The 144,179-nt window shown below is 44.8% G+C and overlaps 4 protein-coding genes across 8 annotated transcripts; 2 read left to right on the forward strand and 2 right to left on the reverse strand.

Moving 5' to 3' along the window:
• Window positions 1–43,929: 43,929 nt before the first annotated feature.
• LOC123152785 (L-gulonolactone oxidase 2) lies at window positions 43,930–51,127 on the reverse strand. The gene is made up of 3 exons (XM_044572233.1): window positions 50,453–51,127; window positions 45,773–45,775; window positions 43,930–45,118 (listed from the first exon to the last, which is right to left on the reverse strand). Exons 1-3 carry the CDS (start codon window positions 51,125–51,127, stop codon window positions 44,042–44,044), a joined length of 1,755 nt encoding a protein of 584 aa, XP_044428168.1. The 3' UTR covers window positions 43,930–44,041.
• A 38,594-nt stretch (window positions 51,128–89,721) lies between these two features.
• Window positions 89,722–97,922, forward strand: LOC123148668 (26S proteasome non-ATPase regulatory subunit 2 homolog A). Of its 2 annotated transcripts, none has more exons than XM_044568158.1 (25): window positions 89,722–89,951; window positions 90,080–90,180; window positions 90,954–91,074; window positions 91,155–91,214; window positions 91,969–92,036; window positions 92,434–92,467; window positions 93,050–93,121; window positions 93,305–93,343; window positions 93,431–93,549; window positions 93,633–93,747; window positions 93,824–93,916; window positions 94,106–94,264; window positions 94,366–94,473; window positions 94,544–94,624; window positions 94,726–94,866; window positions 94,951–95,055; window positions 95,129–95,347; window positions 95,652–95,768; window positions 95,869–96,084; window positions 96,496–96,555; window positions 96,637–96,744; window positions 96,856–96,941; window positions 97,048–97,156; window positions 97,246–97,424; window positions 97,507–97,922. In XM_044568158.1, exons 1-25 carry the CDS (start codon window positions 89,925–89,927, stop codon window positions 97,577–97,579), a joined length of 2,610 nt encoding a protein of 869 aa, XP_044424093.1. In that variant the 5' UTR covers window positions 89,722–89,924; the 3' UTR covers window positions 97,580–97,922. The 2 variants fall into 2 exon arrangements, with proteins under 2 accessions (XP_044424093.1, XP_044424094.1); XM_044568159.1 differs by having other exon boundaries at window positions 93,824–93,853.
• A 3,203-nt stretch (window positions 97,923–101,125) lies between these two features.
• On the forward strand, window positions 101,126–109,707 carry LOC123148667 (26S proteasome non-ATPase regulatory subunit 2 homolog A). Of its 3 annotated transcripts, none has more exons than XM_044568155.1 (25): window positions 101,126–101,347; window positions 101,476–101,576; window positions 102,344–102,464; window positions 102,545–102,604; window positions 103,377–103,444; window positions 103,838–103,871; window positions 104,444–104,515; window positions 104,682–104,720; window positions 104,808–104,926; window positions 105,016–105,139; window positions 105,216–105,302; window positions 105,493–105,651; window positions 105,749–105,856; window positions 105,927–106,016; window positions 106,120–106,260; window positions 106,346–106,450; window positions 106,524–106,745; window positions 107,048–107,197; window positions 107,301–107,510; window positions 108,242–108,301; window positions 108,382–108,489; window positions 108,594–108,679; window positions 108,761–108,869; window positions 108,954–109,132; window positions 109,220–109,707. In XM_044568155.1, exons 1-25 carry the CDS (start codon window positions 101,330–101,332, stop codon window positions 109,290–109,292), a joined length of 2,643 nt encoding a protein of 880 aa, XP_044424090.1. In that variant the 5' UTR covers window positions 101,126–101,329; the 3' UTR covers window positions 109,293–109,707. The 3 variants fall into 3 exon arrangements, with proteins under 3 accessions (XP_044424090.1, XP_044424091.1, XP_044424092.1); XM_044568156.1 differs by having other exon boundaries at window positions 105,556–105,651; XM_044568157.1 differs by lacking the exon at window positions 103,377–103,444 and having other exon boundaries at window positions 101,126–101,576.
• On the reverse strand, window positions 109,679–116,008 carry LOC123148669 (nuclear transport factor 2-like). Of its 2 annotated transcripts, XM_044568160.1 has the most exons (5): window positions 115,872–116,008; window positions 110,922–110,977; window positions 110,702–110,842; window positions 110,091–110,319; window positions 109,679–110,007 (listed from the first exon to the last, which is right to left on the reverse strand). In XM_044568160.1, the coding sequence occupies exons 2-5, from the start codon at window positions 110,973–110,975 to the stop codon at window positions 109,952–109,954; spliced, it is 480 nt and encodes a 159-aa protein (XP_044424095.1). In that variant the 5' UTR covers window positions 110,976–110,977; window positions 115,872–116,008; the 3' UTR covers window positions 109,679–109,951. The 2 variants fall into 2 exon arrangements, with proteins under 2 accessions (XP_044424095.1, XP_044424096.1); XM_044568161.1 differs by lacking the exon at window positions 115,872–116,008 and having other exon boundaries at window positions 110,922–111,431.
• Between the last annotated feature and the right edge of the window lie 28,171 nt (window positions 116,009–144,179).

Here is a 144,179-nt window from a genome sequence, read left to right on the forward strand (position 1 = left end):
TTAATGAAAACATAATAGGTTTAGATCTGAAATCATGGCACTCGGGCCCTAGTGACAAGCATTAAGCATAGCAAAGTCATAGCAACATCAATCTCAGAACATAATGGATACTAGGGATCAAACCCTAACAAAACTAACTCGATTACATGATAAATCTCATCCAACCCATCACCGTCCAGCAAGCCTACGATGGAATTACTCACACACGGCGGTGAGGATCATGAAATTGGTGATGGAGGATGGTTGATGATGACGATGGCGACGAATTCCCCTCTCCAGAGCCCCGAACGGACTCCAGATCAGCCCTCCCGAGAGGTTTTAGGGCTTGGCGGCGGCTCTGTATCGTAAAACGCGATGAATTCTTCTCTCTGATTTTTTCTCCCCGAAAGCAAATATATAGAGTAGGAGTTGAGGTCGGAGGAGCTCCAGGGGGACCACGAGGTAGGGGGCGCGCCCCCACCCTCGTGGACAGGTGGTGGGCCCCCTGGTCTTCATCTTTTGCAAGGATTTTTTATTATTTCCGAAAAGATGTTCTGTGAAGTTTCAGGTCATTCCGAGAACTTTTGTTTCTGCACATAAATAACACCATAGCAATTCTACTAAAAACAACGTCAGTCCGGGTTAGTTCCATTCAAATCATGTAACTTAGAGTCCAAAACAAGGGCAAAAGTGTTTGGAAAAGTAGATACGACGGAGACGTATCAACTCCCCCAAGCTTAAACCTTTGCTTGTCCTGAAGCAACTCAGTTTATAAACTGAAAGTGATAAAGAAAAACTTTTACAAACTCTGTTTGCTCTTGTTGTTGTAAATATGTAAAGCCAGCATTCAAGTTTTCAACAAAGATTATGACTAACCACATTCACAATAACGCTTAGTTCTCAAGTTTACTCATATCAATGGCATAATCAACTAACAAGCAATAATAATAAATCTCGGATGACAACACTTTCTCAAAACAATCATAATATGATATAACAAGATGGTATCTCGCTAGCCCTTTCTAAGACCACAAAACATAAATGCAGAGCACCTTTAAAGATCAAGGACTGACTATACATTGTAATTCATGGTAAAAGAGATCCAGTCAAGTCATACTCAATGTAAACTAACAATAATGAATGCAAATGACAGCGGTGCTCTCCAACTGGTGCTTTTTAATAAGAGGATGATGACTCAGCATAAAAGTAAATAGATAGGCCCTTCGCAGAGGGAAGCAGGGATTTGTGGAGGTGCCAGAGCTCGGTTTTGAAATAGAGATGAATAATATTTTGAGCGGTATACTTTCATTGTCAACATAACAACCAAGAGATGGCAATATCTTCCATGCTACACACATTATAGGCGGTTCCCAGACAGAATGGTAAAGTTTAACCCCCCCCCCCCTCCACCAACAAGCATCAATCCATGGCTTGCTCGAAACAACGAGTGCCTCCAACTAACAAGAGTCCCAGGGGGAGTTTTGTTTGCAATTAGTTTGATTTAGTTTGCATAAAGCATGGGACTGGGCATCCCGGTGACCAGCCACTTTCTCGTGAGTGAGGAGCGGAGTCCACTACTCTTGAGAATAACCCGCCTAACATGGAAGATACGGACAGCCCTAGTTGATACATGAGCTGTTCGAGCATACAAAACAGGATATTTATTTGAAGGTTTAGAGTTTGGCACATACAAATTTACTTGGAACGGCAAGTAGATACTGTATATAGGTAGGTATGGTGGACTCATATGGAATAACTTTGGGGTTTATGGAGTTGGATGCACAAGCAGTATTCCCGCTTAGTACAGGTGAAGGCTAGCAAAAGACTGGGAAGCAACCAGCTAAAGAGCGACAACAATCATGAACATGCATTAAAATTAATCAACACCGAATGCAAGCATGAGTAGGATATAATCCACCATGAACATAAATATCGTGAAGGCTATGTTGATTTTGTTTCAACTACATGCGTGAACATGCGCCAAGTCAAGTCACTTAAATCATTCAGAGGAGGATACCACCCTATCATACCACATCACAACCATTTTAATAGCATGTTGGCACGCAAGGTAAACCATTATAAGCTCCTAGCTAATCAAGCATGGCACAAGAAACTATGATCTCTAGTTGTCATTGCAAACATGTTTATTCATAATAGGCTGAATCAGGAACGATGAACTAATCATATTTACAAAAACAAAAGAGGTCGAGTTCATACCAACTTTTCTCATCTCAGTCAGTCCATCATATATCGTCATAATTGCCTTTCACTTGCACGACCGAATGATGTGAATAATAATAATAGTGCGCGTGCATTGGACTAAGCTGGAATCTGCAAACATTCAATAAACAGGAGAAGACAAGGCAATATGGGCTCTTTTGTCAGATCAACAATAATGCATATAAGAGCCACTTCAACAATTTAATCATGGTCTTCTCCTATCGACCCCCAAAGAAAAGAAAAGAAATAAAACTATTTACACGGGAAAGCTCCCAACAAGCAAAAGAAGAACAAGAAATATTTTTGGGTTTTCTTTTTAATTACTACTACAAGCATGGAAAGTAAACTAATTAAAAGCTACAACTAATTTTTTGGTTTTTCTTAAGGTTTATTAAACACACAAGAAGAAAGCATAAAAAGAAAAATAAACTAGCATGGATGGTACAATGAAAAAGTATGAGCACCGACATCTATCAATGAATGTGTGAACATAAATGTAATGTCAGTGAGAAATACGTACTCCCCCAAGCTTAGGCTTTTGGCCTAAGTTGATCTATGGCCACGGTTGGCCTGGCGGATATCCATAATAACAGTTGGGGTCGTACTGCGATGCTGCGGCTATCGCCTCCTGAGCTACAGTGTGGCGACGAGCGGCCTCCGCTCTCCTCTTGTACTCATCTGCCTCCTCTCGGGTAATAACATATCTTCCTTTTGCCTGATAATCAAAGAAGGCAGGAGTAGGGAGAGTAATACGGACATCACGTCGTCTGTCAAAGATTAGTCGATACTGGAGAGGTGATTCACTCCTCTAAACAAACTGGTGGTGAACCATAGCATTAAAATCTAGGTAAGCAGGAGGCAATTCAGTATCATCCCCATGTATGGTTACACCGAGAAAATCAGCTAAGCGGGTTGCATAAATTCCATCGAAGAAATCTTCATTAAATCTATTATTATGCAACCTACGTGCAAGAATGGCTCCCAAATTATAGGATTTTTCTCCTAACACAACACTCCTAAGAATACTGAGGTCAGGGACACACATATGACATGCTTCATCTTTACCATTTTTGCACCTACCTATGAAGAGAGCAAAATAGTGTATAGCACGAAAGTGAATGCTCCCAATGGTAGCTTGTGTTATATCTCTAGATTCCCCCACAGTTATGCTAGCAAGAAAATTTCTAAATTCAGATTTGCGGGGTTCACTAGCACTACCCCATTGTGGAAGTTTGCAAGTAGTGGTAAAATCCTCTAAGTCCATAGTATAAGATTTTTCATAAAGATCAAACAGAACAGTTGGAGAATTACGTGAAGATGAAAATTCAAACCTCCTCACAAAGGAACTAGTGAGATAGTGATACTGGCTGCACTTCTCTTCCTCGAAGCTCACAAGATCCGTGTTACGCAAATATGTGTTAAATTCTTCCTTAATTCGCGCTCAATCCATAACGTTTTTAGAAGGCCATTCACAAGGATGCACTGGAGCGTCTCTTGGTGGCTCTTCATCAACATCACACATTGCAAGCCTGGGTCCTTGCTTTCTTGAAGAACCACCTTGGTACATTTTCCTAAGCATATTTCTCCCTCTGAAAAATTCTGAAAATTTTTAGTAACTTCAAAATAAAAGTGAGCCAAACTCAATAATATTGATAGCAACTACTCCTACAAGTGCCTAGAGCCTATATCATGCATCAAAACTACTTGGAACCATATAAATTTGACATGCAAGCTCAAGAACATGGTCACCTAGGCAGCACAAATTTACAATGAATAAAGCACTAGAACAAAAACTAATTGGACCAATGGAGGAGTCACATACCAAGGAACAATCTCCCCAAGCAGTTTTGTGAGAGGTGCTTTGAGCAAGGAGATCGAAAACGGTAGCAAAATGAGCTTGGACTCGGGTTTGAGCTGGATATTCGTGTTTGTGGGAGGAAGAAGGAGTGTGTGGGTGAAAGGATAAGTGGAGGAGGGCCACCGTGGGCCCACAAGGCAGAGGGGCGCGCCTAGGGGGTAGGGCGTGCCCCTGACCCTCGTGGCCAGGTGCCAGCTCCTCCTGCTGTGACTCAGTGCCAAATATTCCCAAATATTCCAGAAAAATCATATTTAAATTTCAGGGCATTTGGAGAACTTTTATTTTCGTGGTATTTTTATATTGCACGGATAATTCAGATAACAGATAGAAAATACTATTTTTATTTTATTTAATATAAATAACAGAAAGTAAAAGTGGGGTACAAAAGGTTGTGCCTTCTAGTTTCATCCATCTCATGCTCATCAAAAGGAATCCACTAACAAGGTTGATCAAGTCTTGTTAACGAACTCATTCCGAATAACATGGAACCGAAGAAAATTCGAATAACACTATGTTACCTCAACGGGGATATGCACATCCCCAATAGTAAGAATATCATATTTCTTCTTGACAGTAGGAATAGGAAATTCAAAACCTCCAAATATAATCGATGTATTTTTTCCAATAGAGTTGATACTATGAACTTGAGGTTGTTTCCTCGAAAAGTGTGCCATATGCTCATTACCATTAACATGAAAAGTGACGTTGCCTTTAGTGCAATCAATAACAGCCCCTGCAGTATTCAAAAAGGGTCTTCCAAGAATAATAGGCATACTATCGTCCTCGGGAATATCAAGAATAACAAATTTCGTTAAAATAGTAAAGTTTGCAACTACAACAGGCACATCCTAACAAATACCGACATGTATAGCAGTTGATTTATCAGCCATTTGCAAAGATATTTCAGTAGGTGTCAACTTATTCAAATCAAGTCTATGATATAAAGAGAGAGGCATAATACTAACAACGGCTCCAAGATCACATAAAGCAGTTTTAACATAGTTTCTTTTAATGGAGCATGGTATAGTGGGTACTCCCGAGTCTCCAAGTTTCTTTGGTATTCCACCCTTAAAAGTATAATTAGCAAGCATGGTGGAAATTTCAGCTTCCGGTATCTTTCTTTTATTTGTAACAATATCTTTCATATACTTAGCATAGGGATTCATTTTGAGCATATCAGTTAATCACATACGCAAAAAGATAGGTCTAATCATTTCAGCAAAGCGCTCAAAATCCTCATCATCCTTCTTCTTGGATGGTTTGGGAGGAAAAGGCATGGGTTTCTGAACCCAAGGCTGTCTTTCCTTACCGTGTTTCCTAGCAACAAAGTCTTTCTTATCATAACATTGATTCTTTGATTGTGGGTTATCAAGATCAACAGCAGGTTCAATTTCTATATCATTATCATTACTAGGTTGAGCATCATCATGAACATTATCATTAACATTATCACTAGTTTCAGGTTCATTACCAGATTGTGTTTCAGCATCAAAGATAGAAATATCATTTGGATTCTCGCGTGTTTCAATAATAGGTTCACTAGAAGCATGCAAAGTCCTATCATTTTTGTTTTTCTTCCTTTTAGAAGGACTAGGTGCATCTATATTATTTCTCTGAGAATCTTTCTCAATTCTCTTAGGGTGGCCTTCAGGATACAAAGGTTCCTGAGTCATTCTACCAGTTCTAGTAGCCACTCTAACAATATAATCATTATTCTTACTATTCAATTCATTAAGCAAATCATTTTGAGCTTTAAGTACTTGTTCTACTTGAGTGGTAACCATAGAAGCATGTGAAAGGATCGATATAGTTGACTAGAGAGGGGGGTGACTAGGAAACTAACAATTCTTAGCTTTTCTTTAACAATTTAAACTTTGCATCAAAGTAGGTTGTCTAGATATGCAACTAAGTGAGCAACCTATATGATGCAACAAAGATAAGTACACAAGCAAGCAAGAGATATATCACAAATAAGCTTGCACAAGTAAAGGCATGAGATAACCAAGAGTGGAGCCGGTGGAGACGAGGATGTGTTACTGAACTTCCTTCCCTTTGAGGGGATGTACGTCTCCGTTGGAGCGGTGTGGAGGCACAATGCTCCCCAAGAAGCCACTAGGGCCACCGTATTCTCCTCACGCCCTCACACAATGCGAGATGCCGTGATTCCACTATTGGTGACCTTGGAGGCGGCGGCCGAACCTTTACAAACAAGGTTGGGGCAAACTCCACAACTCAATTGGAGGCTCCCAACGACACCATGAAGCTTCACCACAATGGACTATGGCTCTGCGGTGACCTCAACCATCTAGGGTGCTCAAACACCCAAGAGTAACAAGATCCGCAAGGGATTAGTGGGGGAATCAAATTTCTCTTGGTGGAAGTGTAGACCCGGGCCTTCTCAACCACACCCGAGCAAATCAACAAGTTTGATTGGCTAGGGAGTGAGATCGGGCGAAAATGGAGCTTGGAGCAACAATGGAGCTTAGGGTTGGAAGAGATGGCCAACTAGAGGAAGAAGACACCCCTTTTATAGCTGAGGACAAAAATCCAACCGTTATCCACCTACCAGCCCGCGACCAGCGGTACTACCGCCCCAGACTAGCGGTACTACCGCAAGGCCATGCGGTACTTCGGCTCCTGACAAGCGGTACTACCGCAAGGCCATGCGGTACTACTGTGAGGAACCACGGTACTACCGCATCAGCAGCAGAAGCTAGGGCAGACCTGTAGCACAAGGGCTGAGGACGGTACTGCCGCAGGCGCGGTACTACCGCTCCCCCTTGCGGTACTACCGCAAGGCAGGAAACCCCTAGCCTGGGAAGAGCGCGGATAAAAATACATCCGTGCCTACTTCCGCTGGAAAACGGACGAAGCAAAAATCCAGCACAGTACTAAGCGGTACTACCGCCTGGCAGCTGAGCTATGCCGCGCCCGGTACTACCGTGTAAGGGATGCGGTACTACCGCGGTGGCGCGGATGTAAAAAATTACATCCGCCCCTACTATCGCGATGGAGCGGTACTTGGCATGAGGGCCACGGTACTACGACTCTAGAGGAGAGGTACTACCGTGGGCACCTGCGGTACTACCGCACCGTAGTATGGTACTACCGCGGGTGCCCGCGGTACTACCGCTCTCCAGGGAGCAGTACTACCGCAAGCCCATCAATAGCAGCGAGGACAAGGCAAAGGGGATAAACGGAGGATGCTCCAAAGTGTAGGGGAAAGGAGGGGACAAGGAAGAAAACGTGTACGTGATGATTCCACCCAAACCTTTCCGATGCGGACCCCCTCTTAATAGTACGGCTTCCCTACGACTCAAATCCACCAAAAAGAAACGTAGAAAAATGTCGTATTCAATAGTCTTCGAGGGACACCAAACCATCTTGTGCCTAGCGATGAAACGTCTGGGAAACTCAAGACACACGATTAGTCCGCAAAAGCATTGTCATCGATCACCAAAACACCTTAGGGATAAATATGCCCTTACAATATCCCCCTTTTTGGTGGATTGATGACAATACGGGATTTGCAAAGGGAAATAATATTAAGCAAACACAAACCCCTCCTCTCTAGAATATAGACAGGCTCCCCCTAGATGTGTGCCAACTAGATGGGTGCTTTGGACTGCACGACACACATACTAGGATCAAAGCTCCCCCTATATTATAGAGACAAGGCATATCTTGCAATAGTAAGGCTAACACTAGACAAGATAGCAAATACGAGCATAGCATAAGTAGCACAATCATAAGCTCACTAAGATAGAATAGAGTGCATATGTCTTACACCATATGAAGGATAAGTCTCAAAGGCGCAAACCAAACCAAAGCAACCGAGGTCCAAACGACAAAGCAAACACCAAACACGACACAACTCGCAAGCACGCAAATCCCTACACTCTCTCCCCCTTTGGCATCGAGACGCCAAAAAGGCAGAGAGGACACCTACACACAAGGGGTGGCTCAGGCAGAGAAATCATCCCAATGCTCCTCGTGCTCCGCGTCAGACTCGGCGGCGGGGACGGGCTCCTCGATGTCCTCCTCAGAACTAGTCCACTTGAAGCCTTGCTTCGCCATCCATTCAGCCTCTGGCGTGATGGCATCCTCAGAACCGCCAGAGACGTCCTCTCCAAAGAGCCTCATAACCTTCTTGTCACGGCGGCGACTCTCCTTGGATGCCACATGAGTCCTGTACTGCCCCTTTGCTTGCATGCAAAAAAGAGTCTTCATCTTGTCCTTCAGCTTCTTGGCCCACGAGGGCTCAGAGGAAGGTTGGGAAGACCTAGCAGCACGGTCCTCAGCAACATCCTCTGCTCGAGCCTCCTCCTCATCAACACCCCTCCTAGCAGCAGACGCCTCAGCACGAGTAGTAGTGTTGGCCCAGTTGGGCTTGACGCGGAGACTGATGGACTCATGCCGAATCCAGTCTGGAGCAAGGAACTCATCACCAGGGTACAGCTTCTCCCAAGTCGTGGGGATCAACAGAAACAAGTATGGTCCATAGATAGGTACCTTGCGGGTGTACACCGCAAACCGAAGCTCACACCACATGATGTGTGAGACATCAAGTGGCTGAGTCTGAGACGTACGAGCCTCCTCGCACAGGAGCATCATGTCCACCAGATAGGAATGAACTTTGTCCTTGTCACCAATGCGAGGGAACAGAGTGTTGCAGAAGATGCGATGCATGATATCCAGAAAAGAGTTCAGCACCCAAGTCGACTTGCCACTGGGAAGTACCTTCTCAACATAGAATGGCTGAAGCTTGTTCTTGCTAGCAGACTCGGAATTGGTGTTGGGGCGAACACCAACGGGTGTGTGGAGCCTGTCATCAGGAACGTGGAGCAGATCCATGAACTCCTTCCAGGTAGCAGTCAACTGACGGCCATTGGTCATCCAGGTCATCCTCCGCTCATCCCCGGGGTGAAAGTGAACTGAGGCAAAGAACTGACAGATAAGCTCAGGGTCATAGTCAAGGTGGAAAGAGATCACATGTTCAATACCGAACTGCTCCACCAAATCCAGAGCTTCTCCAAAGTAGTCACGAAACTTGTCCTTCCTCAAGTGATTCATGTCTATCCACTTGACATCCACGTAGGTGTTTTGCTTGTTCTTGATTACATCCAGATAAATGAGAGCCTGCTGCTTGGTCCAAAACAACTCATTGCCTCTGAGGATAGCACGAGCATTCACATAAGGGTTGATCTTCCGGCGTTCGATGTACTCAGTGAGGGGAATCTCGTCCATGCCCTTAGCAGGTTCCTTTTGCTTGCTGGCAGTGGTCTTGACATTGCGCTTGGGGGCACTGGAGCCCTCTGGTGCTTCATCTTGAGGATTGCACAGTCGCTTGGACCCAGTGTCACGACTGGGATTGGAACGGCGAGAGCCACCACCTAAGACACAAGAGAAAGCACACACAAAGAGCGAGAAGAATCAATGCAAAGACCACGGCAAAGCAAGGGAAACAGGTAGAAAGCATACGGGATAAATGCCACGAGGAAGATGGGACAACAACGGTAGTGCCGCCTGGTCGTGCGGTACTAAAATTTTAGTACCGCTCCTAGTCGCGGTAGTACCGTGTGAGGATACGGTAGTACCGTGGCTTGGAGTGGTAGTAAGACCTTAGTGCCACAGAACGTGCGGTAGTACCGCACCGAACGGGCGGTAGTACCGGACAAGCGGTAGTACCGCACCAGAAGCACGGTAGTACCGCACCGCGTCAGATCCGAACCTACTTTTGAATCTGAGAAGACGCGCGAAACCACGGCGGAACTACGGTTGATCAAATCTACCACGGGACAATATATCAAGTATAATTTCTATGCAACACTACTCTCCTACAACCTTCTCTTGCAAAGATTTGGCCTAAAATCTCAAGAACACATGCATCTCCCCAAAAACCTAGAGACAAGAGAACCAACTAGAAAGAGAGGGATTTGGGGAAAAACCTTGGTCCATGGCAAGAGGAAGTGGTGGGGAACGATCCCACCGGTCGGAATCCAAGGAGAGCAGCCGGAGACGGAGATCCGGCGAGGGACTCCGGCCCCGTTCTTGAGCGAGAGAGAGAGAGAGAGACGGAAGTGGGGAAAACTTACGAATGGGTATGGGGGAGTTAGAACCCCCCCTGTTCCTGTCCTTATCCCCCACGCACCTCTGACAGCACGGTAGTAACGCGTATCATCGCGGTAGTACCGCTTGGGTGGAAGAACCGCACCGAAGTGGTAGTACCGCTCTCCCAGGCGGTAGTAAAAAATTATTGCCGCACTAGGTGCGGTAGTACCGTGCACTCCATGAGCGATAGTACCGTGGCTCACCGCGGTACTACCGTGGGCTCAAGAAGAAGCATTTTCCAAACACAAGAAAAGAGAGGTCTTCGCGAGGAAACTTCACACGAACAAAACACCACAAAACAAACTCAAACACGAAGAGAAGAAGGGAAAACACGACAACAAGAGACGACCACGAGACACTGCCTCTTCAAGGAGAGGGCGGTGGCCGGAGCCACCTATGTTTGAGTCAATTCGTATGGCACCGCGAAGAATTATCCTTGGGACCATGACCAAAACTCGTCTTTGAAGCACAAGTACCATCAAAAATGGCTAATCTGAAAGATTTGATCAATTTATGCATAATGGGGGGAGGGAAAGTTCATTGAGAGAACAACACTCCCCCTATGTCCATGCCTACATCTAAACAAGACAACAAGTTGAGTATGGTGGGGTGTGCAAGGGTTCAAGCAACATTGCTCGAATCAATGATATTTAGCCCATGCCTTAACTCGCGAAATCTTGCTTCATCCAACGGCTTCGTGAAAAATATCTGCAAGGTTATCCCCTCGCCTAATGTGATCCCAGATGAAGTGATACCGAATCTCAATATGCTTCGTCTTGAAGTGTTGCACCGGGTTGAGAGAAATCTTGATGGCACTTTCATTGTCACACCAAAGAGGCACTTTGTCACAAATGACACCGTAATCCTTTAAAGTTTGCCTCATCCATAAGAGTTGTGCACAGCAACTACCGGCCGCTACATACTCTGCTTCGGTGGACGAGAGAGACACACAACTTTGCTTTTTGGAAGACCAACTTACCAAAGAGCAACCAAGGAATTGGCACCCTCCGGAAGTGGACTTCCTATCCACTTTGTCTCCCACCCAATCGGAGTCCGAATACCCTACAAGCTTGAAGTTTGCTCCTCTTGGGTACCATAAGCCAAAGTTTGGGGTATGAGCCAAATATCGAAAGATTCGCTTGACCGCCACATAGTGACTTTCCTTAGGTGCGTCTTGAAACCATGCACAAATTCCCACACTCAACATGATATCCGGTCTAGATGCACAAAGGTAAAGCAAGGATCCAATCATGGAGCGATATACCTTTTGATCCACCGCTTTACCATTGGGATCTATGTCAAGTTGGCACTTGGTGGGCATTGGAGTGGAAGCCGGCTTGACATCACTTAGCTTGAATCTCTTGAGCATGTCTTGAGTGTATTTGGCTTGGTTGATGAAGGTTCCTTCTCTTCTTTGCTTCACTTCGAACCCTAGAAAGAACTTCAACTCTCCCATGGAAGACATCTTGAACTTTGAGGTCATGAGAGCGGCGAATTCCTCATTGAAAGCTTTGTTAGGGGAACCAAAGATAATGTCATCAACATATAGTTGGCATACAAACAACTCCCCTTTGACCTTCTTAGTAAAAAGAGTGGGGTCGATTAGCCCAACTTCAAACCCACGATCTTGTAACAACTCGGTAAGGTGGTCATACCACGCACGTGGGGCTTGTTTAAGCCCATAGAGTGCCTTATCGAGTTGATACACATGATCGGGAAAGTAGGGATCCTCGAACCCGGGGGGTTGCTTGACATAGACCAACTCATTAATAGGACCATTAAGAAAAGCACTCTTCACATCCATTTGTTGCAACTTAAAGTTGTGATGAGAAGCATAAGCAATCAACAAACGAATGGATTCAAGGCGAGCAACGGGAGCAAAGGTTTCACCGTAGTCGATACCCTCGACTTGGGAGTAGCCTTGTGCCACCAATCTTGCCTTGTTGCGAATGATGGTCCCATGAGCATCTTGCTTGTTCTTAAATATCCACTTGGTTCCAATGACATTGTGGTTCCCCGTTGGCCTTGGCACCAATCTCCACACCTTGTTGTACTCGAAGTTGTTGAGTTCTTCATGCATGGCATTAAGCCAATCCGGATCTTCGAGTGCTTCATATACCTTTTGGGGTTCAACACAAGAGACAAACGCGTGATGTTCACAATAGTTTGCCAATTGTCTACGAGTGCTTACCCCCTTTTGAATGCTTCCAAGTACATTCTTCATGAGATGACCCTTGGTGGAGAGCTTGGAAGCAATCTTGGCGGCACGACGCTCCAATTCCTCCTCGGTGGTGAGTTGAGGAGCGGTCACTTGATCATCTTGAGCGACGTCTTGAGCTTGTTCTTGATCTTGAACTTGCTCGGAGGAGAGAACTTGACCTTGGGCATCACTTGGTGTGTCAACACCGTCTTGAGCATGATCTTGCCCTTGGTCTTGTTCATGAGGATGAGGGCCTTCACTTTGTTCTTCGGAAGCGTGTGGGCCTTGGGTTGGTGATGGCTCCACTTGAGTGGAGCATTGTCCTTCTCCTTCGGCCACAAGGGGTTCCTCAATGGGTAGGATAAAACCAACACCCATTCTTCTTATGGCTTGAGGAGGAATTTCATCACCTACATCACAAGTGCCACTTTGCTCCACTTGGGAGCCGTTATTCTCATCAAACTCCACGTTACACGTCTCCTCAATAAGTCCCGTGGATTTATTGAGGACACGGTAAGCATGAGAGTTTGTAGCATAACCAACAAATATGCCCTCATAAGCTCTAGCCTCAAATTTAGACAACCGAACACCTTTCTTGAGAATGAAACACTTACACCCGAACACCCGAAAGTACTTAAGGTTGGGCTTGTTACCGGTGAGTATCTCATATGGAGTCTTGTTCAAGCCCTTGCGGAGGTAGAGCCGATTGGATGCATGACACGCGGTGTTGATGGCTTCGGCCCAAAAGTTGTATGGAGACTTGAACTCCGCCATCATGGTCCTTGCCGCATCCATCAACGTCCGGTTCTTCCTCTCCGCAACACCGTTTTGTTGAGGGGTGTAAGGTGCGGAATATTGATGCTTGATCCCCTCATCACTAAGAAACTCATCCAAGGTGTAGTTCTTGAACTCGGTGCCGTTGTCACTTCTTATTGTCAAGATCTTTGCATTGTGTTGACGTTGTGCTTCATTTGCAAAGTCAATGACGGTTTGTTGGGTCTCGCTCTTCCTCTTGAAGAAATACACCCAAGTATATCTTGAGTAGTCATCCACAATCACCAAGCAATACTTCCTACCCCCAAGACTATCAAAGGATGGAGGCCCAAAGAGATCCAAGTGAAGGAGCTCCAAAGGCCTCTTTGAGTAAATGATAGTCGTGGGAGGGTGAGCCTTCTCATGAAGCTTTCCTTCGATACAAGCACTGCAAGCACGATCTTTAGCAAAACTAACATTCGTTAGTCCACGGACATGGTCCCCCTTGAGAAGACTTTGCAAAGATCTCATATTGACATGGGCTAAACGGCGATGCCAAAGCCATCCCACATCAACTTTAGCCATTAGGCATGTCGCGGTCTTAGTGGGTCGCTCCGAAAAGTTAATCACATATAGACCGTTCTCGACATGCCCAACAAAGGCTACTTTAAGAGTCTTGCTCCACAAGAGGGCCACGGTATCAATATCAAAGAAAGTGGCAAAGCCCATGATTGCAAGTTGACGAACGGAAAGTAAATTGTATGCAAGGGACTCAACAAGCATGACCTTCTCGATCGTGAGATCATGAGAGATGACAACCTTGCCAAGTCCCAATACCTTAGAAGATGAGGCATCACCCCACTCGACATTGGTGGGCATAGATGGAATCTTGTGCACGTCCACCACCAAGTCCTTGCTTCCGGTCATATGATTTGTAGCTCCACTATCGAGCAACCATGATCCCCCACCGGAAGCAAACACCTACAAGAGATCAATGCTTGGTTTTAGGTACCCATTTTGTAATGGGTCCTTTGATGTTAGTAACAAGGGTCTTGGGAACCCAAATAGACCATTCAATGTACTCATGAGGAGAACCAACAAATTTGGCATAGACATGCCCATCACTAGCACGACATAACACATAAGAAGGATTAAAGTCGCCGGCTTTGTTGGGAGGGGTGGCATTGCCCTTTTTGACACCGCCACCCTTCGCATTGTTCTTCTTCTCCTTGGAAGCACTCTCTCCCTCCTTCACAAACGTTTGCTTGAGAGGAGGAGGTCGTTTGGTCTTGTTATCCTTCTTCTTGTTCTTGGGGTTGGGTGCGAACCCAATCCCCTCCTTGGCCACAACTCCCTTTTGATTTCTCAAAAGGTCGTTTAGGTTCTTCTCACCTTGTATGCATGACACAAGGCCTTTCTCAAGTTGCTCCTTCAACTTAACATTCTCCTCAATAAGATGCACATGCTCACAACAAGGGTTAGTAGCATTTGCATTATCCATTAACACCATACGAGGAAAAGTGGCTTTCTCCTTGGTTAGCTTCACTTGGAGTTGATCATGAGACTCCTTGAGGGTAGCATGAACACCCTTCAAGACTTTGTGAGCCTTGTCGAGAATGTCAAACTCCTCTTTGAGTCTAGCAAGATCAACCCCAAGCTTTGCCTTCTCGGAGTTTAGCACACGAGAAACAACAAGCGCATGATCAAGATCTTTCTTTAATTTAGCATGATCATCGTTGTGAGACTCCTCAAGAGCCAAACGAAGACCACGCTCTTCCTCAAGAGCATTGGAAAGATCCGAAATCTCATCGGCATAGTCACGACTATGCCCCTCCATCTTAGAGATGGTATCTTCGTGAGCCTCGATCATGTCATTGGCTTCACCAAGTTGTTCCAAGAGAGCAACAAAGTGCTTCTTAGATTTACCCTTGAGTTTACCCATAAAGGTCTCAAACTCATTCTCCTCCACATTAGTTCCCTCATGTTCATCAATGCTATCCGTCGAAGAAGGATGATTAATGATGGTAGTTTTGATGTTGGGGGGTTACCTTGTTGGTGGCTTTAGCCATGAGGCACTTAGCGGTGATGCTCTCATTGGGTGAGTCGAAGAGAGACACCCGTGGAGTCGTCGCAATGGCAACAGAGGCCATGGCAACCGACTCACCATCTTCATCATCGTCATCATCCTCATTGTACTCTTCTTGTACCACCAATGCCTTAGGAGGGGTCTTCTTGGTGAAATTGCTCTTGTTGGGGAACGACTTGGCCTTGTCCTTTCGGATGAGCTTGCCACCATTGTCTTCCCTCTTCTCACAAGGGCACTCCACAACAAAGTGGCTTACATTGCCACAATTGAAACAAGTTCTCACTCGTTTCTTGCCCTTTGTGCCACTTGAATTGTTCTTGTTGAAGTTGGGCCTTGAGTTCTTCTTGCTCCAAAATTGCCTTGAAGCAAGGGCCATGTGTTCATGATAGGCATACTTCGTATGTTCGAGGTTGCTCTCCTCTTCTTCCTCTTCGTCCTCTTCCTCCATACTAACCTTGGCCTTTAGAGCAAGGTTGGGTTTCTTTACTCTTTGAGAGCGAAGTATCGCATTGTCGGCGGTCTTGTCCAAGATGCTCATAGCAACGAACTCATCCAACACATCACTTGAGGACAAGGTGTGGAAGTCCGGCCTTTGACGAATGACGGAGGACATGGCTTTGTGGTAGGGCATCATTGCCTTGAGGAATTTGCGCTTGATCCAATTGTCATCCGTGTCCTTGCTTCCATGATCTCGGAGCGATACCGCGAGTTTGGTTACCCTCCGATAGAGCTCACGAGGTTCTTCATCTTCTTTCATTGCAAACTCATCGGCTTCATCTTGCACCACTTCATAGTTGGAGCGTTGAATGCTTGCGCTTCCCCGGTAGAGGGAAACCACTTGGCGCCAAGCATCTTTGGCCAAGGAGTAAGGCCGGAGATGAGGAAGGTCTTCGGGTGGGATAGCTTCTTGAATGATGAAGAGAGCATTCTCATTGAATTGATTATCCACGGCTTCTCTAGGAGTGAAGTTGCTTCGGTCATGCGGATAGAAACCTTCTTCAATGATTCTCCAAAGGTTAGTGTTCACATGATTTAAATGACGCTTAAAACGATAGACCCAAGAGTCAAATTCAACATTCTTCTCAATCTTAGGGGCCGGCCCGGCATGATTCAAATGAGTGGAAGGGAGAGGTCCACCATAGACAAGTGGAGGTTCCACATGGGCAAAGATGCCGGTGCCACTCTTACCACTAGTAGGAAGGGCTTTCTCGCTAGTAGCTTCCCCCTTGTCGGAGGTAGCATCCGTCACCTTGTTGGCGGGATCACCCACTTTCAACGGTGCGGTGGAAAGTTTAAGCTCTTCTAAGAAATCTTTAAACATGCTTTTGACCTCGGTCGTCATGGAGGTTTTCAATGTGTCCAACGCCACATTGAACTCCTCACGAGAGACCACGGTTCCCCCATCTCCCGTAGAAGATATCAGATTTGCACCGGAGTGCTCCTCCTCACCTTCTACGACTTCAACCATACTCTTCGAACGGTAAAGTCCTTAATAAAGAGACGAGGCTCTGATACCAATTGAAAGGATCAATATAGTTGACTAGAGGGGGGTGAATAGGCAACAAACAATTTTTAGCTTTTCTTTAACAATTTCAACTTTGCATCAAAGTAGGTTGTCTAGATATGCAACCAAGTGAGCAACCTATATGACGCAACAAAGATAAGTACACAAGCAAGCAATAGATATATCACAAATAAGCTTGCACAAGTAAAGGCATGAGATAACCAAGAGTGGAGCCGGTGGAGACAAGGATGTGTTACCGAAGTTCCTTCCCTTTGAGGGGAAGTACGTCTCCGTTGGAGCGGTGTGGAGGCACAATTCTCCCCAAGAAGCCACTAGGGTCACCGTATTCTCCTCACGCCCTCACACAATGCGAGATGCTGTGATTCCAGTATTGGTGCCCTTGGAGGCGGTGACCGAACCTTTACAAACAAGGTTGGGGCAAACTCCACAACTCAATTGGAGGCTCCCAACGACACCACAAAGCTTCACCACAATGGACTATGGCTCCGCGGTGACCTCAACCGTCTAGGGTGCTCAAACACCCAAGAGTAACAAGATCCGCAAGGGATTAGTGGGGGGAATCAAATTTCTCTTGGTGGAAGTGCAGATCGGGGCCTTCTCAACCACTACCGAGCAAATCAACAAGTTTGATTGGCTAGGGAGTGAGATCGGGCGAAAATGGAGCTTGGAGAAACAATGGAGCTTAGGGTTGGAAGAGATGGTCAACTAGAGGAAGAAGACACCCCTTTTATAGCTGAGGACAAAAATCCAACCGTTATCCACCTACCAGCCCGCGACCAGCCGTACTACCGCCCTAGACCAACGGTACTACCGCAAGGCCATGCGGTACTTCCGCTCCTGACAAGCGGTACTACCGCAAGGCCATGCGGTACTACCGTGAGGAACCGTGGTACTACCGCAGTAGCAGCAGCAGTAGCTAGGGCAGACCTGTAGCACAAGGGCTGAGGACGGTACTGCCGCAGGCGCGGTACTACTGCTCCCCCTTGCGGTACTAGCGCAAGGCAGGAAACCCCTAGCCTGGGAAGAGCGTGGATAAAAATACATCCGTGCCTACTTCCGCTGGAAAACGGACGAAGCAAAAATCCGGCATAGTACTACCGCAGAGGAGCGGTACTACCGCCTTGCAGCTGAGCCAGGCCGCGCACGGTACTACCGCGCAAGGGATGCGGTACTACCGCGGTGGCGCGGATGTAAAAAATTACATGCGCCCCTACTATCGCGATGGAGCGGTACTTGGCCTGGGGGCCACGGTACTACAGCTCTAGAGGAGCGGTACCACCATGGGCACCTGCGGTACTACTGCACCGTAGTACGGTACTACCGCGGGTGCCTGCGGTACTACCGCTCTCCAGGGAGCAGAACGACCGCAAGCCCATCAACAGCAGCCAGGACAAGGCAAAGAGGATAAATGGAGGATGCTCCAAAGTGCAGAGGAAAGGAGGGGACAAGGAAGAAAACGTGTACGTGATGATTCCACCCGAACCTTTCCGATGCAGACCCCCTCTTAATAGTATGGCTTTCCTATGACTCAAATCCACCAAAAAGAAACATAGAAAAAGGACGTCTTCAATAGTCTTCGAGGGACACCAAACCATCTTGTGCCTAGCAATGAAACGCCTGGGAAACTCAAGACACACGATTAGTCCGCAAAAGCATTGTCATCAATCACCAAAACACCTTAGGGATAAATATGCCCTTATAGCATGTTTACTAATAAGTTTAAGTTCACCTTTGACATTAGCCATATAATCACCCAAGTGTTCAAGCATATTTGAATTGTATTTCAATTGTCTACCAAAATAAGCATTAAAATCTTCTTGCTTAGCCATAAATTTATCAAACTCATCTAAGCATGGGCTAGCAAATTTAGTAAATGGGATTTCAGCTTTATCATATCGATAGAGAGAATTTACCTTTACTACCTATGTCGGGTTATCAAGAGCATGAGTTTCTTAAATAGTTAATGGATTAAGATCATATGTTTCTTCAATGGGCGGTAAATTAAGACCATGTATTTCTTTAATAGGAGGTAAATTCTTAACATCTTCATCTTTAATACCCTTTTCTTTCATAGATTTCTTTGCCTCTTGCATATCTTCGGGACTGAGAAATAGAACACTCCTCTTCTTCGGAGTTGGTTTAGGAAGAGGCTCAGGAAGTTTCCAATTATTTTCATTTGTCAACATATTATTCAATAGAATTTCAGCTTCATTCGGTGTTCTTTCCCTGAAAACAGAACCAACACAACTATCCAGGTAATCTCTGGAAGCATCGGTTAGTCCATTATAAAAGATATCAAGTATTTCATTTTTCTTAAGAGGATGGTCAGGCAAAGCATTAAGTAACTTGAGAAGCCTCCCCCAAGCTTGTGGGCCGGGAGACTCTCTTCTTCAATTTGCACAAAATTATATATACCCCTTAAAGCAGCTTGTTTCTTATGAGCAGGGAAATATTTAGCAGAGAAGCAATAAATCATGTCCTAAGGACTCACAATCAGGATCAAGAGAATTAAACCATATCTTAGCATCACCCTTTAATGAGAACGGAAATATTTTAAGGATATAAAAGTAGCGAGTTCTCTCGTCATTAGTGAACAGGGTGGCTATATCATTTAATTTAGTCAGATGTGCCACAACAGTTTCAGATTCCATAGCCATGAAAATGATCAGATTCAACCAAAGTAATTATATCTGGATCAACAAAGAATTCATAATCCTTATCAGTAACACAGATAGGTGAAGTAGCAAAAGCAGGGTCAGGTTTCATCCTAGCATTTAGAGATTGCTTATTCCATTTAGCTAATAACCTCTTAAGTTCGTATCTATCTTTGCAAGCTAAAATAGCTAGAGCAGCTTCTTTTTCAAAAACATAACCCTTAGGAATAACAGGTGAGTCTTCATCATCACTTTCATCAATATTATCAGATTCAATATTTTCATTCTCTCTAACCCTAGCAAGTTGTTCATCAAGAAATTCACCAAGTGGCACAGTAGTATCAAGCATAGAAGTAGTTTCATCATAAGTATCATGCATAGCAGAAGTGGCATCATCAATAACATACGACATATCAGAAAAAATAACAAAAGCAGGTTTAGGTGTCGCAAGCTTACTCAAAACAGAAGGTGAATCAAGTGCAGAGCTAGATGGCAGTTCCTTACCTCCCCCTCGTAGTTGAGGGATAAATCTTGGTTTTTGGATCTCTCAAGTTCTTCATAATGATAAGCAGATATAAATCCCAAGTGACTCAAAGAATAGAGCTATGCTCCCCGGCAACGGCGCCAGAAAATAGTCTTGATAACCCACAAGTATAGGGGATCGCAAGAGTTTTTGAGGGTAGAGTATTCAACCCAAATTTATTGATTCGACACAAGGGGAGCCAAGAATATTCTCAAGTATTAGCAGTTGAGTTGTCAATTCAACCACACCTAGAAACTTAATATCTGCAGCAAAGTATTTAGTAGCAAAGTAATATGATAGTAGTGGTAACGGTATCAAAAGGTAATGATAGCAATAGTAATGTTTTTGGTATTTTGTAGTGATGATAGAAATAGCAACGGAAAAGTAAATAAGCGAAGAACAATATATGGAAATCTCGTAGGCAATGGATCAGTGATGGAGAATTATGCCGGATGCGGTTCATCATGTAACAGTCATAACCCGGGGTGACACAGAACTAGCTCCAATTCATCAATGTAATGTAGGAATGTATTTCGAATATAGTCATATGTGCTTATGGAAAAGAACTTGCATGACATCTTTTATCCTACCCTCCCGTGGCAGCGGGGTCCTAATGGAAACTAAGGGATATTAAGGCCTCCTTTTAATAGAGTACCGGAACAAAGCATTAGCACATAGTGAATACATGAACTCCTCAAACTACGGTCATCACCGGTAAGTATCCCAATTATTGTAACTTCGGGGTTAACGAATCATAACACATAATAGGTGACTATAGACTTGCAAGATAGGATCAAGAACTCTCATATATTAATGAAAACATAATAGGTTCAGATCTGAAATCATGGCACTCGGGCCCTAGTGACAAGCATTAAGCATAGCAAAGTCATAGCAACATCAATCTCAGAACATAATGGATACTAGGGATCAAACCCTAACAAAACTAACTCGATTACATGATAAATCTCATCCAACCCATCACCGTCCAGCAAGCCTACGATGGAATTACTCACGCACGGCGGTGAGCATCATGAAATTGGTGATGGAGGATGGTTGATGATGACGATGGCGATGGATTCCCCTCTCCGGAGCCTCGAACGGACTCCAGATCAGCCCTCCCGAGAGGTTTTAGGGCTCGTAAAACATGATGAGTTCTTCTCTCTGATTTTTTTCTCCCCGAAAGCAAATATATAGAGTTGGAGTTGAGGTCGGAGGAGCTCCAGGGGGCCCACGAGGTAGGGGGCGCGGCCCCCACCCTCGTGGACAGGTGGTGGGCCCCCTGGTCTTCATCTTTTGCAAGGATTTTTTATTATTTCTGAAAAGATGTTCCGTGAAGTTTCAGGTCATTCCGAGAACTTTTGTTTCTGCACATAAATAACACCATAGGAATTCTGCTGAAAACAACGTCAGTCCGGGATAGTTCCATTCAAATCATGCAAGTTAGAGTCCAAAACAAGGGCAAAAGTGTTTGGAAAAGTAGATATGACGGAGACGAATCACGGGGCCAAGAGCAAACAACAATGCTGACCACTTTGGGCCATCAACTGAGGAAGAGATGGAGGCCAATTTAAAAAGGATAGATGCCATGGAGGAGGATGAAGAAGTTACTTCTCGTTTCCGAGCGGGGTTCACTATGGGGGAACTACAGAGTTCGGCTATTCCAAACTCAGTCATCCCTTCCAATGTTAGATTTATTTCTTATGAAAATATGAAAAAGAGTGTTACTTGTTCTCCCGCAGCTATGCAACATCCTTGGGTGAAGGGAGCTTTAGCCGTCACGGGCAAGCTCCGTAAGGAAATTATGGACCTTAAGCAGCAAGTCAATAAGCTCGAAGAAGAGAATCGTATCCTGAGGGGCATCATCGCCAAAAATATCACATCACCACCCCCCGAAGAAGGAGACATAAACACGGGGGTATGGCACTCCCCTTGGCAACTACCAAGCTTGGGGGAGTGCCCCGGTATTGTATCACCATCACTTTTATCTTTTCCATTTTTCTTAGTTCGATCCTTTTGGTAATATCTTGATCTAGTAGAATAAAGTTTTAGTAGGATCTTTTTGTGAGTTTTGCTTTATGATCCTTCTATGTAATCGAGTCTGTGAGCTATATATAATAAAGTTTAGTGTTGAGTCAAGGGCTTGATTATTTTGCTATGATCTTGAGGGAATAGAATAAAAGAGAAGAAATAAAAAGAAATAAAGAGATCATATGGATCTTATGGAGAGTAATGACTTCACATATAAAGAGTATGATGAATAAAAGTTGTTGAAAGTTGACAAACATAGTTTTGGTCATTGTTGCAATTAATAGGAAGTAGTAAAGAAAGAGAGATTTTCACATATAAATATACTATCTTGGACATCTTTTATAATTGTGAGCACTCATTAAAGTATGATATGCTAAAGATTTGACGTTGGACAAGGAAGACAACGTAATGGGTTACGTTTTCTTATATCTGAGATAAATTATATTGTCATGGATCATCCAACATGTTGAGCTTGCCTTTCCCTCTCTTGCTAGTCAATTTCTTTGCACCAAGTAGAAATACTACTTGTGCTTCCAAATATCCCTAAACCCAGTTTTGCCATGAGAGTCCACCATATCTACCTATGGGTTGAGTAAGATCCCTCAAGTAAGTTGTCATCGTTGCAAACAATAAGAATTGCTCTCTAAATATGCATGACTTATTAGTGTGGAGAAAATAAGCTTTATACGATCTTGTGATGTGGAAGAAACAAAAGCGACAGACTGCATAACAAAGGTCCATATCACAAGTGGCAATACAAAGTGACGTTCTTTTGCATTAAGATTTCGTGCATCCAACCATAAAAGCACATGAAAACCTCTGCTTCCCTCTGCGAAGGGCCTATCTTTTATTTTTGTCTTATACTTCATGCAAAGAGTCATGGTGATCTTCACCTTTCCTTTTTACATTTTATCCTTTGGCAAGCACAATGTGTTGGAAAGATCATGATATATATGGCTAATTAGATGTGGGTTTTCATGAACTATTATTGTTGACATTACCCTTGAGGTAAAACGTTGGGAGGCAAAACTATAAGCCCCTCTCTTTCTCTGTGTCTGATTAAAACTTCATAACCATAAATATCGCGTGAGTGTTAGCAATTGTGAAAGACTAAAAGATGGTTGAGTATGTGGACTTTCTGAGAAGCTCTTATATTGACTCTTTCCTATGTTATGATAAATTGCAATTGCTTCAATGACTGAGATTATATTTTGTTAGTATTCAATGAAGTTTCTGATTCATACTTGAGTATGTGAATGAATTGTTACTTTAGCATGGGAGATCATATCACAACACACACACACACACACACACACACACACATATATATATATATATATATATATATATATATATATATATGTTGCTGTTCTAAGAATGATCATGATGCCCTCATGTTCGTATTTTATTTTATCGACACCTCTATCTCTAAACATGTGGACATATTTATCGATATCGGCTTTCGCTTGAGGACAAGCGAGGTCTAAGCTTGGGGGAGTTGATACGTCCATTTTGCATCATGCTTTTATATTGATAATTATTGCAGTATGGGCTGTTATTACACATTATCTCATGATACGTATGCCTATTATCTCTTATTTTACAAGGTTTACATGAAGAGGGGGAATGCCGGCAGCTAGAATTCTGGGCTGGAAAAGGAGCAAATATTAGAGACCTATTCTGCACATCTCCAAAAGTCCTGAAACTCCACGGGAATTATTTTCAGAATATATAAAAAATATTGGGCGAAAGAAGTACCAGAGGGGGGCCACCCACCGTCCACGAGGGTGGAGGCGAGCCCTACCCCCCTGGGCGCGCCCCCTGCCTCGTGGGCCCCCTGTCGGTGTCAAAACCGGCGGATCTCGGGTAGTGGGTCCCAAACTGTGCATCTAGGCTAGATGGTAACAGGAGGCAGGGAACACGATGTTTTACCCAGGTTCGGGCCCTCTTGATGGAGGTAAAACCCTACGTCCTGCTTGATTAATATTGATGATATGGGTAGTACAAGAGTAGATCTACCACGAGATCAAGGAGGCTAAACCCTAGAATCTAGCCTATGGTATGATTGTTGTATGATGAAGTTGTATATTCTATCGACTAGCCTGGCCCTGGTTTATATAATGCACCAGAGGCCTAGGTTAACTAGAGTCCTAGCCGAATACGCCGGTGGGGAGAAGTCCTTGTCTTGATCGCCAAGTCTTTGTGGAATCTTCCTTGTATGCGGCAGCTGTCCGAACTGGCCCATGAGTATACGGCCATGGGGGGCCTCGGCCCAATCTAATAGATCAGGAGACGACTTGGTGAGTACCCCCTAGTCCAGGACACCGTCACCCCCTGGTAGCCCTCCAATGCCATCTTTGGCTATATGGAGTCTTTCGTCGGGGAAAAATCATAAGCAAGCTCACGGGACAAAACTCTGCCGCCACGAGGTGGAACCTTGGCGGAACCAATCTAGGGCTCCGACGGAGCTGTTCTGCCAGGGAAACTTCCCTCCGGGAGGGGGAAATCATCACCAACGATCCTCTCATTGGGAGGGGGCAATCTCCATCAACATCTTCACCAACACCATCTCATCTCAAACCCTAGTTCATCTCTTGTATCCAATCTTTGTATCCAAACCTCAGATTGGTACATGTGGGTTGCTAGTAGTGTTGATTACTCCTTATAGTTGATGCTAGTTGGTTTACTTGGTGGAAGATCATACGTTCAGATTCATTATGCATACTAATACCCCCTGATTATGAACATGAATATTATTTGTGAGTAGTTACGTTTGTTCCTGAGGACATGGGAGAAGTCTTGCTATAAGTAGTCATGTGAATTTTGTATTCGTTCGATATTTTGACGAGATGTATGTTTTCATCCCTCTAGTGGTGTCATGTGAACGTCGACTACATGACACTTCACCATTGTTTGGGCCTAGAGGGAGGCATGGGAAGTAATAAGTAGATGATGGGTTGCTAGAGTGACAGAAGCTTAAACCCTAGTTTATGCGTTGCTTCGTAAGGGGCTGATTTGGGTCCATATTTTCATGCTATGGTTAGGTTTACCTTAATACTACTGTTGTAGTTGCAGATGCTTGCAATAGGGGTTAATCATAAGTGAGATGCTTGTCCAAGTAAGGACAGTACCCAAGCACCGGTCCATCCACATATCAAATTATCAAAGTACCGAACGTGAATCATATGAACGTGATGAAAACTAGCTTGACGATAATTCCCATGTGTCCTCGGGAGCGCTTTACTTTATATAAGAGTTTGTCTAGGCTTGTCCTTTGCTACAAAAAGGATTGGGCCATCTTGCTGCACCTTATTTACTTTCATTACTTGTTATTCGTTACAAATTACCTTATCACAAAACTATCTGTTACCGATAATTTCAGTGCTGGCAGAGAATAACTTACCGAAAACTGCTTATCATTTCCTTCTGCTCCTTGTTGGGTTCGACACTCTTACTTATCGAAAAGGCTACGATAGATCCCCTACACTTGTGGGTCATCAACTTTCCTAAAGGATTTTTTGTGAGATTGCCTAAAGGATTAGGTGCTTGGAACAATTGTCACCACATAAAGAAAGGAGGCAAGAGGTTGGACTCAATGTTTTTCCCTTTGGGGTCGCATTGAAAAATAGACCATAGGAAAAAATGTGTGCTAATTCTACAAAAAAAACTGTATAGGAAAAATTCATAAGAAATGGAATCCTTGAAAAAATTATGGGATTTATATGGAATAAAGATAGGCCCTAGCATTTTCATAGATGAAGTTTGCATGTGTATTTGATGTTGTGTTTTGAAGTCATCTCACATCTATATAGAAACGTTTTTAGTTCCTTGATTCCAAAAAAAGCCGATGAGTTTCATTGCTTTTGGAGGTAATTGGATTACATTGTTAGTTGAAACCAATGTGTTGTGTTTGGTTCAGTTGGCCCGTAATGCCCACGTATTTGCATTAGAGGCCTATTCAAAGTCGATATTGTGTAGGTATTGTCGAGTGAACGCTAACCTCTGCCGAGTGTAACACACTAGGCAAACATGGAATTTGTCGATTGTTATATGTCGTCAAATGTATTTTCCAATGCACTCGACAAAGTTTGTTGAGTGCCCGAGATAATACACTAGTCAAACAAGACATTTTCGGTAGTGTACCATACATTGCTAGCCATGCCCTTCCTGCCCTTGTTGCAGAGGTATACTTTTTATTTGAGGTGTCATGCACACATCTATCATTCTTGTCCATCAGGCTACATGTTTTAATCATCAGGATTAACTCCTGACCATACCTCTATACAAGCACATTTTCTTTGTACAAGTTTTGACATTCAGATTGCAATTGGGACACTGAATTTTCTTCCTATTGAACTTCTGCTTGGGCTTCTCCATATTGGGCTATGGGTTCATCCTACCTTGCTCATGCGAGGAGCTCTGGCTCTCCTCCTTCCTAGATCCACTACCAGACACATCATATGAGTTCTTCCCCTAGAGCTCAAGGCCAATCACTAAGTATGTGTTAGCATCAAGTGCTCATCTTCCATGGTATCCCTAAAGTTTAAATTTAACCTTTCATCATGCATCTTGTATCGCTTGATGAGATCCTAAATTGTGAGCGAGAGTCTTCACATTGATGCATTGCTCAATGTCAGATGTGATCAACGTATAACATGGAGAGGCGGCATGAAGGAAACGACATACAACCAAAGTATCATCAATTTTCTCACTGAGTTAATGATCATGGTAACCTCGATGTGAAGTTGTCCACAGACTTGCCACTTTCCACCCTCGAGATCTTTTACTTCCTGTGAAATGCTTGTTGGTTCGTCTCAAGACCGTGATCACGATCACGGATGACCTTTATGATATACCACATTTCTTTTCACAGTTTCCTTTGTAGTGAAATGATGCATCTTTATTCTATCACCAATGGGGTTGACGGTATCCCAAATTTCGTGGCACTTGAAGGTTGTATTCTTCTTCAAAACCAATATGTTTTAGTCCTTACGCTCCAATATGGAGTATTACCACATGGGGGTGCGAATTCGGTAGGAACTGTAAGTGCATCTAGTGCCCCTTAGTGATTTTGGTGTATTGAAGACTTATAGGTTAAGGGAATGATGCGTTTGTGAGTGTACACAGGTCTATAAGCCTATGAGGAGTTTGATATTTATAGAGAAAGTCGACCCCTAAAAATGAAGTTCTTCGACTGAAGACTTTGAAATTCTGAAGACTTTGAAATTCTGAAGACTCTCTAAAGACTTTGAAAGTGAAGAAATTGGTGTAATCCTGAAGACTTGGTATTCATTCGAGGAACATGAAGCATGAAGACTTTTGTTTTCGTTGTTTCATTTTCTCTTTCTTGAGTCATAGGAAACACCGTACTCTTAAAGGGGGTCGAGGAAATACAAAGGAAAATTTTCCATGTGATGCTCAACTCAAATCCTACACCTACCAATCCCTTCGAGTGAAGCCATTGGAAATCTCATATAGTTCAGTCAATTTCTTCAATGACAGAGACGAAGTTCTTCTGGTCTCTGAGGAATTTGTTCTGACTGAGGAGTTAGGAATTCGCCAGTGCAGATTGCCTACATAGTGAGGAACATGATAGCCCTGAGGAATTTGATACTCAAAATTCCGACCATTGTTGTGCTATGCGCCAGCTATCCCAAAATATCTACCCACCTAACGGTCATGTCATTGAAGGGCATTTATGTCTTATCATGTCGGGCTACTCCCTAGGCTATAAATAGCCGCCCCCTACAACCACTAGCTAGTTGGCTGCTCTGAGAGAAACTGACACTTGTCATTTGAGAGCATCCCATCCTTCGAGGACTTTGAGTGAAAATCATCAAGTGAGGAAAACCCAAACCCAAACACCTACAAACCCCAAGTGATTGAGCATCACTGAAGAGATTGATCCTGCGTGGATCCGACGCTTGTTACCTTTGAAGACTGTGCATCTTCCAGGCGGTTAGGCGTTATGGTCTAGAGCATCCAAGAGGAAACTGTGGATCGCCGAGTGACCAAGTCTGTGAAGGTTTGGAAGTCACCTGAAGACTTACCACGAGTGATTGGGTGAGGTCTGTGTGACCTTATCTCAAGGGGAATACAGTGAGGACTGAGTGTTCTGGATTGCGTGTTCAGAACTGGGTGTCCGGGACTGTGTGCCCTCAGGTTTAAATACCTAGCCGCCCTAACCAGACGTACAATTGTCGCAGTAGTTGGAACTGGTCTACCAAATCATTGTATTCACCAAGCTACCTGGTTCCATTTCCTCAACCCTTTCATTTCCTCATTTCTGTGTTGTGAGCTTGTTCATATCTATTTAAAGACTTTGACTAAAGACTTTCTCAATTTCCTCAGTTCAATTTCTTCAGTCTGCTTGTCTTCATCCTGTGTTATCCTGTGTTATCTTGTGTTTACGCTTTCTATACTCTGTGCCTGTTTTTCATTTCATCATGAATACCATGCTCATGTTCTGTTATGTTTACTTCTGAGTACTTATTCCGCTGCAACTAGTTCTTCACTCAGGAATTTCCTCACCCTAAAATTCCTCAGTGAAGAATTCATAAAAATCGCCTATTCACCCCCCTCTAGTCGATATAACGCACTTTCAATTGGTAACAGAGCAAGGTACTCCCTTGTTCTGTGTGATTTTGGTTTAACCGCCTGGAGTTTTAGTTATGTCGACCGCAGGTATGATCAAAGTTTCTGCTGGGTGTCCTACCTTCGATGGGACGGACTACCCCTACTGGAAGAATAAGATGCGCATGCATCTTGAGGCAATTGATAACGATATCTGGTACGTTGTGGAGAATGGTGTTCCCTCTGTCACTCCCACCATCAACGTTGCTGATGTGAAGAGATTCAAGCAACTCGACTCTCAAGCGAAGAGTATCATATGTGGCCATCTGAGCAAAGGGCAGTATGGCAGATTGAGTGCTTTGGAGACGGCTAAGCTTATCTGGGACAGGCTGTCCAAGGTCAATGAGGGAGTCTCAACACAGCGTGACTCTCGAGTTGACGTTCCTCGAAATCTCTTCAACTGCTTCAAAAGACTCGACAATTAAAATGTTCAGCAGGCCTTCGATCGCCTCACTAACATCTCAAATGAGCTTCAAGCACTTGGTGCCGCTGATATCACCGACCATGAGGTGGTGACGAAATTGCTGAGATCGCTTGATTCCTCATTTGATACCTTGGCATTGATGATATAAGAACATGGAGACTACAAGTCACTTGATCCCACTGATATCCTCGGGACACTAAACACTCATGAGTTCCAGCTTGCTGAGAAGAGATATCTCTATGGACCAAGCTATGGTAAATCACGGGCTCTAAAGGCCAAGGCAGTGTCTGAATCTGATGGTGAAGATTCTAACAGCAGCCTTGGTGACCCTTGAAGAAATGAGCTAGGAGCTAGCTATGCTCGTAAGGAAATTCCAAAAGTTCTCAAGACGTGTTCGCTTTGGTAAATCCTCAAGAAGTGGTGACTTGAGAACAGATTCCTCATCCCATGATTACAAGAAGAGACTCTGCCACAAATGCAAGAAGCCTGGACACTACATTCAAGATTGTCCTCAGTGGGAAAAGGGATCAAAGAAGAAGAAGTACAAGGATTACAGTTCTAATGATTCAAAGAAGAAGAAGAAATCTTCAAATTCCTCGTCATCAAAACCTTCAAGGTCCTCATCTCACAAAAAGAGCAGCTCCAAGAAGGCTCGGGCATTCATTGGTAAGGAAATGGACTCTGAGGCTGAATCTGAGGAAAATAAGGAAGAGGAGGAATCTAAGGAGTCAGACTCTGGTGTGGCGAGCCTAGACCTTGCTACCGCGTTTGTCAGCAAGTCCATCTTCAACTCTGAAGAAAAGGACCTCCCCAACACTACTGATGACGGCGATGAGGACTACGCTCCCACCTATTGCTTCATGGCAAAAGGCTCAAAGGATGATCAACCCAAAGCCACTAAGTGGGTCCTCGATAGTGGATGTACAAATCACATGACTGGTGACAGGAGCTTATTGATGGACACTGCTTTATCTCCATCACATCTGAAGCATATCACCTACGCTGACAAAGGCAAAAGCAAGGTATTGGGTCTAGGTAAGGTTGCAATCTCAAAGGATCGACACATGGACAAAGTCATGCTTGTCGAGTCCTTAGGGTTCAACCTCATGTCTGTCTCAATGCTTTGTGATCTTGATATGGTTGTTGTATTTGGCAAGTATCATTGTGTTGTGATCATGGAAGCTGACAATTGCAAAGTCTTCGAAGGCTTTAGGAGAGGAGATTTGTATATTGTTGACTTCTCTACAGGACCACAACCTGCTACATGTCTACTTGCAAAAGCTTCAGAAGGCTGGCTATGGCATCGATGACTTGGTCATGCTGGCATGAGGAATCTGCACACGCTCGCGAAGAAGAAGCATGTCATTGGCATCGAGGGTGTCAAATTCCTCAAGGACCATTTGTGTGGAGCCTGTGAAGCTGGAAAGATGACCAAGGCCAAGCATCCAGCAAAGACTATCATGACAACTACTCGACCATTTGAATTGCTTCACATGGATCTCTTTGGCCCTACTCACTATGCCACATTTACTAATGCTGCATCCTTATATGGCTTTGTCATTGTTGATGATTATTCTCGATATACATGGGTCCATATCATCACTTACAAAACTGAAGTGCAGGAAGTCTTCAAACGATTTTCATCGAGGTCTTCAACCAACTTTGGTGTGAAGATCAAGCACATCAGAAGTGATAATGGAACTGAGTTCAAGAACACTGGTCTTGATGACTATCTTGATGAACTTGGTATTACTCATGAGTTATCTGCTCCTTATACTCCTCAGCAAAATGGCATCATGGAGCGCAAGAACAGGACTCTTGTTGAGATGGCTCGCACTATGCTTGATGAGTACAAGACGCCTCCTCGCTTTTGGCCTGAGGCAATTGATACTGCGTGCCACATCATCAACAGGGTATATCTTCACAAATTCTTCAGGAAGACTGCATATGAACTCCTCACCGACAAGAAACCCAATGTGAGTTATTTCAAAGTCTTCGGTGCAAAATGTTGGATTAGAGATCCTCATCACAATTCTAAATTTGCACCTAAAGCACATGAAGGTTTTATGCTCGATTATGGTAAGGACTCACACACCTATAGAGTATTCAACACCTGTCATCACAAGGTTGTTGAAACTGTAGATGTGCGGTTCGATGAAACTAATGGCTCGCAAAGAGAGCACCTACCTCCTGTGACAGATGAAATACATCCTGAGGAATCTATTAAGTTCAAGGCTATTGAGGATGTCACTCCTACTGAAGAATCTGCTGAAGAAGTCCTTCCAGAACATAAAGAACGTCATGCTGATGCACCTAAGGAAAATGGTGCTGAAGAAAATGTTGATCAAATTCCTCAACGACAACCCACTCATCCTCGCGTTGCAAATGAAGTGCAAATTGAGAAAATCATCAGCGACATCAACATTCCAGGTCCTCTCACACGCTCAAGAGCTTCACATTTATCTAACTTTTGTGGGCATTTTGCTTTCGTCTCTATCACAGAGCCCACTAAGGTAGATGAAGCATTTCTGGAGCCTGAGTGGATTCAAGCTATGCAAGAGGAATTACATCAATTCGAGCTCAACAACATCTGGGAACTGGTTAAACGTCCAGATCCTCGCAAGCACAATATCATCGGCACAAAGTGGATCTACCACAACAAGCAAGATGAAAATGGCCTTGTGGTGAGGAATAAGGCACGGCTTGTAGCTCAAGGCTACACACAGGTTGAAGGAATTGATTTCGATGAAACTTTTGAACCTGTTGCTAGACTTGAAGCTATTCGCATATTACTTGCTTATACTAACCATCATGATATCATCTTATATCAAATGGATGTGAAAAGTGCATTCCTCAATGGTAAGCTTGAGGAAGAAGTATATGTTGCTCAACCCCCAGGTTTTGAAGATCCAAAACATCCTGACAAAGTATTCAGACTTAATAAGGCCCTCTATGGCCTCAAGCAGGCCCCACGGGTGTGGTGTGATACTTTGATGGAATTCCTCATGGAGAAAGGCTTCAAACCCAGTTCACTTGACCCAACTCTTTTCACTAAATCTTATTATGGTGAATTGTTTGTGTGCCAAATTTATGTTGATGATATCATTTTCGGCTGTACTGACCAACGTTACAGTGATGAATTTGCCTATACGATGAGTGAAGAATATAAGATGTCTATGATGGGAGAATTGAAATTCTTCTTAGGTCTTCAGATTCAGCAACAGCGCAATGGCATATTCATATCTCAGGAGAAATACCTCAAGGATGTACTGAGGAAATTCGGCATGCAAGATTGCAAAGGAGTCAAAATCCCAATGCCCACAAATGGCCATATATGCACTGATGAGAATGGTATTGACTTCGATCAAAAGGTATACCGCTCCATGATTGGTTCTTTATTGTACTTATGTGCATCTAGGCTAGATATTATGCTTAGTGTTTGCATGTGTGCCCGATTTCAAGCTACACCGAAGGAATCACACCATAAGGCTGTGAAGCATATTCTTCGATATCTAGCTCACACACCAACACTTGGATTATGGTACCCCAAGGGCTCGGCTTTTGATCTCATAGGATATTCAGACTCTGACTATGCTGGTGATTGTGTGGACCACAAGTCAACATCTGGTACATGTCATTTCCTCGGACGATCTTTGGTCTGTTTGTCCTCGAAGAAACAGAACTGCGTATCACTGTCTACTGCTGAAGCTGAGTACATTGCTGCTGGTTCTTGCTGTGCTCAACTGCTATGGATGAAGCAAACACTCAAGGACTACGGCGTCAACATGAATAATGTGCCACTCTATTGTGACAATGAGAGTGCCATCAAGATTGCTCATAACCCAGTTCAGCACTCGAAGACAAAGCACATTCAGATTCGTCATCATTTTCTTTGTGATCATGTGTTGAAGGGCGGCATCTCTATTGAGCATGTGAAGACTGAAGAATAGCTAGCCGATATCTTCACTAAGCCCTTGGATGAGAAGAGATTTAGCAAGTTGCAGTGTGAGCTAAATATCCTAAAATCTTCGAATGTTCTTTGAAAAGGACACTCATCCTAACACTTATGCAAAATTGATGACTTAGATGTGCAACACATGAAGAAACGTTTTTTTCAATCAATGAAGAATAACACTCTAAGTGTGAAGAAATTAACGAAGAATTTGATTCTCAGAACCCTACGACAATTGTACGCGGTGTCTGAAATCATCATTCTTATACGGTGGGTCACGCCACCACAAAATGTTGAAAATCTTCAATTGAGTTTTTCCTCAGTTCTTTGAAATTCCTCAGTTGTTTTTCACCTTGCTTTGTCTTCACCATTTCTGTTGTTTTTCTTCATTGGTTATATATATATATGTGTGAGTTTATGTCCTCTACAACATTCACTTATTGCTATTTCTTCAAGTTGCTTGTTCTGCTAAGTGAATGTGATCGGACCCTTCCCCCTCTATGCTTAACTCAACCCAGTCTATTCACAAATTCTTCATGTGCGTTCTATTTGAAACTCGTTCAAAATCTTCACTGTGTCCTTGTCAGCTGAAGACATTGCGAACGGAACTTTAAAACCTATCTTATCTAAATTTTTGGCTTTGCCGCTCAAACCTTTCCACATTTTATGCGATGTTTATTTATTCACCCACGATCTTGCACGATCGTCACCTCTCTATACGTGGGTGACACATGTCAAGCGAATGAGAAGGGTCAGGGGCACGTTCGTCCAATTTCTTCGGGCGAACATTTTTTCATCGTGGCTATAAATACCCCTTCCCTTCCTCACTTCACTTTACTCCGCTCGTTCTCACTCCCTCCCTCGAGCTTCTCAAATCCTAGCGCCGTCGCTACTTCATCGTCGCCGGTGAGGAAGAGCTTCACTGCCTCGACCTCGTCGTCGTCGTACTCTCGCCGGCTGCGGATTTCTTCACTCCGCCACCACCGTAGCTGTCTTCCTCTGCCAAGTTAGGGCGTGGAAGATCTGAAGTGACGAACTTCACTTCTACACCTCCCAGTTCGTCGTGTTCTTAGTCCAGGATAATTAAAAGTTACTTTGGTTGCCCTCTTTGATTCAAATGTTAACTACAAAATCTTCAAAGGTGTTTATTCTTCAAATTCTTCACAAACTAAACACCTCACATGTCATATGTTCTTGATTCGTTTCTCTAAGAAACAATTTTTCTTCAAGATTCCTCAATTGTGTGGATCTTCGATCTATACAACTCTGGAACCTAAGACAAAGAACGCTTAGTGAAATTCTTCAAGACCCATCTAGTCAAATTCCTCAAACTTGTTCTTTTTGAAAAACCTTCTGAGAACACATATGACCTCTCCAAATTCCTCGCAACTATACTCTGTTCACAGGTACACATGTCCGCTGCTGAATCACTAGGTTCTCATCAACTTAACTCATTTGCAGCGTTCCTCGAAGAAAAGTTGCATACATCTTTAGAGAATTCAGTTGTTCATATTCCTCTCCTGAAGAAAATGGCTGATGGTAAGAAGCCATAGAAGGGAGGAAAGAGGTCTGAGGTCAATACTGCTTTTGAGATCCCTGGTGACATATACAAGGATTATTGCACTCCTGATGAGGCCACCCATGGAAAGGAAACCAAGAATGAGCGCAAAGTGCGCATCCAAAGGATAGAGAGGAGATGGGCATGGGAATGGAGAGAGTACAGGTATGTCACTTCAAAATACATGAAGAAATTCGCTCTTCACCCTCCTTGCCCAAGACCTCCAATGGCATCTGGCCAAATAGCTGATCGCACCAGCCCCAAGCGTGGTGAGGATTATCTTGATGAATGGGCCAAACGCCAGGCCAAATTGGCCAAACAAGCAAGAGAAGCAGTGAGGAAATTTAATGAAGACTCTACTACTCCTGACACTGCTGAGGCCTCTGCAAGTAAGCCCAAGAAGGCAATGCCAAAGAAGTCGGCTCATAAGTCGAGTGCTTCACCCTCAATGCCCTCACGGCCAAGTTCCTCAGCAATGCCCTCACGGCAAACTCCTCAAGTTGCTCCAACTCCTCAAAATTCCTCAGCTGCTCTGACCAAATCCTCAGCACCTGTGCATCTCGCCACGTGCCAAAGGACAGGCATCTCTATTGCCTCAGGAGCTTCTGCTAGTTCCTCAGCTGCACCAAATTCCTCAATAGGCCCCTCTCTGCTGAAGAAAAAGGCCACTACTGGACGAGGTTGTCGCCCAAGTCCTCACAAGAGGCAAGTCGCCTTCCAAGAGCTGTCTGATGAAGACAAAGCTGATGATGACGAACTTGCCGAAATCATCAGAGACAGACAAGTCAGGGCCGCTAGAGCCAAAGGCACAAGTGTGCCTCTGATTTTGGATCCAAAGTTGATCCTTGATTACATTGATCTCTGGCACAAGGACCACAACACTCCCATGCCTGATTTCAAGTTGACTCCTGGCCAAAGTCATATGTTGACTCACTTCATTCAGGAAGAGAAATGGAAATTTGAAAAGGCCAGGCAGATCAAGAAAGCGCAGTACAAAAAGGAGTGCTTCCTGAAGAAAAACGTTGTCTCTATGACAACTGAAGAACTTGTCACTATTCAATCTGAGATCAAGAAACTCAGTGATGAATTTGACGCATATCATGCTAATTGGCTGGGAGCCAAGGTTCGTTTTGTGAGACTTGCTGACAACTTCACCTCCACTGTTGCTCCCCAATCGCAACAAGAAATTCCTCAGGATGCGGCATCTCCTCAGCCTACTGAAGAAAATGCCAGCACCACTGATGACACTCAGACTGCTGAAGAAAATGCTAATTCCAGGGCCGATGACTGCATTCCATCCGCTGAAGAAATTGCTAGGGCAACCACTAGTGTTGTTCCTTTTGATGAAGAATACGTGATCCCAAGCGGATCAGATGATGACATTCCTTCTGCTGCTTTGTCAGAACAGTTGGATGAAGAAATTGAAGTGGATGAAATCCCTTCAACCCCACTTATCTCATCGCCCATGCCTCAGTTCTCTGCTGAAGAGGCCGACATTGAAGAAATGGATGAAGAAGAAGATGTGGACATTGGAAGCACTACTCCAGTGATGAATGATGACTTTTGGGAAAGTCAGCACCCCAATTCTCCTCTGTTCACACCTCTTCAAAAAATTCCTCAGTCCCCTGTAGCTACTGAAGTACAAAAGGGATCTGAAGAACCACATGCAACCCCATCTGTTCATGAAGAAATTCCAGCCACTAGTGCTGAAGAAAATGTAAATGAAGAATTGAAGTCCCAGGCTGCCACTGAAGAAGAACATGAAATTCCTCAGCCTGCGGAACCTGAGATCGAGATCCCTGAGGTTGTGATGCAATTGACTTACACTCCTCACCCCAAGCCAAAGGATCCCTTCTCAAAGAAGCAAAAATTCAAGGCTGATGACTTCTTTGGCAAGCATGTATTCTTCACTGACTACAATCCTTATGACTCTGCTCGTCTAAGGAGGAAGCGTTTCTGGACAGCCAGGCAGGCCAACTTCTATTCTTCACTGCTTTTCAGCAAGGACAAAATATTCTACCATGAGCATATTCCTCACGTGGACATGAAATCATTGCCTTGTTTCTCTCCTGTTCTCGGTGTGCTTCATGATCCAGGCCTCCTCAATTTTTGCTCTAACATTGTTGATTGGAATGAAGAGCTTATTCTTCAGTTCTATGTGACACTACACATCACAGGTGATCCTGACGATATCAACACCTGGGTCTTGGACTGGATGACCGATAACACTCATTATAAGGCATCAACCTCTAAATTACTTCACGCCCTGCCCATCAGTCCACCCAGTGAAGGAGCTCGCTGCCTGTACCAAGAACCTGAACTCACTGCTCATTACATGCAAGTTCTAATGAAGCCTCTGAAGACCGGTCAAGCCCCACGGACCAAATTCCTCGTGAAGGACTTACTCTATGTGCCCAGAACAGTCTATCGCATTCTGACGAGGACAATGATTCCTATCAAAGGCCACGACTCATCTGATGAGGAAATAGTTGGCATCATGAAGAATCTGCTATTCAACATCATTCATAGCATTCGTGTCAATTACTATGATTTCTTCATGAGGACTCTGGCAAATGTTGCACTCTCTCCGTTTGAGTTGAAGCCTTATGCTCCTTGGATTATGAGATTCCTCAAAACAAGGTCTTCACTCAACTACAAGGCTGATTTTCAGAATCACCTTAGCTACCTGCCCCCGATTGAAGTCCTCAAGCAGACTTTTACCTCAACTAATGAAAAAGGGAAGGCACCTATTGTCATTGATGAAGGCATTCGTCCATTGGATGGTCAGTTTCACAAAGCTGCATCTTATTCCACCAATGATGACTCTGCCACTCATGACTCTGCTGCAAATGCACCCAAGTCTACTCCTCAAGCCATAGCTCCAAGAGTGATGACTGACCGTGAGCTGCTTCTTAGTCTTCACAAGAAGGTGGATCACAACCATAAATGGGTTAAGCATCAGTTTGGTTCAATTCTTCACAACATGACTGCTACACATAATGCAGTGAAGAAAAACCATTACTACCTCCATGAAGTTTTCGGTCGCACCTGGGCTATCTTATCACATCTGTATGGTGAAGAAGATCTGAAGCAAATGGGTCTCAAGGAGAACTTTGACTGGTCTGCACCTCCACCGAAGAAATTCAAGAAGGTCAAAGTTCCTAACTTGGTGGCCAGCTCATATTCTTCATCCCATGACACCGATGAGTATGAAGACTTGGACGACACTGCGACAGGCCATACAACGACAAACGACCCCAACAACGCTGGCGCTCCTCCATGAACTTGATATTCTTCAGGGGCGTTAGTCCTCATTCTTTGACCATTTTGGTCATTCGATGACAAAGGGGGAGAAATTTGAGTTAGTCTTCAAGCGGGTCTATCTTATATGGGCGTTTTTTGCTAAGTTATAACTCTTGTTCTTTTGATGACTTTGCTGGATCGAGTTGTAATCTTAAACTCTATGGTGGTCTGATACTTTTGCTGAGTTTTTCTGCATGCTTATTCCTCATTAATGTTAATGCACGCATGCTGAATTACATCAGTCACCATATTTCATCATGCATTTCAAATTCTTCATATTATATGTTAAATGCGTGTATGAATTACAAGATATAGGGGGAGATCTCTATGATTCTACTCTTCAGAGTGTGCATTACTTCAAAAGCAAATTCCTCACTATGCACATCTTCAGGGGGAGTTCTTCTATATCTTACAATCAAATTCCTCAATTTAAGTATTTACACTTCATATGTTTATTCCTGTTGAAAACTTAACCTATATTGTCATCAATCACCAAAAAGCGGGAGATTGTAAGTGCATCTAGTGCCCCTTAGTGATTTTGGTGTGTTGAAGACTTATAGGTTAAGGGACTGATGCGTTTGTGAGTGTACACAGGTCTATAAGCCAATGAGGAGTTTGATATTTACAGAGAAAGTCGACCCCTAAAAATGAAGTTCTTCGACTGAAGACTTTGAAATTCTGAAGACTTTCTGAAGACTTTGAAAGTGAAGAAATTGGTGTAATCCTGAAGACTTGGTATTCATTCGAGGAACATGAAGCATGAAGACTTTTGTTTTTGTTGTTTCATTTTCTCTTTCTTGAGTCATAGAAAACACCGTACTGTTAAAGGGGGTCGAGGAAATACAAAGGAAAAATTTTCATGTGATGCTCAACTCAAATCCTACACCTACCAATCCCTTCAAGTGAAGCCATGGGAAATCTCATACAGTTCAGTCAATTTCTTCAGTGACAGAGACGAAGTTCTTCTGGTCTTTGAGGAATTTGTTCTGACTGAGAAGTTAGGAATTCGCCAGTGCGGATTGCCTACATAGTGAGGAACGTGATAGCCCTGAGGAATTTGATACTCAAAATTCCGACCGTTGCTGTGCTATGCGCCAGCTATCCCAAAATATCTACCCACCTAACGGTCATATCATTGAAGGGCATTTATGTCTTATCATGTCAGGCTGCTCCCTAGGCTATAAATAGCCGCCCCCTACAACTACTAGCTGGTTGGCTGCTCCGAGAGAAACTGACACTTGTCATTTGAGAGCATCCCATCCTCCGAGGACTTTGAGTGAAAATAATCAAGTGAGGAAAACCCAAACCCAAACACCTACAAACCCCAAGTGATTGAGCATCATTGAAGAGATTGATCATGCATGGATCCGACGCTCGTTACCTTTGAAGACTGTGCATCTTCCAGATGGTTAGGCGTCATGGTCTAGAGCATCCAAGGGGAAATTGTGGATCGCCGAGTGACCGAGTCTGTGAAGGTTTGGAAGTCACCTGAAGACTTACCATGAGTGATTGGGCGAGGTCTGTGTGACCTTAGCTCAAGGGGAATACGGTGAGGACTGAGTGTCCTCAGGTTTAAATACCTAGCCGCCCTAACAAGACGTACAACTGTCACAACAGTTGTAACTAGTCTACCAAATCATTGTCTTCACCAAGCTACCTGGTTCCATTTCCTCAACCCTTTCATTTCCCTATTTCTGTGTTGTGAGCTTGTTCATATCTGTTTGAAGACTTTGACTGAACACTTTCTCAATTTCCTCAGTTCAATTTCTTTAGTCTGCTTGTCTTCATCCTGTGTTATCCCGTGTTATCCTGTGTTTACGCTTTCTGTACTTTGTGCCTGTTTTTCATTTCATCATGAACACCATGCTCATGTTCTATTATGTTTACTTCTGAGTACTTATTCCGCTACAACTAGTTCTTCACTCAGGAATTTCCTCACCCTGAAATTCCTCAGTGAAGAATTCATAAAAACCACCTATTCACCCCCCCCCCCTCTAGTCGATATAACGCACTTTCAGGAACGGTGGAGCTTCCATCATCAATCGCTTTTGACATGATAATACCATTACTAAGACACATCAATTGGACTCCAATACCAATTGATGGAACATATATCAATCTATTCTCCTTCACCACATACAGTAATGGGCTTAACTCTAGAACTTCACATAGTAGAATTTTTTTTGGTGCCGCAAGAATTGCAGCATTTTCATTGCTTTATATAGGTAGACACCAACACCCAACACGACACATGACCAAACCCAACATGACACCACCCAGAGTACAACTCGTTGGTTTAAATCGACTTCTATCTTGTAACAACTCACATAGCTCGATGACTCGCCTTAAAGATCGATGATACCCAAACACCACAACAAAATTCACGCATTTAAAGGTAACCTAACTTACTCTCTTGGATTCTCGCCATCCCTAATAATCCTTGCCAAAATGAGCAAACTCTAGCCTTCGCGTACACCTTCCCTGGTCGGCAGAAGTAGCCCTGCTTCGGCGCACAGTGCGAGTCCGTGGAGCATATACATAGTCCTTCGATGACACAATACTCCTTGTTGATATTGGGACTCCCATTGATGCCGAGCACCTAGTCGCTCCACTCACTTGAGAAGAGTCCGTCAGGGTCGTACCTGTCGTTCACCATTAGGAACTCGTGGGCTTTTGGGTACTTTGGGATGGCACCGTCGAAAGCGATGTTGCGGTTCTTGCCCCAGTGCAACAGGGCATCGTACTTGCGCAACGCCATCTGCTCGATCTCATCCACCACGTCAGCGTGCACACGTGGCATCCCGTCGGCATGGCTACGGTAGTAAATGATGTCGATCGCAATCGAGTCCTCGGCCTTGCCGAGGTAGGCGTAGGATGCCTTGATGTAGCGGAAGGCCACACCTATCCTAGGGTCGAGACCAGCACAAAACACGGCAGGGTTGAGATCCCGAAGGCGCCGCATGTCGACGATGAACGTCGGCGCCTTGGAGAGAGTGACGCTGAAGCCGGAGTTGTCATTGAAAGAACCTGGGATGTGCGGGTCCCAGTCGCAGGCGGAGCGGAGACCGTTCTCCGGGCTGTCGGCTCATGTGTCGGATGCTTGGATGCGGTCCTGGTACCCCACCACCGGGTACCCCATGAAGGAGACGCCATCGTTGGTGAAGCCGTAGGCCAGCCTCGGTCATGTCTGCATGATTCCCGAACCCGTAGGGTCTACACACTTAAGGTTCGATTATGCTAGGGTTATAGGAAAAGTTTGTACGTGGTTACGAATGTTGTTCGGAGTCCCGTATGAAATCCTGGACGTAACGAGGAGTTCCGGAATGGTCCGGAGACAAAGATTTATATATGGAAAGTCCTTATTCGATCGCCGAAAGTGTTCAGGGGTTTATCGGTATTGTACCGGGACCACCGAAAGGGTTCCGGGGGTCCACCGGGAGGGTCCACCTGCCCCGGAGGGCCCTATGGGCTGAATATATATGGAGGGGGAACCAGCCCCTAGATGGGCTGGGCGCCAAACCCCATAGGGCCCATGCGCCTAGGGTTTGGGGGAACCCTAAAGGGGGCGCCCCCCTTGGCTTGGGGGGCAAGCCTCCCCCTTGGCCGCCGCCCCCCCTCTAGATCCATCTGGAGGGGGCCGGACCCTCTCTCCCTTGCCCCTATAAATAGAGGGGAGGTGGGAGGGCAGCCGCACCACATCCAAGGCGCAGCCCTCCTCCTCCTCCCGCGACGCTTGGCGAAGCCCTGCCGGAGTACCACGTTGCTCCAACACCACCATGCCGTCGTGCTGCTGCTGGACGGAGTCTTCCCCAACCTCTCCCTCTCTCCTTGCTGGATCAAGGCGTGGGAGACGTCACCAGGCTGCACGTGTGTTGAACGCGGAGGCGCCGTTGTTCGGTGCTTGGATCGGAATCTACCGCGATCTGAATCGCCACGAGTACAGCTCCCTCATCCGCGTTCTTGTAATGCTTCCGTGTCGCGATCTTCAAGGGTATGAAGATGCACTCCCTCTCTTTCTCTCTCGTTGCTAGTTTCTCCATAGATTGATCTTGGTGATCCGTAGAAAATTTTAAATTTCTGCAACGATCCCCAACATTGCCGAGTGGAATACTAACCTTTACCGAGCGTAACACTAGGCAAACTAGGAATTTGCCAATTGTTATATGTCGTCAAGTGTATTTTCCAACGCACTCGGCAAAGTTTGTTGAGTGCCCGAGAAAATACACTCGTCAAACAAGAAAATTCTGGTAGTGTACCATACATTGCTAGCCATGCTCTTCTTGCTCTTGTTGTGGAGGTGTACTTTTTCTTTGATGTGGCTCGCCATCTCGGTGTCATGCGCACATCTATCATCATTGTCCATCAGGGTACATGTTTTAATCATCAGGATTAGCTCCTCACCATACCTCTGTACAGGCACATTTTGTTTGGACAGGTTACGACAATCAAATTTGAAAGTGTTCGAGGAGATTGCAATTGGGATAGTGAGTTTTCTTCCTATTGAACTTCTGCTTGGGCTTCTCCACATTTGGCTATGGGTTCATCCTACCTTGCTCATGCAAGGAGCACTGGCTCTTCTCCTTCCTAGATCCACTACCAGACACATCATTTGAGTTCTCCCCCTAGCGCTCAAGGCCAATCACTAAGCATGTGTTAGCATCAAGTGCTCATCTTCCATGGTATCACTGAAGTTTAAATTTAACCTTTCATCCTACATCTTGTATCGCTTGATGAGATCCTCAATTGTGAGCGAGTGTCTTCACACCGATGCATTGCTCAATATTAGACATGATGTACGTATAACATGGAGAGGCGGCACGAAGGAAACGACATACAACCGAAGTATCATCAATTTTCTCGTTGAGTTAATGATCATGGTAATGTCGATGTGAAGTTGACCACAAACTTGTTACCTTCCATCCTCAAGGTCTTTTACTTCCTATGCAATGCTTGTTGGTTCGCTTGGCGATCACGATCACTGATGACCTTGATGATATCCCACATATCTTTTCATAGTTTCCTTTGTAGTAAAATGATGCATCTTTATTTTATCACCATTGGGATTGTTTCGTGGCACTCAAAGGTTGTCTTCTTCTTCAACACCCACATGTTTTAGTCATTATGCTCCAATACGAGGGTATTACCACGTGGGCGGGGGGGGGGGGTGCAAATTCGGGAGGATCGACAGAGCTTCCATCATCTGTCGCTTTTGACATGATAATAACATTACTAAGACACATCAATCGAGCTCCAATACCAATTGATTTTTTAACACTGTACAGACGCAAGCACTCATATAAACGCGCATAAACTCATCTCTATAAACACACACGCACACCCTATCTCTATGAGCACCTCCGAGAGATTAAACCGCCATAACATCTTGAGATTTTACGAAGTCACCGTAGGCACCTCGTAGTCGACGGGGCGTCTCCTCCCACTGAAAGCGTATCGTCAAAAATCCTGAAATAAATTCATGATAAATACGAGTATCAGGACTTGAATCCTAGTGTACTAAAGATACCACTATCCACCTAACCATCCAAACCACATGTTGGTTCACAAAATGATCCAATAGCAATTGATGGAATATATACCAATCTACTCGCCTTCACGACATACAGTAATGGGTTTAACTCTAGAACTTCACATAGTAGACCTCTTCCAATGCAAAGGTGCTTAGATGAGGTGCTAAGTGCATTAAATACCTTAGCAACTCAACACCCCAATGCATAGGTGCTTAGCTTGTTGTTGCTAAGCACACATTATTTAGTGAGTTAGCACCTAAAGTCTTTCATGTATTGGTCAAATTGTTTCATTTAAGTGGTTTGCCTAGGTTTTTGCACTTAGCATTGGTTCTTTCTGGGGTCACCAAAGTACTCTCTCCTCCTTAAATATAGTGCCATGTCATTTTTTTGCTTATGTGGCATGCTTAGCACCTGTCCACGGTGAAGCATTGGGAGGGGCCGTAGAAAAACATTTGGTGCCGCAATAATTGCAGCGTTTTCGAGCGTTTTCATTGCTTTATATACGTAGACACCAACACACACGTCATATGACCAAACCCAACACGACACCACCCAGAGCACAACTCGCTGGTTTAACTCGACTTCTATCTGGTAACAACTCACATAACTCGATGACTCGCCTTAAAGATCGACGATCCCCAAACACCGCAACAAAATTCACGCATTTATAAGTAACCTAACTTACTCTCTTGTATTCTCGCCATCCCTAATCATCCTTGCCAAATGAACAAACTCTAGCCTTCGCGTACACCTTCCCTGGTCGGCAGAAGTAGCCCTGCTCCGGCGCGCAGTGCGAGTCCTCGGAGCAGACGCAGTTTCCTTCGATGGCACAATGCTCCTTCATGATATTGGGACTCTCATTGACGCCGAGCACCTGGTCGCTCCACTCGCTTGAGAAGAGTCCGTCAGGGTCGTACCTGTCCTTCACCATCAGGAACTCGTGGGCTTTTGGGTACTTTGAGATGGCACCGTCGAAAGCGATGTTGCGGTTTTTGCCCCAGTGCGGCAGGGCACCGTACTTGTGTAGTGCCATCTGCTCGATCTCGTCCACCACGTCGGCGTGCACGCGTGGCATCCCGTCGGCGTGGCTACGGTAGTAGATGATGTCGATGGCGATGGAGTCCTCGGCCTTGCCGAGGTAGGCGGAGGATGCCTTGATGTAGCGGAAGGCCACGCCTATCCTAGGGTCGACGCCAGCACAAAACACGGCAGGGTTGAGATCCCGGAGGCGCTGCATGTCGACGATGAACGCCGGCGCCTTGGAGAGGGCGACGCTAAAGCCGGAGTTGTCGTTGAAAGAACCTGGGATGCGCGGGTCCCAGCCGCAGGCGGAGCGGAGGCCGTCCTCCGGGCTGTCTGCGCATGTGCCGGACGCCTGGATGCGGTGCTGGTACCCCACCACCGGGTACCCCGTGAAGGAGACGCCGTCGTTGGTGAAGCCGTAGGCCAGCCTCTCCAGCGTGTCCGCCTGCAGCCGCGCCGCCGCGCACCGGGCGGTGTCGGTGCCGTTCTCCTGCAGCAGCTCCTCGGCGGCTCTTGCAGCGATGGTCGCCCGGGTGGGATTGGCGCGGAAAAGGAGCATGTCGTTGAGGCCGTCGCCCGGCGTGGAGACGTCGACGCGGTCGTCCTGGCGGTAGACGACCTTGCCCTGCTGCGGCAGCCATAGCATGTCGGCGAACTCGTGGAGGCGGCCCCACGTGGCCACCTGGTCCGCGAAGTCTGAGTCGTCCCGCTTCACGAACGTCACCGACCGCTTGAACAGCGGCTGCAAGGCCAGAGTTACCTGAGAGATTGTAAGAAATTTAGGTTTTTTTTTTGGTCTACCCCCTATTCCTCTGCGCTTATCCGTGGTGCCGCTCACAATTCGCATCTCTGAGGCTAGGGGGTAGGGACCTTCTTATACTGTCTTTCCAAAGAGTCCACCTCTTATACAGATATAAGATTCCTAGTTTTTCTTTCACTAGTTTCCGGGATAGAGTCCAGATCAAATTACCAACCACGATCATATTTGTCTGTTAACGGATTCTACCCGTCATGTCCCCGGAGCACGCGCTTGTGAGCAACGCGCCATAATAGAGTGTAAATTCCTCTAGTTATGTAGACCAACATTAGGGCTGTAATCTAACTATATGATCTAGCTCCTTCCGATTATCACTGTACCCGGGTAGTCTTTCCAATATAAATAGTATATTGTATTCCACTGATAATCGACCAGCTTCCTTAAGCATATATCACTTAAGTACATTCCAGCAAGTAACAATTCCATGCTAAACATGTAAATCAATTCCATGTATAAATACATGTACAATTCCATAATGAGGTATTTCGAATATTAGTAATTCCTAGTAATTTGAATATAGTTGCAGGACACATAATTCCAACATCTCCCACTTGTCCCAAACGACCATTCAAATATTCGTAAACCCATAGCCTTAACATGCTTGCCAAATACCTCCTGACTAAGAGGCTTAGTCAAGGGATCAACAATCATATTAACACAATGTTGAAAACCCACAAATATATAAATATAGTGATACTTCCCTTCAATATGTTCCCTTGCTGTGACACGAGAGACTTTAAATTTCCGCCTAATTATTCCAGCATAGTTGTCCTCGGCGTCTCGAGTATTATTTCCTCGAGTGTAATTCCACCTTTATAGGCACCTTGAGTATTTTGTTTCCTCAAGTGAATTTCCACATCAATTATTTCCAACCACATATATCAATAATATGAATAATTCCACATCGAGTCAAGTATAAGATAACCATGTTGAATAAAATTTTAAAACCACATACATATCAAATCCAATCACTAAATGAAGTTCCATCAGTAACCATGCTTTGTAAGAAATTCCTGACTTCGGTCAGTGAACCTGCACCATATTAGTACTTAAAACAATAATTGAATATGCGTACCTGGACTTATTTCTCATCTCGTAGATAGAATAATAACTTCCTCAATGTGTTTACCTTTAATATAAATTTCAGAACAAGTGACAGGTTGTGATGCACTTTCCACAATCTTATATGATGTGTGAGATTCCCTTAGCTGCTCGTCTTTCCTTCCATTGCTTGAATGCAACATAAATTCCGGTAGCTAAGGTATGATAATATAATGAAGATACATATCAATTCCAGTACCATTTATTGTTCCATTTTTCCTCAGGAGTTCAAATATAATTCCTCACTAAGTATGATTTCCTTTATCAAAGGTATTTTTAACATATTTTCAATTTTCCATAGAGAAACACTTCAAAATATTTTCTATGTATTTCCACTCCCGAAACATTGGAAGCTCCAGAAATTCCTTTCATATGAAAGTTAGAAAATGACCAAGCTTACACTTCCATCAATGTGAGTTATCAATGCACAAACAGCCAAAGAATGTTAATGTATACAATATAATGTAAACTATTTTACACTTACATTTGTAGATGACCGCCTTGCTTCATTCAAAAAACCATATGACCTGCTATTCCATTGATGTGAAGCTTGTTATAAGACCATACATTAATATACTCAATTAGCAAACCATGCCTTTAGTTCCTCTTCCCTATATTCCAGGAGAGAGAGTTTCCATAAAGTATATGTTCCTTTTGTGTAAAGAACTGAATAGCAAGAGTGATATTATAATATTCCAATGAGCCAAATTTCCTTACAAAAAAAAACTTACAAACAATGGGCTTGCGGTTGTTTGGTATGATAATAACTTCCCAAACTATACATTTCCTTATTGAGTTTATTCCTTCCCGCATTTCTTCCACTCATAGTTGACATTGATGAAAAATTTAATCCTTCTTAGGAGTTTTCCTCTAGTATTTAGAGTGACTCCCCCCCCCCAAAATCACATAACAATTATCCAGAGATTACATTCCAAGTTAATTCCTCCCACTTATCCTAAGCATGTCATGTTGGGAGTGTCACTTGTAGTTTCCTTGGGGTCAAGATTATATTCCAGTATGATTGTCAATAATTCCACACTTGATGATAAAAATGATTGTGTTCCTACTTTCCACCAGTATTCATTTTCCAGATAACTAAGGAAACACCCTTTGATCCACTAGAAGAACCATGAAAAAATTCCTGGTGTGCGCTTTGTAATAACTGTGAATTTCATGCCAAAATAGAATATTTCCTTCCAGCCAAGTGACTGTACTAGATGGAGAAAGATACAACAAATGATAGTACACAATGCTTCTTTCCAAACAAACAAGGGGGTATACAAGACAGTCAATTCCTCCGTTCAATTGTGGAGTGTATGGTATATAACAATGGTGAATAATTCCATGCTCTTTACATACAAACGATATATTCCTGAAGTGTACTTCCCCCACCAATCGGTTGTTAAAACTATGATATTATTTAATCAACTGATTTTCCACTTCAGTATAACATGTGACCAGCACAATAAAACCTTCCGACTTGTATAATAAAATATAAGCATAACCATGTAAAAGTGTAATCATGGAAGAGTGAGATGAAATAAACAATGTGACCTCTAGTGGGGATGTCCAAAGAAATACCGTAAGTATATAAAAAGGAAACGATGTGAAGCCCTTTCATCTCCTTCCACCTTAATAAACGTGTATTAAAAAAACACATATATGCTTCACATGTATCATTAGTCCTCCCACTAAAGTTTAAAATTCCAGAATCAATAAGCCTCTTGATCCAGTTCCAAGATATGTGACCAAGTCATTGATGGTGTAGATGATAAGATTCCAAGCATGTGTTCCCATTGTCGATATTCCTCCATATGGAGTAATCTTTGCCCAATAAAAAAAAATTGGTCTACCAACTTCCAATGGACATCAAGAAAGATGGACCATTGTGTGAAAATCATAATGCACTAATTTAACCATTGAGCAATATTTCCACTCTCCCTTTTCCAAATAGTATGTCATAATCAATAGATTCCAAGATGGAGCAATAAATTTAATCCCTTCTCATTGAGGTTAAATAACATGTCCTATAACAACAATAGTTTTCCTCCATGAGGGAGTTTTATGGCATAATTTCCAATTCAAAGTATATCAATTTTCCTTTGAAATTTTTGCATGCCAATGAAGTTGCTATGATATTCCAACAATAAATGATGTATATAAAACACCATAATCCAACTATTTGAAAAAAAATACCACAAATAAATATCTATAGTGGAAATATTATCATTAGACATACCGACAAACAAAGAGCAAATTTCCTTGTCCTTGGAGTGACTCCCATCTTCCTCCATAAATAAGTGATGCTCAATAATAACACTTCTTTGAAATCCCTTTCCAGATTATGAATAATTTTCCACATAATCATTTGCTCGTTGCAATTCATCCATGCATTTATGATTTGGAGTCCTCCTAAATTTCTTCCAAGGAGTGATACCTTTTCCTTGCTATGATTTACATGCAATGGATTAGCAACCAAACAAGTTAGTTTGTTAAGCAGCAATCTAATAAAATAAACTCATTAATAGATGCTAGGAAATATGTGAATTTAATATTCCTTCCCTGACAGCATGCGTGCACAGGTGCCTTCAGAGATTCCTCCAACAAGCCAGAACCACAAGGACATAGTTTCTGCGTATTCCGTTGAATTCCAGAATACTCGTCGAGTTCCACCACAAAAATTAGAATCACAGAAGCCATTCTGTTCCGATGTCGGTATAATTACAGAATCGTTGGTCCTTATGTGCAAAGCAGGAGGCGAGGGCCCGGCGACCGAGAAAAAAAATCGTTGCTAGGTCGGATCGAAACCGAAACTTCTCTCTTCATGACGACGCAACACTTCCTCCAGCAGTAGAACAAAGAAATCCAGCGAAGAATTGACGTGTATGTGATCACTTGTGCACCTCTTTGGCTCTTTGCAATCCGTAGTACTAATGTACAATCAGCACTATTACTCTCGATCCGCTCGCGCAAAGAAACAAAACAGCCAAGGACACTAGCCTTCCTTGATCAACATGCGCTTTGAGAGCGATCCAGATGTACTCCTTTATTGGTTGATCACTCGAACCTGACTTTCCTCGTGCTGCATCAGGGAACACGCATGCGATATAATCGCATACTAGCCGCGTTAAGTGCGAGCAGCGTATGCGTGCAGCACTGAGCAGTCAGCACATCAATCGACAGCAGCGGACACAGCGGATTATTTGTGGATGGCGATGGCTACAACGGCGACAGAGGTTCACGGCCGCGGCCGGCCGGCGGCAGTTTGAAGTAGTGGGATTACGGGCCTGCACGATCCACGGGCATGCAAGATGTACCAGCAATCCTCGATCCGTGTCACTTTTCCGGGACGATCGAACGCATAGCCCCGAACACAGAAGCACCTGGGATTCTGCCGCGGCTAGCGCCCGCTTGACGCGCCGCAGGAGTGCGACCAGGAAGAAGCGGTAGATCTTGCACTAGACGCACGCGGGGACAGAACGATACGCAGCGGGTTGTATCCGGATGGCAGCCGTCCACCTCAACGGCAGAGTTGCAGGACGGATTAGGATAGTGGCGGCGACCTTCAACCTAGCTCCGATGCCAATGTAAGAAATTTAGGTTTTTTTTTTGGTCTACCCCCTATTCCTCTGCGCTTATCCGTGGTGCCGCTCACAATTCGCATCTCTGAGGCTAGGGGGTAGGGACCTTCTTATACTGTCTTTCCAAAGAGTCCACCTCTTATACAGATATAAGATTCCTAGTTTTTCTTTCACTAGTTTCCGGGATAGAGTCCAGATCAAATTACCAACCACGATCATATTTGTCTGTTAACGGATTCTACCCGTCATGTCCCCGGAGCACGCGCTTGTGAGCAACGCGCCATAATAGAGTGTAAATTCCTCTAGTTATGTAGACCAACATTAGGGCTGTAATCTAACTATATGATCTAGCTCCTTCCGATTATCACTGTACCCGGGTAGTCTTTCCAATATAAATAGTATATTGTATTCCACTGATAATCGACCAGCTTCCTTAAGCATATATCACTTAAGTACATTCCAGCAAGTAACAATTCCATGCTAAACATGTAAATCAATTCCATGTATAAATACATGTACAATTCCATAATGAGGTATTTCGAATATTAGTAATTCCTAGTAATTTGAATATAGTTGCAGGACACATAATTCCAACAGAGATGACGCCCAGGACGCCAATGGAGACCTTGGTGGCGTCCAGGTCCGGGTGATGGGCGCCAAGCTCCCTCACCACGGCGAACCCCCGGCCGGCCGGCGCCGGCGTCACGATCCTCAGCCCGACCACGTACTCGTGAACAGCGCCTCCCTTGCCCCACAGCGAGCTCCCGTGCGCGCCCGTCGCCAGGAGCCCGCCGATGGTCAGGCCGGACCAGTACGGTGAATGCGGCAACGACAGGCCCTCGGCGGCGGCGGCCTCGATGAGGTCCCGGAGTAGCATGCCGCTCTCCACCGTCATGAGCCGCTTCTCGGCATCGACGCGCACCGTCCGGTTCAGCCGCGCGGTGCTTATGATCGTGCCGTCGCGGCCGCCGGGGCACGCGAGCTTGGGGATGCTGTGCGAGTGCTTGGTGGCCACTTTCACCTTCCGTTTCGCGGACGCCACGGCCGCCACGGCCGCGACGAGCTCTTGCTCGGTCCGCGGGTAGGTGACGTTGGCCGCGGGGCAGAGGAAGAAGCCGTACGTGTTGGTGATGGTGCAGTTGGACGTGCCGTGCGTGCACACCACCGGGTCCGGCGGAGGGCTGCAGCCAGCGAGCTGGAGGAGGATCCCTAGCCCTAGGAGGGCGACCGGGAGCAAGCTTCCCATTCTTCTTGCTTGTCCTTGCGACATGGTTGGGCCGGCCGGGCACTGAATGAGTACCTCGATGTAGTACTTGTTTGTAGCCAGTAGAGAAGCTACTCCTTAAATAGGTCTAAGGTTTTTTTTTTTTGAAACCGTACACCCGCAGGCATACGTTACTTGTATTTATACGAGTCGGAAAACAGTACATACAACGTAGATACCAAACTTCCTGTAAATAGGTCTAAGGTTAAGGTCACATCATGGTGCATTCCTCATACTATTTTGTTTAGGGGCGCTTGGGCATGTAGTTGTTTAACTGAGTATCGCGTTCCACCGAGGACTGTTCTAAAACGAACACGTCCAACACCGTGTGAGTGCGTTCAACAAGTCACCGGGAAGATCGAGCTTGCATTTTTTTTCTTTCTCACATTTGCGCGCTGGTGTTCAAGCAACTGCAATTTAATTTCGATTTGGTTGATTCCATGGCAGCAGCGACCAGTCAAGCCGGGACGACATGTTACGATGCATGCGTGGAGTTAGTTGAGCTAGTGGCGTGAGTTAGTGCATGGAGTCGTGCTGTTAGTGGCCTAGTGATATGGCCAGGTGTGTGTGCGCGCGCGCGCTTTAACAGGCTTAAACCCCCCCTCCAGCTTTGCAAAATAGTTTTTATTACCAGTTTAAAGGCCCAATCCAGTCATTTGTCAGTCCAAAACAACATATATTCACATGACATAGGCAGTCCAGCCTATCCTCCATTTTCTCTGTAGATTCGCCACTGTGTGTGTGTGTGTGTGTTTTTAAGAGATGTATGCATATTTGCTTTGAGCTAAGAGAAATATAGAGAAAAAAAGGTCGGGCTATGAGAGGCCGACACCAAAACACTTGTGTCTCCATTTTTCTTGAACGTGTTGTGAGAAGCAACGTGAGGTGGAAGAGGGGTTGAGAAAGTTAGGAACCGTTTGGTTGGTGCATGGGGCTGCCCTACCAAAACAAGGGCGAGCCAATGAATTGGCCCAGGAATCAGCCCGCCCTAGCTCGCCAAGGCAAAGGTGTGAAAAATGAACTGGCGCAAAGGTGTGAAAAATGAACTGGCGACCAAAATTTCTGCAGCGGCTGAAAAAGTTGGCTTCAATCCAAACGAATGCCCTGATCGGTAGTCAACGCCAAACTTTTGGCATGGCAGCTCACGGGTCACGGCAGCGGCTGGCCGTGATTTCGCCGATCGTGGAGACGAGGCCGATCGTGATAGCTGGGGGGCAGCGCCCCCCTCAGCATTGCATGTAACTCCGCCACTGGAGGTGGTGTGGGGTGTGGGGTCTTCATCGCCAGAGGGAGAAAGCGGGTGTGGGGTGTGCAAGGATGGCTGAGGTGGTGGAGGCTTGGGCCACAGGGCAGTGAGGCTGCGCGGAGATGCTTGCCAGTAACATGGACCGAGGGGGGGAAACTAACTGTCGTGGATTTGTTCCATGGGACGACCGAAACATGGGTGTTCCCTTTTCATTAAAGGATAGCTAAGTATTGATTAATTAGATTGTCTAGTGCAGTGTTGTTATCTTTTGTGTTATCTTCTAATAAGCCATTTCCATCTTCTTGCGAGAAATAGAACACTCAAAGATACACCCACAATTAGACATAGATTATTATTAGAAGCATTGTACATAGCAAACCCCACAATTCCCGACACACTATGAGGCTTCAAATAGAGGGAGCTTAGTATCAGAATGAATAATTGCATCCCTGCCAAAAAGAAAAAAAGAAAAAATAGATGCATAGAAGTGACAGATTTTAGAAACTATATGTTGCGGCTACTGTTATTTTGCCTTTACATTTGCTGTTAGCAGGGCACAATGCTGCAGCTCTTTTGCACCAGGATGCATTTTATTTTGTTTTTTCTTCCATTATCGTCAATACTGCATGATTCGCGTCTAAGTTCCATCGGCCGGACTTGTCAACTACTTGTAGGTCTGCTGTCTTTGTCTAGGCGGCTGCAACTCAAGAATTTCAAACGAAAATAGAAACAAAAATTAGTCAACTCTCTCTTACCTTCTATAGCAGACACATATTTTCATCATAGTCAAATGATTGTGCCCGAAGGCTGTATGACTTGTTTTTTTGTTTTGTTTGGCAAAAGTGCTGACTTGTTGTTCCGTTGATGATTCAATCAATGTATGGAACGGGTTAGCAGACACATATTTTCTATCGTAGTCAAATCGATGTGGCGAATGATGCAATGACTTGTTCAGTGATCAATAGTACTCCCTCCGTTTGGAATTAGTTGTCTCCGATATGGATGTATCTAGAACTAAAATATGTCTACATACACCTATTTCTGCGACAAGTAATTTCGAACGGAGGGAGTACAAGGGAACGCCAGCAACTCCAATTTTTTTCAAACCAAATATGGTCTACACAGTACTATATGGGATGTACTCCCTCCGTAAAAAAATATAAGAGCGTTCAGATCACTAAAATAGTGATCTAAATGCTTTTATATTTCTTTACAGAGGGAGTATATAGCAAGGAATATGAGGAAATATCCAAAATATAGGGCAAACGTCCAAAACAACATATTTTATCAATGCATTTCAAAAAAATATACTCCTCCAAAAAGAACGCCTTCATAAGAACTCAAAAAATAAAGAAAAATTAAAAAAATACAAGTTCAATATTTTTTTAAATATGGATGAAACAATTATAATATGTTTTAAAAAGTTGAAATTGTTGTGAGATTGCGTGTGATTTTTTTTGAATTGGATTAAAATATGTCTAAAATAAATAAAATTGTGAAACATGATGAATTGAAATTAATTTCTTTGAAATAATTTAAATTTTGCTAAATGTATGTAAGATATTTTTAGAACTATATTAATTGAAATATGTTTGAAATGTTTCTGAAACTGATTTAAATATGGCTGATATTATTGTAATAAATTCAACAAGTTGAGATTGTTATGAAACTGCATGTGGAATATTTTTGAAATTCATAGATATAATTGAAATACGTTTGAAAAGTTGAAATTCTTGCGAAATTGTGTGTGGATTATTGTTGAAAGTGATTAGTATAAATAATTTTGTTTGATTTTGTATGAAGTGTGTGAAAACATAATCAGTTTTTTTTGAAACAACTGAAAATGGTAGAATGTGACTAAATTATTGGAACTGGTTGAAATATGACTAGAATTACTGAAATATGTATGAATATATCTAAATTTTAATTATAAAAATATTTAAATGATGAAAATTCACCTTTGTTTTTCAATTTAACTATCAGAATGGAATTGAAATTATTTTAAAAACTGAACTAAAAATTCAAGAAAGTATACTACAATCCCTTTTGAAACTTTCATAAGAAATATTTTGAAAATTAAATTGAAATTTGAAATCATGGAACTATTTTGAATTTATTTAAATTACTATAAAAAATATTTGATATCTTTGTTCTACCATATATACTGAAAATATAAATACAACTAACAAATACTTGGATACCCTCAAATTAGTTAGAGTTAGAAGGGGTCCACTATATAACAACCAATGCGGAGCTTCATTGAAGAGAAACTGAGCATGACCCGCTTAGTTTTGCTGCGACACAATAGGCGTGAGAGAAAAAAATTGTCTCGAGGGGAAGATAACCAGGGGCGGAGCCAGCGTGTAGCCGTTGGGTTCAGCTGAACCCAACGAGTTTTTCATGTCACGTACATGTATAGATGCGATCGCTCGTATGAACCCAATACGAATGTACGGTTGAACCCATCGAAACTGGAACATGCGAACGAGAAGCCTTTTGGCCCATTAATGTTTTATATAACAGTAACCCAACCAGAAGCTCACACCTTGTTTTTCTTATATAGGAAAAAAAACCTGTAAGTACAGCTAAAAAAAGCCCGTAAGTAAATGTGATACCATACCATCCACGAAGCAGGCTGGATGGGCTAACTATCAATTCCATGTCATCATGTACGCAACCCACGTTTGTCTCAAAAAAAAAATGTACGCAACCCACGACACGCGCCTCTCGTTTCCGCAGTACGTTTCCCCGATTTACATCGTCTCTTGGTCTCTCGTCTCTATGTTCGCGCATGGCGGCGCCGGATCGCCGACGGCCAGCGGCAAGCCAACTAGCTGAGAACACCAGGTCAGCCGTCAGCAGCGACCGGCAATTGAAATCCAAACTGAAGGTAATGAGACCACATCGTCCTTCTTGTGCAGGTCTTATCCTAGCACGAAATTAACCTTTGCCCTAGTTTTCTAACTATATTTCATCTGAACTTTGATTGACCTAGGCTATGGTACGAATATTTATCAAATAGAAATTGATCATCATCGGATTCAGATAATGATGTATAAGGACTTCAAGCCTACCCACCAGATGTAGGTGTGTTAAATTCTGTTGATTAATCCCCCAAACCTTCTATTCTGAGGAATTAATTTATATGATCTCCCAAAGCCTTTTATGCATAGATAAACTATTTTTTTCAGATGATGAAAGATCCGAAGGGTGCACTCTGAAATGTGAGTAAATTTACATGCAGCTTTCACTTCATGGTAGTTTACTTGAAACTTGTCAAACTAATGTGTTTTTTTAATCTTTTCTGGAAGTTGAGAAGTTGGTCCTAAAGCTAGGGAGCCATATTTGTGACTCTATTTATAAAATTTAAACAAGTGACTTTATAATTTCATCAAACTGGTACGTCTTGCACTCTTCAATGAGTACTAAACCAGCGTCAATTAATATGGTTAGGTACTCTCAAAATTAATATGGCTCAGAGTGAGTAGCATATCTCTATTTGTTACAATGACTTTACCCAGTCCTCACAATGAGCTAACAAGTGAACCCATTGGCCAAATTTTCTGGCTCCGCCCCTGAAGATAACATGACAGTGCTAGCCATTGGCCGACCAATAGCTAGCACCGATCAGTCATCTTAGACGCCGGAAGATTGTCCAACACTCAACCGCTCGATCGAAGCGTTTTGCTCGTCTTCACTCTTATCTTGCACATCTTCACGCACGCTAGCCGCCGAGAAAAAAAGGAACCCTACCGCATCTTGCGCGCCTTCGGTGCGCTCTTCCTCATTCTTACACGACTTTTTTTGTTTTGGGTTGTATTCTGCATTATTGGATACTGGGTTGTATTCTATGTTGCATCGATGTCTGTTTTGCTCAATGTTTCGTATTCATATTATGTACCTAGGTCGGGCCCTCGGGAGATTAGGGGCCCTATGCAACCGCCCATGTTGTGCATGCCGAGGGCCCGCCCTGGGTGGGGTGGGAGTGGCACAATTTTCTTTTTTGGGGGATTGGCACTACTACAGAATTGAACATCATTGAATGACCAAATTACATTATCATTGACTAGTTTCTGGCCCGACAGTGCCTCAGGGTCAGTGATGATATGTTTGTTGGGGAATGTAGTAATTTCAATAATTTCCTACGCACATGCAAGATCATGGTGATGCACAGCAACGAGAGGGGAGAGTGTGTCCATGTACCCTCGTAGACCGAAAGCGGAAGCGTTAGCACAACGCGGTTGATGTAGTCGTACGTCTTCACGATCCGACCGATCAAGTACCGAACGCACGGCACCTCCGAGTTCTGCACACGTTCAACTCGATGACGTCCCTCGAACTCCGATTCAGCCGAGTGTTGAGGGAGAATTTCGTCAGCACGATGGCGTGGTGACGATGATGATGTTCTACCGATGCAGGGCTTCGCCTAAGCACCGCTACGATATGATCGAGGTGGATTATAGTGGAGGGGGCACCGCACACGGCTAAGAGATCAAGAGATCAATTGTTGTGTCTATGGGGTGCCCCCTGACCACGTATATAAAGGAGTGGAGGAGTGGAGGGGCCAGCCCTCTCTATGGCGCACCCTAGGGGAGTCCTACTCCCACCGGGAGTAGGATTCCCCCTTTCCTAGTAGAACTAGGATCCCTTCCAAGTAGTAGGAGTAGGAGAGAAGGAAAGGAAAGGGAAAAGGAGAAGGAAGGAAGGGGGCGCCCCCCCCCCCTCCCTAGTCCAATTCGGACCAGCCCATGGGGAGGGGTGCGGCCACCCTTTGAGGCCTTTCTCTCCTTTCCCGTATGGCCCATTAAGGCCCAATACGAATTCCCGTAACTCCCCGATACTCCCGAAAATACCCAAATCACTCGGAACCCTTTCGATATCCGAATATAGTCGTCCAATATATTGATCTTTACGTCTTGACCATTTCGAGACTCCTCGTCATGTCCCCGATCTCATCCGGGACTCTGAACTCCTTCGGTACATCAAAACACATAAACTCGTAATATAACCGTCATCGAACTTTAAGCGTGCGGACCCTACGGGTTCGAGAACTATGTAGACATGACCGAGACACGTCTCTGGTCAATAACCAATAGCGGAACCTGGATGCTCATATTGGCTCCTACATATTCTACGAAGATCTTTATCGGTCAAACCGCATAACAACATATGTTGTTCCCTTTGTCATCGGTATGTTACTTGCCCGAGATTCGATCGTCGGTATCTCAATACCTAGTTCAATCTCGTTACTGTCAAGTCTCTTTACTCGTTCCTTAACACATCATCCCACAACTAACTCATTAGTTGCAATGCTTGCAAGGCTTAAGTGATGTGCATTACCGAGAAGGCCCAGAGATACCTCTTCTACAATCGGATTGACAAATCCTAATCTCGAAATACGACAGCCCAACAAGTACCTTCGGAGACACCTGTAGAGCACCTTTATAATCACCCAGTTACGTTGTGATGTTTGATGGCACACAAAGTGTTCCTCCGGTAAACGGGAGTTGCATAATCTCATAGTCATAGGAACATGTATAAGTCATGAAGAAAGCAATAGCAACAAACTAAACGATCAAGTGCTAAGCTAACGGAATGGGTCAAGTCAATCACATCATTCTCCTAATGATGTGATCCCGTTAATCAAATGACAACTCATGTATATGGTTAGGAAACATAACCATCTTTGATCAACGAGCTAGTCAAGTAGAGGCATACTAGTGACACTCTGTTTGTCTATGTATTCACACATGTATTATGTTTCCGGTTAATACAATTCTAGCATGAATAATAAACATTTATCATGATATAAGGAAATAAATAATAACTTTATTATTGCCTCTAGGGCATATTTCCTTCAGTCTCCCACTTGCACTAGAGTCAATAATCTAGTTCATATCGCCATGTGTTTTAACATCAATAGTTCACATCACCATGTGATTAACACCCATAGTTCACATTGTCATGTGACAAACACCCAAAGGGTTTACTAGAGTCAATAATCTAGTTCACATCGTTATGTGATTAATACCCAAAGAGTATTAAGGTGTGATCATGTTTTGCTTGTGAGGGAAGTTTAGTCAATGGGTCTGCTGTCAGGACCCCGACTCAATGGCACATCGATCTAGCATGTAACACCTCATATCACTTTGCGGCCTCACGCACGGTATTCCCACGGGTGTCGCCTTACCTTTGCCCGGGACCGTTTGCGCCTTTTGGCACACGTATATGACAGTGTCGCTAGCATCCATATGATAAGGAGCCCGGGCTGACATGGCTAGTCGTAAACCCAAAGCGGCACAGACTTACAGGGACAGGCATCCATGACCCAGCATCGAACGTGTCGGTCATCAGCGAGTGAATCCAGGCTGTAGCACTGGGCTAGCAGGACTCCGGTGAACCGGGCTGTAGCGGGCTAACAGGACTCCGGTATTCACCGCGTGACATTTCCCCGAAGGGACAGACACAGGAACGAAGAAGGACACATGCCGGCCAGCCTAAGTGTTCCGGAGCAGTAGCAAGCTACCATGGCTCGGTGGAAACACTAGGAGACATTTCCCCGTAAGAGAGGCTACTAAAGATAAACAACTAGATGGTCAGATCCCACACATACCAAGCATTTCAATAACATACACACAATATGCTCGATATGTGCAAATACAACATGGCATCACAACATGACTCTATGACTCAAGTAATCTATTCAATAGGCTCCGAGGAGCGAGATATTACAAACATGGGTCTCATGACCCAACATTCAGAGCATACAAATCAAGCACAAGCGGAAGCTATCATGTCTGAGTACAGACATCTATAAATGAAAAAGGCTGAGAAGCCTGACTATCTACCAAATCCTGCCGAGGCACAAGATCGTAGCTGAGGTAACAAGCTAAACGTCGAAGACCACGCGGAAATACTAGTGAGACTGAAGTCTCTCTGCAAAAACATAAAATAGGCAAACGTGAGTACAAATGTACCCAGCAAGACTTACATCAGAACTATCTACATATGCATCATTATCAACAAAGGGATGGTGGGGTTTAACTGCAGCAAGCCAGCTTTGACTCGGTGGCTATCCTGAACTACGACTGCGAGTAACTTTTTTGAGGTGGCGCACACGAGTCCACATATTCACCATATCAATACACCACTATGGATCCGCTCCCGTCTCCCTACGAGAACGCCATCCATAGCACTCACGCTTATCTTGCGTATTTTAGAGTATCCACTTTCACTTGTCTATGAACTGATATAAGCAACCCAGAAGTCCTTTTCCGCGGACACGGCTATTCGAATAGATTAGGTTAACCCTGCAGGGGTGTACTTCTTCACACACGCTCTCACCACTTACCGCCGTTTACACGACATGTACTCGGCAACCTTCAAGCGGAAGCCCAACGTGGGTGTCGGCCACGACCTACCTAATCACCTAAGTCTCTAGTCCAGGTTTATCGCCTATTCGGGTTCCATCCATGAGGAGATCCGGCCGGAGTTTCGCTCACAGCCCCAAACGATGTGAACAGGGTTCCCGAGACACCAAACGGGCGCCCGGTACACCGTGCCACGTGCCTACCGCATCACAGCCCACCCCTACGGTCAGCGCTGCCCACGGCCTCCAGCATACTACAAACACCAGAAACTACTTGCAACTCCTGGACAGAGGACAAGGGTGATCAAGAAGCCGAGAGGGTCCATTGGTTTCGGGCCCAATGCGTGGTAGTAGCTGAATCATGGATCACAAACACAGAACTCAGTTCCTGAGGACGGCTGCAATGAGACAACCCACCATGTACTCCTACATGGCCTCTCACCGCTACCTTTACCAAATCGTGTTCACACACTTAGCTCACACACAGTAGGACAGGTTCACACGCCTCTGATTCATCCCCGATGAATCAGACCTGACTCAACTCTAAGCAATAGCAGGCATGACAAACAAACATGAATGAGTAGGCACATCAGGGCTCAAACAACTCCTACTCATGCTAGTGGGTTTCATCTATTTACTGTGGCAATGACAGGTCATGCAAAGGACAAAGGGGTTCAGCTACCGCAGCAAGTAACAGATGAATCGGTGTTGTCCTAATGCAGTAAAAGAGAGCAGGAGCGAGAGAGTAGGATTGTATCGGAATGAACAAGGGGGTTTTGCTTGCCTGGCACTTTTGAAGATAACATTGAGTCTTCATCAGTGTCAACGATCACATCATCGGTATCACGTCTATCGAGAGGGGACAAATACCGGCAACACAGAAGGGAACACAATCAATGCAATGCACAATATGATGCATGATCATGACATGGCAAAATGAATGTGTTTTGAGCCAATGCAACTAGCAACAGATTAAATGAAGTTGGTTTGAATACAAGATTCAAATTCAAACTCCATATGTGATTATTTAAATGCCCTTTATTTGATTTGTGCTAAACAGCAGCTATAAGTTGTTCTAACATGCATGAAAATGGTACAGATGGATTCCTTGAATTTTTCTGATAATTTTTCATATATAAATTATTTAATTTGGAGTTACGGTTAATTTTCTATGAATTTTAGAAGTTTATATTCATTTTCTGGAATTTCAGAATTAAATTAAATCCAGAAAACATTACTGCGTCAGCATGACGTTGGCATGACGTCAGCAAGTCAACAGGGGCCGGCTCGGGTCAAACCTGACGTGTGGGGTCCACACGTCAGTGACACAGGGGCTAATCCCGCGTTGACTCGGGCTTTGACCCGCTACGGGGCCCGCTGTCAGTGTCACAGGGTTAGTTAGCAGGGTCATTAGCCCCTAACGACGACGCCACGTCAGCACGCCGGAGACCAGCCGACGGCGACCACAGAACACGGCGGGGCACGCCGGACTTGCGCTAGAGGCGTCAGTTTGGCGCGCTGAGGGCACCAGGGGATGGCCCTTGCTCCCGCGCATCCAGAGGACCGAGTGGGAGGTCGTGGGGTCGCCGGAACTCATGCCGGCGACGAGCTTTGGCGGCGATGGTGTTCGGTGGTGCTCGGGCGCGTCGCTACGGTGCATCAGTGAGCAAATGGAGAGGCTGGGCAGCACCTGCTAGACATGGGGAGCACTAAGAGCAGCTCAGTGAGGCCAGGGGAGCACGGAGGCTATGCGTGCAGCAGCAATGGCGGACGGTGGCTTCGGTGCTCGTGGGGAACGGCGCTACGGCACGGAGGGGAGCATGCTGAGTTAGGGGAGAGGGTCAGTGACTCACGGCGATGACGAGGGGACGCTCGGCGAGGTCGGGGACGGTCCGGAGCCGGCGAATTTGACGAAGATGGCCGGCGGTCCCGAGGTTGAAGAAGGCATCGAGGGCGGTGTTGTGGCACGTCCGGGGCCTCGTGGCTCGTTGAGGAGGTAGAGGGAGGACCGGCGGAGCTTCCTGGGGCGTCGGTGAGCCGTGGGGTGGCCGGTAGCCACGGTGGCTCTCGTCGGTGGCGGCGGCTCCGTTCGGTCGCGGGAGGGGAAACAGAGGAGCGAGGGGGAGGGAGGTCCAGAGAGCGAGGGAGAAGTGAGAGGGGGTCGGGGCTGCGTGGCGTCGCGGGAGGGACCAGGGAAGGAGGAGGCAGCCAGGCAGGGAGGAGGTGGCCTCCTCGGCCGCGCGCGTGCGAGCACGCAGCTGCTCCCACTGGCAAGAGGAAGACGACAGGGGGGGGGAGTAGCGGTGGCGGGCTGGGCCGGCTGGGCCGGTTCTGGTGGGCTGCACGGGTGAGGCCAGGTAAGTCCTTCTCTCTCTCTCTTTTATTTTTTTCTTCTGTTTTGTTTTATTTAATTTCGTTTTGCCACTGTTTTGAATTTTAAACAAATTCAAACAATGCCAAAAACTCCTCTGAATAATTTTATTTGGCTAGATGGACTTTTCCAAAAGCTCATAAAATATTTCAGGGGTATTTGAAATTATATTCTAATTATATGAATATAATTCAAATTCAAATAGCTAATGATTTAAATTCAAAGTCCCAAAAATAAATCCTTAAAAATGTTCAATATTTTGGTTGGGACCAGAACCCTTACCAAAAATTATCAAACATTTAAGAAGAGCCTTTTGGAGCAATGAATGAGATTTCTAGGGTTTTTGCCCCTCTTTTATTTAGGGTTTTGAGGCTTCCAATATTCCTCAATTCAAGTTTCAAAAATATAGACATGATGCACACATGAAGCTAGGCTAGAGCAATGCCAGAAGCTAGGGATGTGACAACTCACCCCCACTAAACAAGAATCTCGTCTCGAGATTCAAGCGTAGGGTAGGATGAAGGGGAAACGCAAACTAGTACAATCTTCACGATCCAGGGTGCACTTCAGTTGAACGTTGATTCATTCACCATCATTGTCTTGATGTCTTGTTTTGAGAAATCCTGCCAACATGACATGGAGGGAAGAAGGAGACTCTAGAAGGGTCGATCTTCTTGAAGATCGAACAACTCACGGAATGAGACATAGGACCATCTCTCGGGTTGAGACACGAGATACACATCAAGAGGGGTGGAAAGAAACGGATGACGAAGGTTCACTAGGTGGACAACAATTCCACACTTAAGAAGGTGGTAATCGGTTGTCAACGTAGCGAGGAGTTGAGTTGCCATGATACCACAACGAGACACCTTCGGAACCGTGACTCGTAGATATCTCCCCTTAAGTGGCAAAAGAATTACCTTTGATTCAGAGATCATTGAAACTCTTTATACCAGCTTAAGGCAAATCATAATCGATCATTTAGAGGGGTTCGGTAGAATGGCATACTCAAACTTGGATGATGTGGATTACCTTGTTGAAGACAACGTAATGGATGAATTTTGCTTATCACCGGAAATGGAAGAGACCCATGGTAGAATGGCACATTGGCGGTGCAAGCTGGGAACAAAATGCAAATGCTGGGAATGATTCTGGTAACTGGGGAAGAACCCAACAATAGAGAGTGAATTCACTGTTGGAGTGGTTATAGCATAACCGAGGAAATCTGGGGCAATCCCAGCTAGTGCCGATGATAAGACGTAGCGCTTGTGCGTGCTCTCAAGAACTTGAGCATTTCCACAATCATCAAGGTTTTATCAACAACCGCGTCAAGGGTGCTGACAACACAACATACTACCATGATGAATAGCGATGGACGATGCAGATGCGAAGGAGGATAACACTTTCTCAGATTTCACCTTAGCGAGGCCAAGCAAATAAAATCTGGATGATCGACCGAGAGACATTTAGCACTCCGCTTCTAATGTTCTCCTTGATGTGCTAGTATAACCCATTCATAGATATGGTTTGATATCTAAAACATCAAGTAAAAGGTCGGACTTCGGGAACACAAAAATCCATAGGGGCAACTAGGGAGTAAATCCTACGAAATCCCTAGGGGGGGGGTGGCCAACTTCCTCAAACAAGATACTATAATAATAGGTCTACCGGATGGGTGTGTTGGCCACGACATCCACCTTACCGGTTATCGAGAGACCAATATTATAGTTCTTAGGGAAATGTTCCAACCATCATATCTGCCTGAGATTCAGCTCTGGTTGGTGTTAGGATATTCCAGGCTCATCGAGTCTTAGGAAGAAAAATGAAAGTTTGCAACACAAATCGACGAGATGACGTTGCGGGATTCTCGGGAGATGAACTACGATAGCAAGCTCCAAAACATGAGCTGGTTCTGCTACAAACATGTGAACACGTTGTCCCAGACAAGCATGACCACGTGGTAGTCTTATAATAAAACACTACCGAGTTCAGGAGGGGGAACCATCAACGAGGGTATCGAAGTTCTTTCATAAGTCCGGATTAGCTCTTATGAAGGAACTCCTTCTCCTTGAACAAATCAATCAGTGGCTTGGTGTGCTAGGGATACATATAGATTGAAGGTTGCAAGTCTTCAAACCACAGCATTCTTCGCACGTGTGCATGACTGATTTGGAATGATTCCAAAGAAAGCAACATTGACTTTCTCGAATCCACGGCGGCAACTTGCATCAGATGCACATGAATTAAAGGAAGTCACTACCTTCATCCAAACATATGCTTCATGAGCTAGCATGAACAAATGCTTTCAAAAGTTTCCAACACTAGCTTAATGTTCAGCAAAATTATGGAGAAGACAAGGATGTTGTCAATGGGCACAACAACAATTCATCTGGGTTTCCTTTTAAAAGGAATTCCATAGTTAAGTGAACAAGTGATAGCATTGGTCAGACCTAAAAGATATAATGGTGTATGCTCGAGGGATCAACCACGAATAAGACAACATTACGAGCATCGTTGGTACTGATTTGATTTGACGATAGCCCACACTCAAATCAAAGGATTGATAAGACAATAGGTCCAGCAACTGATCACAAGGACCAATCGATGAAGATATCATCTTTCTTCAACACACACTACACAAGAATATCCCTTTGGAACGAACTAAGTCAGACAAGCTTTTATCTTCCAACTCTCCAAGTTGTTGTCTAGCTTAACCAACTAGCTCAGGGATATCTAACACCGATTCTTGGAGAGAAGGTGGTTCACAAGAAACCAACTTGATCACGAACTCAACATAGCGGTCAGGTGACAACCCGGTAACACCTCCAAGAAGATATTTGGAAAGTCACGAACCACCGGTATGTTACTAAGCTCGAGAACAATCTTGCTTTTGAGGGCAAGACGATATGATCAAATGAGTGAGGACTTGACAAGATCCTAACTCATCAATCGAAGGGTGCACCGAAATAAGGACTAGGTAGCACGATCAGTCTTAGAAGGATGATTCGAAAACCAACATACTAAGAATGAAATTATTATCCTTTAACTACCAAGCAACAGAGTTGCTAGCAGTATTGATTTCACACATCACAATTCATTTGTCGGTATTCCGGTTGCATCAACACGAGGGCCGAGGAATGAACAGTGATGGCAAGAAGTATCACTGTACCAAGAGTTCATGGGATGGTGTGCAATTCCTATAACAATCTCGATATAAAATATGTAATACTCCAAGGTAGAGCAGAACCAAAAGCTGGATTGGCATTTGATCTGCGGAATACAACTACTTTGACCCAATCCTAGATATGGAAGAGGTACTGGAGTTTGTTTCTCCTAGTCATTCCGGAATAGAATGGCTTGACAGACCACAAGAGTCATAGGCATCGATGAACGAACGCACGCATACTCTTGACTATCAATTGATAGACGAGGGTCAGAATGCAACTAAAGAGAACAACTCAAAGGAACATATAACTTTCTGAGTTGTGGATGCATAGATTAGTATGTCGAACCAAGTTCAACATATTTCTTCCGGATAACCCATGCAGAAAGGTAGAACTGGCAGAGTCACGATTTATGAATGGAGAACTCCTCAAGAGTACTCTAATTGTGATTTTTTTTGATCCAATAAACATCTGCCATAAGTAGTTCATGGTATTTGGAAGAAGAAGATACCACGGACTTCAAGGACTATCGCAAAGGTTACTAATATCCTAAAGGCACTAGCAATTACTATCAACATGAAGTAGGTAGAGTGAATCTCGGGTTCAGAACCCAGGAGTAGAATACCTACTACTAAGTAGCATCACGGGATGCTTCCGAGAATAAAGGCCAGAATCTTCACACTAGGACACAAATCATGGCTAGACCACTAGATGATCCCCTAAGCACTTAGGGTCATAATAATAATTCCAACATATATGTCGAGGCAATAATTACCTCAACACACCGATTAGTGTGGTTAATCTGGCCCATGGGAACATCGGAAACAGAAGGAAGGGATTTGCAAATGCATCGGACTATTTAGAAACCTGGGATGACTCGGACAGCATAACGGCTATAATTGCTCAAAAAGATTTGAGACAATCACAAAAATGGTGGCATAACCACTCAGAAGCACAATATCAAGGTTCCGAGATCAACAATTAACATACGGAAGTAGTAGGAACTGAACTGAGACTTAAATCCAACAATCTTATAAGTCTACTGATTAGTAACACGTGATCCTAATAGAAAGAAGAGATAGCCTAGTTCTTAATCCCCGCAGGAAAGATAAGATGACTCAGATCAGAAGGGCATGAGGTATAAGGAGTAAAAAGAGCCTTACGTTCCATCCCACAATCAATTCCCTTATATAACTAAAGAATTTCTAAACTCAACTTCGACCAGTTTGGCTTGGTAATCCTACAGGCAGTCAAGCTCTGATACCAACGCTGTCAGGACCCCGACTCAATGCCACATCGATCTAGCATGTAACACCTCATATCACTTTGCGGCCTCACGCACGGTATTCCCACGGGTGTCGCCTTACCTTTGCCCGGGACCGTTTGCGCCTTTTGGCACACGTATATGACAGTGTCGCTAGCATCCATATGATAAGGAGCCCGGGCTGACATGGCTAGTCGTAAACCCAAAGCGGCACAGACTTACAGGGACAGGCATCCATGACCCAGCATCGAACGTGTCGGTCATCAGCGAGTGAATCCAGGCTGTAGCACTGGGCTAGCAGGACTCCGGTGAACCGGGCTGTAGCGGGCTAACAGGACTCCGGTATTCACCGCGTGACATTTCCCCGAAGGGACAGACACAGGAACGAAGAAGGACACATGCCGGCCAGCCTAAGTGTTCCGGAGCAGTAGCAAGCTACCATGGCTCGGTGGAAACACTAGGAGACATTTCCCCGTAAGAGAGGCTACTAAAGATAAACAACTAGATGGTCAGATCCCACACATACCAAGCATTTCAATAACATACACACAATATGCTCGATATGTGCAAATACAACATGGCATCACAACATGACTCTATGACTCAAGTAATCTATTCAATAGGCTCCGAGGAGCGAGATATTACAAACATGGGTCTCATGACCCAACATTCAGAGCATACAAATCAAGCACAAGCGGAAGCTATCATGTCTGAGTACAGACATCTATAAATGAAAAAGGCTGAGAAGCCTGACTATCTACCAAATCCTGCCGAGGCACAAGATCGTAGCTGAGGTAACAAGCTAAACGTCGAAGACCACGCGGAAATACTAGTGAGACTGAAGTCTCTCTGCAAAAACATAAAATAGGCAAACGTGAGTACAAATGTACCCAGCAAGACTTACATCAGAACTATCTACATATGCATCATTATCAACAAAGGGATGGTGGGGTTTAACTGCAGCAAGCCAGCTTTGACTCGGTGGCTATCCTGAACTACGACTGCGAGTAACTTTTTTGAGGTGGCGCACACGAGTCCACATATTCACCATATCAATACACCACTATGGATCCGCTCCCGTCTCCCTACGAGAACGCCATCCATAGCACTCACGCTTATCTTGCGTATTTTAGAGTATCCACTTTCACTTGTCTATGAACTGATATAAGCAACCCAGAAGTCCTTTTCCGCGGACACGGCTATTCGAATAGATTAGGTTAACCCTGCAGGGGTGTACTTCTTCACACACGCTCTCACCACTTACCGCCGTTTACACGACATGTACTCGGCAACCTTCAAGCGGAAGCCCAACGTGGGTGTCGGCCACGACCTACCTAATCACCTAAGTCTCTAGTCCAGGTTTATCGCCTATTCGGGTTCCATCCATGAGGAGATCCGGCCGGAGTTTCGCTCACAGCCCCAAACGATGTGAACAGGGTTCCCGAGACACCAAACGGGCGCCCGGTACACCGTGCCACGTGCCTACCGCATCACAGCCCACCCCTACGGTCAGCGCTGCCCACGGCCTCCAGCATACTACAAACACCAGAAACTACTTGCAACTCCTGGACAGAGGACAAGGGTGATCAAGAAGCCGAGAGGGTCCATTGGTTTCGGGCCCAATGCGTGGTAGTAGCTGAATCATGGATCACAAACACAGAACTCAGTTCCTGAGGACGGCTGCAATGAGACAACCCACCATGTACTCCTACATGGCCTCTCACCGCTACCTTTACCAAATCGTGTTCACACACTTAGCTCACACACAGTAGGACAGGTTCACACGCCTCTGATTCATCCCCGATGAATCAGACCTGACTCAACTCTAAGCAATAGCAGGCATGACAAACAAACATGAATGAGTAGGCACATCAGGGCTCAAACAACTCCTACTCATGCTAGTGGGTTTCATCTATTTACTGTGGCAATGACAGGTCATGCAAAGGACAAAGGGGTTCAGCTACCGCAGCAAGTAACAGATGAATCGGTGTTGTCCTAATGCAGTAAAAGAGAGCAGGAGCGAGAGAGTAGGATTGTATCGGAATGAACAAGGGGGTTTTGCTTGCCTGGCACTTTTGAAGATAACATTGAGTCTTCATCAGTGTCAACGATCACATCATCGGTATCACGTCTATCGAGAGGGGACAAATACCGGCAACACAGAAGGGAACACAATCAATGCAATGCACAATATGATGCATGATCATGACATGGCAAAATGAATGTGTTTTGAGCCAATGCAACTAGCAACAGATTAAATGAAGTTGGTTTGAATACAAGATTCAAATTCAAACTCCATATGTGATTATTTAAATGCCCTTTATTTGATTTGTGCTAAACAGCAGCTATAAGTTGTTCTAACATGCATGAAAATGGTACAGATGGATTCCTTGAATTTTTCTGATAATTTTTCATATATAAATTATTTAATTTGGAGTTACGGTTAATTTTCTATGAATTTTAGAAGTTTATATTCATTTTCTGGAATTTCAGAATTAAATTAAATCCAGAAAACATTACTGCGTCAGCATGACGTTGGCATGACGTCAGCAAGTCAACAGGGGCCGGCTCGGGTCAAACCTGACGTGTGGGGTCCACACGTCAGTGACACAGGGGCTAATCCCGCGTTGACTCGGGCTTTGACCCGCTACGGGGCCCGCTGTCAGTGTCACAGGGTTAGTTAGCAGGGTCATTAGCCCCTAACGACGACGCCACGTCAGCACGCCGGAGACCAGCCGACGGCGACCACAGAACACGGCGGGGCACGCCGGACTTGCGCTAGAGGCGTCAGTTTGGCGCGCTGAGGGCACCAGGGGATGGCCCTTGCTCCCGCGCATCCAGAGGACCGAGTGGGAGGTCGTGGGGTCGCCGGAACTCATGCCGGCGACGAGCTTTGGCGGCGATGGTGTTCGGTGGTGCTCGGGCGCGTCGCTACGGTGCATCAGTGAGCAAATGGAGAGGCTGGGCAGCACCTGCTAGACATGGGGAGCACTAAGAGCAGCTCAGTGAGGCCAGGGGAGCACGGAGGCTATGCGTGCAGCAGCAATGGCGGACGGTGGCTTCGGTGCTCGTGGGGAACGGCGCTACGGCACGGAGGGGAGCATGCTGAGTTAGGGGAGAGGGTCAGTGACTCACGGCGATGACGAGGGGACGCTCGGCGAGGTCGGGGACGGTCCGGAGCCGGCGAATTTGACGAAGATGGCCGGCGGTCCCGAGGTTGAAGAAGGCATCGAGGGCGGTGTTGTGGCACGTCCGGGGCCTCGTGGCTCGTTGAGGAGGTAGAGGGAGGACCGGCGGAGCTTCCTGGGGCGTCGGTGAGCCGTGGGGTGGCCGGTAGCCACGGTGGCTCTCGTCGGTGGCGGCGGCTCCGTTCGGTCGCGGGAGGGGAAACAGAGGAGCGAGGGGGAGGGAGGTCCAGAGAGCGAGGGAGAAGTGAGAGGGGGTCGGGGCTGCGTGGCGTCGCGGGAGGGACCAGGGAAGGAGGAGGCAGCCAGGCAGGGAGGAGGTGGCCTCCTCGGCCGCGCGCGTGCGAGCACGCAGCTGCTCCCACTGGCAAGAGGAAGACGACAGGGGGGGGAGTAGCGGTGGCGGGCTGGGCCGGCTGGGCCGGTTCTGGTGGGCTGCACGGGTGAGGCCAGGTAAGTCCTTCTCTCTCTCTCTTTTATTTTTTTCTTCTGTTTTGTTTTATTTAATTTCGTTTTGCCACTGTTTTGAATTTTAAACAAATTCAAACAATGCCAAAAACTCCTCTGAATAATTTTATTTGGCTAGATGGACTTTTCCAAAAGCTCATAAAATATTTCAGGGGTATTTGAAATTATATTCTAATTATATGAATATAATTCAAATTCAAATAGCTAATGATTTAAATTCAAAGTCCCAAAAATAAATCCTTAAAAATGTTCAATATTTTGGTTGGGACCAGAACCCTTACCAAAAATTATCAAACATTTAAGAAGAGCCTTTTGGAGCAATGAATGAGATTTCTAGGGTTTTTGCCCCTCTTTTATTTAGGGTTTTGAGGCTTCCAATATTCCTCAATTCAAGTTTTCAAAAATATAGACATGATGCACACATGAAGCTAGCCTAGAGCAATGCCAGAAGCTAGGGATGTGACATCTGCCACATTCAGATCCGTATGTATTTTGCAAATTTCTATGTTAACAATGCTCTGCATGGAGCTAGTCTAGCTAATTGCTCCCACTTTCAATATGTATCCAGATTGAGACTTAGAGTCATCTGGATCAGTGTCAAAACTTGCATCGATGTAACCCTTTACGACGAACCTTTTGTCACCTCCATAATCGAGAAACATATCCCTATTCCACTAAGGATAATTTCGACCAATGTCCAGTGATCTACTCCTAGATCACTATTGTACTCCCTTGCCAAACTCAGGGCAGGGTATACAATAGATCTGGTACACAACATGGCATACTTTATAGAACCTATGGCTGAGGCATAGGGAATGACTTTCATTCTCTCTCTATCTTCTGCTGTGGTCGGGTTTTGAGTCTTACTCAACTTCACACCTTGTAACACAGGCAAGAACTCCTTTTTGACTGTTCCATTTGAACTACTTCAAAATCTTGTCAAGGTATGTACTCATTGAAAAACTTATCAAGCGTCTTGATCTATCTCTATAGATCTTGATGCTCAATATGTAAGCAGCTTCACCGAGGTCTTTCTTTGATAAACTCTTATTCAAGTATCAATTTATGCTATCCAGAACTTCTATATCATTTCCAATCAGCAATATGTCATCCACATATAATATCAGAAATGCTATAGAGCTCCCACTCACTTTCTTGTAAATACAGGCTTCTCCAAAAGTCTGTATAAAACCAAATGCTTTGATCATACTATCAAAGCGTTTATTCCAACTCCGAGAGGCTTGCACCAATCCATAAATGGATCGTTGGAGCTTGCACACTTTGTTAGTACCTTTAGGATTGACAAAACCTTCTGGTTGCATCATATACAACTCTTTTTTAATAAATCCATTAAGGAATGCAGTTTTGTTTATCCATTTGCCAGATTTCATAAAATGCGGCAATTGCTAACATGATTCGGACAGACTTAAGCATAGATACGAGTGAGAAACTCTCATCGTAGTCAACACCTTGAACTTGTTGAAAACCTTTTTGCGACAATTCTAGCTTTGTAGATAGTAACACTACTATCAATGTCCGTCTTCCTCTTGAAGATCCATTTAATCTCTACGGCTCGCCGATCAATGGGCAAGTCAATCAAAGTCCATACTTTGTTCTCATACATGGATCTCATCTCAGATTTCATGGCCTCAAGCCATTTCGCGGAATCTGGACTCATCATCACTTCCTCATAGTTCGTAGGCTCGTCGTGGTCAAGTAACATGACCTCCAGAATAGGATTACCGTACCATTCTGGTGCCGATATCACTCTGGTTTACCTACGAGGTTTCGGTAGTAACTTGATGTGAAGTTACATGATCATCATCATTAGCTTCCTCACTAATTGGTGTAGTAGTCACAAGAACAGATTCCTGTGATGAACTACTTTCCAATAAGGGAGCAGGTACAGTTACCTCATCAAGTTCTACTTTCCTCCCACTCACTTCTTTAGAGAGAAACTCCTTCTCTAGAAAGGATCCATTCTTAGCAACGAATATCTTGCCTTCGGATCTGTGATAGAAGGTGTACCCAACTGTCTCCTTTGGGTATCCTATGAAGACACATTTCTCCGATTTGAGTTTGAGCTTATCAGGATGAAACTTTTTCTTATAAGCATCGCGACCCAAAACTTTAAGAAACAACAACTTTGGTTTCTTGCCAAACCACAGTTCATACGATGTCGTCTCAACGGATTTAGATGGTGCCCTTTTTAACGTGAATGCAACTGTCTCTAATGCACAACCCCAAAACTATAGTGGTAAATCGGTAAGAAACATCATAGATTGCACTATGTCCAATAAAGTATGGTTATGACGTTCGGACACACCATCATTTTGTGGTGTTCCAGGTGGCACGAATTTGTGAAACTATTCCACATTGTTTTAATTGAAGACCAAACTTGTAACTCAAATATTTGTCTCCGCGATCAGATCGTGGAAACTTTTTTTTCTTGTCACGATGATTTTCCACTTCACTCTGAAATTCTTTGAACTTTTCAAATGTTTCAGACTTATGTTTCATCAAGTAGATATACCCATATCTGCTCAAATCATCTGTGAAGATCAGAAAATAATGATACCTGCCGCGAGCCTCAATATTCATCGGACCACATACATCAGTATGTATGATTTCCAACAAATCTGTTGCTCGCTCCATTGTTTCGGAGAACGGAGTCTTAGTCATCTTGCCCATGAGGCATGGTTCACAAGCATCAAGTGATTCATAATCAAGTGATTCCAAAATCCCATCAGCATGGAGTTTCTTCATGCGCTTTACACCAATATGACCTAAACGGCAGTGCCACAAATAAGTTGCACTATCATTATTAACTTTGCATCTTTTGGCTTCAATATTATGAATATGTGTATCACTACGATCGAGATCCAACAAACCATTTTATTGGGTGTATGACCATAGAAGGTTTTATTCATGTAAACAGAAAAACAATTATTCTCTAATTTAAATGAATAACCGTATTGCAAGAAACATGATCAAATCATATTCATGTTCAACGCAAACACCAAATAACACTTATTTAGTTTCAACACTAATCCCGAAAGTATAGGGAGTGTGCGATGATGACCATATCAATCTTGGAACTACTTCCAACACACATCGTCACCTCGCCCTTTACTAGTTTCTGTTTATTCTGCAACTCCCGTTTCGAGTTACTACTCTTAGCAACTGAACCAGTATCAAATGCCGAGGGGTTTCTACAAACACTAGTAAAGTACACACCAATAACATGTATATCCAATATACCTTTGTTCACTTTGCCATCCTTCTTATCCGCCAAATACTTGGGGCAGTTCCGCTTCTAGTGACCAGTCCCTTTGCAGTAGAAGCACTTAGTCTCAGGCTTAGGACCAGACTTGGGCTTCTTCACTTGAGCAGCAACTTACTTGTCGTTCTTCTTGAAGTTCCCCTTCTTCCCTTTGCCCTTTTCTTGAAACTAGTGGTCTTGTCAACCATCAATGCTTGATGTTTTTCTTGATTTCTACCTTCGTCGATTTCAGCATCACGAAGAGCTTGGGAATCATTTCTGTTATCCCTTGCATATTATAGTTCATCACGAAGTTCTACTAACTTGGTGATGGTGACTAGAGAATTCTGTCAATCACTATCTTATCTGGAAGATTAACTCCCACTTGATTCAAGCGATTGTAGTACCCAGACAATTTGAGCACATGCTCACTGCTTGAGCTATTCTCCTCCATCTTTTAGCTATAGAACTTGTTGGAGACTTCATATCTCTCAACTCAGGTATTTGCTTGAAATATTAACTTCAACTCCTGGAACATCTCAATATGGTCCATGACGTTCAAAACGTCTTTGAAATCCCGATTCTAAGCTGTTAAGCATGGTGCACCAAACTATCAAGTAGTCATCATGTTGAGCTAGCCAAACGTTCATGGCGTCTGCATCTGCTCCTGCAATAGGCCTGTCACCTAGCGGTGCATCAAGGACATAATTCTTTTGTGCAGCAATGAGGATAAACCTCAGATCACAGATCCAATCCGCATCATTGCTACTAACATCTTTCAACTTAGTTTTCTCTAGGAACATATCAAAAATAAAACAGAGGAGCTAAACGCGAGCTATTGATCTACAACATAGATATGCTAATACTACCAGGACTAAGTTCATGATAAATTTAAATTCAATTAATCATATTATTTAAGAACTCCCACTTAGATAGACATCCCTCTAATCATCTAAGTGATCACGTGATCCATATCAACTAAACCATAACCGATCATCACGTGAAATTGAGTAGTTTTCAATGGTGAACATCATTATGTTGATCATATCTACTATATGATTCACGCTCGACCTTTCGGTCTCTAGTGTTCCGAGGCCATATCTGCATATGCTAGGCTCGTCAAGTTTAACCAGAGTATTCTGCGTGTGCAAAACTGGCTTGCACCCGTTGTAGATGGACGTAGAGCTTATCACACCCGATCATCACGTGGTGTCTGGGCACGACGAACTTTGGCAACGGTGCATACTCAGGGAGAACACTTTTTATCTTGAAATTTAGTGAGAGATCATCTTATAATGCTACCATCAATCAAAGCAAGATAAGATGCATAAAAGATAAACATCACATGCAATCAAAATATGTGACATGATATGGCCATCATCATCTTGTGCCTTTGATCTCCATCTCCAAAGCATCGTCATGATTTCCATCGTCACCGGCATGACACCATGATCTCCATCATCTTGATCTATATCAATGTGTCGTCACATGGTCGTCTCGCCAACTATTGCTCTTGCAACTATTGCTATCGCATAGCGATAAAGTAAAGCAATTATTTGGCGCTTGCATCTTATGCAATAAAGAGACAACCATAAGGCCTCTACCAGTTGCCGATAACTTCAACAAAACATGATCATCTTATACAACAACTTATATCTCATCATGTTTTGACCATATCACATTGCTACGTCTCGAGCTAGCGTTAGTTTTCCCTGAAGAGGAGGGGGTGATGCAGCACAGTAGCGTAAGTATTTCCCTTAGTTTTTGAGAACCAAGGTATCAATCCAGTAGGAGGTCACGCGCAAGTCCCTCGTACATGCACAAAACGGTAGCAACTCGCAACCAACGCTTAGGGGTTGTCAATCCCTTCACGGTCACTTACGAGAGTGAGATCTGATAGAGATAATATTTTTGGTATTTTTGGTATAAAGATGCAAAGTAAAAGTAAAAGCAAAACAAGTAAAATAAAGTAATGGAGATTGATATGATGAGAATAGACCCGGGGGCCATAGGTTTCACTAGTGGCTTCTCTCAAGAGCATAGATATTCTACGGTGGGTGAACAAATTACTGTTGAGCAATTGATAGAATTGAGCATAGTTATGAGGTTATCTAGGTATGATCATGTATATAGGCATCACGTCCGTGACAAGTAGACCGACTCCTGCCTGCATCTACTACTATTACTCCACTCATCGACCGCTATCCAGCATGCATCTAGAGTATTAAGTTAAAAACAGAGTAACGCCTTAAGCAAGATGACATGATGTAGAGGAATAAATTCATGCAATATGATAAATACCCCATCTTGTTATCCTCGATGGCAACAATACAATACGTGCCTTGCAACTCTTTCTGTCACTGAGTAAGGACACCGCAAGATTGAACCCAAAGCTAAGCACTTCTCCCATTGCAAGAACTACCAATCTAGTTGGCCAAACCAAACGGATAATTCGAAGAGACTTGCAAAGATAACTCAATCATACATAAAAGAATTCAGAGAAGATTCAAATATTATTCATAGATAAGTTGGATCATAAACCCACAATTCATCGGTCTCAACAAACACACCGCAAAAAGAAGATTACATCGAATAGATCTCCACGAGAGAGGGGGAGAACATTGTATTGAGATCCAAAAAGAGAGAAGAAGCCATCTAGCTACTAGCTATGGACCCGAAGGTCTGAAGTAAACTACTCACACTTCATCGGAAGGGCTATGGTGTTGATGTAGAAGCCCTCCGTGATGGATGCCCTCTCCGGCGGAGCTCCGGAACAGGCCCCAAGATGGGATCTCGTGGATACAGGAAGTTGCGGCGGTGGAATTAGGTTTTTGGCTCCCCCTTGGTCTAATGGGGGTACGTAGGTATATATAGGAGGAAGGAGCACGTCGGTGGAGCTCCGAGGGGCCCACGAGGCAGGGGGCGCGCCCAGGGGGGGGCGCCCTCCACCCTCGTGACCTCCCCGGAAACTTCTTGGAGTAGGGTCCAAGTCTCCTGGATCACGTTCGGTGAGAAGATCACGTTCCCGAAGGTTTCATTCCGTTTGGACTCCGTTTGATATTCTGTTTCCTCGAAATACTGAAATAGGCAAAAAACAGCAATTCTGGGCTGGGCCTCCGGTTAATAGGTTAGTCCCAAAAATAATATAAAAGTGGAAAATAAAGCCCAATATAGTCCAAAACAGTAGATAAAGTAGCATGGAGCAATCAAAAATTATAGATACGTTGGAGACGTATCAGGCATCCCCAAGCTTAATTCCTGCTCGTCCTCGAGTAGGTAAATGATAAAAAGAGAATTTTTGATGCGGAGTGATACTTTGGCATAATTTCAATGTAAATCTTCTTAATCATGGTATGAATATTCAGATCCGAAAGGTTCAAGACAAAAGTTCATATTGACATAAAAAATGATAATACTTCAAGCATACTAATCAAACAATTATGTCATCTCAAAATAACATGGCCAAAGGAAGTTCATCCCTACAAAATCATATAGTTAGGCTATGCTTCATTTTCGTCACACAAAGATGTTCCCAACTTCTATACCCCCGATGACAAGCCAAGCAATTGTTTCATACTCAAATAATCTCAAACTTTTTCAACCTTCACGCAATACATGAGCGCGAGCCATGGACATAGCACTATGGGTGGTATAGAATATGATGATGGGGATTGTGTGGAGAAGACAAAAAAGGAGAAAGTCTCACATCAACGAGGCTAATCAATGAGCTATGGAGATGCCCATCAATTGATGTTAATGCAAGGAGTAGGGATTGCCATGCAACGGATGCACTAGAGCTAAGAATGCTCAACAAAAGAAAACTAGTGGGTGTGCATCCAACTTGCTTGCTCATGAAGACCTAGGGCATTTTGAGGAAGCCCATCGTTGGAATATACAAGCCAAGTTCTATAATGAAAAATTCCCACTAGTATGAACAAGACAACTTATGAGACTCACTATATGAAATCATGGTGCTACTTTGAAGCACAATATATGAGACTCACTACATGAAGAACAAGGTGCTACTTTGAAGCACAAGTGTGGAAAAAGAGATAGTAGCATTGCCCTTTTTATTTTCTCCTCTTTTTTGGGCCTTTCTTTTTTTCTTTTTGGCCTTTCTCTCTTTTTTTGATTGGGCAATGCTCTAATAATGATGATCATCACACTTCTATTGATTACAACATAATGATTACAACTCGATACTAGAACAAGATATGACTCTATATGAATGCCTCCGGCGGTGTACCGGGATGGTGCAATGAATCAAGAGTGACATGTATGAAAAATAATGCATGGTGGCTTTGCCACAAATACGATGTCAACTACAAGATCATGCAATGGCAATATGACAAAAGTAAAGCATGTCATGATGATGATGATGATGATGGGAAGTTGCATGGCAATATATCTCGGAATGGCTATGGAAATGCCATGATAGGTAGGTATGGTGGCTGTTTTGAGGAAGATATAGGGAGGTTTATGTGTGAAAGAGCGTATCATATCACGGGGTTTGGATGCACCGGCGAAGTTTGCACCAACTCTCAATGTGAGAAAGGGCAATGCACGGTACCGAAGAGGCTAGCAAATGGCGGAAAGGTAAAAGTGCGTATAATCCATGGACTCAACATTAGTCAAAAGAACTCATATACTTATTGCAAAAATTTAGAAGTCATCAAAAATCAAGTACTACGCGCATGCTCCTAGGGGGATAGATTGGTAGGAAAAGACCATCGCTCGTCCCCGACCGCCACTCATAAGGATGCACAAGCCAGGTACACTTCATGCTTCAAATTTGTTACACAACTTTAACCATACGTGCATGCTACGGGACTTGCTAACTTCAACACAAGTATTTCTCAAATTCACAACTACTCAACTAGCACGACTATGATATTATCACCTCCATATCTCAAAACAATTATCAAGCATCAAACTTATCTTAGTATTCAACCCACTAAAAAGAAAGTTTCACATATCTTGAATACCAAGTATATTAACATTAAGCAAATTACCATGCTATTAACGACTCTCAAAATAATCTAAGTGAAGCATGAGAGATCAAGTTTCTTTAAAACAAACCACCACCGTGCTCTAAAAGATCTAAGTGAAGCACTAGAGCAAAATTATCACGCTCAAAAAGATATAAGTGAAGCACATAGAGTAAACTATCAAGCTCAAAAGATATAAGTGAAGCACATAGAGTATTCTAACAAATTTCAATTCATACATGGCTCTCTCAAAAGGTGTGTACAGCAAGGATGATTGTGGTAGACTAACAAGCAAAGACACAAATAATACAAGACGCTCCAAGCAAAACACATATCATGTGGTGAATAAAAATATAGCTCCAAGTAAATTACCGATGGAAGTGGACGAAAGAGGGGATGCCTTCCGGGGCATCCCCAAGCTTTGACTTTTTGGTGTCCTTGGATTATCTTGGGGGTGCCATGGGCATCCCCAAGCTTAGGCTCTTGCCACTCCTTGTTCCATAATCCATCAAAAGAATTCACCCAAAACTTGAAAACTTCACAACACAAAACTCAATAGAAATCTCGTGAGCTCCGTTAGAGAAAGAAAACAAAAGACTACTTTAAGGTACTGTAGTGAACTTGTTCTTTATTTGTATTGGTGTTAAACCTACTGTATTCCAACTTCTCTATGGTTTATAAACTATTTTACTAGCCATAGATTCATCAAAATAAGCAAACAACACACGCAAAACAGAATCTGTCAAAAACAGAACAGTCTGTAGTAATCTGTTACTAACGCAAACTTCTGGAACCCAAAAAATTCTACCAAAATTAGAAGACCTGGGAAATTTGTTTATTGATCAGCAGCAATTGGAATCACTATTTTATCACGTTCTGGTGATTTTTGACAATTCGGGCACTGAGCGCAAAGATTCTGGAAATTACAGCAAGATCAAATAACTATCTTCCAAGAAGATCTCATAGGTTTAACTTGGCACAAATACTAATTAAAAGATAAAACCACATCTAAACAGAATCTAGATGGATTATTTATTCCTAAACAGAACCAAAAACAAAAAACACAAAATAAAATTGGGTCGCCTCCCAACAAGCGCTATCGTTTAACGCCCCTAGCTAGGCATAAAAGCAAGGATAGATCTAGGTATTGTCATCTTTAGTAGGCAATCCATAAGTGGCTCTCATGATTGATTCATATGGTAATTTTATTTTGTTTCTAGGAAAGTGTTCCATGCCCTTCTTTAAGGGAAATTGGAATTTAATATTCCCTTCCTTCATATCAGTAATTGCACCAATCGTTCTAAGGAAAGGTCTACCAAGAATAATAGGACATGAAGGATTGCAATCTATATCAAGAACGATAAAATCTACGGGCACATAATTCCTATTTGCAACAATAAGAACATCATTAATTCTTCCCATAGGCTTTTTAATAGTGGAATCCGCAAGATGCAAGTTTAGAGAGCAATCATCAAAGTCACGGAAATCTAGCAAATCACACAAAGCTTTGGGGATAGTAGAGACACTAGCACCCAAATCACACAAAGCATAAAACTTGTAATTTTTAATTTTAATCTTAATTGTAGGTTCCCACTCATCATGGAGTTTTCTAGGGATAGAAACTTTCAACTCAAGCTTTTCTTCATAAGATTGCATTAAGGCGTCAACAATGTGTTCGGTAAAGGCCTTATTTCGACTATAAGCATGAGGAGAATTTAACACGGATTGCAACAAGGAAATACAATCAATTAAAGAGCAATTTTCATAGTTAAATTCCTTGAGATCCAAAATAGTGGGTTTAGCAATATCTAGATTTTTATTTCTTTCAATCCCTTTTTTATCAATTTCATCATCAGGATCTAAAAACTCAGAATTCTTAGAACGCCTTCTAGGTAAGGGAAGATCATAATCAGATTCATCAAGATTCACATTGCAAAACAAAGATTTAATAGGGGACACATCAATAACTTTAGATCTTCATCTTGATTTTCATAGGATTTAGAAGAACACGCTTTAATAAAGGCATCTTTGTAAGCACGCATCCTAGCGGTTCTTTCTTTGCACTCATCAATGGAAATTCTCATGGCTTTGAGAGACTCATTGATATCATGCTTAGGAGGAATAGATCTAAGCTTTAAAGAATCAACCTCAAGAGAAATTCTATCAACGTTCCTAGCCAAATCATCAACTTTAAGCAATTTCTCTTCAAGCAAAGCATTGAAATTCTTTTGCGAATTCATAAACTCTTTAACACTACTCTCAAATTCAGAGGGCATCTTATTAAAATTTCCATAAGAGTTGTTGTAGGAATTTCCATAATTATTAGAAGGATTACTAGGATAAGGCCTAGAATTAAAATTCCCTCTTATACGCGTTGTTACCAAAACTATTCCTACCAACAAAATTCACATCCATAGATTCATTATTATTCTCAAGCAAAGTAGATAAAGGCATATTATTGGGATCAGAAGAAACACTCTTAACAAATAAATTCCTAAGTTCATCCATCTTTTCACTCAAAACATTGATTTCTTCTATAGCATGCACTTTTTTATTAGTAGATCTTTCAGTATGCCATTGAGAATAATTGACCATAATATTATCTAGGAGTTTAGTAGCATCTCCTAAAGTGATTTCCATAAAAGTGCCTCCCGCGGCCGAATCTAAAAGATTTCTAGAAGCAAAATTCAATCCAGCATAAAATTTTGTATAATCATCCATAAGTTCAAACCATGAGTAGGACAATTACGTAGCATTAATTTCATTCTCTCCCAAGCTTGTGCAACATGTTCATGATCAAGTTGCTTAAAATTCATAATGTCGTTCCTAAGAGAGATAATCTTAGCGGGAGGAAAATACTTAGAGATAAAAGCATCTTTGCACTTGTTCCAAGAATCAATACTATTTTTAGGCAAAGATGAAAACCACACTTTAGCACGATCTCTAAGCGAAAAAGGAAATAGCTTCAATTTAACGACATCATTATCGACATCCTTTTTCTTTTGCATATCACATAAATCAACAAAGCCATTTAGATGAGTAGCGGCATCTTCACTAGGAAGGCCGGCGAATTGATCTTTCATAACAAGATCCAGCAAAGCAGTATTGATTTCACAAGATTCAGTATTGGCAAGAGGAGCAATCGGAGTGCTAAGGAAATCATTGTTATTGGTATTGGTGAAGTCACACAATTTGGTAGCATCTTGGGCCATCACGACAAGCAAGCAAACTAACACACGAGCAAACAAAAGGCAAAGGGAAAGAGAGGGCGAATAAAACGACAAGGGTGAAGTGGGGGAGAGGAAAACGAGAGGCAAATGGCAAATAATGTAATGCGAGAGATAGAGATTGTGATGGGTACTTGGTATGTTGACTTTTGCGTAGGCTTCCCCGGCAACGGCGCTAGAAATGGCTCGTTGACGGGAGAGTAAATCCTGACTTGACTTGGCGTAGGCCTCCCCGGCAACGGCGCCAGAAATGGCTCATTGACGGGGAGAGTAAATCTTGACTTGACTTGGCGTAGGCCTCCCCGGCAACGGCGCCAGAAATCCTTCTTGCTACGTCTCGAGCTAGCGTTGGTTTTCCCCGAAGAGGACGGGGTGATGCAGCACAGTAGCGTAAGTATTTCCCTCAGTTTTTGAGAACCAAGGTATCAATCCAATAGGAGGTCACGCGCAAGTCCCTCGTACCTGCACAAAACAGTAGCAACTCGCAACCAACGCTTAGGGGTTGTCAATCCCTTCACAGTCACTTATGAGAGTGAGATCTGATAGAGATAATATTTTTGGTATTTTTGGTATAAAGATGCAAAGTAAAAAGTAAAAGCAAAACAAGTAAAATAAAGTAATGGAGATTGATATGATGAGAATAGACCCGGGGGCCATAGGTTTCACTAGTGGCTTCTCTCAAGAGCATAGATATTCTACGGTGGGTGAACAAATTACTGTTGAGCAATTGATAGAATTGAGCATAGTTATGAGGTTATCTAGGTGTGATCATGTATATAGGCATCACGTCCGTGACAAGTAGACCGACTCCTGCCTGCATCTACTACTATTACTCCACTCATCGACCGCTATCCAGCATGCATCTAGAGTATTAAGTTAAAAACAGAGTAACGCCTTAAGCAAGATGACATGATGTAGAGGAATAAATTCATGCAACATGATAAATACCCCATCTTGTTATCCTCGATGGCAACAATACAATACGTGCCTTGCAACTCTTTTTGTCACTGCGTAAGGACACCGCAAGATTGAACCCAAAGCTAAGCACTTCTCCCATTGCAAGAACTACCAATCTAGTTGGCCAAACCAAACGGATAATTCGAAGAGACTTGCAAAGATAACTCAATCATACATAAAAGAATTCAGAGAAGATTCAAATATTATTCATAGATAAGTTGGATCATAAACCCACAATTCATCGATCTCAACAAACACACCGCAAAAAGAAGATTACATCGAATAGATCTCCACGAGAGAGGGGGAGAACATTGTATTGAGATCCAAAAAGAGAGAAGAAGCCATCTAGCTACTAGCTATGGACCCGAAGGTCTGAAGTAAACTACTCACACTTCATCGGAAGGGTTATGGTGTTGATGTAGAAGCCCTCCGTGATGGATGCCCTCTCCGCCGGAGCTCCAGAACAGGCCCCAAGATGGGATCTCGTGGATACAGGAAGTTGCGGCGGGGGAATTAGGTTTTTGGCTCCCCCTGGTCTAATGGGGGTACATAGGTATATATAGGAGGAAGGAGCACGTCAGTGGAGCTCCGAGGGGCCCACGAGGCAGGGGGGCGCGCCCAGGGGGTGGGGGCGCGCCCTCCACCCTCGTGACCTCCCCGGAAACTTCTTGGAGTAGGGTCCAGGTCTCCTGGATCACGTTCGGTGAGAAGATCACGTTCCCGAAGGTATCATTCCGTTTGGACTCCGTTTGATATTCTGTTTCCTCGAAATACTGAAATAGGCAAAAAAAGCAGCAATTCTGGGCTGGGCCTCCGGTTAATTGGTTAGTTCCAAAAATAATATAAAAGTGGAAAATAAAGCCTAATATAGTCCAAAACAGTAGATAAAGTAGCATGGAGCAATCAAAAATTACAGATACGTTGGAGACGTATCACACATCATAACATGCCCTGCAAAAACAAGTTAGACGTCCTCTACTTTGTTGTTGCAAGTTTTAAATGGTTGCTACGGGCTTAGCAAGAACCGTTCTTACCTAAGCATCAAAACCACAACGATAGTTTGTCAAGTTGGTGCTATTTTAACCTTCGCAAGGACCGGACGTAGCCACACTCAGTTCAACTAAAGTTGGAGAAACTGACACCCGCTAGTCATCTGTGTGCATAGCACGGCGGTAAAAACAGTCTCGCGTAAGCGTACGCGTAATGTCGGTCCGGGCTGCTTCATCCAACAATACCGCCGAATCAAAGTGTGACATGCTGGTAACCAGTATGACTTATATCGCCCACAACTCACTTGTGTTCTACTCGTGCATATTACATCAACGCATAAAACCTGGCTCTGATAGCACTGTTGGGGAACATAGTGATTTCAAAATTTCCTACGCACATGCAAGATCATGGTGATGCACAACAACGAGAGGGGAGAGTGTGCCCACGTACCCTCGTAGACCGAAAGTGGAAGTGTTAGCACAACGCGGTTGATGTAGTCGTACGTCTTCACAATGCGACCGATCAAGTACCGAATGCACGACACCTCCGAGTTTTGCACACGTTCAACTCGATGACGTTCCTCGAACTCCAATCCAGCCGAGTGTTGAGGGAGAGTTTCGTCAGCACGATGGCGTGGTGACGATGATGATGTTCTACCAACGCAGGGCTTCGCCTAAGCACCGCTATGATATGATCGAGGTGGATTATGGTGAAGGGGGGCACCGCACACGGCTAAGAGATCAAGAGATCAATTGTTGTGTCTATGGGGTGCCCCCTGACCACGTATATAAAGGAGTGGAGGAGGGGAGGGGCCAGCCCTCTCTATGGCACGCCCTAGGGGAGTCCTACTCCCACCGGGAGTAGGATTCCCCCTTTCCTAGTAGAACTAGGATCCCTTCCAAGCAGTAGGAGAAGGAGAGAAGGAAAGGGAAGGGAAAAGGAGAAGGAAGGAAGGGGGCACCCCCCTCCCTAGTCCAATTCAGACCAGCCCATGGGGAGGGGTGCGGCCACCCTTTGAGGCCTTTCTCTCCTTTCCCGTATGGCCCATTAAGGCCCAATACGAATTCCCGTAACTGCCGGTACTCCCGAAAATAGCCGAATCACTCGGAACCTTTCCGATGTTCGAATATAGTCGTCCAATATATCGATCTTTACGTCTCGACCATTTTAAGATTCCTTGTCATGTCCCCGATCTCATCCGGGACTCCGAACTCCTTCGGTACATCAAAACACATAAACTCATAATATAACCGTCATCAAACTTTAAGCGTGCGGACCCTACGGGTTCGAGAACTATGTAGACATGACTGAGACACGTCGCCGGTCAATAACCAATAACGGAATCTGGATGCTCATATTGTCTCCTACATATTCTATGAAGATCTTTATTGGTCAAACTGCATAACAACATACGTTGTTCCCTTTGTCATCGGTATGTTACTTGCCCGAGATTCGATCGTCGGTATCTCAATACCGAGTTCAATCTCGTTACCGTCAAGTCTCTTTACTCGTTCCGTAACACATCATCCCCAACTAACTCATTGGTTGCAATGCTTGCAAGGCTTAAGTGATGTGCATTACCGAGAGGGCCTAGAGATACCTCTCCGACAATCGGAGTGACAAATCCTAATCTCGAAATACGCCAACCCAACAAGTACCTTCGGAGACACCTGTAGAGCACCTTTATAATCACCCAGTTACGTTGTGACGTTTGGTGGCACACAAAGTGTTCCTCCGGTAAACGGGAGTTGCATAATCTCATGGTCATAGGAACATGTATAAGTCATGAAGAAAGCAATAGCAACAAACTAAACGATGAAGTGCTAAGCTAACAGAATGGGTCAAGTCAATCACATCATTCTCCTAATGATGTGATCCCGTTAATCAAATGACAACTCATGTCTATGGTTAGGAAACATAACCATCTTTGATCAACGAGCTAGTCAAGTAGAGGCATACTAGTGACACTCTGTTTGTCTATGTATTCACACATGTATTATGTTTCCGGTTAATACAATTCTAGCATTAATAATAAACATTTATCATGATATAAGGAAATAAATAATAACTTTATTATTGACTCTAGGACATATTTCCTTCAATGTTCATCATAGACCGACCACAAGGCCGATCAGTGATGTGGTATTAGTACTGACTACCAGCCGGTCAGTGGTAACGATTCCATTCAGCAATGCATTCCCACACTTTATTTACGTATGGTTACCATCTATGCAAACAAAATTAACAAAAAGATAGGAACACAATACACATGCACATTCATTCAATTACACATTAATTTTCATTAACACAATTCACATGTACATTCACACAGTTCACAACATTTACACAGTTCATAACCAACAATTCAAGAATACTAACCAAAGCTACACACTTCACAGTTGATCCTCTTAACAAACTAGATAGAGGACATATTTTCTCACCGATCTCTATCCTACTTCATAAACCCTTTGGTCAACTTCTGTTGTGCAATGCCACTAAAATGTAAGTCTACACACAACAAAAATTGTCAACACAATTAACATAAAATACTTATTGGTTCATTTAATACACATGTACTCCCTCCGTACCATAATATAAGATCTTATTATATAAAATATACTCATATATTGAATGTAACAAGATCTTATATTATGGGACGAAAGGAGTAGTTAAGAATAGCATACCTTAGTTTAATGAGAAAATTCCTTATTTGACACTATCTTAAAATTTGTTTCCTTATTTGACACTGGAAAAGTTTTTCTTCCCTATTTGACACAAGTTCTAAATTTTATTCCCTATATGACATTTCCGTCCATTTTGAGCCTAAATGACACATGAAAAGACTCTTTTGCCCCTCATGTGGTATGTGTGTGAGGGGCAATAGCGCACGCACGCAGCATCAGTGCGAGGGCAAGAGAACACACGCAGCAACACATACACATGTACCAACACACACGCACGCGCACACACATGCAACAACACGCACGCGCACGTGCACACACACACACACGCAACAACATGCACGCGCACGTGCACACACACACACGCAACAACATGCACGCGCACGTGCACACACACACGCACACACACACGCAGCAACACACATGCACGCGCACACACACGCAGCAACACACACGCACGCAGCACACACACACATACACACACACACGCAGCAGCAGCACACACACAGGCAGCACATAGGCACGCAACAGCACACACACGCGCGCGCACGTACACACGCAGTAGCAAACACACACTGCAGCACACATGCACACACACATGCAGCGGCAGCACACATGTGCGCGTGCACCCACACACGCAACAGCACACACGCGCGCGCACACACATACCGCATGAGGGGCAAAATCGTCTTTAAAGGTGTCATTTAGGCTCAAAATGGACAGAAGTGTCGTATAGGGAATAAAATTTAGGACTAGTGTCAAATAGGGAAGAATAACTTTTCTAGTGTCAAATAAGGAACCAGATTTTAAGACAGTGTCAAATAAGGAATTTTCTCTAGTTTAATACACTCCTCTCGTGGACTCTCCCAGCTTCCCCAAGAAGCAGCAAGTGGATATTTGTTGTGTGTCAGGAGATGGCATAATCTTCCAACACCTGTTTCACATCCTAAGAACCTATTCCCCTTCTCTTCTTCTACTTTTTGCAGTGCAACTAAAATATATGCCAGCTACAATAAAAATATATTTTTTAGATCTAGTTGAGTTTCATTAGACATCAAAAACTAAAGTAATATGCACAAACCAAGTTTATCATTGAACAATATTCCACTCTATCTCCTAATGAGGGAGTTGGTTGCATTTATACTATTTTCGATCAAATATTCATCACTATATTGTCACATATAACATGCATGATATATACTTCGGGGCAGGCAACCCGCAAGAAAATGGTTGCATTTAAACATTATGAGTTTTTTTGAAACAACTGAAAGTGGTTGAATATGACTAAGTTATTGAAACTGGTTGAAATATGACTAGAATATTGATATGTATGAATATATTAAATTTTAATTATAAAAATATTTAAATGATGAAAGTTCATCTTTGTTTTCAAATTTAACTTTCTGAAACGCCATTGAAATTATTTCAAAAATGAACTAAAAATTCAAGAAAGTGCACTAAAATCCCTTTTGAACTTTCATAAGAAATATTTTAAAAATTAATTTGAAATTTTAAATCATGGAACTATTTTGGATTTATTTCAATAACTAAAAATATTGATATTTTTGTTCTGCCATATATATACTAAAAATATAAATACAACTAACAAATACCTGGATACCCTCACATTAGTTAGAAGGGGTCCGCTATATGCAACCAATGGCCGAGCTTCGTTTAAGCGAAATTGACCATGACTCGCTTAGTTTCGTTGCAACACAATAGGCGTGAGAGAAATTTTGGGTCTTGTCGAAAGATAACAGGGCAGTGCTAGTCGTTGGCCGACCGATAGCTAGCACCAATCAATCATCTCTGACGCAAGATTGTCCCGCACTCAACCGCTCGATCAAAGTGTTCTGCTTGTCTTCACTCTTAGCTCGCACATCAGCACGCTGGCCGCCGAGAAAAAAGGAACCCAGCCGCATCTTGCGCGCCTCCAGCGCGCTCTCGCGCAGGGGAAATTTGGGGTTGCCGCGTCGTTGCTCTGTCACCGACAACGATGAAGTAGCTAACATCCCGCTCTAAAGCAATGCCGCCCTCAGCTCATAGTTGTGCCCGTGACCGGCCACAGCTTTGGTGGACGCTAGTTGCAACAATAGTTGGCGTCACACGTAGCTTTGGTCGACGTTGGTTGCAGCTTTGGTTGACATCGGTTGCAGCTTTGGTCGATGTCGGTCACATCATTGGTCGACGTTCGCAACTTTGCTCGTGATCGGTCGTAGCTTTGGTCGACCTCGGTCACATCATCGGTCGACGTTAGTGGCAAGTTTGCTCATGATCGGTCTTAGCTTTGGTCGACACTAGTCATTGCATCGACGCACCGCAATAGCATTGGTTGTGGCCGGTTGTAGCACGGCGGTGACCGATCGCAACATCGACGACCACCATTCGTACATCGGTGGTGACCAGTCATAACACCAAAGGCGACCAGTTGCAGCACAAACAACCACTAGTTAGCATCAACGCTGACCGGTTGCAGCACCGACGGCCACCACCAGTGTTGTCCTCTCATGGCAGCTCTGTTCGCTCCTCACATCACACGTCAGTTGTAGTAGTTGTCAGCCTCCTTCCCGCAGTATCACCGGTAACCCCGCAACACTATCATGTGGCACCTGGTCGCAGATCTCGGCGAGAGAATGGTAAAAATTGTGGGAGAGAAGAAGGAAAAAAAAGGAGGGGAGTAAGAAGGGAAAGACTCTCAATGAAGCTATGAGCTGAAGGAGCCAATGCAAAAAGAAGACGACGGGGAACAAAGAAACACTGGCATGCGGAGAAGAAGATGGGGAACCGAGGAACAAACGAGCGGTTTCTATGGAGAGCCAAATGAATAAGGTGTGTGCGGTATACCATGGGCATACGTGTCGATTAAGGTGATGAGTGTCAATGCTTGACAACGAGTGACTGTTAAAGACTGAGATCAATCACCTGATCCCAATCATTTGCCAATAGAATATGGGCCACCAGTTTGCATTGTAGCTTCATCAGTAATTACAACTCCACGAAAAATGTCATTGCACCCCAAATTCCGTGTGAACAAAGTCAAGTCCATTTGAACACCTGTTATGCTAATATATTTTCAGTTTTTTTTTTAAAAAATCAGATTTTCTTGACAACTATTTGCATGTGGTTTCCACGGTCATTAAAAATGACTTTGAACCATAATTTCATTGCAAAAAAAAAGTCGGGACCATCTGAACACCCATTGTGCTAACTTATTTTCGGAAAAAAATTGTTACATGCGTTTTCCACGTTCGGGGCACTACACATTTCCTCACTCCTCACCCGTAACAACCCAGCCAGAGGCGGTTCTCCCTGAAAAAAAAAAGAAGAAGCAAGAGGCGGTTCGCTCGTGTGAAGTGAACACACGCGTGATTAATAACCGTTCCGTTCCGTTCGCCAGCTGGCTCGATATATAAACACTTCGCGTTTACTTGGATTGACTCCCCAGCCCTCACCGGAAAGATCACCACACCAGCCAACTCAAATCCTCCCTCCCTCCCATTCCGATTCCCCAGCGACTCCCCGAACCCCCTCGTAAACCCTACCTCGCCGCGCGAGGGCGCCAGCCGCGGTGGCGGAGCGCCCGCATCCGCCCCTTCCCCGCCTCCCCCGCCCCGCCGCAGCAGGCAAGGGCATGGGGAAGATGAAGGGGGACGATCTGGTGAGCAGCGACGACCCCGCCGCTTCTCTCCCTTCTCTTCCTCTGCCTCCTCCCCGCGGGGCGGGGGCGCCGCTCGTCCTCTCTCTTACGGGTGCGGCCGCGTGACTCGCGTCTCGTGCCTGTCGCAGCCGGAGGAGGATCGCGAGCTCAAGGCGCGTCTCGAGGATTGCGTGGAGCGGGCGCAGAGCCGCGACCCCCGCCTCCGGGTAGGCGCCATCGACACCCTGAGGTAATGCCTACTGCCGCTTCTGAACTTCCCCCGGGATTCGGCCGCATCGCTGTCAAATTTGGATGGCCAGTTTAGGCGCGAAAACCAGATTCCGTGTGATTCGGGCGCGAAAACCAAATTCGGCTCGGGCGCTGCTGCTCTGTTTCTAGTCTCCCGCACCACTGTCAATTATGGTTAGTTTCGGTTCTGGTCTCCTGCTTAGTTCCGGTTCGGATTCAGGCGCGTCGCTGTCAATTTTGGATGGCCATTTTGTAGGCGCGAAAACGAGATTCCGCGTGATCCGTTTTCTCGATTCGCATGCAAATGTTTGTTGCGCCGCTGCTTAGTTTGTTGTCTCCTGCGCCCTAATCTCTGGGTTGATTGCTCGATTTACCTACCGGTATGTACTGCAATCTGCAGGCGAGTTTATGGGAAATGTTATGCTCTGCGAAATTCACTGTCATGAAAATTCGCGAGGACGGGGATTCTGTTCTGGTTTTTGGTAGTGCTGGTTTGCTTATTTTGCAAGGGCACCGATTTTGGGCCCAGTTGGAGGCTCCTTACGTCCCTCTGCTCTTAAGTTGGGACAGGATACTACGAAATCAAAATTCCTATTGCGTCATGCTTTCGCTGTCGAATTTCCCTATCATGTTATGATGGGATATTTGGTTTGGTTTGTTCATTTCGAATGTTGCATCCTACTGCTACTATTGACTGCAGCACTGCATTCCTCAAACAGCTAATATGCCATTTTTCTTCTCAGTTCATAGTTAACTGTAATTAATGCTTAACAGGAAAGAGGTTTGTGCGGCGACAAGCTCAATGACGTCTGTCCCGAAACCACTCAAATTCCTCCGTGCACACTACGGAACTCTCAAGGCTTGCTTTCAGAGAATGCGGGATCCTGCACAGAAGGTATCAAGGGATTGTTAATGTCTCAGTTGGCCCAAGCTTAAGTACTGTGGTGCTTATGATTTTCTGTTCTTATTGTGCAGAAACATATGGCTGACATTCTGTCAGTATTGGCCTTGACAGCGTCTGCTGAAGGAGAAAGGGTATGCAGAAATACCAAAGCACTGTTCAATCATTTGTGCATTTCCTTCTGTTAGTAATTTAGTATATATCTTGCTGTTCTACAAATGACCATCATGGGAAATTCTGAGCAAAATATACTCTACAAATAGTTTTCATTTATTTCTAGTTCATAGTGGTTAGAGTTTACTAAAGCACTCATAAATACTGATCTTAAAAGCAGACTAGATGGCATAAGCAAAGAGCAAATATGTGAAGGCCCCAAACAAAAATCTAGATTAGCGGCCTCATCTCTCTGTTATACACTTATGCTGTAACTAACTTGAACACACTAAAAATTTAGTAGTATTCATCGTAACCTACCTGTAGCTCGGTCATAACTCATCCTATGTTCCCCTATTCGACCATTATCGACATTAACACATGGGCCATCAATTGATTTATTTAACTTCCGGATTGATCATCCTGTGCCCAATGTTGCTGGCGAGAGAACCAGATCTCTGTCACAGCAACTTCAACAGTGTTATGCTTTGACACAAACCAGATAGCTAACAGGCACCCAGTCCTTTTCTTTTCTCGGATATTTTAACACCAGAACCTACATGTAGTTACATTTACTTTTATACAGGTTTTCCCTCATCGTAAACCACCTAACTTCCATTATACTACTTCATAAGCTTTTTTGGAAAGCTGAACACTGAAATGAGCATCTAGATTTAGTTGACCATTACTGTATAGGGCTCTCTTGCTAAATTTTGCTTCCTTTTCTTGTTTTAGGAAAGCCTGAAGTACTGTATGATGGGCTCTTTAGTTGATATATGTTCATGGGGTCATGAATACGTGAGGTAATGGCATCCAGCTTCCCTGGATGTAATTCCAACCTTACTTTTCTCTTCATGTTACTTGTAAGTTGTAACTAGCTCCCTATTAGCATTATTTACTATTTTGTCTTCCTATAAGCTATTTCCATCCTTGTAGCTACAAATACAACGTGATGTGAATTTCTTTTTGATATGCTGGCTCAGATACAATACTAAATCTAAAGAATCACTCCAAGTAATTTTTTGTTGTTCCAGTTTAAATGTTATTCGCTTACCATCCTAGTCACTCTGCCATGTCAAATCTAAGCTATACTGTTTGGAAATTAATGGGTTATAGCATTGCTCTTAAGTTTTTTTTGTTGCGGAGGCTCAAGCTGTTTCATATAGTGGGCTCTAATTATGTCAATGTCTTGTTCGCCAGAAACTTGGCTTTTGAAATTGGAGAAGAATGGAAGGTTAGATCCTAATCCACTTCATCATTTGTATTGCATGTTTTCTTATATATTCTTCATAGTACCCTGTTCTGTAGTATGATATCCACTTTCTGTCCGGATGGCATGCCATTTTGTGTTAGTTCAGTTTTTCCTGAACATGTACATTGTATACGCTAACATAGTTTTTGGCAAAAAATAATGGGTATTCAACTGAATACCAATGAATTGAAGTGGGCCCGCCCCTGGCACTCTTCACAGTAGTATGACATCCAATTTCTGTCCAGATGTTTATTGAAATCGAAAGTGTTTTGATTGTTTTTCCTCGAACCTCTTGATTTTATAGTCAGTGTGTATATTAGTATATACTTTACTGGTTGATGTACCATGATTTATGTGGCTCCCCATCTGACAATACTCTTAAAGTTGTGATTGCTGGTTTGCTATCTCTTAATGCATTCAATCTTGTTAGAAAAGAAGTTCCATCAACTTTTTCTTTTGTTATCTATGCTGTAGTGTATTAGTTGTTCCATGTAGTTGGGCTTAAATATGCAAACTTTATTCTTGGTCTTACATTTATAATGCTAAAATTTTCTTGTTTTGCAGTTCAATGACTCATCAACGCCAATTGAATCCAAAATAAAACTAGTGCTGGAAATTGTCAAATTTCACATGAAGGTTGATTCTGATAAGATTTTGTGTGTTGCATTTGTTTCATTTTGTTAATCCATCATATAAAAATATTAACTTATGTGAAATATGCTAATCTCTAATTGATAACCAATAGTAATTTTTTAAAAGAAAGCTAATAGTGATTAATTCATTGATGGATTGAGAGTTTGATGGGTTTTGTTATTGTAGCATAATGCTGAAACTGAAGCTCTGGATTTTTTGATGAAGGTTTGGTGAAATATTTCTGTTTGTATTAATGGATCAGTTCTATAATTATTGTGATGCAACTGAAGTATGATATTTCTTTGTACATAGGTTGGATACCTTGAGTTGCTTTCAGATGAAAAAAAAGAAGAATACATTATGAGGCTACTTCATCTTGTTGACTCTACCAACTACAAAAGGGCATGCTTGTATTTGACTAGTTGTTCAAAGTACGTGAATGAATTTATGTGTTCTCCAATTTTATCGATATTAAACTTGTGAACACTTGTTATGTTGGGGCTGAAACCTGCAGATACTTATCTACACCCGACCATAAGGCCACACTTGACATTGCCTATGACATGTATATGAAGTTTAGGGATCTTGGAAGTGCTTTAAGGATTGTGCTTTTGGTCAACGACCACAAGGTGGGTGAATGAACTATGCCTGCGATTTTGAGGTCCGAAATTCAATGACACTAACATCGATTTCAATGTCTTCTAGTACTGTGGTCAGAATGTGAAGATGAAGAAGGTATTTGCAGAAACTAAAGATTTCTCACTGAAGCAGCAATTTGCATTTATGATAGCACGCTATGTGAGTCTCATCCATGCTCACAGACATGCAACAGAAGCAAAGTTACCTATTTTTGCCATCGTCTGCTGATTTATAATTCTGATCATTGCGATAGTTGTATCTACAGATTCCATACTAGAGATAGTTTAAATCTTTCAGCAGATTCTTTGATTTTTATTTTTATTTATCAATGAATTCTTCTTATTGAAGGGTTTAAGCATGGAGATTGATGATGAGATGGTTGCAGATGAAAATGAGAAGAATGCTTTGCAGGAAGTGGTTTATAACACCAAACTGAGTAAGGGGTACCATATCCTTGCGCGGGATATTGGTGTCATGGAGCCAAAATCTCCAGAGGACATATATAAGGTAGTATTTTGTTAGGTTATTTGCCGATTCAGTTGTTTGAGCAGTTTGTTAGTTTGTTTAAGCACCCCAGTTAAAATTTAAAAGACATGCTCATTTGTTAGGTTCATCTGATTGGCAGCCGAGGTACCAAAAGCTCCAGCCTTGATTCTGCAAGGCCGAATTTGGCTGCAATTTTTGTCAATGCATTTGTGAATGCTGGTTATTGCCAGGTTAGCTCTTATGAATTTCCTCGCCATCTTTATGGAAAGTAAAGATATTAAGATCATGTTCTTGTTGCAGGACAAACTCATGACTGCAATACCAGATTCTTTGCTATTCAAGAACAACGAACTTTGGAGAGCCAGTGTAGTAGCTAGTCTGGTACTGATATAATCTTATTTCTATTAAATGCACCTTTTAGATTACTAGATGATACGATAAGATGCCAGTACTAACTACTAAATACAACACATCATTTTCAGGGAATGATACATATGTGGGATCCTGATTCAGGATTTCCCAAACTTGACAAGTACCTGCACAGCAATGATACTAATGTCGTTGCAGGAACTTTTTTAGGTATAGGCATTGTCTCTTCTGGTGTGAAGAATTATCGGGATCATGTACGTGCCACCTACCTTACTGTATCCATCCTCTTGCTCTTCTAATGCAAGCCCTCTGCTTTAATAACCTCTTATGTTTTCCAGGCACTTGCTCTTATTTCTGAGTATAGCAAGGGTGCAGCATCAGTTACACGGATCGGGGGATTCTTGGGTCTTGGTATTGCTTATGCTGGGTCCCGGAAAGACGAGGTCAATTCAATACATTCCCCTATAGCTGAAATACCCTTATTATCTTGCATTGATACAGTTTCCGAATTTTCAGCTTAAATCACATTTCTCAAGTACCTTGAGTAACCCCCAAACACCTTTGGAGGACTTAGTGTTCTCTGCCATCTCCTTGGGATTGGTGTTTGTTGGTTCCTGCAATGAAGAGATTGCAGAGTCAATCATATCTGTCTTGAAAAATCACAGTAAAGAGCTTACAGAGCCCATTATTCATCTACTTCCAGTTGCCCTTGGCCTTCTATATCTTGGAAAACAGGTAATTTTGTTGTTCCTCCATAGTAAGATTCACAGCTTCTTGTACAATTTTTTCTTGTTGCGGAGCATAGAATAATTATAAAACATGTATCTATCGTTTCGGTGCCTGCCCTTATACTTGTGGACATCCTTTTATGATATATCTTAAACCCATGCTTTGGCTGGTTTCTCTCCATTGTTGTAAAATAGTTTCATCTGCCGATGTGATTTATATTTAAATATCTTTTGTTTTGTATGTGTGTGCATGTGCACAGGCTTATGCATTTTTCCTATTCATCTCGTTGATCTTAACAACATTGTATCAGGAGATGGTAGTTGCTACTGCTGCTAAGGTTTCTGAAACATTGGAAGAACCATTAAAGAAGTACTGTGGCCTGACTCTTACGTCTTTGGCATATGCTGGGACAGGGAATGTGCTTAAGGTAACTTGCCTTCAACAGATACATGAATTTCAGAGAGGCTGTACAATACCAAGTCCAATGCATAGCTAGTTTTTATGAATCATGCCATTTGGATTTTCAGGTTCAGGAGCTCCTTTGTAGTTGCTCAGATAAACTTGTGAAAGGTGGAAGTGACCAAGGGCCAGCAGTCCTTGGAATTGCTCTTATTGCCATGGCTGAAGGATTAGGAGCTGAAATGGCTGTACGGTCCCTCGAGCAGCTTTTACAGTATGGTGATTGTAGTATTAGAAGAGCAGTTCCTCTTGCTCTTGGCATGCTCTGCATATCCAATCCAAAGGTACTCCTATATTTTTGTATAAGCTTGCTTGTTTTTCTATAACATTAAATGGAAATGAGTCATACTTTTGTGATATTAAAAGCCCTTTCAAATGTACCATGAAATTGAATGGAAACATTTATTGGGTTGCACACATACTGGCAATATATTAATACCAGTGGAAGCATAATAGGCTAAGAACATGCACGGCTGTTAGTTTTTCATCTATTGCATCATCCATTTTGGTCCGAATGTGCTTGAAGAACATGCTTTGTTAGGCACTTATTTGGTCTTACTTGATTATTGGCAACTATACATGCTTTGCTCCTTATTTGATTCTAGCTCACTGAGTGCCTGCAGTTATGGTATATTTGATGTAAATAGATTGTATCTTCCAGATGTCTAGTTTCATACTGTCTGCATATCATGTAGGCGGTTGTTGTGGACACACTGAATAGACTGAGCCATGATGCGGACGGTGCAGTGTCGATGGTTAGCAACTTCGTCACAATATATAGCATATTAATACCTCTTGAAGCTTAAGATTATGTTTGATCAAATCGGTACTTGCAGGCTGCAATCATCTCACTGGGCTTGATAGGTGCTGGTACAAACAATGCACGTATAGCCGGATTGCTTCGTAAGCTCTCAAGTCAGCAATATGGCGGTTATCTGTATTGTGTAAGTACAAATATACAGCAAAAATAAATAAATTATGTCCTTGTTTTAAACACTAGTAAGATTTCCTGTGGTTATTTAAGTTTCAGATGATTTGATTTCGTTTGATTTCAGGTGAGGATTGCACAGGGTCTTGTTCACCTTGGGAAGGGCTTGCTGACACTTGACCCATGCCACTCTGACAGGCTACTTCTATCTCCGTGAGTAATGTGCCCCATATGGTTTCCCTTTGGTTTTACTGGAAGCACGTTTCAAAAAGCTCTTGTTGTTGGTGTTGTTGTTGTTGTTATTGTTGTCACTTTTCAGCGTAGCACTAGCTGGGCTTGCAACCGTTCTGTACGCATGCCTTGACATGCAACCCATCATCGTCGAAAAGTATCCCTACATGCTATACATCCTCGCCCTCGCTATGCAGGTATGTATCTCCTACTGTACTAAGGACTCAGTGGTAGAGTTAAAGAAGAATCACATGATTTGAAATGTGTGTTTCTCTGCTGGGGACAGCCTAGGATGTTACTGACTGTGGATGAGGATCTCAAGCCCCTACATGTGCCTGTTCGTGTCGGCCAAGCAGTCGACGTGGTCGGTCAGGCGGGAAGTCCCAGGACCATCACTGGCTTCCAGACGTACAACACGCCTGTAGTGCTTGCTGCAGGGGAGCAAGCTGAGCTAGCAACTGAAAAGTAATTACAGAGCATTTTCGAAATGAATCTTATGTTCAGTAACTTGATTCTTGCTTGAGCTTATTGCTGTTCCTGCGTGTAGATATATTCCGCTGACACCAGTTCTGGAGGGCTTTGTGATCCTGAGGAAGAACCCAGAGCATCATGAAGATTGAGAGATTGGTGCGATGCAAGCGTAAGCGGATCTGCGGATGGAGTGCCATGAAGAGGCTTGGTCAACATCTAACTGTCACACAAGCAAGCGACAATGACTATTGTGAAGAGGCTGCAAATATTCCTTCTAACAGAGTACAGGGACAATACAAAAGTATAGAATAGCTCAGGGGTCAATGTACAGAGGGAGATTGGGTCGATGGTTCTTCGAAAAGAGGAGAAGCAACTTTGTCGGAACGGGGAACAGAAACAGATGGCTGCATAGCATAACCTCAATCAAATTTTGTGTTTTCACTCACTAGACTGTTTTTGAGATGCATATAATAGACATACTCAGTTGTCCGATGTTTTCTGCCCTTTTAAGAAGTCACTCATCATGTATCTACAATGCTAAGACATCCGCAAATGATCAACTTTTTGCACCCATCTGTTGCAAAAGCAAACATAATCTATAGATGGATAAACTTGCATTTTGTAAGAAAGCTAGTAGTGCACTGCCGAGAGGTGACTATCTGTCATTCACGACTTCATTACTGATGGAGGTACTTTCTGTAGATTGATTTACGACTTCACCGGCGATATCATTCAGAACAAAATATCCTCCTTTTTGTGGAGCAAGGAAGAACGACTGAGTAAATCTACGCTTAATGGCATCAGGGACAGTAAAGGATCCACTAACTAAAATGAGCACACCGCCCTCATGGGATGGCTGAGAATCTACATTGTCTATCTGCATCGAACATTCCTGAGGTATGTAGATACAAAGTGTTCATTGATATCCTGGTTAAGCACACACACAAAAAATCGATTAGAACCAATCAGGGGGCAATAGCCCTTAACTGAGCAAGCATGTATTAGACAAATATGAGCTAAATGATGGGCGGCGAGAGGCATGGCATTCTGGGCCGGAACCTGCGTCTCAAGTGTGGGCGGGCAGCCATGGCTTCGTGTGTGGGGTGTGGTGTGTGTGGAGGGGGGGGGGGGGGGGGGGCTTGGGTGCGGGTGGTTGGCGGAGCAGGGGTGTGTCTGTGTCGGAGGGGTGTGAGCGCGGGGTTACATCACTTGTCGTCATTGTCCGTCTCACCCCTCCTCGGTGGCTCCAAGCGGTTCTTCTTAGCTCATCTTTAGTTTGTGCGGGGTGCCCGACACCTTTGTATCTTGCCTTAGGTGTGTGTATGTGTTGAGTGTCGTGATGGTGTGTGTTTGTGTCAGTTCGCTCGGGTGTATGTGGTAATGATTGATTTATAATATAAAGCAGGGAAACCCTTTTTCGGTAAAAAGAAGGTGGTCGCGGTATTGAAATATTTGGAGGTTAGAATCATGCCAGATGGTATAAACGACACAATCATAGTGCTTATTCCTAAGGAAAAGAAGACACAAAGTTTGAGAGAGTTCAGACTGATTTGCGGTCGTTTTGGTATGAACCTATCTTGGAAACTCAAAGTGCCTTTATTCTGAAAAGGTTCCGGAAGGGATGATGATGGACATCACAATCATTGACTTTGAGGGCATCCTCAAAATCCAGCAAAATAAGAATTCTCGAAACATTTATTGTGCTTACAAACGGGATCTCACCAAATGCGGCATTATTAGTTTTTTCCTAGTTTACCCCTTAAGAGCATCTACAACTGGATTTTGCAAATCCGGCCCCTCAAATGCACACGGACGTGTCACGGACAGTGATCAGTCACGCCTCAAATTAGCCAATTTGCATCCATCTCTTCCATATTTCATCCCTTAGATCCATACAAAACATGCAAAAGAAATCCTTCACACTACATCTACATACTACCCTAACTACTTTTCGTCGTCGGAGATGTCCACGACGCCGGTGCCGGGCACCGGTTGGACGAGCGGGTAGGAGGGCTCCAGCTCATCCTCCTCCTGCTAGACCTCATCCATGTAGGCGAACAGTCTCCGCCTTCTCTGCGGCTCTTGCGCTTCCATCTCCTGTTGGCGACCGCGTCTTGCCTCCGCAGCCGACTCCGGACCAGAGGGAATCGAGGATGGTCTGCTGCTCTGCCTGCAGATCCCCGTCGCCAGCGTCCCCCACATCCCTCTTCGAATAAACCTCGTAATCGTAATAAAGTGGGTTTTTTAGTGTTGGGCCTAGCAAAAGAGAAATCGAGATGTTAGGAGTCCATTGATGAAAAGGGGCCGGGGAAAGCTTAAACCTAAGTCCTACAGTGATGGATATAAGCGTCCGGAGAAAGGAATCAGTCTCTTCAGTCCGGTGCATGCCTCCCTACCCTCGATAGCTTACGAGTTTACGTCCATCCCTGGCCGGGTACAATTTCAGTTAGTGGATCCGGAGGGAGGCATTGAAGGGCCTGGGTCCCCCATTCCGTCCTAGTCGGACTCGGAGCGAAGCATCTCCCAAGGCCAACTTCCATTCACCAAACCCAGGTTCCTTGAGGAGCTTCAGCTGAAGAAGGAGGCATATTCGGAGCTGGTTGAGGGTCATCCACAACTTCCAGAGCACAATTCTTAAGCACTTGCTCTAACCTTTCTAGCTTTGGAGCATTGCTCTTGGACAGATCAGAGGCGCCTTCTCGATAAGGAAGAGGATAAAAAGGTGTTGTCATCTATCTCGACCATCTTAGGCGCACACTTTATTCAGACAATGGGGCACGATGCTCTAAAAAAACTTACTGAAAAAAACATAGCGGTAACGGCTGTTTTAGAAAGCACCTCTTCTTTTCCTGAAACTCAAACAACCTACTAGGCTACTAAAAGGCTAATCCAGACGAAAGAGATAGCGAGAAAACGACTCCTCAAGCCGAAATAAGGGCGGGCCGCTGCAATGAGAGCCTAAGTTGCGGAGTTTTTTCTAGATTCTTTTTTTGGTGGGTTCTTCCTTTTTTTGGATAGAAAGAAGGGTTCCACAAAGTCATCCTCCTCGTCCTCCGGATCCACTGCATCCGGAGGGAGCCCCGTGGTGATCCGGGCTTCGCGCCTAGCCCAGATCTGCTAAAGGAGCTCGAGCTGGTGCTCCGGCGTTAGAAATGGCTCGCTCCTCACCCGACGACGTGAGGACATGGCTACTAGGCGGACAAGTGGAGTGGAAAGTGGCGGCGGCGACAGACAAAAGGAGGAAAATGTGAATGAATGATAGGGTTTCGATGCCGCCGATCGATTTAAATAGCCGGTAAGACGCTACGCGACCCGCCGAAGGAGACGAGCTTCAGACCGTCGGGTCTCCGGCTGGGACCTCTTTGTCAGTCCGACGTGGCAAAGCGTGCCCAGGCGCGCCCGCGCGCCTCCATGTCCGCCCCATATTTGGGCTGAATATGGGAGGTGCCGGTCAGTCCGAGTGTTTGATACCCGTTTGAGGCATTCGCCTGAATCGAAAAAACATGAGCAAACAGTGATCAAACGGTCCACCCGAATGTATGAGGGGGTTCGAGGCGCCGGATGCAGTAGATGACAACCGAGCAAAGAGGCGGTTCGCTCGTGTGAGTGAAAACACGTGCCGTTCGCTTGTTCGCCAGCCGGCGCGCTATATAAACTCTTGGCGTTTACTTCGGTTGACCTCCCCTGACCAGAAAGATCACCACACCAGCCAGCCCAAATCCTCCTCCCCTCCCTCTCCTCCCTCCCATTTCTGAATTTCTGATTGCCCGCCGACTCCCCGAACTCCCTCGTAAACCCTACCTAGCCGCGCGACGACGCCAGCGGCGGTGGCGGAGCCCCCACCTCCGCCCCTTCCCCGCCTCCCCCGCCCCGCCGCAGCCGGCAAGGGCAAGGGGAAGATGAAGGGGGACGATCTGGTGAGCAGCGACGACCCCGCCACTTCTCTCCCTTCTCTTCCTCCGCCTCCTCCCCGCGGGGCGGGGGCGCCGCTCGTCCTCTCTCTTACGGGTGCGGCCGCGTGACTCGCGTCTCGTGCCTGTCGCAGTCGGAGGAGGACCTCGAGCTCAAGGCGCGTCTCGAGGATTGCGTGCAGCTGGCGCAGAGCGGCGACCCCCGCCTCCGGGTAGAAGCCATCGACACCCTGAGGTAATGCCTTCTGCCGCTTCTGAACTTCCCCGGGATTCGGCCCGCATCGCTCTCAAATTTGGATGGCCAGTTTAGGCGCGAAAACCAGATTCCGTATGATCCGGGCGCGAAAACCAAATTCGGTTCGGATGTAAGTGTTTGTCGCGCCGCTGCTCAGTTTCTAGTCTCCTGCACCACTGTCAGTTTTGGTTAGTTTCGGTTCTGGTCTCCTGCTTAGTTCCGGTTCGGATTCAGGCGCGTCGCTGTCAATTTTGGATGGCTATTTTTTAGGCGCGAACACCAGATTCCGCGTGATCCGTTTTCTCGATTCGCATGCAAATGTTTGTTGCGCCGCTGCATAGTTTGTAGTCTCCTGCACCCTAATCTCTGGGTTGATTTCTTGATTTACCTACCGGTATGTACTGCAATCTGCAGGCGAGTTTATAGGAATGTTGCGCTCTGCAAAATTCACTGTCATGAAAAATTGGAGGGACAGGAATACTGTTCAGGTTTTTGGTTGTGCTGGTTTGCTTATTTTGCAAGGATGCCAATTTTGGGCTCCCTCTGCTCTTAAGTTGGGACAGGATACTACGAAAGCAAAATTCCTATTGCGTCATGCTTTCGCTGTTGAATTTCCCTATCATGTTATGATGGTATATTTGATTTGATTTGTTCATTTCGAATGTTGCATCCTACTGCTGCTATTGACTGCAGCACTGCATTCCTCAAACAGCTAATATGCCATTTTTCTTCTCGGTACATAGTTAACTGTGGTTAATGCATAACAGGAAAGAGATTCGTGCGGCGACAAGCTCAATGACGTCTGTCCCGAAACCACTCAAATTCCTCCGTGCACACTACGGAACTCTCAAGGATTGTTTTCAGAGAATGCGGGATCCTGCACAGAAGGTATCAAGGGATTGTTAATGTCTCAGTTGAGCCAAGCTTAAGTACTATGGTGCTTATGATTTTCTGTTCTTATTGTGCAGAAACATATGGCTGACATTCTGTCAGTATTGGCCTTGACAGCGTCTGCTGAAGGAGAAAGGGTATGCAGAAATACCAAAGCACTGTTTAAACATTTGTGCATCTCCTTCTGTTAGTATCTTTCTTTTTTATAAATGACCATCACGTGAAATTCCGAGCAAGATATACTCTACAAATAGTTTTTATTTATTTCTAGTTCATAGTGGTTAGAGTTTGCTTTAGCACTCATAAATACGGATCTTAAAACCAGGCTAGGTGGCATAAGCAAAGAGCAAATATGTGAAGGCCCCAAACAAAAATCTAGATTAACGGCCTCATCCCTCTGTTATGCTGTAACTAACCTGAACCCACTAAAATATTTAGTCATGTGTGCTGCTGGGACCAAGGGCAAGGATTAATCTTCATAGTAACTTACCTATGGCTTGATCATATGTCATCCTATATTACCCCATTCGACCATTATCGACATCAACACATGGGCCATCAATTGATTTATTTAACTTCTGGATTGATCATCCTGTGCGTAATGTCGCTGGCGAGAGAACCACATCTATCACTGCTGACTGCAACTTTAACAGTGTTATGCTTTGACACAAACCAGATAGCTAACAGGCACCTAGTCCTTTTCTTTGCTCGGATATTTTAACACCAGAACCTACATGCAGTTACATTTACTTTAATACAGGTTTTCCCTCATCGTAAACCACCTAACTTCCATTATACTACTTCATAAGCTTTTTTGGAAAGCTGAATACTGAAATGAGCATCTAGATTTAGTTGACCATTACTGTATAGGTTTGTCTTGCTAAATTTTGCTTCCTTTTCTTGTTTTAGGAAAGCCTCAAGTACTGTATGATGGGCTCTTTAGTTGATATATGTTCATGGGGTCATGTATATGTGAGGTGCTGACATTATTCATCCCCCTGGCTGTAATTCTAACCTTACCTTTTCTTCATGTTACTTGTAAATAGCTCCCTATTAGCATTATTTACTATTTTGTCTTCGTATACACTTTTTTCCATCCTTGTAGCTACAAATACAACGTGATGTGAATTTATTTTTTATATGCCCTCAAATGCAATACTAAATCTAAAGAATCACTCTTATGTATTTTGTTGTTGTTCCAGTTTGAGTGTTATTGACTTACCACCATCCTAGTCATTCTGCCATTTCAAATCTAAGCTATATTGTTCGGAAATTAATGGACTATAGTATTGCTCCTAAGTTTTTTTGTTGCGGAGGCTCAAGCTGTTTCATATAGTGGGCTCTAATTATGTCAATGTCTTTTTCGACAGAAACTTGGCTTTTGAAATTGGAAAAGAGTGGAAGGTTAGATCCTAATCCACTTCATCGTTTGTATTGCATGATTTTTTATATGTTCTCCATAGTACCCTGTTCTGTAGTATGATATTGATATCCACTTTCTGTCCGGATGGCATGCCATTTCGCGTGTTAGTTCCGTGCTAGATATGCATAGTTTTCGGCAAAAAACTGAATAGTGGCCCGCCCCTGTCTCTCTTCACAGTAGTATGACATCCAATTTCTGTCTAGATGTTGTTGATTATAACCAATAGTGTTTTAATTGTTCTTCATGGTAGCATGACATCCAATTTCTGTCTAGATGTTGTATATTAGAATCGAAAGTGTTTTGGTTGTTTTTCCTCGAACCTTTTGACTTTATCGTCAGTATGTATATACCTTACTGATTGATGTACCATAATTTCTGTGGCTGTCCAGCTGACAAGACTCTTGAAGTTGTGATTGCTGGTTTGCTATCTCTTAATGCATTTTATTTTGTTAGAAAAGAAGTTCCATCAACTCTTTCTTTTGTTATCTATGCTATAGTGTATTAGTTGTTCCAGGAAGTTGGGCTTAAATATCAAACTTTTCTTGTTTTGCAGGACAATGGCTCATCAACACCAATTGAATCCAAGATAGAACTAGTGCTGGAAATTGTCAAATTTCACATGAAGGTTGATTCCGATTAGATTTTGTGTGTTGCATTTGTTTTATTTTGTTACTTCATCATATAAAAATATTAACTTATGTGAAATATGCTAATCGTAATTGATAACCAATAGTAATTGTTTAAAATAAACCTAATAGTGATTAATTCTTTGATGGATTTTGTTATTGTAGCATAATGCTGAAACTGAAGCTCTGGATCTTTTGATGGAGGTTTGGTGAAACATTTCTGTTTGGATTAATGGATCAGCTTTATGCTTATTGAGATGCAACTGAAGCATGGTATTTCTTTGTACATAGGTTGGATACCTTGAGATGCTTTTAGACGAAAAATATGAAGAGTACCTTGCAAGGCTATTTTGTCTTGTTGACTCTACCAACTACAAAAGGGCATGCTTGTATTTGACTACTTCTTCTAAGTACGTGAGTGAATTTATGCATTCTCTAATTTTAAATTTATCGAGATTAAACTTGTGACCACTTGTTATGTTGGGGTGGAAACTGGCAGATACCTTTTGACTCCTGACCGTGAGGCCTATGAGGCCACACTTTACATTGCCTTTGGCATGTATGGGAAGTTTAGGGATCTTGCAAGTGCTTTGCGAATTGTGCTTTTGGTCAACGACGACAAGGTAAGTGAATGAACTATGCCTGTGATTTTGAGGTCCGAAATTCAATGGCACTAACATTGATTTCAATGTCTTCTAGTGTTGTGATCAGAGTGTGAAGATTGTATTTGCAGAAACTGAAGATTTCTCCCTGAAGCAGCAACTCGCATTTATGATAGCACGCTATGTGAGTCTCATCCATGCTCACAGACATGCAACAGAAGCAAAATTACCTATTTTTGCCATCGTCTGCTGATCTACAATTCTGATCATTGGGATAGTTTGTACCTATAGATTCCATACTACAGATTGTTTAAATCTTTTAGCAGACTCTTTGACCTTTATTTTCCTTTATCAATGAGCTCTTCTTATTGAAGGGTTTAAGCATGGAGGTTGATGATGACATGGTTGCAGATGAAAATGAGAAGAATGCTTTGCAGGAAGTAGTTAATAACACCAAACTGAGTGAGGGGTACCATATGCTTGCGCGGGATATTGGTGTCATGAAGCCAAAATCTCCAGAGGACATATATAAGGTAATTTTTTGTTAGGTTATTTGCCGATTCAGTTTTTAAGTAGTTTGTTAGTTTGTTTAGGTACCCCAGTTAAAATAAAGACATGCTCATTTGTTAGGTTCATCTGATTGGCGGTCAAGGTGCCAAAAGCTCCAGCCTTGATTCTGCAAGACAAAATTTGGCCGCAACTTTTGTCAATGCATTTGTGAATGCTGGTTATTGCCAGGTTAGCTCTTATGAACTTTCTCGCCATCTTCAGGGAAAGTAATGATATTAAGATCATATTCTTGTTGCAGGACAAACTCATGACTGCAATTTCAGATTCTTCTGAAAATTTGCTATTCGAGAAGAACGAACTTGGGAAAGCCAGTGCAGTAGCTAGTCTGGTACTGATATAATTCTATTTCTATTAAATGCACCTTTTAGATTACTAGACGATGCGAGTATTTGATAAGATAACAGTACTAAATACTAACACATCATTTTCAGGGAATGATACATCTATGGGATCATGATTCAGGATTTGCCATACTTGACAAGTACCTGCAGAGCGATGATACTCATGTCGTTGCAGGGGCTTTGTTAGGTATAGGAATGGTCTCTTGTGGTGTGAAGAATGACTATGATCCTGTATGTACCACCCTACCCTACTCCATCCATCCTCTTGCTCTTCTAATACAAGTCCTCTGCTGTAATAACCTCTTATGTTATGCAGGCACTTGCTCTTATTTCTGGGTATAGCACGAGTGCAGCATCAATTACACGTATCGGTGCAATCTTGGGCCTTGGTATTGCTTATGCTGGGTCCCGGAAAGACAAGGTTAAATCAATACATTCCCCTATACCTGAAATACCCTTATTATCTTGCATTGATATAGTTTCCGAATTTTCAGCTTAAATCGTTGTTCTTAATTACCTTGAGTGACTCCCAAGCACCTTTGGTGGACTTAGTGTTCTCTGCCATCTCCTTGGGATTGGTGTTTGTTGGTTCCTGCAACGAAGAGATTGCACAGTCAATCATATCTGTCTTGAAAAATCTTATTAAAGCAGAGCTTGCAGAGCCCATTATTCGTCTGCTTCCAGTTTCCATTGGCCTTCTATATCTTGGAAAACAGGTAATTTTGTTGTTCCTCAGTAAGATTCACAGCTTCCTGTACATTTTTTTTCTTGTTTCGGAGCATGGAATAATTTTAAAACATGTATTCTATGTTTCGGTGCCTGCCCTTATACTTGTGGACACCCTTTGATGATATACCTTAAACCCATGCTTTGGCTGGTTTCTCTCCATTGTTATAAAATAGGTTCATCTGCTGATGTGATTTATATTTAAATACCTTTTATTTTGAATGTGGCTGCATGTGCACAGGCTTATGAATTTTTCCTATTCAATTTGTTGATCTTAACAACACTGTATCAGGAGGGGCCGAAGGCTAACGTTGTTAAGGTTTCTGAAACATTTGATGAAATAATGAAGGAGGTTTCTAAATTTTTTGATAAAATAATGAAGGACTATTGGGATGTAACTCTTATGTCTTTGGCATATGCTGGGACAGGGAATGTGCTTAAGGTAACTTACCTTCAAAAGATACATGAATTGCAGAGAGATTGTATGATACCCAAAAGTTCAATGCATAGCTGTTCTTAATGAACTATGCCATTTGATTTTTCAGGTTCAGGAGCTCCTTAGTATCTGCTCAAAAAAGGAAGGTGGAAGTCACCAAGGGCCAGCAGTACTTGGAATTGCTCTTATTGCCATGGCTGAAGAATTAGGAGTTGAAATGGCTGTACGGTCCCTTGAGCAACTTTTTAAGTATGGTGATTATAATATTAGAAGAGCGGTTCCTCTTGCTCTTGGCATGCTCTACATATCCAATCCAAAGGTACTCCTATATTTTATACTCCCTCTGTCTCAAAATATAAGAACGTTTTTAACACTACACTAGTGTAAAAAACGTTGTTATATTATGGGACGGAGGGAGTATAAGTTTCGCTTGTCTTCTGTAACATTAAGGGGCTGTTCGGACTCTCTCCACTCTCCAACTCCACGCCGGAGCGGAGCAGGATCTAGCTCTAATTTGAGGAGTGTCCGGAAGGCCGCTCTGCAGGCTCCGCTCCGTGACGATTTGCCGAACAGGGCCTAAATGGGAACAAATCAAACTTTTGCCATATTAATAGCCCTTCCAAATGCACCATGAAATTAAATGGAAACATTTCTTGGGTTGGCGGATGGATCGGTCCCACAAGATGGAGCATTTGCATCTCTGTACTGTTGCACACATATTTGTAATATATTAATAGCAGTGGAAGCACAATAGGCTAAGAACATGCATGACTGTTAGTTTTTCATCTGTTGCAAAACCATCCGTTTCGGTCTGAATGTGCTTGGAGAACACGCTTTGTTAGACACTTATTTGGTCTTGGCTTATTGGCAACAACATGCTTTGCAGCTTCTTATTTGATTCTAGCTCACTGAGTGCCCGCAGTTATGGTAATAATGTACATAGGTTGCATCTTGCAGATCTCTAGTTTCATTCTGTCTGCCTATCATAATTAATGTAAATAGATTTTATCTTCCAGATGTCTAGTTTCATACTGTCTGCATATCATGTAGGTAGACGTTGTAGACACACTGAGTAGACTGAGCAATGATGCGGACGGTCAAGTAATGATGGTTAGTAACTTCGTCACAATATAACATATTGATTCTTCTTATTTCTCAGATTACATATTTGATCAAATCACTACATGCAGGCTGCAACCATCTCACTGGGTTTGATAGGTGCTGGTACAAACAATGCACGTATAGCCGAGTTGCTTCGTAACCTCTCAAGTCAGGAACATGGCGTTTACCTGTTTTGTGTAAGTACAAACCTACAGCAAAAAACACTATCCTTGTTTTAAACGTTAGGACGATTTCCTTTGGTTATTTAGGTTTCAGATTTGTTGATTTCTTTTGATTTCAGGTGAGGATTGCCCAGGGTCTTGTTCACCTAGGGAAGGGCTTGCTGACACTTGCCCCATACCACTCTGACCGGTTACTTCTATCCCCGTGAGTAATGTGTCCGGTAGGGTTTCCCTTTGGTTTTACTGGAATTGTGATTTAAAAAGCTTTTGTGTTATCACTTTTCAGCGTAGCGCTAGCTGGGCTAGTAACCGTTCTGCACGCATGCCTTAACATGCAACCCACCATCCTCGGAGAGTATCCCTACATGCTATACATCCTTGCCCTTGCTATGCAGGTATGTATCTTGTACTAAGGACTCAGTGGTAGGGTTAAAAAGAATCATATGATTTTGAAATGTGTGTTTCTCTGCTGGGAACAGCCTAGGATGTTACTGACTCTGGATGAGGATCTCAAGCCCCTCCCTGTGCCTGTTCATGTTGGCCAAGCGGTTGATGTGGTCGGTCAAGCGGGAAGTCCCAGGACCATCACTGGGTTCCAGACGCACAACACGCCTGTATTGCTCGCTGCAGGGGAGCGAGCTGAGCTAGCAACTGAAAAGTAATTACAGAACATTTTCGAAATGAATCTTATGTTCTCTTCAGTAACTTGATTCTTCCTCGAGCTTACTGATGTTCCTGTATGTAGATATATTCCGCTGACACCAGTTCTGGAGGGCTTTGTGATCCTGAGGAAGAACCCAGAGCATCATGAAGATTGAGAGATTGGTGCGATGCAAGCGTAAGCGGATCTGCGGATGGAGTGCCATGAAGAGGCTTGGTCAACATCTAACTGTCACACAAGCAAGCGACAATGACTATTGTGAAGAGGCTGCAAATATTCCTTCTAACAAAGTACAGGTCGTACAGGGGTCAATACAAAGAGCGGAATAGCGTTTGGGGTCAATGTTTGTACAGAGGGAGAATCGGGTCGATGTTTCTTCGGAAAGAGGAGAAGCAACTTTGTCGGAAGGGGAAACAGAAACAGTGGGTGTGACTGAAAGCTGCATAGCATAGCCTAAAATTTTGTGTTTTCACTCGCTAGACTCTGTTTCCCAGAACAAAAAATTGTCTGTGTTCCTTAACATGCACATATAGTCTTTTGAGATGCATATAATAGATATATTCAGTTGTATACTTGTCTGATGTTTTCTCCCCTTTTAACAAGTCATAATGTATGTACAATGCTAAGGCATTCGCAAATGTTAAACTTTTCGCACCCATTTGTTGCAAAAGCAAACATAATCTATAGATGGATAAACTTGCATTCTGTAAGAAAGCTAGTAGTGCACTGCCGAGACGTGACTATCTGTCATTCATGACTTCATTGCTGATGGAGGTACTTTCTGTAGATTGATTCATGACTTCACCGGCGATATCATCATACCCAGAAATAATCCATCAACGGAAGCACTGTAACCTTGACAGGTGGTGTTTCTGGCCAAGTATTGAAATGTCAGCAAAGCTATGGAAGGAGCAACTCTGAGGGTGAAAGAAAACTGAAGATTAATGTTAGTTACCTGGCTCAACTGGAATGTATCTAAGCACATCATTCAGAACAAAATAGCCTCCTTTTTGTGGAGCAAGGAAGAACGACTGAGTAAACCTACGCTTCATGGCATCAGGGACAGTGAAGGACCCACTAACTAAAACGAGCACACCGCCCTCGTGGGATGGCTGAGAATCTACATTGTCTATCTCCATCGAACATCCCTTGAGGTATGTAGATACAAAGTGTTTATTGATATCCTGGTTAAGCACACAAAAAACAAATCGATTAACCAATCAAGTGACTATAGCCCTTAATTGAGCAACCACGTATTAGACAAATAAGAGAGACAAGTGTTGGGAAGAATTCTACTGCCTTCAACATGGCACATAATCTCTTGCTACAAAATGATGTTGTATCACAAGGTTGTGCTTGCATGGATGCTGCATAATAAGATCACATAGAAACCATATTGGCATGCACATCCTTTAGCTAACGATGTCCAATTGTCCATGGATCACATTTCAACACGTATGGTCTAAACATTGGATTCTTAGCATAATCCCACTACTACTAAATGCTCAATTTACAACCGAAATGGAAAGATCATACAATGCCGCTGCTGCGCTGCAGAGAACTTACACGCAATGTGGTTATAGATGTCAATGTACCATCAGAATTTGGCTTCCGACCAAGAATACTTTGATCATGGTAGAACTTATGGACATCCTCTGGTGACTCATTCAGAATTTTGTAGTAGTGTTGGGCAAATACATTTCCAATCTGTAAGCAAAACCAATCCTGATCAACAATACCCTTTTATTTGCAGAGTAATAATAACTAATATGGAGAAAATCACTACCACGTGGGGATGGGGAAGAACACCACCCACAGAATTCCCAGCTTTCGCAGCCATTGCTGCATAAGGAACATCTCTGATTAGTATCTTTTGAGGTGAATGAATATTGTGAGAATGTAGAATGCAAAATTGTTGCCAGAAAGGAAAATGCTTAAAATTCAGAACCAAAACATTAATACTTGTGTCCCACAGGGCCAAAGCAAGAAAAAGAAAAGAAGGTCTGCAGCTCAGTGCCGGGTGCCGACTGAAAGACTCCCACCAAAATTCAGAAACTACACAAGGGTACGGGCATCGGCTTCCTACTAAATGGCAGCGGGCTAAATCGTGCAAGATTTGCAGCACAGGACTGTCCTGATACTCCAAAGTACCAGCCCAACTACCAACATCAGTTCAGCAGCAACTGACGAGAATCCATCCAGACAAACAATGATCAGAGCTCTACACAAAAGCACCACTGCCTACGCCCCCAGTCAGCGATACATAAGCCCTCTGCTAACGCGACATGAAAGCTTGTACTGTATTACACTACTACTCCCTCTGAAAACTAAGTGATCTACTACAAGATCTTATATTCCTACTCCCACAGAGTACTGCAGCGCCAATTTACAGACGGCATAAACTTGAGTGTGGCCAGAGTCACAGCGTTACCCCCGCGCACCAAACGCCCACACGGACCCACGAAGCCTACAAAGCTCACGAACCGCGACGGCACGACCAATGAAGGACGAACGCGCGTCGAGCAAATAACGACGCTCGCCTAAAAGAGGAGACATTGTCACACCCTAGCTAGTCATGCATTACAGTGTTGCATCATGTTTACTCTTTCTTCAGAAACTTGAAATGGGGATGACAGAACCCCCAGTCCCTATGAAACCAACTAGGGTTACTAAAATAATTTTTCAATGAACCTGAAATGCCCTTCTAAAATGCCCATCATTTTTGTCTTGGTTCAGAACCTCTGCCAAAAATGGTGCACATTTTCCTAGGCCATCCTAGGGTTTTGAATTAAATCATAAATATTTGAATTTGGGCATTTAAAATAATATAAAATATTTAAATGCTCAAATATCTCCAAACTAAAATGTTTCATGTTGGAAATAATCCAACTATGGGCCAGGAATAGTTTGGTGATTTTTGAAGTTGCCTAGGTATTTTATTAAATTCAACAAAGTTGCAGATTTATATTAAATAAAACAGAAACAGAAGAAAAGGGGAAAACTTACCTGGGCTCCTCCACTGTGCGGCCCAGCCAGCTGGCCGGCCCAGCCAGCAGCCGACCCAGCCCAACACTGTAGCCCTCCGTCGTCTTCTTCCCCTCGCCCCGAAGCTGCTGCGTGCTCGCGCGCGCACGGCCGCGCGGCCACCTCCTGCTTGCCGACGAGCTCCTGGCCGCGTGGACGACTCCCGCAGGCCGTCCCGATCCCCCCTGCTCTCTCTCACTCTCCCCCGGCTCTTCCTTCCTCTCCCTCGCTCTCTCTCTCACACGGCCGAACACCACCGTCGCCACCGTTCGCCGTAGCAGCCATCTCCGGCCACCCCTCGCTCCCCTGACTAGCTCAGAAGCTCCGCCACAACCCCCTCTTCCTCCCCACCGCTCCACAGCTCCCCGGAAGCCCGGCATCGCCGCCACGTCGCCGTTCCCCTCTTCGGGCTCCGATCATCGTCGCCGTCGAATTCGTCGTCTCCAGCGCGTCCCCGAGCCCGCTAACCATCCCTGCAGCTCCGCGGTGAGCCCCCGGATCGTTTCCCCCTTCTCCCCTGATCTCTCCCGACCTCTAGGCCCTAGCCCCACCTTGGCCGAGAGCTCCACGCCGCCGGCGATGTCGCCGTCGTGGCCACGGTCACCGTAGCACCCAACCGAGCACACTATCGTGCTCTACACCTCACTAGGATCACGCAGCACACACTAACGCCTCCCCAAACCCTCTGCAACATCGATCCCGACCGCACCCGAACTCCGGCCGCCGCAGCCGAGCTCGCCGCCGTCAACTCCGGCCACCCCGAGCCCAACCACCACCACCAATAGTCGCGGCTCAACCTCAGCAACACGTAGATGCCTTCCGCCGTCCATTTGGTTGCCGGAATGGCAAAAAGCACTCTCGCCGCCGTCTCGGACCTCGCCGGCGTCATGTCGCCGGTGGGGTTTGACTTGTCCGACCTGGGGTTTGACCCCCCAGGGTCACTGACGCGTGGGCCCTGTCGGCCAGGTGGTTAGATTAGCGCTAACTACTGTTAGTCAACCCCCCCTGACACTGACAGTGGGCCCCAGCGCCACTAATCCCTAATTAGGATTAATTTAAACCTGTTTAACCCCCCCTGTCACTGACGTGTGGCCCCCACACGTCAGGTTTGACTTCAGCCAGCCGCAGTTGACCACTGACGTCATGCTGACGTCATGCTGGCGCAATAATTATATTCTGGATTTAAATTAAATCAGGAAATTCCAGAATATTATTTAAACTTCAAAAATTCATAACTTTTATTCTGTAACTCCAAATTGGACAAATTATATATGAAAAATGATCAGAAAAATCCAATCTATCCATCTGTACTATTTTCATGCATGATCAAACAAGTTAAATTGATGTTTTAAGCAGAACAAGGAAAAGCACTTAAAGAGGCCATGTTTGAGTTTGAAATTTGAATCTTTGATTCAAATTTGTTCAAACCCTTCTGGTTTTAGTTGCATTAGCCCAACACACTCATATTGCCATGTTTCATGCATGCATCATATTGTTGCACATTGTTTGGTGATGCTTGTGTATCGATGTCCCTTGCGACAGGTTCTGCCCCCGAGGAATACCGTGATTACCCTAACGAAGAACCATATCAGTGCATCGAACCATCAGGCAAGCAACCAACCATTTGATCATATCGATACAATCCCATGTTCTCGCTCCTGCTCTCTTTTACTGCATTAAGACAACGCGATTCAAACTGCTGTGTGCTACGGTAGTTGAACCCATTTCCTCTGCATGACCTGTCATTGCCACAGTAACTAGATGAAACCCACTAGCATGTGTAGGAGTTGATTGAGCCATATGTATGTGTTGTTCCTACCTTGCTATGCCTGCTATGCTTAGAGTCGTGTCAGGTCTGGTTCATCTGGGAGATGGCTAGAGTGAAATGATTATGTCGGTAATGGGAGTGGTGTGGTGAACACGATTTGGTAAAGGTATCGATGAGAGGCCATGTAGGAGTACATGGTGGGTTGTTTCATTGAAGCCGACCTTAAGCACTGAGATCTGTATGTGTGATTTAAGAATCAGCTACTACCATGCATTGGGCCCGAAACCAATGGACCCTCTCGGCTTCTTATTCACCCTAGTTCTCCGTCCAGGAGTTGCAAGTAGTTTCTGGTGTTTGTAGCCTACTGGAGGCCGTGGACAGCGCTGACCGTAGGGGTGGGCTGTGATGCGGTAGGTACGTGGCCGGGTGTACCGAATACCCGTTAGGTATCTCGGGAACCCTGTTCACATCGTTCGGGGCCGTATGGGAAACCTCGGCCGGACTCCCTGCGGATGGAACCTGAATAGGCGATAAACCTGGACTGGAGGCTTAGGTGATTAGGTAGGTCGTGGCCGACACCCACGTTGGGCTTCCGCTTGAAGGTTGCCGAGTACATGTCGTGTAAACGACGGTAAGTGGTGAGAGCGTGTATGAAGAAGTACACCCCTGCAGGGTTAACATGATCTATTCGAATAGCCGCGTCCGCGGTAAAGGACTACTTGGTTGCCTATACAGTTCATAGACAAGTAAATGGAAACTACTAAAAGCCTCAAGATAAGTGTGAGTGCCGAGGATGGCTCTTCCGTAGGAAGACGGAGGTGGATCCTCGGTAGTGTATTGAAGTGGTGAGTAGTGGACTCGTGTGCGCAAAACATTTCAAGTTGGAGTATCGTAGGATAGCCTAGCCAAGAGTCAAAGCTGGCTTGCTGCAATAACTCCACCAACCCTTCTTGATACTATGCATGTATGTAGGATCTGATGTAAGTCTTGCTGAGTACCTTTGTACTCATGTTGCTATAATCTACATTTTTACAGAAGACGCTGCAACCCCTTCTGATGGGTTCTATGTAGACGTTGACATCAACGAGTAGGCTAAAGACCCAGGTGGTGACCCTGAGCTTGTGATGGACCACGTAGTATAGCTAGGCTTTCCAAGCCTCTTTTATTTTACTAGTTGTCTGTACCCAGACAATGTACTTCCGCTGCTGGTTTGTATGACTGTATGACTTGTATGTTGGGTCGTGAGACCCGTACCTTTGTGTATGTTATGTATGGCTCCCTGAGCCTTAAATAAAGTACTTGTGTCATAGAGTCATGTTGTGATGCTTCGTTGTATTTGCACATATCGAGCATATTGTGTGTATGATTGAAATGCTTGGTATGTGTGGGATCTGACTATCTAGTTGTTTATCTTTAGTAGCCTCTCTTACCGGGAAATGTCTCCTAGTGTTACCGCTGAGCCATGGTAGCTTGCTACTGCTCTGGAACACTTAGGCTGGCCGGCATGTGTCCTTCTTCGTTCCTGTGTCTGTCCCTTCGGGGAAATGTCACGCTTTGAGTACCGGAGTCCTGTTAGCCCGCTACAGCCCGGTTTACCGGAGTCCTGCTAGCCCAGTGCTACAGCCCGGACCCACTTGCTGATGACCGACACGTTCGAAGCTGGGTCATGGATGCCTGTCCCTGTAAGTCTGTGCCACTTTGGGTTTACGACTAGTCATGTCAGCCCGGGCTCCTTATCATATGGATGCTAGCGACACTATCATATACGTGAGCCAAAAGGCGCAAACGGTCCCGGGAAAAGGTAAGACGACACCCGTGGGGATACCGTGCGTGAGGCCGCAAAGTAATATGAGGTGTTACCAGCTAGATCGATGTGACATCGAGTCGGGGTCCTGACAGACATCGAGGAGCACAAGTGGGCACTGGGGGAGGAACTGGTTGTACCTCACGAACGGAGTACGGTCGAGCCGGCCGCCGCTGGAGAGGAAACCCTAGCGAGGCGATTCGGAGATGGTGCTGCTGGCAATCGCGGATCTGCGGCGGAGCAGTTGGACTAGATAGACCGAGTGGGTGGGTGGGTGTGGGGGTTTATGATGGAACTGCGGGTTTGTAGGGCGGTTCAGTATATATATTAGCTCCGCGGCCCCACCTACCGGTCCTTTTTTTTGCGGGTGTTCTTTTTCTTTTTTTTGAGGGAATGCCATTATGGATTCATGGCCTCGGCAAAATGGTTACATCGTTTGCGAGGGCATTTTCAGAAAAAATCAAGAGCTCCATCAACCCAATTACAAGAAATGTTACTGTCGTAAGTGAATTTAGCTAAACTATGGGCTACCTCGTTTAACTCCCGCATACAATGAAAATAATGCACCGAGCCTATCATCCCAGCCACGACGAAGCATTCAGCATAAAGGGAAACACTTCCTATCAGTAGTCTGATAGGAAGCCAACGTCGGACCACTCATTGTCGGTCGATTCGAAAATAATGATGTGGGAGAATCTCAAAGCACAAAAGCGCTATCCACCTATGGTCCTGGCCTCCTAGGTGGTATTGTCATCCAGAAGAGGCCTGCCTATCATCTATGGGGTAAGAATGGATTTGTTGTGCTATCGACAAATATATTTATACATAGTGCGCTTTAGTCACGCATGACTACTAGAGGTCGCTAGGTCCATGATTATGGTGTTACGATACGTCTTGATGCTACTCATGGTGTAGTTAGCGCACTTGTTTTCATTTTAGTTTGAGATAGGAGTTTTTCTCATTCCTACACAACTTCATAAACTGATCTCTATCCTACTTCATAAACTCCAAACTTCTATTGTGCAATGCAATTAAAATGTAAGTCTGCACACAACAATTGTCAACACGATTGATATGTTTTCATTGTATCTACTTTCCAAACACTTTTTGCTCTTGTTTTGAACCCTAATTTTGCATGATTTGAATGAAACTAATCTCAACTGACGTTGTTTTCAACAGAAGTATTATGATGTTGTTTTTTGTGCAGAAATAAAAGTTCTTGAAATCCGACAAAACTTTTTGGAGGTTTTTTATGAAATATATAAAAAATACCGGAACAAAGATCCACCGGAGGGGGGGGGGGCACCAGTTGCCCACAAGGCAACAGGGCGCGCCTACCCCCCTCACCACAGGGCGCGCCCTGATGACTTGTGGGGGCCCACGTGGCTTCGTCTGACCTAATTCCAACGCTATAAATTATGTTTCCCCAAGAAAAAATAAGAGAAGAAGTTTGATCGCGTTTTATGTTACAGAGCCGCCTCCGCCTCCTGTTATTCATCGGGAGGGCTGATCTGGAATACATTCGGGGCTCCAGAGAGGGGGGGGGGGTTCGTCGCCATCATCATCATCATCAATCCTTCATCAACAACTTCATGATGCTCACTGAGGGAGTCCTGGATTAGGGGGTGTTCGGATAGCCGAACTATACCTTCAGCCGGACTCCTGGACTATGAAGATACAAGATTGAAGACTCCGTCCCGTGTCCGGAAGGGACTTTCCTTGGCGTGGAAGGCAAGCTTGGCGATGCGGATGTTCAGATCTCCTACCATTGTAACCGACTCTATGTAACCCTAACCCTCTCCAGTGTCTATATAAACCAGGGGGTTTTAGTCCGTAGGACAACATACACATCAACAATCATACCATAGGCTAGCTTCTAGGGTTTAGCCTCTCTGATCTCGTGGTAGATCTACTCTTGTACTACCCATACCATCAATATTAATCAAACAGGACGTAGGGTTTTACCTCCATCGAGAGGGCCCGAACCTGGGTAAAATTTCGTGTCCCTTGCCTCCTGTTACCATCCGGCCTAGACGCACAGTTCGGGACCCCCTACCCGAGATCCGCCGGTTTTGACACCGACATTGGTGCTTTCATTGAGAGTTCCTCTATGCCGTCGCTGTCAGGCCCGATGGCTCCTACGATCATCAATAGCGATGCAGTCCAGGGTGAGGCCTTCCTCCCCGGGCAGATCTTCGTCTTCGGAGGCTTCGCACTGCGGGCCGATTCACTTGGCCGTCTGGAGCAGATCGAAAGCTACGCCCCTGACCGTCAGGTTTTGGAAGTTTAGACTACACGGCTGACATCCGCGGGGACTTGATCTTCGACGGATTCGAGCCACTGCCGAGCGCTCCGCACTGTCATGACGAGCATGATCTAACTCTGCCGCCGAACGGTGCCCTGGAGGCCGCACCCGCACCGGCTCCGACCCTCAGTTCGGAGCCAACTGCGCCGATCGAGGATGGGCGGTTGGACGCCACCTCAGGGGCTGCGATCCAAACGGCGACTGAGCCGAACACCAGCCCCGTACTCTGCGAGGCTCGTGACCCCAAGGAGCCAGACTCCTCTCCGGACTCCCAACCCTCCGCGCCCCGGCCAATCAAATCCGATTGGGCGCCGATCATGGAGTTCACTGCCGCAGACATCTTTCAGCACTCACCTTTCGGCGATATCCTGAAGTCACTGAAGTCTCTCTCTTTATCAGGAGAGCCCTGGCTGGACTACGGTCAGCAAGGTTGGAGTATGGACGATGAAGAAATTCAAAGCCCACCCACCACCCACTTTGTAGCCACTGTCGACGATTTAACCGACATGCTCGACTTTGACTCCGAAGACATCGACGGTATGGACGCCGATGAAGGAGACAATGAAGAACCAACGCCTAGTGGGCCTTGGAACGCCACCTCGTCATATGACGTATACACGGTGGACACACTAAAAGATGAAGATGAGGAGCGGAAGGACGCACCGAAGGCCTGTTCCCTCGAAAAGCAGTCAAAACGACGACGCAAGCGCCGCCCCAAATCCCGCCTCGACAGAAATAGCGATCACACAGACCCAGCGCTGGAGCAGGGCGAACCGCTGCCGGACAACGGCAATCCGGATATTCAAACCGAACAAACAAATCCTATCAGGGATAATGGTCCGGACGACATAACACCGGACAGGCACCCGGAGCATCAGAATGCCCGCGAAAGGCTCATTGCCACCGCAAGGAGCCTTAAAAAGTAGAAGCGAAGGCTCAAGGCCGTGCAAAACAAACTCCAATTCAGATGGAGTAAAATACTTAATACAACAGCAATGTACGGCGACGATCGCCCCTCAAAGAGCTACCCAAAGCGGAAGTTGCTACCCGAATTCGATGAGGAGGCCTCCAACCCCCCACAACCAAATATCAAAGCAACCACCTGGTCGGATAGACGACCCCTCTATCAACACAGAACGACATACAATGCCGCCCACAATACAACACGCGACCCACGCGAGGGCTCGCACCCAAAGGACGGCGCAACAAGATCCATCTATGGACCACGCAAGCGCGCCCCAGCATACAATGCAACACAACAAGCATCAGAACAACGCGGTACACCCAGTTACAGGGGTGCCGCAGCCCCCTATGTTTCACCGATGAGGTGCTGGACCATGAATTTCCAGAGGGATTCAAGCCCGTAAACATAGAGGCATACGATGGGACAACAGACCCTGGGGTTTGGATTGAGGACTATATCCTTCATATCCATATGGCTCGAGGAGATGATCTCCACGCCATCAAATACTTACCCCTCAAGCTCAAAGGGCCAGCTCGTCACTGGCTCAAAGGCCTCCCCGAAAGCTCCATTGGAAGTTGGGAAGAGCTCGAAAACGCCTTTCGGGAAAATTTTCAAGGAACTTATGTCCGACCTCCGGATGCGGACGATTTGAGTCATATAACTCAACAGCCCGGAGAGTCAGCCCGAAAGCTTTGGAACAAGTTTCTCACTAAAAAGAACCAGATTGTCGACTGTCCGGACGCTGAAGCCTTGGCAGCTTTCAAGCATAGCGTCCGTGACGAATGGCTCGCCAGACACCTCGGCCAAAATAAGCCGAGAACGATGGCCGCATTAACAAACCTCATGACCCGCTTTTGCGCGGGTGAGGACAACTGGCTAGCCAGATGCAGCACCAGCGACCCCAGTACACCTGAAGTTAGAGATGGAAACGGGAAATCACGGTGCAACAGCAATAGCAAACGCCGGAATAAAGAAGACAGCACGAAGGGCACGACAGTAAATGCCGGATTCAAAAGCTCCCGGCCAGGTCAAAAGCCGCCCACTAAAGGCTCCAGGGATGAACCGTCCAGCCTCAACAAAATTCTGGACCAGGTATGTCAGATACATAGTACACCTAGCAAGCCCGCTAATCATACCCATAGAGAATGTTGGGTCTTCAAGCAGTCCGGCAAGCTCAACGCCGTACACAAGGGGGAGGATACACCAAGTGAAGACGAGGACGAGCCTCCCAAGCAAGACACTGGGGAACAAAAGAAATTCCCACCAGAAGTCAAAACAGTAAACGTACTACACATGATCAAGGGAAAAAACAATGCGGCACCCCCAGGAAAATATACCCAAGTGCCTGTCACCGTGAAGTCCTGCCAATGGTCATCTCAACCGATCATTTTCGACCATCGCGATTACTCAGCAAGTATCCGACACGCAGGATGGGCTGCCTTGGTATTAGACCCAGTAATTGGCGGATATCACTTCACACGAGTCTTGATGGACGGCGGCAGCAGCCTAAACCTAATATACCAGGATACAATCCGCGGGATGGGGTTAGACCCAACACAAATTCGCCATAGCAATACTACCTTTAAAGGAGTAACGCCAGGCCCAGGGGCTCGTTGTACGGGCTCCCTCCTACTACAAGTTATATTCGGCTCCCCCGATAACTTCCGTAGCGAGCATTTAACCTTCCACATCGCTCCGTTTCAAAGTGGCTATCAAGCACTGCTCGGGCGCGAAGCTTTCGCTCGCTTTAATGCAATACCACACTACGCCTCCCTCACACTCAAGATGCCCGGTCCACGCGGCATCATTTCAGTGCACGGAAATATCAAGCGATCTCTGCGCGCCGAAGAGAGTGAGGCTGCCTTGGCAGCCACACACTAAAGGCGCCCGGACTAGCCAAAACGCCCCATAGGTCGTCAAGACCTCAGACACAACTAATCGAGTCCGGCGCTGCTACTTATACCAAATAAATGGTCACACCCCTATTTACAAGGGGCTCAACGCGCGCAGACATGTGGCCATTCCTCCTCATCTTGAATTACGCATAGTTTCTTCAATTATCTTTTTGCACGACAACCTTTTTCACCTAAATTCCTCTCTTTTACAGACGATCATCGTGCCACACCCGTCCAGGATATGGCACAACGGAGACACAGGCGCAGACGTGCAGCAGGGACCCGCTCCAAGGATTCTTTTTAGATTAAGACCCTGTGTAAACCTTTTTTACTGTCTCTTGTTGATACATATCCACCGTTGAGAAGGATGCTGACGTCTTGGCATGTGGCCACGCCAGACCAATGCACGTACCTGGACATAAGGGGCTTCTTACGAAGGCCATTATTTAGGCCCGGTTTATACCACAAAGACCGAATACCTTAGGGAGTGTTCGGCGTCGCGAGTTTGGCCCTATATGCATCAGCTCCGAATCATTGTCTTTGGTCAAATGTTGGGTTTGCCCGGCTCCTGTGTTTTGGTGCCTTACGTTCCGCTTTACCGGCTAAGGTAGCACCAGGAGAACTACTGCGATTGTGCCCTGGTTCATCCGGACGAGCACCTCAGTAGAGAAAGCCGAAAACTGACTGTCATGATCTAGCGCGAGACTGGTCAACCACTCGATAACCCATGGGAATGTTAGAATTCCTCCGCCTTAACGAAGGGCCGCTTACCGGCCAGGCATATACGCACCCCGGGATCGGGAGAGTGCGGAGCCACCAGGGGCTATCTAGTAGCCCCACTGTCAAACTCCTATGGCTAAGTGAAAGTGTTAAAGCATTATAGTCCGGTTGCCTCGCTCGCTCCGCTATCACCTCCTTAATAGGACCAAGACGTTGGGTTAAATGTGAACGCGTGTTTCTGCGAACACCTCCGCATTATATGCATGGGGTTGAAGCTGACGACTGCAATCTTTCAGGTTATACACATGTATACATAAACGGCCGCCCAGGAGGCATCATATTACTTTCAGGCAAAAGTATAAAAGTAGCCTTATGAAAATTTATAAAAGAATTTCGCTTACAATGAGATTACATGTCACTCAAACATAATATTTTTTGAGCACTGGGTCTCTATCAAACGAGCACCCTCAAGAACTTCCTCAAAGTAGTGCTCAGCAGCCCTTCGACCTATGGCCGAATCCTGCGCTGCAACAGTGGTAGCATCCATCTCTGCCCAGTATGCTTTAGCACGGGTAAAGGCCATTCATGCGCCTTCTATGCACGCCGACCTCTTCATCGCATTTATGCGCGGCACCACGTCAAGGAACTGCTGCACCAAGTTGAAATAGCTGCTCGGTTTCGACCTTCCCGGCCATAGCTGATCCACAACAAACCTCATGGAGAGTCCGGACAACCTATTTAGTTTGGCCCATTCGGCTAATTGGTCCGTCAATGAAAGCGGACGCTCGGGAGAAAGGAATTGTTTGCAAAACAGCTGGTCTACTTCACGGTCCGTCTGACTCTGAAAGTATTTGGCCGCATCGGCAACGCTCGCCGCCAAATCCATATACATATCCTCCGAACTCCACAGCCGATCCAGAGGGGCATACCGTGGATCTCCGAACTTCCTCTGCAGCATAAAGGATTTCCCGACTACAATATCGCCGGCTTCCCTCAGCTCCTCCTTCTTTGCCCTCATAGCAGAGCGGAGGTCTTTTCCCGTTGCAGCAACCTTCTCAAGGTCCGATGCCTTCGCCTGGTTTTCCTTTTCAAGAGCCCGGCAACAGTCGGCGGCAGCTTTTAATTCTACGACCATATTGGCCATCTTATCCCGGCTCTCGCCATGCGCGGCCTTCTCGGCTCGCAACTCTTCGGCCGCCTTCAAAGCAGCCGCATTACCCAATATCACTTGTTCCTTGGCTCGGGCAAGTTCCGCCCGCAAGGCTTCAACAGTGGCAGCTCCATATGCAGTAATAACATGTTAAATATACTGGTTTCATGCTGCTCTTACTATGCGGCGTTTACCAGATAATAACACCTACCCTGCGCCTCATCAAGCCTTTTGTTAACAAGCTCGATGTCGGCGTCTGCCGCATCCAACTGCCGTTTTAAATGGGCAAACTCGCTAGTCCGGCTAGCCACTGGAGCTTCCATCACCTGCTCATAAAAGCAGTATGGTTACTACCTGGGATTATGATCCTCTGATCGTCGTTGTTCCCAACGACAACCAGAGTCTCAGGGGCTACTATCTACACAGGGCACACTTAGCATGTGCAGGGTTATCATACATTATTTTACATACCTCAAAACCTGTCAGTAGACTCATAAAAGCTTTATGCAATCCGCTTTCGGCGGACAAGATTCTCTCCATCACCGTATTCATCAGCACACGGTGTTCATCTGAGATGGCCGCTCGCCCCACCAACTCCCTCAGAACATCCGACCGCACACTAGACGGTGCCGGACTCGTTTGTCTGCTCTCTTCGGGAGCCGGACACTGGGAACTTCGGGGGTCGACGGGATTATCTTCTGGCCTCGCCGGACTCGGAGAGGCCCTCCGCGACGACACTTCAGGGTAGCCCGCTTCCGGAGCAGAGGAGTCCGGAGGAGGCGTTTCGCTCTCCATCATCTCTGGAAGAAGATCCCCCGAAGACGAGCTCATTTGAGAGGGGCTAAGGCCCAAACTGCAAAGATACATGCAGTGGTTATCTTCTCAGAAGAAAAGACGACATATCTGTACTATTAAGGTATTTTGGGTCACTTACGACTCGTGGGAGAATTGATCCCCCTGCGGACTTTGTGCGGCAACCGCACCCCTCGGGGTAGGACCCTCTGTGGGAGACTTCTTCTCCCGTTTGGAAGCTTCGGCTTCCGAATCCCCAGACGCAATCCTTTTCCTCTTTGGGTCGTCTTCCTTCATGGAGACGCTCGCTCCCTCGGCTAGAGTGGCCAGCGTTTGGGGCCCGCGACCGCCCGCATTTTCCTTCAAGGGCTCCGGGCAAGGTGCGGTCTGGAGCATCTTTTCCAATATCGGATTTTCCAAACCCTCAGGGAGGGGGGCCGAGCACCGTCAACTTCGCCTTTGTTAGCCAGTCCTGGTCAAAAAGCAAACTCTCAGAAATAACTTCGCATCAAAGGAGAGGTAGTACGCTTGGTCGGAAGGTGCCTTACCTATTCGGCGGCACGGTTGCTACTCAGGCCCACATCCTCGGTAATTTCCGGACACTCCACTTGAGGTCCGAAGAACAAATTGTACATCTCCTCGTGCGTCAGGCCGAGGAAATTTCGAATGGTGCGCGGTCCCTCGGGATTGAACTCCCACAAGCGAAGAGGCCGGCGCTTGCAAGGCTGGACTTGACGAACCAGCATAACTTGTGTTACCGCGACCAAACTGAAATCTCCATTAAAGAGATCTTGAATGCGGCTTTGCAGTATAGGCACATCCTTGGCCAGACCCCAGCTCAATCCTCTGCTAATCCATGACATCAGTTGTGGAGGAGGGCCCGGGCGGAAGACAGGGGCGGCCGCCCACTTGGCACTTCTAGGAGCCGTGATGTAGAACCACTCCTGTTGCCATAATTCAGACACCTCTGGAATGGAACCTTTGGGCCATGCAGCTCCCGTCATCTTGTGTATTGAGGCGCCTCCACACTCCGCATGTTGCCCCTCGATCATCTTCGGTTTCACTTCAAAGGTCTTGAGCCATAGGCCAAAGTGAGGGGTAACCCGGAGGAGTCCGGAGCTAGATCATGGAAATCTAGCACGTAGTAAAACATCAAGCCCCTGACAAAAGGATCCAATGCAAGTCCTAGACCTCGGAGGAAGTGGGAGACGAACACGACGCTCTCATTGGGTTCGGGGGAGGGGATGGCCTGCCCCCGAGGAGGCAGCCGATGCAGAATCTCGGCGGTCAGATATCTGGCCTCCCTCAACTTTTTGACGTCTTCTTCCGTCAGCCTTGAAGGCTAGATCTGGACATAACTGAAGGTTTGGAGCACCTGACCTGAACTTTGGGCGTTTGAGCTTGAGGTGGGGGAGGGATTCGATTGAGCACGGGAGGGAAAAATAAAAGGCCTCATCCCTTTATAAAGGGGGTGGATATCGAGCGTCCTCTCTGTGTCCGTTTGGACTTGCCTATGATCTAGGAGTCCTAGAAGCGGTTGGGTTACCCACGCCCGTATTGATGAGAATCCCAGAATAAGGGGACACGATCTCTGCTTTGACAAGACGTGCCAACGAAACCGCCTCGCATGACGCGCTGAGGTGGGATAATAAAACGACTCGGATAAAGGCTTGGCCGTGGTGTGTCACACTATGGAATACGTCAGCGGATTAGATTTGTGTAAATATTATTCTCTCTGTGGCAATATGTGGAAAACTTATTTTGCAGAGCCGGACACTATCTTTGTGTTTAAAATCTTCTATAAAGTACTTGGAGGAGGAACCCGCCTTGCAATGCCGAAGACAATCTGCGCGCCAGACTCGTCGTCATTGAAGCCTGGTTCAGGGGCTACTGAGGGAGTCCTGGATTAGGGGGTGTTCGGATAGCCGAACTATACCTTCAGCCGGACTCCTGGAGTATGAAGATACAAGATTGAAGACTCCGTCCCGTGTCCGGAAGGGACTTTCCTTGGCGTGGAAGGCAAGCTTGGCGATGCGGATGTTCAGATCTCCTACGATTGTAACCGACTCTATGTAACCCTAACCCTCTCCGGTGTCTATATAAACCGGGGTTTTTTAGTCCATAGGACAACATACACATCAACAATCATACCATAGGCTAGCTTCTAGGGTTTAGCCTCTCTGATCTCATGGTAGATCTACTCTTGTACTACCCATATCATCAATATTAATCAAGCAGGACGTAGGGTTTTACCTCCATCGAGAGGGCCCGAACCTGGGTAAAATTTCGTGTCCCTTGCCTCCTGTTACCATCCGGCCTAGACGCACAGTTCGGGACCCCGTACCCGAGATCCGCCGGTTTTGACACCGACACTCACCACCTAGAGTGAGTAATTCCTTCGTAGGCTTGTTGGACAGTGATGGAGTTGGATGAGATTTGTCATGTAATCAAGTCAATTTGTTAGGGTTTGATCCCTAGCATCCACTATATGTTCCGAGATTGATGTTGCTATGTCTTTGCTATGCTTAATGCTTGTCACTAGGGCCCGAGTGCCATGATTTTAGATCTAAACCCATTATGTTTTCATAAATACAAGCGTGTTTTAGATCCACAAACCCCATACGTGATATGCTAGGGACAAGCATAAATACTCATAAATATTCTTTGGCTCCCCTTGTTTCGAATTAATATATTTCGGTGCAATCCTACCCTCGAAGAATGTCACGGTCCCCTATACTTGTGGGTTATCAAGACGTTTTTCTGGCGCCGTGTGATACATCTCCGTCGTATCTACTTTTCCAAACACTTTTGCCCTTGTTTTGGACTCTAACTTGCATGATTTGAATGGAACTAACCCGGACTGACGCTGTTTTCAGCAGAATTGCCATGGTGTTATTTATGTGCAGAAACAAAAGTTCTCGGAATGACCTGAAACTCCACGGAGATTATTTTTGGAAATAATAAAAAATACTGGCAAAGAATCAAGGCCAGGGGCCCACACCCTAGACACGAGGATGGGGGCGCGCCCCCTGCCTCGTGGGCCCCCTGGAGCTCCATCGACCTCAACTCCAACTCCATATATTCGTGTTCGGGGAGAAAAAAATAAGAGAGAAGGATTCATCGTGTTTTACGATACAGAGCCGTCACCAAGCCCTAAACTCTCTCGGGAGGGCTGATCTGGAGTCCGTTCGGGGCTCCGGAGAGGGGAATCCGTCGCCGTCGTCATCATAAACCATCCTCCATCACCAATTTCATGATGCTCACCGTCGTGCGTGAGTAATTCCATCGTAGGCTTGCTGGACGGTGATGGGTTGGATGAGATTTATCATGTAATCGAGTTAGTTTTCTTAGGGTTTGATCCCTAGTATCCACTATGTTCTGAGATTGATGTTGCTATGACTTTGCTATGCTTAATGCTTGTCACTAGGGCCCGAGTGCCATGATTTCAGATCTGAACCTATTATGTTTTCATGAATATATGTGAGTTCTTGATCCTATCTTGCAAGTCTATAGTCACCTACTGTAGGATCGAAAGTATGTCTAGAGGGGGGGAGGGTGATTAGACTACTTGACCAAATAAAAATCTAGCCTTTTCCCAATTTTAGTTCTTGACAGATTTTAGCAACTTTGGACAAGTCAAGCAATCTTAATACAATTCAAGCAAGCATGCAAAGAGTATATGAGCAGCGGAAAGTAAAGCATGCAACTTGCAAGAATGTAAAGGGAAGGGTTTGGAGGATTCAAACGCAATTGGAGACACGGATGTTTTTGTCGTGGTTCCGATAGGTGGTGCCATCGTACATCCACGTTGATGGAGACTTCAACCCACGAAGGGTAACGGTTGCGCGAGTCCATGGAGGGCTCCACCCACGAAGGGTCCACGAAGAAGCAACCTTGTCTATCCCACCATGGCCATCGCCCACGAAGGACTTGCCTCACTAGCGGCAGATCTTCACAAAGTAGGCGATCTCCTTGCCCTTACAAACTCCTTGGTTCAACTCCACAATCCTGTCGGAGGCTCCCAAGTGACACCTAGCCAATCTAGGAGACACCACTCTTCAAGAAGTAACAAATGGTGTGTTGATGATGAACTCCTTGCTCTTGTGCTTCAAATGATAGTCTCCCCAACACTCAACTCTCTCTCACAAGATTTGGATTTGGTGGAAAGAATATTTGAATGGAAAGCAACTTGGGAAGGCTAGAGATCAAGATTCATATGGTAGGAATGGAATATCTTGGTCTCAACACAAGTGTAGGTGGTTCTCTCTCAGAAAAAATAAGTTATAAGTGTAGGTTCATTCTGATGGCTCTCTCCACGAATGAAGAGGTGGTGGAGGGGTATATATAGCCTCCACACAAAATCGAACCATTACACATAACTTACCAAACTCGGTGCGACCGAATGGTTAAACTCGGTCGGACCGATTCAGCAAAGCTAGTGACCGTTAGGGTTTTCGGTGGGACCGACATGCAACTCGGTAGGACCGATATGATTAGGGTTAGGGCATAACGTAATCTCGATGAGACCGATTACACAAACTCGGTGAGACCAATTTTGGTAATAAGCTAACCAGAGAGTTGGTCAGGTAAACTCGGTGGGACCGATCGCTCATTTCGGTGAGACCGAAACGTTACAAAGGGAAAACAAAGAGTTTACATTGCAATCTCGGTGGGACCGATCGCTCATCTCGGTGAGACCGAAATGTTACGAAGGGAAACAGAGAGATTACAACCCCATCTCGGTGAGACCGAGATCCCTATCGGTGAGACCGATTTGCCTAGGGTATGTGGCAGTGACTATGACATTTGAAACTCGGTGGCGCCGGATAGGAATAATCAGTGGGGCCGAGTTTGACTTTTGATTTAGGTCATATGTGGATGTGAGAAAGTAGTTGAGGGTTTTGGAGCATATCACTAAGCATTTTGAGCAAGAACCTCATTAAGCAACACCTCATCCCTCCTTGATAGTATTGGCTTTTCCTATAGACTCAATGTGATCTTGGATCACTAAAATGGAAAATATAGAGTCTTGAGCTTTGAGCTTGAGCCAATCCTTTGTCCTTAGCATTTTGAGGGGTCCACTTTTCTCATCCATGCCATGCCAATCATTGAGCTTTCCTGAGATATTAATCTTGAAGTAGCATTAGCTCAATGAGCTATATGTTGTTAGGAATTACCAAAACCACCTAGGGATAGTTGCACTTTTAATCTCCCCCTTTTTGGTAATTGATGACAACATATAGATCAAAGTTTCGACAAATGGTAATAAGAGTGAATTTTTTTTCGCTTTGAGAAGTATGTGAAAAGCAAGAGCTCCCCCTAAATTTGTGCATAGTTTAAGATTTGCTTTGGACTGCAAATGCACAAAGAGTTAGGATCATGGGTTACTCTTCCATGTCACATACATCTTGGTGGAGCGCTCAAAATGACAATGATTAAAATACATGCACTCATCACCAAGCAAAGTGAGTGATCATATGGAATATAAAAGGATAATGTCATCCAACATGCATAAAGGTAGCATATGATCAAACACATGATCATCCAAGTATCACACACAAGCATAAAGTATCTCAAACAAGCAGATAAAAAAGTTCAACCACCAAGGAGATACGCAAGAGAGAACAAAAGCAACACTCTCTCTCGAAGCCTATGATCTATACATTTCCCCCCCTTTGGCAACAAGTTACCAAAAAGTTCCTAAAAATGCATAGTGCTAAATCGTCACTCAGGCTTGGTCTTTAGGTGGTGGTGTAGACAGAACTCCAAGGATGAAGGCGTTAGTCGATGTAGATGGAGCTGGTGGAGTAGGTGCTGGAGCTGGTGGCACTGAAGCTGTAGCTGGTGCAAATGAAGTTGCTCTGGTGTCTGTGACATGCACTGCAGTAGATCTTTGTCCTCTGGGCACTCTAGCAAAAGCATCAGTGGTTGTCTTGCCCTTCTTCTCCTGCACTTCCTCCTGAAGTTTCTTAACAATAGACTGTATCTCAGTGACCTTCACATCTAAGTCATAGAACTTCTGCTCCACGATCCTCTCCAAGCTCTCCTGGTTTTGAGTCAGGGTAGCCAATCCCTTCTCAATTCTCAGAGTGGAGGCAATCAAGTAGCCAAGCTGATCTTGCTTGCTCTTCAGAAGATACTGAGATGCCTCTTCAGTGGTTGGCATCTTTGCAGCCTTTTCAGCCCTTGCCTTTTCCTTCTTGGCTTGTGCATGCACAGAAGATGGTTCATTTTCATCCATCACCACAATGTTGTCCTCAAAGTCTGGGTAGATGGGCAGGTGCTCCTTGTCCAGCAGATATGTGCTAGTGCCCATCTTGGAGTTGATCAGCTCCTGGATCTGTGGGGCATACCCACAACTCCTTTTCTGATCTACAGCTGTCCTCTTTATGGTTTCCACAATTAGGCTCATGACCTTGAACTTCTGTGGAACATAAAAAATGCGCAGCAAGTTGATGGAGTGACCTCTGATCATCTTGTGATCACCTGACTTTGGCAAGAGAGTGTGCCTGAGGATCCAGTTGATTGTTGCCAAGCATGACAGAAGGTAATGTACTGATCCAAACTTGTGTGTCTCAAGAGCAGCATCTGGGATCTCTTTGTACATGTGTGCCATGGTGTTGTGATCCTTCTTCTTCTTGGCATAGACATCCAAGTCATCTTCTTGTTCTTCTGGGGCATTGATCAACTGAGCCCATTCTGCAATTGTTGAATGGTACCTAGTGCCTTCACACATCCAGACAATCCTTCCATCTGGGTAGAAATGAGCTGTGGAGTAGAACTGCATGATGAGATCATCATTCCACTTTGTGAGCTTCTGAGCCACAAACTCATCGACTCCACACGCCTTGAAGCTTTCATATACACCAGGGAAGTGATCCTCATTTTCCTCAATGAATTACCAATCAACCCATCTCATGTCACACACTATGGGCTTCTTGTCAAGTAAGATAGTCTCATAGAAGTCATGTTGTTCCTTGGTATGGAACCTGTAGTCCATAGCAGTTCTTCTTCTGGTGGCATATGGATCTGGCTCTCTCCATAGCCCTAATCCTGAATCCTTCCTTATCTTCATGTTCTCAGCTACTGGATGAGCATCATTGTGATCTGAAATTTTTGGCTTCAACTTCCTCAAGACATGTGACTCATCATCTTCTTCTTCCATTGCAGCTTCAGGCACTGGGGCCTTGTTCTTCTCCTCAGCAGGGATGTTCCTGGTGCTCCTCTTTGGTTTTGGCTTTGGAGCTGGAGCAACAGTCTTAGGAGCAGTCTTAGGCTTAGATGGAACAACCCCTGCCCTTATAGCATCTCCCATAAGCTTTTGAGCTTTGGGTGCTAGTGCTGCATCCTCTTCCTCTTCCTCTTCTTCAGAGTCTTTCATTATTGAAGGTCTCCCAAGCACTCTGACAGTGGTCTTCTGTAACACCCATGATGCGGCTATATCTCCCACGTGTCGGAGCACGACTTAGAGGCATAACCGCATTGTAGGCATGTCGCAAGAGGGGTAATCTTTACACATCCCATGTACTGAATAAGAAAGAGGTACAGAGTTGGCTTACAATCGCCACTTCACACAATACATTAATAAATCATTACATCATCCAGATACAATCAAGGTCCGACTACGGAACCAAAATAAAAGAAGACTACCCCTAATGCAAAAGATCCCCGATCGCCCTGACTGGGCTCCACTGCTGATCAACTGAAATGAAACAACACAATGAACAAGATCTTCATCGAGCTTCGCCTTGAGCTCGGTTGCGTCACCTGCACAGTATCATCGGCACCTGCAAACTGGTTTTTGGAAGTAATCTGTGAGTCATGGGGACTCAACAATATCACACCCTCGCGATCAAGACTATTTAAGCTTATGGGTAGGAAAAAGGTAGTGAGGTGGAGCTGCAATAAGCACTAAGCATATATGGTGGCTAACTTACGCAAAAGAGGGCGAGAATAGAAGGCAAAGTACTTTCGTGAACTAGAGTGATCAAGAAGTGATCCTGAAACTACTTACGTTCAAGCATAACTCCAACACCGTGTTCACTTCCCGGACCCCGTCGAGAAGAGACCATCATGGCTACACACGCGGTTGATGCATTTTAATTAAGTTAAGTGTCAAGTTTTCTACAACCGGACATTAACAAATTCCCATCTGCCCATAACCGTGGGCATGGCTTTCGAAAGTTCAAAACCCTGCAGGGGTGTCCCAACTTAGCCCATCACAAGGTCTCATGGTCAACGAAGGATATGCCTTCTCCCAGGAAAACCCGATCATACTCGGAATCCCGGTTACAAGACATTTCGACAATGGTAAAACAAGACCAGCAAAACCACCCGATGCGCTGACATCCTGATAGGAGCTGCACATATCTCGTTCTCAGGGCAACGCCGGATAAGCTAAGTGTACAGGAGCCAACGTAACCCAAGTTGCCGAGGGACGGCCCTGCACGGTGCTCTAGTTCGGACCAACACTTAGACAAGCACTGGCCCGGGGGGGTTAAAATAAAGATGACCCTTGAGTCTGCAGAACCCAAGGGAAGGTGGTAGGTTGTGCAAATGGTAAAACCAAGGTTGGGCCTTGCTGGAGGAGTTTTATTCAAAGCGAACTGTCAAGGGGTTCCCATTATAACCCGACCGCGTAAGGAACACAAAATCAAGGAACATAACACCGGTATGACGGAAACTAGGGCGACAAGAGTGGAACAAAACACTAGGCATAAGGCCGAGCCTTCCACCCTTTACCAAGTATATAGATGCATTAAGTAAATAAGATATATTGTGATATCCCAACAATAATCATGTTCCAACAAGGAACAAACTCCATCTTCACCTGCAACTAGCAACGCTATAAGAGGGGCTGAGCAAAGCGGTAACATAGCCAAACAACGGTTTGCTAGGGCAAGGTGGGTTAGAGGTTTGACATGGCAATATGGGAGGCATGATAAGCAAGTGGTAGGTATCGTAGCATAGGCATAGCAATAGAGCGAGCAACTAGCAAGCAAAGATAGAAGTGATTTCGAGGGTATGGTCATCTTGCCTGCAAAGTTTTCCGAGAAGACAAAAGCTTGATCCTCGAAAACATACTCAACGGGTACCTTGAACACGAACTCGTCTCCCGGCTCTACCCAAGGCAAGAACACAAGCAAAGGAAACAACAATCAACCATGGTGCAATGCGCAAGCAACATGATGCAAGACATGGCATGATATGCGGGATGTGATATGCAATGCATATGCGAGCTCCAGAAGGAAAAGATTGAACCATGCCTCAACTTGGCAAACCAAGAGTGCCGCTGGAAATATGAGATGATTTCAGTCGAAATCGATATAAAGATCACCGGAATCGGATGCATGGTTTGCAAATGGCAAGCAAAACAATAATGGCACAAAGCTGCGATTAACAGCATGAGGCCATCTAAATGCATCAAGAACAACAAGCTACTACACTCTAATATAACAACAAAGCACATGGCAGTGATCCACTCAAGATGCTTGACAAAAGATGAACACTGAGCTACGGCTAAATCACACAATAGCATGTTCAAACAAGCATGGCAAAAGAGCAAAAGATAACATCATCTCAGACTTAGTGAAAATAACAACATGCCAGGATTTAACATCAGGAAGCAATGTTTAGAGCAAGATAAAAACATGCTACAGGAACATATCATAGCAAAGCAAGGCATGACATGAAACTACACAAAGCATATAACAAAAGTCCCTTACTGACCATAAGCCAAAAAGGACCAGAAAATATGATGGCCCCCATGTAAACATAGCAAGTTACATTAACAGATTTAGACTTAGCAGAAAACTGGACATGGCATAAACAGAATTACGAAGGCATGTTAACGAGCTCGATGCACTCACCACAAGGCATTGGATGACAAACTAAGCATACACCCATCAAGAAGACATGATCATGAAACCAAGCAATGCAAGAACAAGTTCATAGCATGCATGGATCAACTACAACAACCTTGGCAAAATTGATTAACACGTAAACAACCTGCCAGGAACATTTTATAGCAAAAGTAGAGCAAGATCGAGTCATGCTAGGGTACTCCATAATTGCAAACAAGGTCATGGATGGATACAACATAATCATATCTCAAAATCATCCTTACTGAACATGCTCAAAAGAGGCATGAATCACTCTGTAGCAACAAGAATACATGGCATAAAAATAACATCAGGGAAAATGACTTGGAAGAATTCTAAGTCCCCGAAGTCAGAAACATCACGAGAGCTACTTTGCATGCTTGTGCTAGTCATCACAATGATCACAAAAATACATGGCATACACCCCTGTAAAGATGGCATGGCATATAGCAAAACACATGTAGAGCTCATACCCATAGGAGGCACACATTAATCATGACAAAAATGACAAATGCTCAAGATCTGTTAAGAACCAGCATCTAATATTTTATAGCACTCTTGCAACAACATTTAGGGCATCAAGATGAACTCAAACAAACATGGTGCAAAGGAATGAAATGAAGAGGACATCGAGACGAACAATTTGATATATGGTACGCCCAAAACGGAGCTACATATGAGGAGTTACGGCATGATGAATAGAGCTATAAAACTTAACAGAAAAAGGACTTAGTGGGTTTCACCTCGCCCAGATCTAGGGTTTGAGCATGGAAATCGAAGTTCGCCGGGGAAGCTCACCGGAAAACGCGAGGAGACGGCCAGAGCTGAGGGAGGAGGCCGGAGACGAGGGGGGGGGGGCTCGCCGGATCCGGGCCGGTGTCGAGGGCACGGCCGGATGGGGTCGGTGACATCAGACGGCGCGGTGGCGGAGCGCTCCGGCAAGCGGCGGCCGGAGCAGCGGCGAGCTAGCGTGGGGCGGCGGCGCTAGGCGGCGGAGGAGCAAGGGCGCGGGCGGCGCTGTGGGTTGGAGGCGCGTGACGAGGTTGGCGGGGCGCGGCGGAGGTCGGCGGCAAGCACGTGGTGCGGTGGCGGCGGCTGGACAGCGAGGGTGGCGAGGCAGAGCGGGCCGGGCGGCAGGGAGATCCGGGCCCGGGCGGGTCCCCGATGGGCCGCGGCGGGCCGCGCGGTGGTGGGAGGTGGCGATGACAGGTGGCGCAGCGCGAGTGGAGGGGAGCGGCGGCGGGGTGACGTGGCGCGACGGGGTTGGTCGGAGTGACGTGTCCGGCGGACATGTCCGGCGCGGTTGGACATGTCCGGCGGCTTGAGGGGGAAGACGCTAGGGTTTGACCGCGAAATTTCGGGGAGAGCCACATATATATAGGTAGAGGGAGCTAGGAGACTCCAAATTGAGCATGGTTTTTGGCCACACGATCGTGATTGAACAACCGAGAGGATGGAGGGGATTTGGATGGGTTTTGGGCCACTTTGGAGGGGTGTTGGGCTGCAACACACATGAGGCCTTTACGGTTCCTCGGTTAACTGTTGGAGTATCAAACGAAGTCCAAATGGCACGAAACTTGACAGGCGGTCTACTGGTAGTGAACCAAGGCCGCTTGGAAAATCTCGGTCCAATCCGAGAATGTTCAACACCCGCACACGAAAAAGGCAAAAAGGGACACCGGATGACATAGGAGCGCTAGATTGCAAAATGGACAACGGGGAAAATGCTTGGATGCATGAGACGAACATGTATGCAAAAGCGATGCACATGATGACATGACATGAAATGCATGACACGCAAGCAAAAGACAAGGCAACAACAGCGAATAACTAGAAGACACCTGGCACATCGGTCTCGGGGCATTACATCTTCTTGACCCTCTCTTTCCTTTTCTTTTCTGCCACAACCTGCTCTTTGGGTGCAGATCCCAAAGTCTCTTCAGTGGATGTTCTGACTTTTGACAAGGGAGATCTCTTGGTAGGAACCTTTTGCTTCATCCCTGGCTTAGTAGCAGCAGCTGTGCCATATTCCTTTTTGAGAACTTTCCTCTTTGAGGTGGTTTCTTCCTCCTCAGCCACATAGTCCTCATCCTCTTAATCTGAGGTTCTCTTCTTGCTGGCCCTTGTGGCAGCCTTTGGCAAGTTGCTGGGTGCTTCTGCTTCCATCATCTGAGCTACTAGAGAGACTAGTGCCCTCACTCATCTGAACCTGCTCCTCAGATTTGTTCTGACTGTCACTCTGATCTGACATGATGCAAACACTGACAGCAGACCCTGTGAATAGATAATAGATGACGTAGAGTGGATGAGCATCACAAAGTGCAGAGGTTTTTGCAAAAGAATGAATCAAAAACTTAGTTTTAGTTTTCCACAGAAAGCATTTCGGATCTACCGATTTGAAATCTCGGTGATACCGAAGCAGCTGTTGGAACCTAAACTAGTGAACTCAGTTAGACCGAGTCACAGTTCGGTGGCACCGAGACTGCTAGGGTTTCACAAAGACTCGAACTCGCTCACACCGATTTGCAATTCTCGGTCAGACCAAGAATCACATGTGCAATGGCCTGAGCCAAATCGGTGGAACCGATTTCAACAACTCGGTTGGTTCGAGATGGTTTCGGCGGAAACCTAACCCTAAATTTTCAATCCACAACTAAACTACGGAGTGTTTTCATTGGAAAGAGTGATATCAATCGTGGCAAGATACATGGCAAAACAATGTGCCGGGGAATCGGAGTGAGAACATCAAAAAGATCAAGTCCATACCCTAGTTCAGCGATGGACTTGCTATGACGGCAACGTCGGAGACGATCCCGTTGACGGCGGCAGAGACCAGCGACTGGAGGCGGCTGGCGACGAGGAGGATGATCCGGAGACCCAGGGAGGCAGAGCAGGCTGAGCGCGGGCGAAGAGGTTCGGAAAGTTTTCCAAATTTTGGCCCATGGGTATATATAGCCTGACCCTGTCGGTGTGACTGAGTGGAACAACTCGGTGGCACCGAGATGCATAAGTGCAAGCAGTTACATCAACTCGATGTGACCGAAAAGTTCAAATCGGTTGCACCGAGATTGAAAACCTATATCGACTTAGTGACCTTGGTATGACCAAAATGGATGAATTGGTCAGACCGAAACGCACAAAGAAGTTTTGGAAGTTTAAGTCTATGACAAATCGGGGACTCCGAGTGCTCCTCACACAGAGTGGTTCGAATCTGACTTGATCAAACTTTGTGATGCAACATGAATAGAGTTTGAGACGAGAAGAGCATAGATAGCTAGAGAGGGTTCTTAAGCATTCTTGTCCATCCACTTGGCAAGAGAAAAGGAAACCAACCAATCAAAACAACAAGTGGATGTCCTCGAATGAGTAAATTATGCAACCAACATGCTCACACAATAAAATGACAAATGAAATATGTGGCAAAGCATGCACAAACAATTCTAGCATCTATCAAACAATTTGTAACACCCTCGATGCGACTATAGCTCCCACGTGTCAAGGCACGACTTAGAGACATAATCGCATTGAAGGCATATGTCGCAAGTTAGGCAATCTTCACAAACATCCCATGTAATGTAATAATAAAAGGGGAGATAACATAGTTGGCTTACACTCGCCACGTCAATCAAGTACATAAATAACATTACATCATCCAAACACTCATGGCCCGACTACGGCGCCAAAATAAAAGAGAACCCAACATGCGACACGGTCCCAATCACCCCCAACTGGGCGCCACTACTGATCATCGGGAAAGGAAACGTAGTATCGTTGAGAGTCTTCGTCGAACTCCCACTTGAGCTCACACGCATTTCCTGGAGCGGAATCATCAGGCCCTGCATCTAGTGTGATAGTAATCTGTGAGCCACAGGGACTCAACAATCTCGCACCCTCGCGATCAAGACTATTTAAGCTTATAGGCAAGGTAAGGTAAAATATGAGTGGAGCTGCAGCAAGCGACTAGCAAGTATGGTGGCTAACTTATTCGCAAAGGAGAGCGAGAAGAGGAGGCAAAGCGCGAGCGAGAAACTAGAGAGCAACCTGCGCAAACATTACTCCAACACCGTGTCCACTTCCCGGACTCCGCCGAGAAGAGGCCATCACGGTAACACACTCAGTTGATTCATTTTAATTGAATTAAGGTTCAAGTTATCTACAACCGGACATTAACAAATTCCCATCTGCCCATAACCGCGGGCACGGCTTTCAGTTCAATCCCTGCAGGGGAGTCCCAACTTAGCCCATGACAAGCTCTCACGGTCAATGAAGGAATAGACCTCCTCCCAAGACGTTCCGATCAGACTCGGTATCTCGGTAATACAAGACACTTCGACAAGTTAAAACAAGACCAGCAACACCGCCCGAATGTGCCGACAAATCCCGATAGGAGCTGCACATATCTCGTTCTCAGGGCACACTCAGATAGGTCAAGCTACGACTAAAACCAACCCTCAAGTTTCCCCGAGGTGGCCCCGCAGGCTGCCCGGTTCGGACCAACACTCAGAGGGAGCACTGGCCCAGGGGGGGGGGGGTTAAAATAAGATGACCCTTGGGCTCCGGAAACCCAAGGGAAAAAGAGGCTAGGTGGCGAATGGTAAAACCAAGGTTGGGCATTGCTGGAAAAGCTTTAATCAAGGTAAACTATCAAGGGGTTCCCATTATAACCCAACCGTGTAAGGAACGCAAAAACCGGGAACATAACACCGATATGACGGAAAACTAGGGCGGCAAGAGTGGAACAAAACACTAGGCGAGAGACCGAGCCTTCCACCCTTTACCAAGTATATAGATGCATTAAGATAACATGGCAATATAATGATATCCCAACAAGTAAATAAGAGATGTTCCAACAAGGAACGACCTCCAATCTTCACCTGCAACTAGCAACGCTAAAAGAGGGGCTGAGCAAAGCGGTAACATAGCCAATCAATGGTTTGCTAGGACAATGGTGGGTTAGAGGTTTGACATGGAAATTTGGGAGGCTTGCAAGCAAGTGGTAGGCATCGTAGCAATGGCATAGCAAAAGAGCGAGCAAACTAGCATAGCAAAGATAGTAGTGATTTTGAGGGTACGATCATCTTGCCTGCACAGTTGTCAGAATTGACTGGATCCTCAAAAGAAAACTCAACGGGCTCCTCGTTAGTGAACTCGTCTCCCGGCTCTACCAAAACAAGACAAACAAGCAACAAGGATACAATCAACCACGTGCAAACTAAACAACACGATGCAAAGATGATATGCTATGCGGGGGATGCAAAATGCAAGATATGACAGGAAATGCATGAACCTGGCCTCAACTTGGAAATCCAAGTGTGCCACTGGAAAGATGAGATGAAATCGCTTGAAAACGATATAAAGAACGCCGGAATCGGAGTTACGGTTTGGAAATGGCAAGCGATTCAAAAATGGCACCGGTCTGCGATATACAGCAAGTAGGCATCTAAATGTAATGAGATGAACATGCTACAACACCCAAACATGACAACAAAATACATGGCAGGGATGCATACAAGATGCTTAACAAAAGTCTAGCACTGAGCTACGGCCAATTCATCCATTAACAGGTTCAAACAAGCATGGCAAAAACGCAAATGGTAAAACAGATCTCAGACTTAGTGAAATTAACACTTGTCTGGAATTTCAGATCATATAGCCCTCTTCGGAGCAACAAAACAACATGCTACAGGACCTGAACATGACAAAGAAAGACATGGCATGGAGCTACTCAACAAGCTTAACAAAAGTCCCTTAGTGACCTTGAGCCAAAAGGGATCACAAAATATACTAACAAGCACACGAACATAGCAAAAACATAATCAACTTCAGACTTAGTGAAAAACTGGGACATGCTGAAACATAACTCACGAAGGCATGTTTACGAGTTCGATGCACTCACTACGGTGCAAGTCATGGCAAGACAAGCATACATCCCTTAAGAAGGCACAAAATTCAAGCTAGACATGGCAAGAACAATAGCATAGCATGCACGGATCAACTACAATAACATCGGCAAAACTGCAAACAAGGTGACGATCTGCCCAGATTCGCAACGAAGCAAAAGTAGAGCTCGATTGACTCAATCTAGGGTTCTCCATAACTGCAAACAAAGCCATGGATGGATAGAGTACTACAATATTAACAAAACTCCCTTACTGATCATCCTCAAAAGAGGCACGGATCACTAGGAAACAACATGAACATATGGCATCATGAGATAAACAACCCCAGGACTTAGTGAAATCACTAAGTCCCTGAAAACAGAATTAGCAAGTGCACCACTTTGCAAGCTTGCACAGGTCACCACACACATCCTAAAAATACATGGGTTGCACCTCTGGAAATATGAAAAAACCCTTAACAAACACATGAAGAACTCACGTGCATATCATGCACACATTAATCATGGAAAAAATGACAAAAGTGATAAATGGAGTAACAGATCTGACAATTAACTCAAGTAGCCCTCTTCTAACAGCATTTCGGGCACCAAGATGAGCTCAAATGAAAATGATGCAATGGAATGAAATGATGTACTCTCTGAGGTGAACATTTTGGTATGCTATATGCATAAATCGGAGCTACGGAGGCAAAGTTACGAAGCCTCGAACAGGAGCATATGGATCAAGAATTTCGGCACTTTGTGAAAAAAATGACCTAGGGTTAGGATTTCAGATCTGAGATCCGGGCACGGAATCCGAAGTTCGCCGGGGATCCCACCGGAGCTCTACGCCGGAGTAGGAGGGACGGGCCGGTGGAGCTCACCGGGAGCGGCGGCGTGGCGGCGCGCGGCCGGCCGGCGGAGTGGCGGCGAGCGACGAAGGCGGCGGCGCGTCGGGGCGGCTCGGTCGGCGGCCGGGCCGGGCGGCGGAGTGGCAGCGAGCGGCGAGGGCGGTGGCCGGCAAGGGCGGCGTGGTGGATGGCGGCGGCGGCGCGCGGTGCGGGAGGAGGGAGGACGCGGCGAGCCGGGCGGCTAGGCCCGGAGGGCCGGCGATGGGCCTCAGCGGGCCGGCTGGGGCGGCGAAGTGGGCGCAGGCGGCGGCGAATGGCGCGGCACCACATGGCAGCGGCAGGGCTGGGCGGACATGTCCGGTGCCGTCCGGACGTGTCCGGCGGCGGCGGATCTGAGATTTTAGGGTTTCGGGGGAGGAGACCCGGGATTTGAAATGGGGGGTCTATTTATAGGCATAGAGGGAGCTAGGAGAGTCGAAATGAGGTGCAGTTTTTGGCCACGCGATCGTGATCGAACGCTCTAGGACATGGAGCAGAGTTAGGTGGGTTTTGGGCCAAATTGGAGGGGTGTTGGGCTGCAACACACACGAGGCCTTTTTGGTCCCTCAGTTAACTGTTGGAGTATCAAACGAAGTCCAAATGGTACGAAACTTGACAGGCGGTCTACTGGTAGTAAACCAAGGCTGCTTGGCAAGTCTCGGTCCAATCCGGAAATGTTTAATCCCCACACACAAAATAAAGCTAGAAATGACCACTGGAGGAGAACGAAGCGCCGGAATGCAAAATGGACAACGGGGAAAATGCTCGAATGCATGAGACGAACACGTATGCAAATGCAATGCACATGATGACATGGTATGAGATGCATGACAACGACAACAACACACGGAGACAAAGCCCGAACCCGAGAAAATAAAATAACTTATCGCTGGAAACGGCAAGAGTTGGATTACAAATAGGGAAAGTTACATCCGGGGTGTTACAACACTCCACCACTACGAAAAGATCTTGTCCCGAGATCTAGGACTGAAAGAACGCCGGGTACTCAGAACGGAGGTGATCCTCGCGTTCCCAGGTAGCTTCACGGTCGGAATGGTGTGACCACTTGACTTTGAGAAATTTGATTGACTTGTTGCGAGTCTTGCGTTCAGTCTCTTCAAGAATAGCAACTGGGTGCTCACGATAAGAGAGATCTTCTTGGTGCTCAATGTCCTCGAAGTTGACGGTGCGGTCAGGAGTCTTGAAGCACTTTCGAAGCTGAGAGACATGGAACACGTCATGAACATTTGCAAAGTTTGAAGGAATCTCAAGTTGATAGGCGAGGTCGCCTCTCTTGCTGACAATCTTGAAAGGTCCCACGTATCTAGGGGCAAGCTTCCCTTTGATACCGAAGCGACGAGTACCTTTCATAGGAGAGACGCGGAGGTAAACATGATCTCCGATCTCGAAAGCCAAATCACGGTGCTTACTATCATAGTAGCTCTTCTGGCGGGATTGGGCTGCTTTGAGGTTATCACGAATGACTTTGCACATTTCTTCTGCTTCTGTGATTAAGTCATTACCCAAAAGCTGACGTTCACCGGTTTCAGACCAGTTGAGAGGGGTACGACACTTCCTGCCATATAGAATTTCAAAAGGGGCCTTGCCCGAACTTGCTTGAAAACTGTTATTGTAGGAGAATTCAGCATAAGAAAGACAATCCTCCCACTTCATGCCGAAGGAGATCACAAGCCCTGAGCATATCTTCAAGAATCTGGTTGACACGCTCGACTTGACCGCTTGTTTGAGGATGGAAAGCTGTGCTGAAGCGGATGTTAGTGCCCATGGCCTTCTGAAAAGAATCCCAAAACTTCGAGGTAAAGATGCTGCCATGGTCTGAAGAGATCACTTGAGGAATACCGTGCAGAGAGACAATACGAGAGGTATAGTGTTCCGCCAATTGAGCTGCAGTGATCGACTCTTTGATAGGCAGAAAGTGAGCCACTTTGGTGAGTTTGTCGATGACAACAAATATAGCATCATTGCCACACTTGGACTTTGGAAACCCAGTCACGAAGTCCATTTCAATGTGGTAAAACTTCCATTCTGGAATGGCAAGAGGTTGGAGGAGACCTGCTGGCCTTTGGTGTTCTGCCTTCACTCTTCTGCAGACATCACATTCATTCACGAATTGAGCGATCTCGCGCTTCATTCGAGTCCACCAATAAGCTTGCTTGAGGTCCTAATACATCTTCGTGCTCCCAGGGTGGATGGAGAGGAGAGAATTGTGGGCCTCATTCATGATAACTTTACGGAGGTCACCTTTGGGTACAACAATACGATCCTCAAAGAAGAGAGTGTCCTTGTCATCAAGGCGGTAGCACTTGTACTTGGACTGGCTCTTGGCAATCCCAATCTTCACCTTTTTCACCATAGCATCAAGAAGCTGGGCTTGGCGAATCTGGTCTTCTAAGGTAGGAGAGACTTGAAGGTTGGCGAGGAAACCTTGAGGAACAACTTGCAGATTAAGTTTGCAGAAAGCTTCACAAAGCTCGGGTTGATAAGGCTTGAGAATCAGACTGTTACAGTAAGCTTTCCTGCTCAAAGCGTCAGCAATCACATTAGCCTTGCTTGGAGTATACTCGATACTCGGATTATACTATTGAATCATTTCGACCCATCGAGTTTGCCTGAGGTTGAGATTAGGCTGAGTGAAGATGTACTTGAGACTCTTGTGATCAGTGAAAATGTCCACTTTTCTTCCCAATAGAAGATGTCTCCAAGTCAAAAGAGCATGCACAACTGCCGCCAACTCGAGATCATGAGTGGGGTAGTTCTTCTCATTAGGCTTCAACTGGCGAGATGTATAAGCAACAACTTTCTTCTCTTGCATCAACACTGCGCCAAGACCTTGGAGAGAGGCATCACAAAAGACCTCGTACGGCTTGGATTCATCAGGCGGAGTCAGAACTGGAGCAGTGATCAACTTCTCTTTCAAAGTGTTGAAAGCAATATCACACTCCGGAGACCAAACATACTTGACGTGCTTCTGAAGAAGATTAGAGAGAGGCTTCGCGATCTTAGAAAAGTTATCAACGAATATTCGGCAATAGCTTGCGAGACCGAGAAAACTGCGGAGTTGCTTCACGTTCTGAGGAGGTTCCCAATTCACAATTGCAGACACCTTCTCAGGATTCACGGCAATGCCCTTGGCAGAGATGATATGACCAAGATAAAGAACCTCATCGAGCCAAAATTCACACTTGGAGAACTTGGCGTAGAACTGATGTTCTCTGAGCTTATCAAGAACCAAACGCAAGTGCTTGGCATGATCTTCCTTGTTCTTCGAGAAAACCAGAATGTCGTCGAGATAGACCAAAACGAAGTCATTGGTGTTGGCGTTGAAGATGAAGTTCATCATGCGAGAGAACATCGGAGGAGCGTTGGCGAGGCCAAAAGACATGACAGTGTATTCATATGAACCAAAGCTTGTTCTGAATGCTGTCTTGGGAATATCTTCTTCACGAATGCGAATCTGGTGATAACCCATACGAAGATCAAGCTTGGAGAATACTTGGGCACCTTTGAGTTGTTCGAACAACTCATTGATGTTGGGAAGTGGGTATTTGTTCTTGATGGTCTTCTTGTTCACTGGACGGTAATCAACACAAAGTCGGTCCGTTCCATCCTTCTTCTTCACAAAAAGAACACCACAACCCCATGGAGAAGAACTAGGCCGGATGAGACCCATTTTCTCTTGCATATCGAGTTGCTTCTTCAGCTCTTTCAACTCTTCAGGTACGAGCTTGTAAGGATGTTTGCACACAGGTTCCGTACCAGGCTCAAGATCAATAACGAATTCAACTGGCCAATGCGGAGGCATTCCTGGGAGCTCTTCTGGAAAGACGTCTTGATATTCACAAACGACTGGAATTTGAGAGATGGCATCCAATTCACCCTTCTCATTGAGAGAAAACAGACGGATGGTATTATCCCTAGCGGCAAAGACAATTACATCCTCAGACGAATGAGT

Source organism: Triticum aestivum, chromosome 7A, assembly GCF_018294505.1.
Source record: "Triticum aestivum cultivar Chinese Spring chromosome 7A, IWGSC CS RefSeq v2.1, whole genome shotgun sequence".
Taxonomy (NCBI): Eukaryota; Viridiplantae; Streptophyta; class Magnoliopsida; order Poales; family Poaceae; genus Triticum; species Triticum aestivum.

Excerpts from the sequence above, each read along its gene's own strand:
- LOC123152785 (XM_044572233.1), bottom strand. The coding sequence starts at position 51,127 with ATGTCGCAAGGACAAGCAAGAAGAATGGGAAGCTTGCTCCCGGTCGCC.
- LOC123148668 (XM_044568158.1), top strand. The coding sequence starts at position 89,925 with ATGGGGAAGATGAAGGGGGACGATCTG. Across the intron at positions 92,468-93,049 it reads AAATTGGAGAAGAATGGAAG|TTCAATGACTCATCAACGCC; the intron begins GTTAGATCCTAA and ends CTTGTTTTGCAG. Across the intron at positions 96,556-96,636 it reads CGGACGGTGCAGTGTCGATG|GCTGCAATCATCTCACTGGG; the intron begins GTTAGCAACTTC and ends CGGTACTTGCAG.
- LOC123148667 (XM_044568155.1), top strand. Across the intron at positions 107,198-107,300 it reads GGACAGGGAATGTGCTTAAG|GTTCAGGAGCTCCTTAGTAT; the intron begins GTAACTTACCTT and ends TTGATTTTTCAG. Across the intron at positions 108,680-108,760 it reads GACCGGTTACTTCTATCCCC|CGTAGCGCTAGCTGGGCTAG; the intron begins GTGAGTAATGTG and ends ATCACTTTTCAG.
- LOC123148669 (XM_044568160.1), bottom strand. The coding sequence starts at position 110,975 with ATGGCTGCGAAAGCTGGGAATTCTGTGGGTGGTGTTCTTCCCCATCCC. Across the intron at positions 110,843-110,921 it reads TTCTTCCCCATCCCCACGTG|ATTGGAAATGTATTTGCCCA; the intron begins GTAGTGATTTTC and ends TTTTGCTTACAG. Across the intron at positions 110,320-110,701 it reads CATCTATAACCACATTGCGT|GATATCAATAAACACTTTGT; the intron begins GTAAGTTCTCTG and ends GTGCTTAACCAG.